This window comes from Pan paniscus, chromosome 7, assembly GCF_029289425.2.
Source record: "Pan paniscus chromosome 7, NHGRI_mPanPan1-v2.0_pri, whole genome shotgun sequence".
Lineage (NCBI taxonomy): Eukaryota > Metazoa > Chordata > Mammalia > Primates > Hominidae > Pan > Pan paniscus.
This window is the reverse complement of record NC_073256.2, coordinates 24,745,940-24,890,118: the sequence shown is the minus strand read 5'-3', so window position 1 is coordinate 24,890,118 and position 144,179 is coordinate 24,745,940. Positions and strand designations below refer to the sequence as shown.

The window sequence follows — 144,179 nt, the reverse complement described above, 5'->3', positions numbered from 1 at the left end:
TGCCACAAAAGCATTTCTGCAAATGAAAGCATAGGGAGGAATCTGAAATATAAAATAGATAAATGTGGAATGGGGTGGGGCATCTGAGAACCCCAATTTCCAATTTCTAGCTCTATGGCCTCTTAATCAGCAGTGGTTCCCAAAGTTTAGCATGTGCAAGTATCACTTGGGATTCCATAAAAGATGCAAGTTATTGGGTCTAACCCCTGGAGAATCTGATTAGAAGGTCTGAGTGGAACCTGAGAGTCTAAATTTTAACATGCACCCCGGGGGTTGTGGAGACTGTGAGGCTGGCCGGGCATCCGTGCCTGTAATCCCAGCACTTTGGGAGACCAAGACGGGTGGATCATCTGAGGTCAGGAGTTCAAGACCAGCCTGACCAATATGGTGAAACCCCATCTCTACTGAAAATACAAAAATTAGCTGGGTGTGGTGGTGTGCACCTGTAGTCCCAGCTTCTTAAGAGGCTGAGACAGGAGAAATGCTTGAACCTGGGAGATGGAGGTTGCAGTGAGCCAAGATCGCACCACTGTACCCCAACCTGGGTGACAGAGCAAGACTCTATCTCAGAAAAAATAAAAAAGGCTGTGAGTCCCAAGGCCTGTATTGTCATCTCTGTGGTGGTCTCAGTAGAGCCCAAAGTGAAAACTGCCATGCAAGGGCATCCAAAGTTAGGCTGATTCTTTGAGTTAGCAATAAAGTGATGGAGGCCCAACAGTCTCAACCCACTTTACTTGATTTTCCAGTAATTTCCTATGCTCTCAAATCAGAGGACACAACTAGATTTTATCATGCTGGGATAAAGAATTCTAAGAACTTGTTTATTTTAAAGCAGCATTAGTGATATGTACAGAGACTAAAATTCCATCTGACACTGATTTCCAAAATTATATCAACCGAAGGAAGTGGGGCACCTTCTAGGTCGTGTGGCGCTGGTCAGGGCACCAGCTGAAACCCTAAAAATAGCTGAATCATGTCTGAGGCCCAATCAGAGAATTCCTTCCAGACATTTGTCTTCAGTGGATTTCCATGAATGCGCAGCTGCCCGGGGCCATGCAAAACTGCCCCACAGTGATGAAACAAAGAGTCTTACATTTCAGAGATGCTGGTCACTAGTGCCCCAACATTTGACTTGCTATTTTCTTGTCCAAGAAATTGAACATTGGCAAAACCTCTAGGTCCCGAATAGGGAAGTTGTGCAGGGTAGGAAATGCATTTGTCGGCGTCTTGGGTGTAGGAACGCATCACACTTCAGTGGGCACCCTATCTCTAAGATTAGACGCTGGAGATACCACAGAGCAGGAACCAATGTATATGGTTTTGTTTGTGCAGATTCTATCACATTTTGTTTTGTTTTGTTTTGTTTTTATGGTGGTTGGTAATGCCAGGTGATTCCTTTAGGGCAGGAAAAACCTGGGGTTTTCAGAAGACATCATGAGGATACTTAGATATGTTGACAGAGGTCACAGCATGGTGGTTTTGTGAACATAACATCTAGAACTATGCATTGGCTTAAACAGCAACAACTAAACTTAGTGTTGGTATTGGTATTTCTCTAGAATCTGAAATTTCAGAGAACTTGAGAACCCACTAAAAAGACATTATGTAATGTATTAGTCAGGGTTCTCTAGAGGGACAGAACTAATGGAACATATATATATACACACACACACACACACACACACACACACACACATATATATATATATATATGTGGGAGCTTATTAAGTATTAACTCATACAATCACAAGGTCCCACAATAGGCCATCTGCAAGCTGAGGAGCAAGGAGAGCCAGTCCAAGTTCCAAAACTGAAGAACTTGGAGTCCAATGTTCCAGGGCAGGAAGCATCGAGTATGGGAGAAGATGTAGGCTGGGAGGCAAGGCCCGTCTCTCTTTTCACATTTTTCTGCCTGCTTATATTCTAGCCAAGTTGGCAACTGATTAGATTGTGCCCACCAAGATTAAGGGTGGGTCTGCCTTTGCCAACCCACTGATTTAAATGTTCGTCTTCTTTGGTGACACCCTCACAGACACACCCAGGATCGATACTTTGTATCCTTCAACCCAATCAAGTTGACAATCAGTATTAACCGTCATATATAACTTGCTATTTTTTCATAAGGATTGTGGAAAATTTCAGTCTAAAATTTGCAAAGCCCTCCAACTTTGTGGGAAATAGCTGGATGGGAAAGATATGATTATCAAGTATTAACCTAATTTTTAAGTGAATAGAGTAGAATAATAAGATTAAAGTGGGCATTAATTTTCAAAATAGTCACCCTAGAAGGTTATGCCTATAGCTCAATGCAACTGCTATTTCTGAAAATATTTCTAGAGAATTGTTTTTGAATTGCATTTAAAATTGAGTTAGGAGCCACCCCAGAAAAGCAGTCTTATTACAATATACTTTAACCTTTTTAAAGCTCATATATCTTTTTGAAATATTAAAAAAAAACAAGATCCTCAGCTACTCGCTATCCCAAACCTCATATCACTTATATCATCTAAGAAGGCTTAGAAATTTTTTTTTTTTTTTTGAGACAGAATCTCACTCTGTCTCCCAGGCTGGAGTGCAATGGTGCAATCTCGGCTCACTGCAACTTCCCCCTCCCTGGTTCAAGCGATTCTCCTCCCTGAGCCTCCAGAGTAGCTGGGACTACAGGTGCCTGCCACCACGCCCGGCTATTTTTTTTTGTGCGTAATTTTAGTAGAGACGTGGTTTCACCGTGTTAGCCAGGATGGTCTGGCGCCCAGCCTTCAGACAGATTCTTAAGGACTTTTTTTATATTGCTATTCTGAAATGGACAATAGCTGTTCGTGTGCTCAAAATCCAATAGATTAATTTTAAAAAATTAAATTTAAAAAATTAATTAAAAATTAACTTAAAAAATTAATCTTAATACTCATATCTATGAGTTACAGTTTTTAAACATAAAGATTGTTCGGGCCCGGCACAGTGGCTCACTCCTGTAATCCCAGCACTTTGGGAGGCTGAGGCGGGTGGATCACGAGGTCAGGAGATTGAGACCATCCTGGCTAACACAGTGAAATCCCATCTCTACTAAAAATACAAAAAATTAGCCGGGCATGGTGACAGGTGCCTGTAGTGTGAGCTACTTAGGAGGCTGAGGCAGGAGAATGGCATGAACCCGGGAGGCAGAGCTTGCAGTGAGCTGAGATCGCACCACTGCACTCCAGCCTGGGCGACAGAGCAAGACTCTGTCTCAAATAAATAAATAAATAAATATTGTTCTTGTGTTACATGTCATTGTAGATTAGAATCACATGTACTTGGCCAGGCATGGTGGCTTGTGTCTGTAATCCCAGCACTTTGGGAGGCTGAAGTGGGCAGATCACCTGAGGTCAGGAGTTCGAGACCAACCTGGCCAACATGGTGAAACCCCGTCTCTACTAACAATACAAAAATTAGATGGGCGTGGTGACAGGTGCCTGTAGTCCCAGCTGCTCTGGAGGCTGAGGCAAGAGAATGACTTGAACCCGGGAGGCGGAGGTTGCAGTGAGCCCAGATCTTGCCACTGCACTCCAGCCTGGGTGACAAGAGTGAGACTCTGTCTCAAAAAAATGAAAAAGAATCACCTGTACTTAGAGAGCAACATCTGATCCCAAGTTTAGTAGTGACACAGTGTATAAATCTGGGGACTTGAGAGACAGGCCATGGGAGGACATTTGTACTTACAGAACATCAGTATATAAGCAAGTTGTTATACAAGTAAGTGTGTGTGTATGTGAGCGTGTGTGTATGTGTGTGTTTTGGGTTGGTGGGTGAGTCAGGCAAAGCATATATTCAAACTTACTTCAAAGACATTTTTGAAGGCTGACCACTATTATATAAACAATGAAAAGAATTTGACTGATCAAAGAGAGAAGTTTGTAAATGACCTCTGCCATGCATGCAGCTTGAATATTTGTTTTCACTTACACAAAGTCTGTATCCTGTCAAAGTCATGGTTAAAATATTTGAAGTTTGAACAGGCATGGGTAATTGTGGGGGATAACTTGTGGGGGATAATTTATGATAGGAAAATCATAAATTCACATGAGGAAGAGAAAACCACCTCATCTGTCCTATCCTAGGAAAGTCTGATGATGATGATGGTAATGATGACAGTGACGATAAAAATGATGATGTTGGTGATATTGATGATAGTGGTAATGGTGATGATGGCTGTGGTAGTATTGATGGTGATGGTGTTAATGATGTTTCTGCTGGCTATGGTTGTGGTTGTGAAATTGTTCCTTACAGGGGCTGATTCTTCAGATTTTAATAGCAACTTTGTCCCAGTTGGCTCCACTGAAGCAAACAGGACTTCCTGAAGTTTCATATTATCTCAGAAGCAAAAACACAGAAAAAGAGTCATCTTTGTTTTAAAAGAGTGGAAGAAAATGTACCAAAGTGAGAGACCATCTATCTTATCAGAAATAGTATTTTTATTCAAACCTGGAATCTGAGCCTTAATTCCCAGGCAGCTCTCCAGCCATACAAATTCACTATGACCATCAGTGGTGTTCTGAAGCTTTGTTTTATTCTGGTAAAGGTTACACAAATATCCATTTTGAAGTGCCAATGTGAGTTTCTCTAGAAATACAATTTTTAGCAGCATCAGGATTAATATGAACATTTCAGAAGTTAAATTGATTGTTTAAAAAAAAAATGAGTAGGCCAAGCATGATGGCTCATGCCTGTAATTGCAGCACTTTGGAAGGCACAGGTGGGTGAATTGCTTGAGTCCAGGAGTTTGAGACCAGCCTGTCCAACATGGGGAAACTCCATCTCTACAAAAAATACAAATATTAGCCAGGCATGATGGTGTGTGCCTGTAGTCGCAGCTACTCAGGATGTGAGGTGGGAGGATCTCTTGAGCCCAGGAGGTGGAGGTTGCAGTGAGCCACGATCGTGCTGCTGCATTCCAGCTTGAGTGATGGAGCGAGACCCTGCCTCAACAACAACAACAAAAAAAAAAAAAAAAAAAAAAAAAAAAAGAGAGAGAAAAGAAAGAGTAAACAGCAAGATATTATACAATTCTGAGGAACTTGGGTTCAAATCTCATCTTCCCACTCTTGGGCTTTATGAAATTAAACAAGTTAACCTCTCTGAGCCTCAGTTTCTTCATCTGTGAAATGAGAATAATCTATTTGCCACATGAGTTAAAGGGATTCAATCTGTCGCTTCTTGACAGCCACCTGGGTCAGAGCAAGTGTTCCCTCGGTGGCAATGACCTAATCTCTCCTCCTCCCACAAAGGCACAGTCATTATTCCTTTGTGCCAGTCTCTGAGCTGAACACTCCTAGAGATGCAGAAAAAAGTCGCAGACAGGTTATAGTCTTCCAAACACCTGCATAGATTTGTGTGGGCCCCTTAAAGAGATAATTCTTTGCAGCAATAGAATTTTAGTCAGCTGGGCATTTATTGTTTAAGTGTGTCAAGTAGCAGAGTGTTTTGAATGTCAATGATTAGCTTACTTCCACCCAGAGTTTAGACACTTACTTCATGTGTTTGTTTGGAGATCAAGGCCTGCGATACCAAAAAAGGAAATGGAACATAGTTCTCCCACGTGCTCAATCTAGAGAATTAGTTGGAGCTAGGGTCCGTCTAGTCTTTTTAAATGAGCTGTTGTATATACCTTTGCTTTTTAAAAAAGAAAAAGAAAAAAGAGAAAAATCTACATAGCTACAACAGCAAGTGTTATTCAAATGAAATTAAGCATTTTTAAGCACTTTATGAATGGTATGGAACTCTACAAATGTCTGGCAAGCTTCCACCCACACATTTGATTACCTTTGTTATTTCAGTGTGGGTTATAATCAAAGGTTTTAGGATTGTAAGAACGTAAGTCCCCCACCTGCACTGCGGATGCTTGAGAGACAACAGGGTATGTGTGCCTGGGAGTGCACAGACTCCAGGGCCTATGGGAAGAGGTCAAAAGGGAGATGTGGCACTTATGGGCTGCCATTAGCTTAAAATGTTTGAAATAGTTTTGTTTTGTTTTGTTTTTGTTTGTTTGTTTGTTTGCCTGAGATGGGGATTCATTCTGTTGCCCAGGCTGAAATGCAGTGGTGTGATTTTGGCTCACTGCAACCTCCACCTCCCGGCTTCAAGTGATTCTCATGCCTCAGCCTCCCGAGTAGCTGGGACTATAGGTGCCCACCACCAAGCCTGGCTCATTTTTGTATTTTTAGTAGAGATGGGATTTCACCATGTTGGCGAGCCTGGTCTCGAATTCCTAACCTCGAGTGATCCACTCGCCTTAGCCTCTCAATGTGCTGGGATTACAGGCATAAGCCATCACGCTCAGTCTAGTATTCTATTTTTAAATGCTATTTTTTTCCAAGTAGGTACTGAATTTGTTTCTGATGTGCAATATCGTGCCTTTTATTGTAGAAAATTTATAAAAATGCGTTATGGAGAAGGGAAAACCTAAATGTAACCTCTGTGTCCCTGGCATTTCCGAACTGTGGCCTACAACTGAAATCATACTGTCTTTGCACTCCAAAGACATTAATGCATGAGCCTTCCCTGGTGTAGTTACTAGAATGTGGTCCACAGTGCATCCCCATCCATTGCCTTACAGCTGTTCTCAGGTTTCTCAAGGTGCTACAATATATGTTATCAGGGACAAGTTTGGGGGTTTGCTTAGTTTTCACTTCTTGGCCTGCAGCCTTTGCTGCCCCTTATAACAGTGCTGCTCTTTGAGGCCATGTATCTCTGTCATCACAAGCATCCCTTCCCAGCCTCCAGGAGGGATACAGTCTCTTCAACTTCCCTTAGTACATCGGTATGTAATCTATAGTACATCTTTGCTCAGGCTCGTAGTAGGATTTTACAGAAGACTTGGTCATAAACTAACTTAATTCTCAACTGCTTTTAGAATTGGATGCTCTTAGAGTTTCAGGCTCAGACCCAACCTCTGCACCCTGGCCTAGTTTCCATAGATGTCCCCCAGTGCAAGGGCCCCAAGTGATCCCCAACACTTCAGAGCCCAAGCCCTGTTGAGTCTCCAAAAAAGGAAACAGAGCCTGCTTTTCCTGCTCCAAAACCCCTGGACCAACTCCTCTCTTCCTTGGATTAATTGATCATTGTTCCTTCTCTTTTGATGCCCTTCTCCCAACCAGGTACAATCTGACCCTCAGAGCTCAAGCACGACAATCACAACAGTCATGAGAATGTCCCAATGTCTGGTATATTTCACCTTTGATAACCACTCATATGGGCAATGGCAGCAGTGCAAGCTGCGTGAGCTTGGTCCAGCCATTTGCTCTCACATTCCTTCCTCCAGCCTGGAGGGAACAGATGTTCAGGGAAGCTTGTCCTTCCCAGCTAAGCTGCTGATTGCTCCCAATTTTTCAAAAACTACTGTTTGTACAACAAAGTACACATACTTCTCACGAACAAAAATAATAATCTGCAAAGATTTGGGGAAAACCTTTTTCTATCTCTGCAGACTCAGGGTGAAGCATCTGCCCTTGGTTTCCTTTCCTGTGTTCCAAGTTTCCCTAGAACAAGGGGCAGTTGTTTGCCTTATGATTTATCTTCCAAAAGGTCCTGCCAAACAGTCCCTCCTACCACAGGGGGACGCGCAACCCCCAAAATACTGTTTACATCCCCTAGTGTGGCAGTGTTTTACACATCAAAAGATACATTCCAGTGTCAATTGAGCGCCCTGTTATATTACATAAATGTTAAGATTTTAAGTAAATCTTTGTTCAACTTTTCAACTCAAACATACTATTCCAGAGTACAGCTCCTACCTTGTCTCAATCATATACACCTGCTGTGGCAGTTGTAGTAATGGATATTCCTCCATTTAAGACTACTTTACAGGTGGGCGCAGTGGCTCATGCCTGTAATCCCAGCTCTTTGGGAGGCTGAGGCAGGTGGATCACCTAAGCTGAGGAGTTCAAGACCAGCCTGGACAACATGGTGAAACCCCATCTCTACTAAACATACAAAATTAGCTGGGCATGGTGGTGCATGCCTGTAATCGCAGCTACTCAGAAGGCTGAGGCAGGAAAATTGCTTGAACCCAGGAGTTGGAGGTTGCTGCGAGCCGAGACTGCACCATTGCACTCCAGCTTGGACAACAAGAGTGAAACTCCGTCTCAAGAAAAAAAAAAAGAAAGATTATCTTACAGCGCTATAGGGTGGGCGGCCATCCTGGGAGTTGGGCAAGGGGAACGTGGAAAGATTTACAAAGCATTAATATTCTTAAGGAAGATAATCTATTGGTTGATTTGCTAATGCCAGCAAGCCCATTCCTCCTTCCTCACCTCCCCGTGACTAAGAGCAACAAACAACAACCATCTTTCCTTCCTTTATTGGCATAATTCTACATGAGCAATTGTATTAGCTGTTTAGCTAATGTGGTTGGCGTAACAAATAAAGCCTATTAAAAAAAAAAACAATATCATAGATCACTTGCAAGTGTAGATTGGCTTAATTGTTGTTTTCAGCAATCCCAGATTGACAAAGGGGGTTATAATTTAAGTTGTGCTGATGGCTTTTGTATTAGACAAAAGCTAGTGTTGATTTTAGTAGTTATTATTCTCCCCTGCAGTTTAAAGTGCTTTTTTTACTAGAAGCAAAAGAGCAGTAGGAGAAAAACAATTCTAACCTTACATAAATGCAGTTCTACAAATAGATTATTTTCGCAGATTCTGGAACCACTGAGGGAGGCATAGTCACAGATCTAAGGAATTCTAGAATTCTGGAGATGTGGCCATAAATATAACAATCTAGTTTCCTTATTTGGTGCTTTTTAAACTGTCATACCCATGCCCTGATTATGCAAAGATGTACCGGGGACAGGAAACTATAAGATAAGGTCCCCCAGAGTGATACTGGTACAGAACCTAACACAAGGTAAGGCCCTTGGGAAATATTTGTTGAATTAATGAACCCCCTAGCTAATCAGTTTTACTGGATGTTAAGTAATTAAAAATTTTTTTTTATATTAAAACAAACCTGCACAAAGAGTGAGCCTTAGTGTATCCAGATTTTTAAAAATCAGCAGGTGGAGGAACTCCAAGATGGAATGCAGAAAGTAACAAAACAAATTTCACTGTATTGCAATCTCACTGTATTGTGATTTAACCGTATTATGATCTAACCGTACTGTATGAAACAACCTCAGTGAAGGATGTTGGCGGAAAGGTGCCGGCCTTAGTAACTTTGGAAATGAGTGGAGTCTGTGAGACTAAAGGCAAAAGAAGCTGCACCTAAGCATTGCACTCTGGTTGATAAAGTAGTTACCTGTGGCGTATGAGTTAATAATTCAGATACTGCTGTACATGTATTGTGGAAATGAACAATTTAAGTAAATGAATGACAGATGGTGGGAGTTAGATTTATCATTGCTGAATGAGAGTTTAGCAAAGAGAGAAGGCTAGAAGAATCCATGTGTTAATGCAGGGGTTCCCAACTCCTGGATCACAAAGTCTCTTGGCCTGTTAGGAACCAGGCTGCACATCAGAAGGCCAGCAGCAGATGAGCAGGCAAGGCTTGATCTGTACAGCCACACCCCATCTCTCGCATTACTGCCTGAGCTCCACCTCCTGTCAGATCAGCCGTAGCATTAGATTCTCATAGGAGCATGAAGCCTGTTGTGAACTGCACATGCAGGGGGTCTAGGATGCGCACTCCTTTTCAGACTCTAATGCCTGGGCCACGTGCAGCGGCTCACACCTGTAATCCCAGCACTATGGGAGGCTGGGGCGGGTGGATCACCTGAGGTCAGGAGTTTGAGACCAGCCTGGCCAACATGGTGAAAACCTGTCTTTAATAAAAATACAAAAATTAGCCAGGCATGGTGGCGAGTGCCTGTAATCTCAGCTACTCGGGAGGCTAAGGCAGAAGAATCACTTGAACCTGGGAGGCTGAGATTGCAGTGAGCCAAGGACACACCACTGCACTCCAGCCTGGGCAACAGAGTGAGACTCTCTCTCAAAAAAAAAAAAAAAAAAAAAGGCTGATGATCTGTCACTGTTTCCCGTCACCCCTAGATGGGACCATCTAGTTGCAAGAAAACAAGCTCAGGGTTCCCACTGATTCTACATTACAGTGAGTTGTATGATTACGTCATAATGTAATAATAATAGAAATAAAGTGCTCAATAGATGTAATGTGCTTGAATCATCCTGAAAGCATCCCCGCATCTTCCCACCCCGTTCGTGGAAAAATTGTCTTTCATGAAACCGATCCCTGGTGCCAAAAAAGTTGGGGACAGCTGTTTTAATGGATTTCATTTGGAAACATTGTATGAAGATTAATTTAATATAGATACAAATGTATATGTACGGATGGAAATATTTTTAGATATGTTTCCTTGCTCCATCAGCTAAGAAGGACTAGAAGAAACAATTATCACACATACCTAGCAAGTGGATATTGGTTTCTAATGCCATTCACCAGTAAAGAAACTCACAGGACTACTTGGAGAAATTGACTGATTCTAGGACTGAGGCTAGAAATACTCAAGATCAGCCTGGAGTTTCTTATAGTGCCAGAAAGTAAGAAAGTGCTTGAAAAAAAAGAACCACAGAGTCCCACAATAATAGGAGTATATCAAAGACATGAAGGAGCCAACTGAAGGAGCTCTTAATGGCCATAACTCGAAAAATTGGAGCAATGAAATAAAGTAAAGCAGAATTGGATTATAACCTAAAGTATAAAATAAGTATTCATAAGTCTATGCCAATAGAAATGATTGAATAAATAAATGAGGAAAAGGGACAAATTTCCTGTGCAGAAAAATTCCAGCTGATTTATGTACTCCTCTCTCAAGTTGGAGTATAACACCTAACTTCTTAAGTGTTGGTTGTACTTAGTGACTTCCTTCAAAACTATACAGTATGAAAGGGGAAGGAAAAGGTAACTTTACCTGGAAAAAGCTGACACATGCTACCTCAGCCAGGAGATCAAGTTCAACATCAACAGTGATAAGTCATATTGATGGTACGTACATTTATTTATGTATTTATTTGTTTGTTTGTTTGTTTTTGGTAAGAGACAGGGTCTCACTCTATTGTCCAGGCTGGAGTTCAGCGGCATAATCATAGCTCACTGCAGTCTCAACCTCCCGGGCTCAAGTGATCCTCCCACCCCAGCCTCCCCAGTAGCTGGGACTACAGGTGTGCCACCACTCCCAGCTAATTTATCTAAAAATTGTTTGTAGAGATAAGGTTTCACTATATTTCTCAGGCTGGCATACTCTTGATATGATGTGCTGAGAGATGTACTTCATCTGACCTCTTCCTCCTAAAAACCCACAACCCCAGTCTAACCATGAAAAAAATAGCAGTCAAATCCCAACTGAGAGACATCGTACAAAGTACCTCACCATTCTTCAAAGTTATCCAAAATAAGGAAAGTCTGAGTATCTGTTACAGCCATAAGGAGGAGTCTTTGAAAACTTGGCTGTTAAATATAATGTGATATCGTGGCCAGGTGCGGTGGCTCATGCCTGTAATCCCAGTACTTTGGGAGGCTGAGGCAGGAGGGTCACTTGAGCCCAGGAGTTCAAGACCAGCCTGGCCAACATAATGAGACTCCTGTCTTTCTCTCTCTCTCTCTCTCTCCATATACATATATATACACACACATCTATACAATATATTATAAAATATAACAATATACTATATGTATATAATATTCATATATGTATATATGATATAAAAATTGTATATGGTATATGTGTATTATATATGTTATATTTAGTATTACTATACATATATGTATACACTATATATATGTATAATGTGGTATCCTGAACCAGAAGAAGTATATTAGGTAAAAATAAATGAAATCTGAATAAACTATAAACTTTAGTTAATAATATTATATCAATATTGATACATTAATTATAACAAACATATTATACTAATGTAAGATGCTAATAATAGGGCGACCTGAGTACAGGGTATATGGCAACTTTCTACACTATCTTTGTGATTTTTCTATAAATCTAAAACTATTATAAAATAAAAAGTGTTTAAAGCTGGGCACAGTGCCTCACACCTGTAATCCCAACACTATGGGAGGCCGAGGCAGGAGGATCACTTGAGCCCAGGAATTTGAGACCAGCCTGGGCAATGTGGCAAAACCCCATCTCTATTCTTAAAAAAAAAAAGTGTTTGACTCTCTAGATAGGGCATGGGTAAATGCTAAATATATATGAATCTTTAAAGATAATAGGATGAAGGCAAGCTGGGTGAGAACTGCCCCAGAATGTTAGGATATGCTTTGACTCTTCAATGGTGGCAACGTTTATGGTTCATAGAACACCATCTTAAACTTTGGACTTTGCCTGAGCTAACTCCAAGGAAACTTCAAGGATTTATGATCCTTTTGTTGTTTAAGGCGTGGAATAAAGAGAAAGACTTGGAGTTCTGTAATGATTAACCAAGATGTTTACATTATCCAGGTTTAGAAAGAACTTCATGTATAAAGAATTAAATCAATCACTTAACAGTAAGACTTACTAAAATATTTTGTTTTTATAATTCATGAAAGTGATAAGTAAAGCTACTTTATTCTAGCAGTATTTTCTTGCTCACTTTTAAAGTCCTTTGGAAGTTTATAATGACTGCATATATTTATTCAAATAATTCACTCAACCTCATTTCCCTCTTTTTACTTTTCTTTGCAAATCTAATATCCCAGGTAATTCTTGGGGATGAAAAATCTTATCCATTTAGTTTATATTTAATATAGATACTTAAAAGCCTTTTAAAATGTATTATACTTACTTTTCTTTATATAAGGCCCATCGTAGCTATTGTATTGTAACTTGTGTTTTAATCCTAAGTAAATCATACTTAGTTTTGAAAAAAAGTCTCATCAGACTAAATACATGTTCTATTTTGTTTAATACCATTATAGACATTATAAGTGAACTTTTTTCTCTCCTTCCTTCCTCCCTCCCTCCCTTCTCCCATCCTGCCTCTCTTCCTTCCTATTAAAATGCTTATTGAGCATCTGCTTTGGTTGGGATTTAGGAAAATCAATATAAATAACATATGGTTGGTATCAAGGAGCTCACAGTCTAGCACAAGAAGCAGATGAATGGGCAGATAATTACACCTCATATTATGATGAGGTTTAGGCTAGAGAAGTGCCAAGATGGGCATGATGAAACACAGGACAGAAAGCTGTTACTCAGACAAGGAGTCCTTTCTGTCCAGTCCCCTCCCCTCACAGAAAATGTGGCTGTCACTTTCAAGAGGTTGCCTCTTCTGCCCTGAGGTGCATCTGAAATGGGATCACTTCAATCAATTTCCAAATGCATCATATGTAATGGAATCAACTTTCTTTCTTACTATGTTCCAACTTCTCTTTGCAACATCTTCTACGAGTAAAAACTAAGATGTTTTGACAAATCCTTGTGAGGGTAATGAAATTCTTTCTGTTCTCCAGGTCCTTTCCACATTAAATACATAAAGCAAAGTGGTTTAGAAAACTGATCAGGTTTGATGGCGTCATGTACTATTTAGCTAAATATTTGAATAGAAAGCCCGATTCTTTTAAAGGTTTAGAAAGCTAATGAAATAATTTTGAATATTTCTATAAAACTGTCTTCTCTGATAATATTTTGGCTTTTTAAAGTTGTTGGTGATTAGGGACGCCTGGTTTTCACAACAATCCAAAGTGATAAATAGCTATCAAGCCATAATCTGTTAGTGCTGGTCTCAATGACTGTCTCAGAAAAAGAATGTCCCCTTTGTAATGTTGCAAGGGGCAAAGTGGACGCATTTCAGAGGGTCTTAGTGTCTCATTTACTTCAAAATGTGCTGAATATCATGGTCTCGTGTTATATTACTGTGTAAGGCAGTGCCTGCATCAATACACAAAACCTTATTATGTAGAATAGATAAGCACTACCAACAAATACTAACGCTGACATATGAGCTGTTAAACTGTCTCTCAGCTCAGTCTTCCAGCCATCAAACTCTGCAGTAGACTTTCTAAGGATTTCATGTAGAAAATGTTTTATTAAAATTATTATTTATTACTTAATTCAGGACAGAGATAGTTTTAATTTGTGAACATTGGAAGAAAAAAATATGTTATTTATGTGTAAATTAGAAATACCCCACCATGCTTTATTGAGTGTTTAAATCGTATCCTGCAGAGAGTCTGCTAATGCTGAATCTTAGTGGAAGATATTTATGCAAGTGCCAGGCCGACATCTGAACTCTCCTTTTGTGAGAGCCAACCATTTCTGAAAAGAAAGAGACTACTGCTTACACAAAGCACTTAGTATATTACCTGGCTTGAATAAACTGTGGGTGAAAGTCTGGGTGCAGTTTTGGTTTGTCAACAATAGTTTCACTAAATAAGGAAAGTCCTGAAGGCAGTTCTTTGATTCAACAGCACACTGGCAGATCATGCCTCAAATCAAATGTAGATAAGGAGAGCTCTGCGGAGGAGCTGTAACTGGCACCACCCAGGGTGAGCGCACCCTCCCCGGCATGTGGAGGAAAAACCTGATGCTGTTTCATACTGAGTAAGGTGCTGTTACCAGAAGAAGAAACAGACAGGATTTGGGGCTTCACCGAGGTCCGTGATTCAATAGAAGACACTTCGTCAGTTACAGGGCTGGGCTTCATTCATCTCCCAGAACACTGTTCTGCAGAAGCGTGGTGGGTAGTAGGCTGAGGCAGGAATTACCTCCCGGGAAAGGCTATCCAGAACGCATGGCCAAGTGGCTGCCCAGGTCTCCAGAGCATTTGCTATTCTTCTTCCTTAACCTACCTCCTTTTCTCTTTTCTCCCCTTCAGTTTGTTGGGAGTAACCATTACTCATCCTTTATGATTCTAATCAGACACCACCTGTGCCAGGAAATATTTCTTGTGACCAGCCTGGCCAACATGGCGAAACCCTGTCTCTACTAAAAAATACAAAAATTGCCAGGCGTGGTGGCTCAGGCCTGTAATCCCAGAACTTTGGGAGGCTGAGGCGGGTGGATCACTTGAAGTCAGGAGTTCGAGACTATCCTGGCCAACATGGCGAAACTCCGTCTCTATTAAAAATACAAAAATTAGCTGGGCGTGGTGCCAGGCGCCTGTAATCCCAGCTACTTGGGAGACTGAGGCAGAAGAATTGCTTGAACCTGGGAGGCGGAGGTTGCAGTGAGCTGAGATTGTGCCATTGCACTCCAGCCTGATCGACAGAGCAAGACTCGGTCAGAAGAAAAAAAAAAACCTCGGGCGTGATGACGCATGCCTGTAATCCCAGCTATTTGGGAGGCTGGGGCAGGAAACCTGCTTGAGCTTGAACCCTGGAGGTTGAGGCTGCAGTGAGTTGAGATTGTGCCACCGTACTCCAGCCTGGGTGACAGATGTGCCAGGATAACTTAGTTGCCCCCATGGTCCCACCACACGCTGTAGCAGTTACCACCTGCAGGGTGGGTGGGCGCCCCCTGAATTCTCTCTATGATGTTATTACTCCAGCAGTGCATGGCAATCGCAGTCACTACTTGAACATTTGTCCAGACAAAAACTTTAAAGAGAAGCGAGAATGTGATAATGAAGGGTGACGGGGAATTGGTCGGGAGGAGAATGATTTGCAAGACAGAATGCAGCCTACTCTGAAATCACCAGTGTGGATTTCAGCACGAGAGGAAAAAGATCAAGGCAAATGTAGTCACTCCCAGACTGGAAGAGAAGAGGAACAGAGTGAGGACAGGACCAACTCACCAACTCTACCTCTTGGAAGCAAAAGAGGAGTTATGACAAAATAAATCTCAACAGGGAGAAGACTGGAGTGCCTGAAATATGTGTGCGTGTGTACATATGTGTGGATACATGTGTATATAGACAGCATATACATTACACTGAAAGTGTAAACAATTGTGCCAGCCATTCTTGGCATGTTTCCCTTTGCTTTCGAGAGGAATTTTCTGGGTATGCCATGACTGGCGTTAATTCAAATGAGATAATCCCAGCAGAAACACTTACCACGTCACTCCAAAACCCAGATAACATTCCAAGTTTTAAGGTAATTATTTCTGTCCTTCTCTCAGAGGTGATTAGGCCACACTACTACTTCCCAACCTTATCAAAAAAGAGATCCACGAGAAGTCTGTTACTCATGATACTGGCACTGTTAATAGATTCAGAAGGACCCTACTCAAGAAGATATAAGGATGACTAATTTTTGTTCAAATATGATAAACTGGGTCACAGAGTTCTAGCAAGACTGCCTGGTATCTCTAATCGGGGCCGAGCTTGGTGGATCATGCCTGTAATCCCAGCTCTTTGGGAGTCTGAGGTGGGAGGATTGCTTGAGCCCAGGAGTTCCAGACCAGCCTGTGCAACATAGTGAGACACTGCGTCTATTAAAAAAATAAAAAGAATAAAAAATAAAATCTTCTAAATCTAATATTAGGGAAACCAACATAAAGATAGCTATGTAAGAATGTGGCTCCTGATTAAAAAGAACATGACCTAGTCAAATTACCTGTGAGTTATTACTGTCACAATTTTCCCTATCATAGGTCAGAAGTCAGGAAACTTACTCTAGAAAGGGCCAGACAGTAAATATTTTCAGCTTTGCACACCGCACTGTCTCTGTCACCATGACTTAACTGTGCCATTGTCGTGTGAAAGCAGCCACAGGTAATACACAAACAAATTTGTATGGCTGTGTTTCAATAAAATTGTGGGAGTATAAGAAAGGGTTTCTAGCTCTTTGGGGTTTTTTAATATCCTGTCTGCATTTTAGGCTGTAATAACATATACAGGGTAAAGGATTTTGATCTAGGTAGGATCAGGATTTGAATGCTTGCTCTGCCCCTAATTAGCTTTGTGACACTGGGTGATGTCATTTAACTTTCTATGCCTTGATTTCCTTATCAGTAATATAGGTTAACACTGGTAGTTATGTCATTGGGTTGTTGTGGAAATTAAATACAATAGGTGTCAAGCACAGAGCATGGTAGCTGCTTAATAATGTCATCTGTGGGCAGGCACGTTCGCTGACACTCATAATCCCAGCATTGTGGGAGGCTAAGGAGGGAGAATTGCTAGAGGCCAGGAGTTCCAGATCAGCCTAGGCAGGATAGCAAGACCCCCATATCTACAAAAAGTAAAAAAATTAGCCAGGCTTGGTTGCATGCGACTGTGGCCCCAGCTACTCAGGAAGCTCAGGTGGGAGGACTGCTTGAGCCCAGGAGTTTGAGGCTGTGGTGAGCTGTGATTGCAGCACTGCACTGTAGCCTGAGTAACAGAACAAACCCTATAAAAATAATTAAATAGCCGGGTACAGTGGCTCATGTCTGTAATCCCAGCATTTTGGGAGGCCGAGGCGAGCGAATCACTTGAAGCCAGGAGTTCGAGACCAACCTGGGCAACATGGTGAAACCGTGTCTCTACTAAAAATACAAAAATTAGCTGGGTGTCGTGGTACGTACCTGTAATTCCAGCTGCTCGAGAGGCTGAGGCATGAGAATTGCTTGAACCCAGGAGGAAGAGGTTGCACGGAGCCTAGGTCGCGCCACTGTACTCCAGCCTGGGCGACAGAGCAAGATTCCGTCTCAAAAAAATAAAATAAAATAAAATAAATAAATGTTATCTGTGACATGCATTTACAATGTCCTCAAAAATGCCACATTCATCACCAAGAAAGCCAAGCACTGCCTCACCTGCCTGTGAACTCAGCAATTTTAAATTCTACAGAGTGATTCCCAACCATTATAAATGTTGGCTGCCTATAAGTTCTATACACTGACTAGCTCCTTCAGGGGCTCACCTAATGATTACTTTTAAGGTTAAAAATTAAGGTAACCAGGCCGGGCAAGGTGGCTCACGCTTATAATCCCAGTACTTTGGGAGGCCAAGGCGGGTGGATCATTTGAGGTCAGGAGTGTGAGACCAGCCTGGCCAACATGCTGAAACCCCATCTCTACTAAAAATACAAAAATTAGCCGGCTGTGGTGGCAGGCACCTGTAATCCCAGCTACTTGGGAGGCTGAGGCAGGAGAATTGCTTGAACCCGGGAGGTAGAGGTTGCAGTGAGCCAAGATCGTGCCACTGTATTCCAGCCTGGGCAATAGAGTGAGACTCCAACTCAAAAAAAAAAAAAAAAAATTATCATAAATGCCTTTAAGCAGTCCTGCATAGCAAAAAGACATGAGACCTTTTTACATTTTTAAAATTAATGTAATGTTGTCATTTAATTGCACTTGCTCACAATTTCGTGTTCTCTTCCAGGGAACAAGGCTCTTTTGTCTTTGATTTTCCAATCAAACCAGAACATTTGCATTCTGGTTTGCCTCTTCTCCAAAGAATCACAACTCCTCGCCAGCAAGGGAGAAAAACTGGACAGAGAATGAATTTAATGAGTTGACAGAAGTAGGCTTCAGAAACTGGGTAATAACAAACTACTTCGAGCTAAAGGAGCATGTTCTAACCCAATGCAAGGAAGCTAAGAACCTTGACAAAAGGTTAGAGAAATTGCTAACTAGAATAACCAGTTTAGAGAAGAACGTAAATGACCTGATGGAGCTGAAAAACACAGCACGAGAGAGAGCTGGTGAGGCATACCCATGTATCAATAGCCAAATCGATCAAGCAGAAGAAAGGATATCAAAGATTGAAGATCAACGTAATGGAATAAAGCATGAATACAAGATTAGAGAAAAAAGAATGAAAAGGAATGAACAAAGCCTCCAAGAAATATGGGACTCTGTGAAAAGACCAAACCTACGTTTGATTGGTGTACCTGAAAGTGACGGGGAGAATGGAACCAAGTTGGAAAACACTCTTCAGGATATTATCCAGGAGAACTTCCCCAACCTAGCAAGACAGGCCAGCATTCAAATTCAGGAAATACAGAGAACACCACACAGATACTCCTCGAGAAGAGCAACCCCAGTACAGCAAGCACTTAGTAAACATCTTCTGAAGGAATACTCGTAACAGGATAGAATGGAGACGAGGAACCAATTTAAAATAAAAGTACCTGCCTGTGATTCCCAGCGTGTTTCCCAAGACCATGGTTTCCCATTCTATATCCAGACCCTTCCAGGGACAGGACTATTCTCAAAGCAAAGAGTCATTTTCTCTAGCTTCTTTGCAGTGATGGATAAAAGCCACTGTGGAACTCATTCTATTCTCTCAGTAGTGAAGAAATGTCACTAGAAATGTAAGACATGTAACTGGCTAGATTTTTCTATAAACTCAACTAAAATTTTCTCTCATGCCCCTATTCAGTGGAAGAGATTTAAACCCAGCCAATTCCAGTTTCCTTCTTTCTTTCTTGCTCTGTCATTGTGTCTATTGCATTGTGGGAGCTGGGGTTCATCTAGTCCTTGGCTATCACATCTCCAAGCCACATCCCTGAGAGACGCATCATCTGGCCTGGCCCTGGTCACCAGGTGCACAGTCCATGTGTGCTGTGCTCCATTGCCATCTGGGCAATTCCCTCTGATGCAGTGCTCTTTCTTCTCTGTCCCTCCTCGCCCCAGGCACCCAGCATCGACTCTGTCCTCTATGTTCCACCATCTTCCCTTCCATGGAGCATTAGGCATGGCTGTCTTAGGTGATTTAGAACATCCTAAATATGCAAACGAAACTCGTTAATATTCCAGAATTACTCTGCTGCATAGATTATTCAAATTTAGATCAACTGGCCTGGTGCTGTGACTCACGCCTGTAATCCCAGCACTTTGGGAGGCTGAGGTGTGTGGATCACTTGAGGTCAGGAGTTCAAGACCAGCCTGGGCAACATGACAAAACCCCTTCTCTACCAAAAATACAAAAATCAGCTGGGTATGGTGGTGTGTGCCTGGAATCTCAGATACTCAGGAGGCTGAGGCAGGAGAATAGCTTGAATCCAGGAGGCGGAAGTTGCAGTAAACTGAGATCACGTCACCACATTCCAGCCTGGGTGACGGAGCAAAACTCCATCTCAAAAAATACACATAATTAGTTAATTAAGATTAACTGGACAAGGGGAATGTACACCTGTGTACAAACAGCCTATGCGACTCCCAGACACAATTTTGGGCCAAAGGGTAAAAGACATTGGGAAATAGATTGGGCTTGCCATATAAAACAAACAAACAAATAACCAAAACAAAAGAACTTGAAGCAATTAAAGCTATCCAAAAATAAAAGTCGCTGCCTCTTTAGCTAGTGGTTTACTGGGCAGAAAATATTCAGCTCCAGTTCAATGCTTGCTTAGGCAGATGCTAGAGAAGAAATTTATGGGCAAGGGTTGGAATAAATTGTCTTTAATACTTTCTCAAATATAGAAGTTCTGCGATTTCTTAGGAAGGGTGTGTGTGTATACAGAGAGAAAGAGAAAGATGAAGTGGCTTGTGCAAACATGGAGGCTTAGTAAACTCAAAATCTTCAGAGGAGGCTAGCAGGCTGGAGACGCAGGGAACACTTGCTGCTGAAGTTCAAAGGCAGAACTCCCATCTTGACTTGGGAGAGGTCAGTCTCTTATTCCATTCTGGCCTTTAACTGACTGGATGAGCCCTACCCACATTACAGAGGGTAATCTGCTATATTCAAAGTCCACCAATTTAAATGTTGATCTAGGCCAGGCGCGGTGGCTTACGCCTATAATCCCGGCACTTTGCGAGGCCAAGGTGGGTGGATCCCTTGAGGTCAGGAGTTTGAGACCAGCCTGGCCAATGTGATGAAACCCCACCTCTACTAAAAATACAAAAAATTAGCCGAGCATGGTGGCGGGCGCCTGTAGTCCCAGCTACTCGGGAGGCTGAGGCAAGAGAATGGCGTGAACCCAGGAGGCGAAGCTTGCATTGAGCCGAGATCTTGCCACTGCCCTCCAGCCTGGGCGACAGAGCAAGACTGCATCTCAAAAAAAAAAAAAAAATCAGCCAGGTGTGCTGGCGAGCACCTATAATCCCAGCTACTTGGGAGGCTGAGGCAGGAGAATTGCTTGAACCTGGGAGGCGGAGGTTGCAGTGAGCAGAGATCATACCACTTTACTTCAGCCTGGGCAACAGAAGGAGACTCTGTCTCAAAAGAAAAAAAAATGTTGATCTTATCCAAAAAAACACTTCACAGAAGAAACATCCAGGATGACGTTTGACCAGATATCCAGGTGCCCCACAGTCCAGCCAAACTGATGCATAAAATTAACCATCACCCTGTGGTTCGCCACCATAACTCATTCCCGCTCCTACTTAGTTTTCCATGTCCTATCCACCCAGTAATGTTCAATAAGTCTGATCAAGAAAACAGCTTTTGAGATTCTGAGATAAAAGGTGCTGTATCATTACCCAGGCTTTCTGCTTCCTTCTTCTCCACTCTCCTCGCTCCCATTTTCTTTCCCTCTTTTTTTCCCTCCACCTCCCTTTTTGCTGGGCAGAGAAAGAGGTTAGAGAAAGAAAGATAAGTTTCAACAGCAATAGGTTTGCAGCAGTGATATGGTAGCATGTTGCAACACTACTATGCCTGAGGCAAGTGTATCTAAAAGACAAGCTTTCTTAGATGCATGTTAATTGTATAATAAATCAGCACTTCTGGATCTTAGAACTTTGATGTCTTTATAGAGATTTCTCTTCTCCCTTCTCAGGTAGGTAATTTTAAAAGTGAAGCCAAGTCTGATGTATTAAAGTTTGGCTCCCAATTTCCTACAGGTAAAGTTTAAAAACCTTTTCATATGATTACTTACATCATTGCTTTATTGCAAAAGGGACTACTGGATCTCAGGCAATCATCCTGTTCTCTTCTGAGCCCTTCAGCTAAGAGTAGCTTTGCCAGTTAAGATGTGGACAAGAACCAGGGTTCTCATCTCCACATGGAAAGTCACAGGCCTGGAATGACAAGTGCAGAAAGAGGGATACCTTTTGGAACACCTAGGACAAAGCTGCCCTCATAATGATTATATTTTAGAATGAATGCATTAGCTGAAAGGGCAGAAGAAAATTCTTTAATTTCAAATCAAACTAAAAGTGCAATTGCTAACTGTTAAATGAGTAAGTTTTGATGTGTTGCTTGATAAAACAAGGTTGATTTAATTTAACAAAAAAAAACCTTTCAAAATAAATTTTTGTTTTAAATCGCCAAACCCCATAAACAACTCATCTGTCCACCAATTGGCAAATGGATAAACAAATTTGGTTCATCCGCATAAAGAAAATACCATGTAACAATGAAAAGGAGCTGGGCGCGGTGGCTCACGCCTGTAATCCCAGTACTTTGAGAGGCCGAGGCAGGTGGATCACCCGAGGTCAGGAGTTCAAGACCATCCTGGCCAACTTGGTGAACGCTGTCTCTACTAAAAATGCAAAAATTAGCAGGACATGGTGGCGGGCACCTGTAATCCCAACTAATGAGGAGGCTGAGGCAGGAGAATCACTTGAACCCGGGAGGCGGAGGTTGCAGTGAGCCGAGATCGTACCATTCCAGCCTGGGTGACAAGAGCAAAACTCTTTCTCAAAAAAATTAAAATTAAAACAATAAAAAGAAACAAATCACGACTACTTGTAACAACTGGATAAATTTCAAAAGCATTATGCTAGGTGAAAGAAGCCAGACTTAAAACACTACCTGCTATACAACTCTACTTATATAACTTTTTGGAAAAAGTAAAACTATAGGAACAGAAATCAGACCAGCAATTGCTAGGGAACTGTGATGGCAGGATGGGGTAGCCTATAAGGTGTATGAGAGATTTTGTAGGGGTTATGAGAATATTCTGTATGTTGATTGTGGTGGTGGTTACATGACTGCCTAAGTTTGTCAAAATTTATAAAATAGTAACATCTAAAAGGGTATATTTACTGAGTATGAATTATGCCTCAATAAAGGTGAGCTCTGAAAACATGATGTAGGATGATGCAAATGTCCGCAAAGAGAGACAATGATTTCTAGCAAATGGTTTCAGCAGGGAAAAGATGGCAATTATGAATTACCAACCCCCTCATGCTCTCCTGGAGCTCAATTCAACAAGGAAGGGCACTGAGCAACTGGTTTGGGAAGTAGGAGGAAGGGAAGTGACAGAGCACAACCCTGTTCTCTATGCAATTCTAGACACTTCTGCTGAGATTTGCTTGTGCTTCAGTTTCTTCATCAAACAGTTACCCTATCTTGTTTTTTTTTTTTTTTTGGAGACGGAGTCTCACTCTGTCACCCAGGCTGGAGTACAATGCTGTGATCTCCGCTCACTGGAACCTCTGCCTCCCGGGTTCGAGCGATTCTCCTGCCTCAGCCTCCCTAGTAGCTGGGACTACAGGCATGCGCCAGCACACCTGGCTAATTTTTGTATTTTTAGTAGAGACATGGTTTTGCCATGTTGGCCAGCCTGGTCTCGAACCCCTGAGCTCAAGTGATCCACCCGCCTCAGCCTCCAAAAGTGCTGGGATTACAGGCGTGAGCCACCATGCCTGGCCTCACTTGCCCTATTTGAAGATTGAAAACATATACAACAATTTAAAGCTTCTTGGTGCATGAAGGTGTTGGAGAGGTGATTCCCCCAGAAAAGAAGCCGTGTTCTGTCTGGAACTTTCTTCATGGGTGTATTAAGTGGAGTTAGTTGTGTTTCCTTCTTTCTGTTTCTGTGCAGTGCCTTTTGGTGGTACATAAGAAAAAAGAAAAAAAAAAAATACATATATATATATATATATATTTTAAAGGAGTCTTCTATTTGCCTTGAAGAGCTAACCAAAAAGGGGGGAGGGTGCCAGAATAAGTCAGCAAAGGAGTTTCAGGGCAGTGACGTGCCACTAAAAGTGCCAGCTGGTGTTTCATTTGGACTCAAAGCCAGCGACAGGTAGCAGTAACAGCATGATTGAATCCTAATTGTCAGCAGAAGGGGAGGAGTAGTGAAATAGAAGCCCTGACGGTGAGAAAAGAAAGTTAAAAGAAAAAGAGGGCCAGGAACTGTGGCTCACGCCTGTAATCCCAGCACTTTGGAAGGCCGAGGCAGGCAGATCATTTGAGGTCAGGAGTTCGAGAACAGCCTGGCCAACATGGTGAAACCCCATCTCTACTAAAAATCCAAAAATTAGCCAGGCATGGTGGTGCACGCCTGTAATCCCAGCTACTTGGGAGGATGAGGCAGGAGAATTGCTTGAGCCAGGCAGGCGGAGGTTGCAGTGAGCAGAGATCATGGCACCGCACTACAGCCTGGGCGACAGAGCAGACTCTATCAGGAAAAAAAAAAAAAAGAGAGGGAGAGAAGAGAATGTAGGTCTTAATAGATTGAAATAGGGATCTCAAATTGCATCTACCAGTGACTTGAACTACTGAGCTACCTCCAAAGTATACTGTGTCATTTAAACATCTCGTTTCCTAGTGCCATATGCCCTAATTTGCTAGGGCCTTAAATCCGTTTTCTTCCCTGCAAAATACAGTCATTAATGCATACTCTGCATTCTCCCCACAGGGGAATGGGGGAAAGCCATTTGTGCAGCCCTGACATATTGCTGACTTGCACTGGAATTGCAAGTCAGATGTTACCTCAAGATCCTCTGAAAAATACACCGCATCATTACTGCCAACTTGCTTATCAGCTCAGTCTTGCATTGTGAATAAGCTGCAGATCTCTGCCTTTTGCAAGCTGTGTGCTCTTTCTCTTCCCTCACCTGAGACCACTCATTGTGCACACCTGTGTTAATCATACAACGAGCATTTGAGCCCTGTGCTAGATGCTGCAAGAGATAGGGAAAGATTATCAGAGCTACCTATAGAGAATAACCCCAGGCAAAGAAATCAGTTGGAGCCAAGGAGAGTTCCACTGTTATCAGTAAGTCTAGCTTCCCAGGAATAGTTTGCTTGTCCTGCCTGTCCTCTCCTGGGATGCTTCCCCATAACTTGACTCTTCAGGAGTATCTTTTGAGCCCACCAGTAACCTTTGGTGTAGGGAGATAAAAAAGAATATATACTCTTCATAATAGCTAAAACTTACTTCCTATGTTCATATGGTGCTACGTGCTTTCCATGTACTATTTTATTTACTATTAAAAACAGTCCTGGCCTGGTGCAGTGGTTCACACCTGTAATCCTAGCACTTTGGGAGGATGAGGTGGGCGGATCACCTGAGGTCAGGAGTTTGAGACCAGCCTGGCCAACATGGCAAAACTCCGTCTCTACTAATCATATAAAAATTAGCTGGGCATGGTGGCACGTGCCTGTAGTCCCTGCTACTTGGTAGGCTGAGGCAGGAGAATCACTTGAACCTGGGACGCAGTGGTTGCAGTGAGCCGAAGTTGCATCACTGCACTCCAGCCTGGACAATGGAGCGAGACTCTGTCTCAAAATATAAAAAAATAAAAAATAAAAACAGTCCTATAAGGAAGGTGCTATTAGCACTTCCATTTTCCCAGTAAGAACACAGAGATCTAGAGAAGTGAACGTATTTGTTGAAGGGCATTCAGCTACTTAGAGGGCAGAGCTGATATTTAGCCTGTGCATTGCCAAGACTAGAGTTCTTATCCATTCAGCAAAGACTACTCCATCCTTGTAAAGTAAAGCCGTTTTTTTTTTTTCTGAAGTCATGGACATCTCTAAACATGGCCTTTTATCTTTCAAAATATGAAGGATTTATGATTAGGGACTATAAGATCCTGTGCAAAAGGGATATAGCATCAGTTTGGCCTAGATTCAAATCCTGGCTCAACAACTTAATGGTTGTGTAAACACAAGTGAGTTGCTTGTTCTTCCAGCTCTATGAACTGTAAAATTAGAATAACAATGCTTATCTCATAGAATCATTTAAGAGTTCGATTGTGGTAGTATGTGTGAAATTAACTCAACAAATGGTACTTTTTCTGCCAAGAATAATTCCATTCCCTAAAAGGCAAATTATTTTCTACACCCAGCCATTGTACATAGACATGCCTGGACATGTGTAAAGCAACGTGTGTTTTTCAAACTTTTAAAGGTTGCAGAGTGCCTAAAACCCTGGTGTGTGTATTGAGTTGTGCATTGGATGTGAAGGAAGGAACAAAATTAGTATTGTATTGTCTTCTGCATGACTGCCATCTTTTCAGAAAGACTTCCTAGAATGAAGACATCAAGACTGATTTGGGGCAAGACTCTCCCTTTCCTATACACAGACCCGCAAATCCTGCCTTTGTATAAAATCTTGATTCATTTGAAGCTGGAATTCTATTTGTTTACAGCTGTATATCTCATGAAAGACATCAATGAATTGGAAATCATCACAGGTTTAAAGAAACTTGGAGTCAGATTAATTTGCGTATGTCATTAGGGAGCATTTAAGTTTTAGTTACATGCAATGTAGGAATCTCTTCCATTATATCTCAATTAATTATCTGAACTCAAATATTTATATATTAGTAGAGTTGGGAGCTCACTCGGTGTGTTCCTTCAATAGTAAGGAACAGTTCCTTCAATTTTTAAACACAGTGAGCCTTTCTGTAACCTACCCTTAGTAGTTCTAGCTTTTGTGTAAACTAACTCTCACTTCCACATGTGTAGATGAAAATGCAAGGTCCATCTCTATCTCCAGCCATCTTTTCTGGGTGAAACAGCTTCCAGTTCCTTACTGCTTCCTATCAACAGTGTCCAGTCTCCTGGCTATATCCATTACCTCATCCCTCAGCTCGACACCCAACATTATAAGGAGGCTAAGATTGTATTCACTTATTTTAGGAACCCATCACCTTGTTGTTGGCTTACCACTGAGCCTGTAATGATAGAAACTGCATCAGGAAAAAAATGAGGTCCACTGACTCAGAAAAGTGGTGATGAGAGCCTGGTGTGTGTGGTGAGTTTGATTAGGACAGAGGACCCAGACTGTATTGACACCCTGAAGGTCAGGAATGCTGTCGGTGGGAGGATGAACCTGTGAGACTCATACAGTCTACAAAATCCAGAAAGCTAGTGGATCAATTCGCAATGACTAATAACCGGCTGCTTCAGCCAGAAATGGCTCCAATTGATCACAAATATTTATTTTCCCTTCTATCACACAAAGTTAAAATGAAATTCTTGGTCTATGCCTCCGTGAAATCTGTCGATGTTCTATATACTGCATCATTTTCACCCACCAACATGATCATCCATTGAACCCCTTTCCTGCAACTTCATATGGAAATAACCAACTTCCATAGTTATCTCAGATGTCCTCGTGTGCACAGACAGCAATACAAGTGATCCGAGTGGGAAATGAACTTGGCAAAGGGACCAAGTTGAACTCAATGTCTGGACAAAGATTGACAGGGAAACATCAAAGACTGACACATGGCATATAGTGCGGCTCACCTCTACAGGTTAAGAGGCATACAATATGAGGTGTAAATCAGGACTTCTGACCTCTGGGCTCTTACTGTTGAGACAAGAGCAAGAGAGAAACCTGTAAAATGGTTGTGAACAATAAAAGAAGGTAGAGAAGTAAACATTAAAGAATCAACGTAGACTGGGCGCGGTGGCTCACGACTGTAATCCCAGCACTTTGGGAGGCCGAGGCGGGTGGATCACCTGAGGTCAGGAGTTCAAGACCAGCCTGACCAACACGGAGAAACCCCATCTCTACTAAAAATAGAAAATTAGCCAGATGTGGTGGCACATGCCTATAATCCCTGCTACTCTGGAGGCTGAGGTAGGAGAATGGTTTGAACCCGGGAGGGGGAGGTTGCGGTGAACCTATATTGCACCACTGCACTCCAGCCTGGGCAACAAGAGTGAAACTCCGTCTCAAAAAAAAAAAAAAAAAAGAATTATTGTAAATGGTAAAAACATTCAGAATGCATTGGTCCAAGGAGGAAAGGACACGGGGACAAAGGAGGGGAAGAAATGACCTAAGATGAACTTTGAAGGATGAATAAAATTAAGTGAGATGCTGTGTGTGTGTGTGTGTGTGTGTGTGTGTGTGTAAAGAACTCTAAAGGTAGAACTGACTAAAATAGAAAATGTGGAACAAATACCCATCGGTGAGGGTAAATACATTCCATCAATGGTGATGGGTTTAAGGGGGTGTTGTCTAGAATGTACTGAAGCTTAGAGAAGAACAAGAGAGATTTGAGGAAATCCTGCAGAAGCGATTAGAGAATATGAATTGCTTCCCTGGACCCCAAAGGGGAAGCAGGATTACCCCCTGAAGGTTGAAAAACACAGCATTTGGATTAAGTAAAATACACTGATACTTTGCAAAGTAGGTGGAAACCTTATAGAACTTCTTAAGCTATTTATTTTCTTTTTATTACTATGATTCTTTCTCTTTTCTTTTCTTTTCTTTTTTTTTTTTTGGTTTTGGTTTTTGTTTTTTGTTGTTGTTTTTTTTTTTGTCTCCATCTCCCAGGCTGGAGTGCAGTGGTGCAATCTCGGCTCACTGCAACCCCCACCTCCCGGGTTCAAGCAATTCTTCTGTCTCAGCCTCCCGAGTAGCTGTGACTACAGGCACGCACCACCACGCCCAGCTAATTTTTGTATTTTTAGTAGGGACAGGGTTTCTCCACGTTGGTAAGGCTGGTCTCAGACTCCTGATCTTAGTTGATCCACCCGCGTCAGCCTCCCAAAGTGCTGGGATTACAGGTGTGAGCCACCATGCATGGCCTTTTTTTCTTTTGTATTAGGCTGTAAGTTTTAAAGCTTCTTAACCTTAAAACACGTGGACTACATATTTATTTTTCCAAAAAGCATAAATATAAACTCATGGTTCATACACACCTGGTAGGTCTCTTAATAAAGAGAAACCAGGAATGTGTCCACACTCTGACTCGTGTCAGCATCACAAAGATTAGCAATACCTTTTTTTTTTTTTGAGACGAAGTCTCACTCTGTCGCCCAGACTGGAGTGCAGTGGCGTGATCTCCACTCACTGCAAACTCTGCCTCCCTGGTTCACACCATTCTCCTGCCTCAGCCTCCCGAGTAGCTGGGACTACAGGCGCCCACCACGATGCCCAGCTAATTTTTTGTATTTTTAGTAGAGACATGGTTTCACTGTGTTAGCCAGGATGGTCTCGATCTCCTGACTTCGTGATCCGCCTGCCTTGGCCTCCCAAAGTGCTGGGATTACAGGCGTGAGCCACCATGCCTGGCTTAGCAATACCTTTTCTTAAATTACCCCTGGAGGTTACTAACCCCATTGACAAGACCTCATTGAGTCATTCTTGAGTTACGTCTTAAGCTGGAGATTCCATAGAACATAGATTGCATTTCTGAAAAGAAAATTTTTCTAATGGCCTAGTACCCAAAAAGGGTCACTTCATCCTTCAAAAGTGTCCAGTTTTCTTCGAAGTAATGTGTGTATCAATACAAACTGACCGTATTGTCTCTATTTATATATATATATTTTTTTTGAGATGGAGTCTCACTCTGTCGCCCACTGCAAGCTCCATCTCCTGGGTTCACGCCATTCTCCTGCCTCAGCCTCCGAAGTAGCTGGGACTACAGGCGCCCGCCTCCACGCCCGGCTAATTTTTTGTATTTTTAGTAGAGACAGGGTTTCATCGTGTTAGCCAGGATGGTCTCGATCTCCTGACCTGGTGATTCGTCCACCTCGGCCTCCCAAAGTGCTGGGATTACAGGCGTGAGCCACTACGCCTGGCCCCCTTATTGTCTCTCTTGATTGCCTTGTAAATCCATTGTACTTTCTAATCTGTACATTTCTACACTAGTGAGACAGAGTCACGCTCTCTTGCCCAGGCTGGAGTGCAGTGGCACGATCTCAGCTCACTGCAACCTCCGCCTCCCGGGTTCAAGCAATTCTCCTGCCTCAGCCACCCAAGTAGCTGGGATTACAGGTGTGAATCACCATAGCCGGCTGATTTTGTATTTTTAGTAGAGACGGGGTTTTACCATGTTAGCCAGGCTGGTCTCGAACTCCTGACCTCAGGTAATCCAGAAGCTTCCGCCTCCCGAAGTGCTGGGATTACAGGTGTGAGCCACTGTGCCCGGCCTAGAAAAGTCTTAAACAATAGAATTTGGGATAAGTGTTGAAAAGATTGTTTTACTGTAGATTTGGCTAAAAATAAGTGCACTATTAATATGCTGTCCTTTTAGATGGTTTATTCTTGTATGTAGTAGCACATCAGAGTATCTTAATTTTGGTTACTTGCTTTCCATTTCTACACCACTAACTTTCCCTTTCAACAGCAAGAGCCCAAGGGCTGTTGCAATTTATTACTAATAAAGAGTTTCAATGTGACTCCTGAGTCTATTCCACCAAAAAAGTGGATTCCACTTTTTGAAACTTTTGTTTTACAAAATGGGGGTTTTATGTTGATGTTGATGTTTGGGCTTTTTGATGTTGATGATACCAACATTTTATGCAGAAAATATTTAAATTCCAATAGAACTGCAAAGCACAATTTTTACCATGATTCCTTTCTTCTGATAGAAAACCGGAGATTAAAAACCCCAGAGCCCTTAATACCTCATTTAACTGGCAACACATTTAAATTCTTTACAAAAGCGTTAACAGAAAACTTGTGTGCGGGTGGTAGAGGCTGGCAGGGAAGCACACGCTGGCATGAAGGACGGTGTCTTTGGTCGCTATGGCTTAGGGATTAAGGAAATGCCAAAAAGGCCTTCAGGAAAAGTATATTTGTTTTGTATGTGGAGCAGCCAGAAGAAGATTTGGCACAAGTCATAAAAGGGCAAGACATTTTCTGGTACCCTGGAGAGCCTAATTTCAGCCAGGTGACTGAACTTGCTGTATGGCCTTGGTGCAAAGTGAACGGTTTCTTTGCTTTGTGCTTTTTCCAAGCTCTTACCTATAGGCTCAAAACAATAACATGGAAATGCATAAGGGAATGGTGCTCAGCAGAGCACCTCCAGCACGGTTGCTTTTGGAGCTGCGAGGATATTAGAGCTAATGACTCAGAACGGTTTTGAACTCTCGGAGGGGTTCATGTTTCCATGGCTTGGCCTGCACTGGGCACAGATAATGAAACATTGGCTGAAATAAGCATTATGATGATAGGGCGGAGAAGTCCCACGTCTCTCCTAGCTATTGCCCTTACAGTGGGATGGTGACAGAATGCTCTACTGGTGGTGGCTCTGACATGGATTTTAATGGTCTAGAAATGATTAAATTGGATATATTCCAAAGGGAAAAGACCATGGAGAAAATTAAGGATTTTTTCTCTTATTTTATCCTTTCTGTTTCTTTCTTTCCTTCCTCTCTTACCTTACCTTTCTTTCTCTCTTTCTCTTCTTTTTTCTTTTCTTCTCTTGAGGAGGTACTATTCCATACTATTATACTTTATTTAGACCTGGAAGGGACCTTAGCAGTAGTTTCATTTTTTTTTTTTCTTTTTTCTTTTCTTTTTTTTTTTTGAGACAGAGTTTCACTCTTGTTACCCAGGCTGGAGTGCAGTGGCCCGATCTCGGCTCACCTCAACCTCCGCCTCCCGGGTTCAAGCGATTCTCCTGCCTCAGCCTCCTGAATAGCTGGGATTACAGGCATGAGCCATCACGCCCAGCTAATTTTGTGTTTTTAGTAGAGGTGGGGTTTCTCCACGTTGGTCAGGCTGGTCTCGAACTCCCAACCTCAGGTGATCCACCAGCCTTGGCCTCCCAAAGTGCTGGGGTTACAGGCATGAGCCACCGCGCCTGGCCAGCAGTTGTTTTCTTAAAGCTTTCCGTTTTACAGACAGCTGTGTGGTATAGTCAAGAGACCTAGAATAAAAAGGCCTAGATTTTAGTCTAAGTTTCACCACCTACTAGGTGCATATATCTTGGGTAAATACACAGTCTTTGTGAGCCCGTTTTTGTTTTTTGTTTTTTTTTTTTTCATCTGTAAAATAAGAATGCTGGCCAGGGAAAGAATTCAGCCCTCCTGACTCTCAGCCCAGTGCTCCTTGGCCACTTTGCTCCAGTATTCCACTGGCATCTTCCTACTTACCTCCACAATCCTCCAGCCATGTGTCCTCCCTGCAGACCCCTAACCTTCTCCCCGGCACTGTCTGTGTCCCCTCCAAACCCATCCCTGTGATGCCAGACGATAGCTACTCACATACTAGAAAAAGCACTGGAATTCAGTTCTTCCAAGTTCACAGCCAGCAATATTTTGATCTTCTAGGAGTGTGAAATTAAATGACAGACCAGATACCCTTGCCCATTTTCTGCCTCTTTCCCATGTCTCATACTCCAAGGGGTCAACCCTGATCTTTGGAATCTCAGCTCCAATGTCCATTGATAGGGAAAACTGCCTTGACTCCCTAGAATATAAAGCCCCCTGCTCTATGACCTTATAGTGCACTGGCCTTTCAGAGCACCTGTCACAATGTGTCATCAGAAATGCATGGGTGGCCGGGTGCAGCAACTCACGCCTGTAATCCTAGCACTTTGGGAGGCTGAGGCCAGAGGATCACCTGAGGTCAGGAGATCGAGACCAGCCTGGCCAACATGGTGAAACCCCGTCTCTACTAAAAATACAAAAATTAGCTGGGCGTGGAGGCACACGCCTGTGATTCCAGCTACTTGGGAGGCTGAGGCAGGAGAATGGCTTGAACCTGGGAGGCGGAGGTTGAGGTGAGCCATGATGGCGCCATTACACTCCAGCCTGGGAGACAGAGTGAGACTCCATCTCAAAACAAAACAAAACAAAACAAAACAAAACAAAACAAAACAAAACAAAACAAAACAAAGCAAAAACAAAAAAGAAATGCATGGGGGCATCTGGTTGTGTCCCTACCTCTCGCTATGCTGTCCTATTCAGAAAGTCAGGAAGCATATCTGTTGGGCATGTTGCCGCATCTTCGGGGCTTTGCTCAGAGCCTGGCACAAGGTGTTTCCTGGATCAAAGGCTGCTGGTGAGCGAAGGAATGGATTTAACTTTCTAATGAATGCCCTAGCACCATCATCTATTGAGAGCATATGATAGGCCAGGTTCTGAATTGGGCACTTTACATAACTTAGCTTATGTAACTTCCAAAACAACCCTCTAAGGAAGGTGTCACTAACTGCATTTTATATAAAAGGAAACTGAAGCTAATGACAGCACCAAGAAAAATCATCCAGCCAGGCGTTGTGGCTCATGCCTGTAATCCCCGCACTTTGGGAGGCCGAGGCTAGCAGATCACTTAAGCCCAGGAGTTCAAGGCCAGCTTCTGCAACATAATGAAATCTCACCTCTTCCAAAAAAAATTTAAAAATTATCCAAGTGTTGTGTTTCATGCCTGTAGTCCTAGCTCCTTGGGAGGCTGAGGTGGGAGATTCACGGAGCCCAGGAGGTTGGGGTTGCAGTGAACCATGATTGTACCACTGCACTCCAACCTGGGCAACAGAGAAAGATGAGAGAGAGAGAGAGAGAGAGGAGGGGAGAAGGGGAGAAGGGGGAAGGGGAGAAGGGGGAAAGAGAGAAGGAGAGAAGGGGAGGGAGAGAAAGGAAAGGAAAGAAAGGAGAGAGAGAAAGAAAGAGAGGAAGAGAGAGAAAGGGAGAATGGGAGGAGGAGAGAAGGAGAGGAGAGAAGGGGAGAAGGGGGAGAAGGAGAGAAGGAGAGAGAAGGAAAGAAAGAAAGAAAGAGAAAGAGAGAGAGAGGGAGGGAGGGAAGGAAGGAGGGAAGGAAGGAAGGAAGGAAGGAGAGCAAGAAAGAAAGAAAGAAGGAAAGAAAGAAAAGAAAGGAAAAGCATCCAACTCAGCTTCCAGAGTTGACAGGAGGTGACAGTGATGACACCCTTGCCTAATTCCTTCCAAGTCCTGCTGAAATCAAATTCAAGTGTTCTCCTTATCTGGTAACTTAGCTATCTCAGTGGGAATTTAATATATATAAATTGATCACACAATTGCTATTTACCAAGGCTCTATTAGCTGTGGGAAATATCAATGAATATAAGACACAGCCATCTGGAATGGATCCGGCCTAAGCTGATTGACCATGGGAGGTACGGGGATTTTTTTTCTTTGCTCCCCCACTTCCACCCCACCCAAACCTAGCTCCTTGGAAACCAAGAACTGAGCCCTTCTGGCTCTCTTAAGATACTGATGCCCATCTGTCAAGCACAGATTTCGCCGTGTTAGAGCCCCAAAGATGTGCATCTCGTAGCACAATAGCATTGTAATGCCTGTTCTTTAACTGAATTGCAAACAAAGCAACACTATGCCTTGATATGAAAAGTCACATTTATTTTTATTTTGGACACTAGCTCTGTGGGATCTTGCAAGTGAATGTTGCTGTCATCCCCACTAGGACTTAGTCAGCTGAGCTGGAAGAGATTTTGTGTTTGTTTTATTTACTTATTTAAAAGAAAGGAGATTAGTGAATACATGTCTATTTGAGAGCAAATTCCATTTTGATCAAAACACCAGCTCCATGCCCTGGCGATGAGTCCTCTTTCATGCGTCTTGTGATGCTGACCTACGGTTGAGAATATTAGATAATGAAAGTCATTTAAAGGAGAATCCCAAGATAAAACTCTACCATTCCCTCATCTCACAAATGCACATTTTTCTTTCCCTTTTATGCTCTTGTGCTACATCTTTTCGGAAGCTGTTTTCTCATTCAAACAACCCCTACTGGGCAAGCCTGTCTGCAAGAGCTGCAGGTGTCCCCGCAGCCCAGCTTACAAAGCCTGTTTGTTAATCAGCCCCATCACATGTCTTTTGACCGCCTTCCTACCCAGCTTTCTCCATATCTCTCTCCCAGCCAACCACTACTACTACTTCTAAAAGAGAAAAAAACAACAACAGCCAGTCAAAAGAGCTGTTATCCTAAAGATTCCTTAACAAGGCCTGTGGCTCTCCGGGAAATTAGTCCAAGTTTTGCTCTCCTCCTCCTTCCTCTACATGGCGCCCCCTCCTCCCATTCATTGGTGGCTGTAAAACTTGTTGACCCTGCTACATTCTGTGACCACTGGACATGCTACCAAGTGTCTCTCCGGGAGCCTCTCAGCCACCATTATTATATGGTGTGGCCATACGATAATGTATGGCCATTACTGTATGGCTTCCCCATCAGAACCAGTTAGGAATGTAAATACACAAGGAGATCATCCTCTGACTAAACAAAGTCCAACAGTGGTGACACTGTGCAGTGCCTTTAGAGAGTTTCAACAGGGGATCTGGAAGACAAATAGGTCACTTTCTTCCAATCTTCTATGTTTGACAACTGACTGGTTTGACTCTATTAGTCCTCCCCGCCTCAATTTCCTGAGATGCAAAATGAGAATGTTAATTCTATGCACCGTAACTGGGGGAGAAGTAATTTGCTAATAAGAGCCAGTGTTTGTAGAAGGCTCTGGGGTTGGCATAGGTAGGTCATAACTAATCTATGTCAATCACGTACCGTGGATCTGAAATTGAAGGAAGGCTGCACATATCCACAGGCCCTAGAGGGGAGGTTTATTTGCTCCGCACTATCACCTCATCCCACTCCACCCCACGCGGAAATCAGACATCTGTCTCATGACCGAATTAGTGCTCTCAGAAACTGAAAAAGAGGAAGCAAATTATGTCTTTTGGGGGGTTTTACCGTCTGGTGTACTATGCAGAGAAATAAGTTTTCCCAGAGTTACTTGTGTTGTATCAAAATGGGATTTCCTCAATGCTTTTTATTAGCAAAATGCTCTAAGAGTCCAAAAGATTGTCTTAAAATACTTTCATGGCCTGTAATCCCAGCACTTTGGGAGGTGAAGTGGGTGGATCGCCTGAGCTCATGAGTTCGAGACTACCCTGGTCAACATGGTGAAACCCTGTCTCTACTAAAATACACAAAATTAGCTGGGTGTGTGGCATGTGTCTGTAGTTCCAGCTACTCAGGAGGCTGAGGCACAAGAATCGATTGAGCTCCAGAGGCGGAGGTTGCAGTGAGCCGAGATCGCACCACTGCACTTCAGCTTGGGCTATAGAGTGAGACCGTGTCTCAAAAAAAAAAAAAATTCCTTTTATGGCTATATTTATTATAAGAACCATAAGAAAAAAAAAGGGAAAGAGAGAAGGCCACTCTATTTCAAGGATGAATAGGTCAAAGAAACACCATTTTTCAACAGGTTTATAAAACTATTAAAAATGGCAAATGACACATGCTTTTTAGATAAATAGAAACTTTCCTTTTCCTGCCACTGAACAGGCAGGCCTCAGGAAAACTTGATTTAGAGCATCGGTTTACTTTTGCAAGTAAAACGCCCTAAGAGATGGTCCATGTCATGACATTTTCACAGCTGGATTTTGGCACATTTAGGTCTCAGAGGTAACATCACACAGAAGCCTTCTTGTAGAAGTCAACAAAAACCACCCAGAAATCAGGACGGACTGAAGTCTACTGACCTAGTAAAACCGAAAATACACAGCTACCTCCGGAAGGACAGAGGGAAAAGCAACATTCAGGGATGGGACTGTTGAGCCACAAGAAATCATGTGACAATTTTTCATCCATGGTTTATCAAGCAGCAATAGGCCTGAACTTTAAACAGTTTACTGACAGAAACATATGTGGCCTCTCTCTATATAATTATAGTTTAATTATAGTAACTACAATTGTAACTAATTGTAATTATGTGTGTGTGCGCATGTGTATATAACATGATAAAATTCATTTTAACCATTTAAGTGCACAGTACATTGGTGCATTCATTAGTACATGCACATTTTCGTGCAACCATCACCTGAATACTTATCATCTTCCCAAACTGCAGTTCTGTACCCACTAAACATGAATTCCCCCCTCACCTCTCCTCCAGCCTCTGGCTACCAACATTCTGTCTCTATACATTTGTCTACTCTAGGTCCTTCCTATACGTGGAATTATACAGTATGTGTCCTTTTGTGACTGACTTATTTCACTTGGCATAATATTCTTAAGATTCATCCATGTTGCAGCATATTAAGCATGAATAATATACCTTTCCCTCCCTCCCTTCCTTCCTCCCTCCCTCCCTCCCTCCCTTCCCTTCTCCTTCCTTCCTTCCTTCTTTCCTTCCTTCCTTCCTCCCTCCCTCCCTTCCTCCCTTCCCTTCTCCTTCCTTCCTTCCTTCTTTCCTTCCTTCCTTCCTCCCTCCCTCCCTTCCCTTCTCCTTCCTTCCTTCCTTCCCTTCCTCCCCTTCCTCCCCTCCCCTCCCCTCTCCTCTTCTCCCCTCTTCTCCCCTCCTCCTCCCCCTCCTCTCCCCTCCTCCTCCCCCTCCTCTCCCCTCCTCTCCCCTCTTCTCCCCTCCTCTCCCCTCCTCTCCCCTCCTCTCCCCTCCTCCTCTCCCCTCCTCTCCCCTCCTCTCCCCTCCTCCTCTCCCCTCCTCTCCCCTCCTCCTCTCCCCTCCTCTCCCCTCCTCCTCTCCCCTCCTCCTCTCCCCTCCTCTCCCCTCCTCCTCTCCCCTCCTCCTCTCCCCTCCTCCTCTCCCCTCCTCCTCTCCCCTCCTCTCCCCTCCTCTCCCCTCCTCTCCCCTCCTCTCCCCTCCTCTCCCCTCCTCCTCTCCCCTCCTCCTCTCCCCTCCTCCCCTCTTCTCTTCTCTTCTTTTCTTTTCTTTCCACGGTCACCCCTGTTGCCCAGGCTGGAGCACAGTGTTGTGATCAGGGCTCACTGCAGCTGGGCTCAAGCGATCCTCCCACCTCAGCCTCCCAAGTAGCTGGGACTATAGGTGAGCACCACCACTCCAGGCTAATTTTTGTATTTTTTTGTAGATACGGGGTTTCGCCATGTTACCCAGGATGGGCGCAAGTGATCATCCCACCTCAGATTCCCAAGGTGCTGGGATTACAGGCATAAGTCACGGCGCCTTGCCGCATTCTCTCTTCATATAAACAGTGTTATTGAAATGTAATTTACATATAAATGTCAACCATTTTGAGTCTACAATACTTTTTAGTAAGTTTGTCAAGTTCAGTAATCATTGTCACAATCCAGTTTTAGGACATTTTTATTCTGCAGCAGGAACCTTTGTGTTCATCTCCAGCCCCATATCCCTTTACCACCCCCAGCCCTAGGAAACCACTACTCTACTTTCTAGATTTGTCTTTTCTGGATATTTCATATAGAAGGAATAATACCATAAGTAGCCTTTTGTGTCTGGCTTCTTTTTCTTTCTTTCTTTTTTTTTTTCTTTTTTCGAGACGAAGTTTCACGCTTGTTGCCCAGGCTACAGTACAATGGCGTGATCTCAGCTCACCATGACCTCTGCCTCCCGGGTTCAAGTGGTTCTCCTGCCTCAGCCTCCCGAGTAGCTGGGATTACAGACATGAGCCACCACCCTTGGCTAATTTTGTATTTTTAGTGGAGATGGAATTTCTCCATGTTGGTCAGGCTGGTCTCAAACTCCCTACCTCAGGTGATCCGCCCACCTTGGCCTCCCAAAGTGCTGGGATTACAGGCTTGAGCCACCATGCCTGGCCATGTCTGGCTTCTTTCACTTAGCATAAGGCTTTTGAGGTTTATCCATTCTGTAGCATGGATCAGTATTTCATTATTTTTTATTTCTGAATAGTATTCCATTGCATGGGTACATCACATATTGTTTATTCATTCACCAATTGATGGACATTTGGGTTGCTTCCATTCTTTCGCTATTATAAATCATGCGGCATGAATATTTGTGTGCAAGTCTTTGTGTGGACGTGTTTTCATTTATCTTAGGTAGATACCCAGGAGTGGGGCTGCTGGGTCAGACCACAAATTTATGTTTAATCTTTAAGAAACTGTCAAACTGTTTTTCCAAAATGGCTGTACCATGGAGAGGTTTTCTTTGGGGTAACTGAACAGATTCTTCAGATGGATTAGTTTTTCCCTTTGGGACCCTTCATAATGTGAAATACTTTGCTTTTTTAGACTCTGACCTCAGCTCAGTCAGAAAGCCAAGCAGTGGGAGTCATGAATTAATTCCTTAAATATTTCTCATTTTCATATTCTTAACTCATTGCTGAGTTCATATTAAAACCAAACAACCTTGAAAGCTCAGAAGAATAGTGTTGTGAAGGTGAAGGATCAGGGCCGGGTGCCGTGGCTCATGCCTGTAATCCCAGAACTTTGGGAGACCAAGGTGGGCAGATCAACTGAGGTCAGGAGTTCGAGACCAGTCTGGCCACCATGGCGAAACCCCCGTCTCCACTAAAAATAAAATATAAAAATGAGCTGAGAGTGGTGGCAGGAGCCTGTAATCCCAGCTACTCAGGAGGCTGAAGCAGGAGAATCACTTGAACCTGGGAGGCAGAGGTTGCAGTGAGCCAAGATCAAGCCACTGCACTCCAGCCTGGGCGACAGAGTGAGACTCCATCTCAAAAAAAATTAAAATTAAAATTAAAAAAGAAGGAAGTGAAGGATCAGACCTGGATGATCCCTAATGTTTCCCCCATCCATTAATGCATCTCTAGAAGTGTCTCTAGAAGTGTTTGTGGACCAAGAGTAGTGTCTTGATGGGCTTTGAGCTATGTCTCACTCCACACTATCTGAAAGTAGAGGTGGAGTTTCTAATCATTCATGTGCCCGTTCAGCTAAGGAACAAGCCCTTTCTCCTGACCATAGACCCTAACATTTGAGGAGGAGGGAGCTGTAGATGAAAGGATGACCATTCTCCTTGTAGGCCAGATCAAAGCTCCCACAGAGAGAATAAAGGGATATCCCACTTTCCTACTGTAGTGAACTGCCTAGCATTCCACCCATAGCAGCCATTAACATGTCTCCTGTATGCCACTTTCTTATGAGTTGATTTTTGGAAAAATATTAACTTTCTAACTAAGAGCATTAGTGTACATCAATCATTGGCATACTTTAATTTTTTTTTTTTTTTTTGAGACGGAGTCTTGCTCTGTCGCCCAGGCTGGAGTGCAGTGGTGCAATCTCGGCTCACTGCAAGCTCTGCCTCCCAGGTTCACGCCATTCTCCTGCCTCAGCTTGCCAAGTGGCTGGGACTACAGGCGCCTGCTACCACGCCCGGCTAATTTTTTGTATTTTTAGTAGAGACGGGGTTTCGCTGTGTTAACCAGGATGGTCTCGATCTCCTGACCTTGTGATCTGCCCGCTTTGGCCTCCCAAAGTGCTGGGATTGCAGGCATGAGCCACTGTGCCCGGCCGGCATACTTTAATTTTAGTACCTTCACTCCTTTGCTAGGTTTTTGGTTTTTTGTTTTTTGTTTTTAAACAAGGTCACACTCTATTTTCCAGGCTGGAGTGCAGTGGCGCAATCTCAGCTCCCTGCAACCTCCACCTTCTCAGCTCTCTGCAGCCTCCACCTCCCTGGCTCAAGTGATCCTCCCACCTCAGCCTACCAAGTAGCTGGGACCACAGGCAGTGCCACCACGCCTGGCTAATTTTTTTTGTATTTTTGGTAGAGATGGGTTTTCAGCATGTTGCCCAGGCTGGTCTCGAACTCCTGGACTCAAGCAATCCACCTGCTTCAGCCTCCCAAAGCACTGAAATTATAGGCACGTACCACTACGCCCAGCCCCCTTTATTAGTTTTTTGGGGCTACCATAACAATGTACCAAAAACTGCGTGGCTTAAAACAAGAGAAACTGTCTTATAGTTCTGGGGACTAGAAGTCCCAAATCAATGTGTCAGCAAGGCCAGGCTCTCTTTGCCGACCCTAGAGGAGAAGCCTTCCTTGCCTCTCCTAGCTTTTGGTGTTTGCTGGCAGTTCTTGGTGCTTCTTGGCTTGTACCTGCATCACTCCCCTCACATGGCTGTCTTCATGTCTCTCTACAGATGAACACCAGTCATTGGATTAGGGCCCATCCTAATGACCTCATTTCAACTTGATTACATCTGTAAAGACCCTACATCTAAGAAGGTCACATTCTGTAGCACTGGGGGTTAGGACTTCAACATTTATTTTCTGGGGGGTTAGGTAGGGGGAACCACACAATTTAGCCCATAACAGTAACATTTTGAAACAACGACGTTTGCAAAAACTTAATGTATCTGTCACTGAATGCACACCTACATATAGTTATATATTGATATGGGTTGGCCGTGTTCCCATCCAAATCTCATCTTGAATTGTAGCTCCCATAATTTCCACATGTTGTAGGAGGGACCCAGTGGGAGGTAATTGAATTATGGGGGTGGGTCTTTTTCATGCTGTTCTCATGATAGTGAGTAAGTCTAATGAGATCTGATGGCTTTTTTTTTTTTTTTCAGACAGAGTCTTGCTCTGTCACCAAGCTGGAATGCAGTGGCGCCATCTCGGCTCACTGCAACCTCTACCTCCCAGGTTCAAGCGATTCTCCTGTCTCAGCCTCCTGAGTAGCTGGGATTACAGGCACCCACCACAATCCGGGCTAATTTTTGTATTTTTAGTAGAGATGGGGTTTCACCATGTTGGCCAGGCTGGTCTCGAACTCCTGACCTCAGGTGATCCACCTGCCTCAGCCTCCCAAAGTGGTGGGATTACAGGCATGAGCCACCGGGCCTGGCCCTGATGGTTTTATAAAGGGGAGTTGCCTACACAAGCTCTCTTTGCCTGCTGCCATGTAAGATGTGACTTCACTCCTCATTTGCCTTCTGCCATGATTGTGAGGCCTCCCCAGCCCCATGCAGAACTGTGAGTCCCTGAAACCTCTCCTTTATAAATCACCCAGTCTCAGGTACATCTTTATTAGCACGTGAGAACAGACTAATACATATAGAAAAGGGGAAAAAAGTGTTTTTCTTCTTCACCACTGACATCTGTGCTCTGTGGTGCTTGAGCACAAAAGAAAGATCATAACAACCTTGAACCTTTGGCTCTCAGTCCTGTGTGGTTTGATATTCTGACATCTGTAGTTATTACTTAAATAATATCTTTCAGTTTGGGCAAAAAAAAATCTATTCAGTGCTTGGAATATGATACTATAAATTATTTAGAGTGTTTTATCTTGCGTAGTGCTGCCTAGAATTAACGTCTGAGAAGAATGGGATGTTAGATATGTTTTTCTTAAAAAAGGTGGGACATGAGGATGTGATTCCATAATCAAAGGACAGGGATTAACTGATAAGATATGTGAATTTCCACACCTCAGAGAAGAAAGAGATAGCTTTGGGGTGGCAAATGATAGAGCCGATTATCACTCTGAGAGGAAAGAGAGGAGTGGGGCTGTGTGCGTTTGCTAGACCAAGCTCTAACTGGCTTGCTGAGAATGTTATCTCCTAGCAGGACAGAAGGAAGCTACAAGGGCTCATCACAGCAAGTTTTTGAAAGATCTTTTTCCTTCCTTCCCTACCCAGTCCTCTCCATGGTGGTTTTGGGACCCAAATTGCCACTAGGGCAGGCTTAGCTTTCAAGCCTGGAGCAGATGCCCAGGACGTCCAGGGCACCAACCTCTCCCATCTGCAATTACCCTCCTCCCCTTATGAAATACTCCCTTTTGTTTTGTTTTGTTTTTCTTTTTGGAGTCAGTGTCTCACCCTTGCCCAGGGTGCAGTACAGAGGCGCAATCATAGCTCACTGCAGCCTCAACATCCCAGGCTCAAACAACTCTCCTGCCTCAGCTTCCTGAATAGCTAGACTACAGGCACACACTACCTGTATGTGCCTGGCTAATTTTTTAATTTAATAGAGACAGGGTCTCACCGTGTTGACCAGGCTGGTCTTGAACTCCTGAGTTCAAGCAACCCTCCCACCTTGACCTCCCAAAGTCCTGGGATTCCAGACATGAGCCAATGCACCTGGCCAAAATACCCCTTTTTTCTATCAGCATCCGTATCAAGCCTGTCTTATCCATTCCATTTGTCCTCCCATCTAATTCCTTTCTTCCATGGGGTCCTTTAGAACCTCCTGCTACTATAAACAAAGTCACTAAGAGCTTAAGCTTGTCTCAGACACTCCCTGGCTCACGCAATTAACTGGAACCTGGAATTTCCGTGATAACATCTCTTTCCTTTTTGCCCTCCACAAGAGATCTCTCTTTAGACTGCTCTGCATTTTAAAAGGTCTAGAAGGGAAGGGGTCATGCTTCTCTTTTTTCTTATGGCCTCTTCTGTATTCCTGGGTCCCCCAATTCTTGGCCTCTTCCTATCACTTTTGCGCCTTCTTCACAATACTCCTCCAACCCCTTCATTTGTTCTGGGGGCTCCAAACACCACTTCTGGCAGGATGACTTCATTCACCAAACGGTGGCTACACACTTCCAACCCAACAGACCACAAACTGAATTCTGTGACTTTCCCGTTTGTAATAATGATACCATCATTCTACCGGTCTCTAGGGGCTAAAACTCTACTGGTCACCTTTGATTCCTTCCTCTCTGTCAGTAATAGCACCTACTCCAGTGTTTCTGCGAGGCTTACATGAGAAAAGCCAGGTACATCATTGATCACACAGGGCGAGATGCTGACTAAGTGCTCCATAATGTAAGGCTTTATTCGTTAATAGATTATTGCTCACAGTGAATCCACGAAGTAACCAATCCCCATTTCTCCCTCTTCATGTCTCTCAAAACCATACACACCATCCATTCTTTCTGTTTCCCTTGCCATGTTCCTTATCAAAACACATCAACTGCCATCTGGACCAGGGATAGGAATGCTAAGCCAGACTCCTTGTCTCCAATCTCTTCTCCCACTTCCTAATCCATCTGGGATACAAGATCCAGAGAAAGCTAATGAAAAACCACCTTAGTGATGTCATTCTGCTGCTCGGAAATGTCAACACTTTCTTGATGGCTCACCTGGAAACGAAGTTCTTCTCTTCTAGCGCCACACTCCATTTCCAGGCCTGTCTCCAAAAACCATGATCCAGCCAGTCTAGAATGCAAAACCTCTAAAAAGTCTTCCGCCTCTCCCACGTCCATTCATTTGCAGATAACATTGTCTCAGTCTGGAAAGTCCCCATCCTCCACAGATTGAAATCGTTCTCATCTTCTAAAGCTCCCCTCCTCTATAGAACCACTTTCTGTGTTTCTTCTGTCTGTTTCTCCCTTGAACCCCCACTGCCCCGGCTTATCTTCCTCTCATAGAGCTTATCTTTTTTTTTTGCTCTTACTTGTCTTTCTTTCCCAGTAGGACCTCATGCAGTGCTTATAAGTAGAAGTCACTCAATACATATTCGTTGAGAAAACTGAACATCGTTCTCGCTTTTAGGTGAGATGCATGTCTCTATTATTTGAGATGTATTCTCCGGCTGAGGAGATAACATGTGTGGGATTTCTTTGGCTCAATCTTCATACTCTCTGACCCCTCTCAAATACCCCAGCTTGTATTTTTGCGTATAGTTTAATGGCACGCCCTTCCTAATCCTGCCATTTTGCCTAATTCCAAACTACCTTACTTTACTCACCCCAAAGCACTCCCAGCCTTAACCTCTTGTCCCAGTTTCCTAAAATATAACTGCTCTTGTACGGAATGGTGCCGCTGGACTAAAACTCTGACGAGGAATTGCTGTTCTTCAAGGTCTGGTCTGTATCAGGGAGCCCACGCCCTGCAGTTAAAAGTGTCATAAAAATGGACTGATAAGTAGCTAGAAGCAGAATGCTGTGTCTACACAAATTACACTGCATTGCAGGGTACAGTTTGGAAGTTCAAGCAAGAATTCTTTATGAAAATGAATGAGTTTACCGTAGCTTGACTGAGGATATCATATACTTAACAGTCACTGGTAGAGCACTGCCTAAGAGTGTGGGTATTTTATGTGCATCTCAGTGACTCCTTTGAAGTGTTTCTTGATTCTTTTCATTAGGCAAGATGAAGTCGTCTCTATGGCCATGTTGCTGGCTTTTAAAAAGATGCACATTATATGTCAGCAACTACAGTATAATGCATTTACTTTGTGTGAGCACAGCAAACCACTTAAGAACACACTTTATTTTGTAGACACACTGAATTTACCCTTCAAGTACTGCCCCATGCCACAGAACTACAAGTCTTGCCACATTATGGCTTTCTCTTATAATTATGCTCTTTAGCCTGTTCATGTATTAAGAATAAATTAGGGGCCGGGTGCGGTGGCTCACACCTGTAATCCTAGCACTTTGGGAGGCCGAGGCAGGCAGATCAGTTGAGGTCAGGAGTTCAAGACCAGCCTGGCCCAACATGGTGAAATGCTGTCTCTACTAAAAACAGAAAAATTAGCAGGGCATGGTGGTGGCCGCCTGCAATCCCAGCTACTCAGGAGGCTGAGGCAGGAGAATGGCTTGAACCCGGGGAGTGGAGGCTGCAGTGAGACAAGATCTTGCCACTTCACTCCAGCCTGATTGAAAGATGAAACTCCATCCCAGGAAAAAAAAAAAAAAAGAATAAGTTAGGTAAAGAGAAGAAAATAAAGTGCAAAAGTAAGTGCCTCTTTTATGTGTTCAGCACAGCCTTTATTCTGTGAGGTCAGTGTCTCTCTTACAGAGGAAAGAAGTGAAACATTTAGCCTGAATCCTGAGAACCAGGAACTTCTCAAACATCTTAGTTTGCCCTCTCCCAGTGTAAATGAATTGCACACTTTCTGAAGTCACTTTTGTATTTCTCCAGTGCAGACCACTTTGTACCTACCTGTTTAATCAACATCTTCCCCTCTTGAGTCTTGGTAGGGTCTGGATCTTTCAGCTCTGTTGGATGCTCATGAAGTGTAACCAAAGTTTCCCTTCCTTTTTTTTTTTGTTTGTTTTTTTTGTTTTTTTGAGACAGGGTCTTGCTCTGATACCCAAGCTGGAGTGTAGTGGTGCGATCTCAGCTCACTGCAACCTCCACCTCCCTGGCTCAAGTGAGTCTCCTGCCTCAGCCTCCTGAGTAGCCGGGATTACAGGCGCCCACCACCACACTCGACTAATTTTTGTATTTTTAGTAGAGATGAGGTTATACCACATTGCCCAGGCTGTTCTTGAACTCCTGACCTCAGGTGATCTGCCAGCCTCGGCCTCCCAAAATGCTGGGATTACAGGTGTGAGCCACCGCGCACGGCCAGTATTTGTTCAAATGATTTCTCTCCACTTAGGGAAGAGAGAAAAATAGGGCTGGACTACCTGCACTTGGCAAGGGCGGAGTGGCAGAGTAGACTTGCCTACCAGCGAAGCCAGACAGCCTTTGGTTCCAATCTTAGTACTACCACTTTTCAGCTGAGGAACCCCAGCAAATTGTGAGGCCCCCGAGCCTCAGTTTTCTTATCTGTAGAATGGGGATAATGATGCTCTCCTCATAGGATTGCTTAGCGCTGGGTAGGTCCTTAAGGAATGTCCATTGCACTCCCATCCCTCTACAGCTTCCCCCAGATTCTATCCTCTTAGGAGGCATGGGTGTCACTGGAACATGAGGAAGAATTCCCTGGATCCTTTTTTCCCTTTCCTCACACAGAAGCCAAACCTCAAATACACATCTTCCCTCTCTGTCCACACCCACAGCAGCAAAGAGGAGAGCCAGGGATCTGGGGGTGGGGGTGGGGGCCCATCTTCCTCCTCTCGGTGGGTGGGGGCTCGCAGGCTGATTGGCAGACGACCTTCACTGGAGTCAAAATAAACTGCCTTCCTGGGGAGGGGATAGAGGGCGAGAGAAGCCGCAGGTATTGTGTTTTTTGGGGGAGGGGGGTCCTCTTCCTGTTCCATTTCACTGAATTCTCCCCACCCGGCATGGCCCTGGGAGGTGACCATAGCCCTGGCTCCCCGAGAAAATACCCAGGTCAAGCTACAGGACTGACTGGGTCCTAAGCTATTATACTCCCAGTTAAAAGATTTTTTTAGCCCGAGGACTATCTCGAACTCGTTCTATCTCAGTGAATGACTCACTGGAATCGGTGTAAACACAGGTGTATTACTGGCCTGCGGAAGACTTGGATGTCCCAGCACGGTAGAAGGCCAGGTCCCTGCAGTGCAACGCTTGCATTCTACATCCAGAAAACTAAAGTTCAAAGAGGTTAAGCAATTTGCCAGAATCCTGCAGTCCAGGGACTGAGCGGAACCTGGAATCCGCCACCGGGACTTCCAGCCCTGCTCCCTCCGGCGCCACCCTCTTCCCAGAGGTAGGGAGAGCTCAGGCTCGCTGTGCTCACGTGGCTTTCAGAGCCCGCCTCGGACCCTGACCTGTATTCCACTCCCGACCCCACACTTCCTCGTCTCCCCTTCCTTCTCCCTCTCTTCCCAGGGTCCCGCAGGGCCGGCTGGATGAAGTGATGCCGGGCACCTATACACGCATGATGGCAAAAGGAGGACTGCAACGCCAGAGCTCGCCCCTGCAGAGCTGTGCAGGGTCCCCACCGAGGAGGGGGTGCAAACGGGTGCTGGGCTCGGGGGTCAGCCCGCGCCAAGTCTGGGGCTGGGGGCGGAGCCTGCCGGTCCGGGGCGGGAGGGTGGGCAAGAGAGGGAGTCCCGGGGCCTGGAGACTTTGGAGGAGTCGGGGCCCTGGGGGTAGGAGACCGCCGGGTGGGAGCGGCAGGCGCAAGCCGGGCGGCGGGGCGCGCGGGCCAGGCGGGGCGGGGCGGCGGCAGGGACTGCGGAGGTGCGGCGTGAGCTGGGGCGGGCGGCGTCACCGGAGGCGGAGGGGGCGGAGCCGCTCTCGCAGCTGCCACCCGGCCGCCGGGCCCAGGCAGACGCCACCCGCCCGCGGCCGGGCACGCACCGCGCGCAGACCTTCTGCGAACAATGCTCCGGCCGGGCGGCTGGCGGCTCGGAGACCGACGGAGGGGCCGGGGGAGCGCAGCCCAGAGGTGAGCCCGCGACGCGCTCTCCAAATTCGGCCTCTTTTTGTCTGGCGAGCGTGGTCGCAGAGGGGAGCTTTGGAGGGGCGCTGCGATCGCCGAGCGGGCGACCCCCGGGGTGACAGGCGACCGCTCGGGAAGTGGGCAGTGCCGGGGCCGCGTGAGCCCGGGGTGGTGCCCGAGGTGCAGGGAGGCGCCCGGCCGGGAGGACCGAGGAGCTGGAGGGTGTTTTTGATTCATTCGAGAATCGCGCTCTTTAAAACGGGGAAACTTTCCTACGAGTTCTAGGAGGGAGGACCGACTGTTGGGATGGTTTCTCTGGTCTTGCTGCTCTGTCTGCGGCCGGAGGCTGAAGCGCTTTGAGGACTGCTTTCCACCGCTAGAGTATTGTCAAGGGGGAGAGACGGAAGGCCGCCTGGCTGCTGGGACCAGGACCCGGGGGGATGGTTTGGGGGTGCAGGGTAGCTCCCAGTATGCAGCAGCGGGGCTCCAGAGGCAACGAGATGATGCCCTTTTCCCCGAGCCCTGGCTGAGCCCGCTGAAACGCATGCTGTGAGCACGTTATTAACCTTTGCTGGTATCCGGGGACACACACACTTAGAACATAGAATCCTCTGCTGGGCATGGAGGCGGCCGGGCATTCGCAGCGGAGAGCGCCAGCTCACGGTGTGTGCGTTTCTCTCAGGTAAGCTCTCCCTGCACATGGTTTTGCAGAGCCGATAGCAAAGCCCAATGGTCTAGGGGCGAGGAGTTTTGCGATGCTTTCAGTGCGGAGTCAGGTTCAGAAGGCTTTCCTGATCACTGGCCTGAACTATCCTTAACAACTCCTCTCCCCTTCCCTTTCTGAGAAGAAAATTTGACAGAAAGCCCTAGGGAATTCCGCAGTTATTTTTCTCCTGAGGTCTGGTTGGTTTCGACTGTGGTGGGTGCAAAACCACATTCCTCCCTCTGAGATTTTCTTTCCTCCAGCACTGGAGGAAGAAAAAAGAAAAGGAAAAGTTGGGTGAATATCGTAATTTACCCTCTGCGTGAGTAGGGAGGCAGGGGGCTAGTGGGTGGTAAAGTTGTCACTTTCTCCTTTCTGCCTGGTCAACCCTGGCCAGTGGAGTGTGCTGAAGTTCAGACACTTTCCACACATATTTCTTTCCTTTTACTGGCGTTGCATTAATTTAACTGTAACATACAGAAAAAAATTTTAGGTGAATGTTTTCTGCAATTCTGTCACTTCAGAATAAGGCATAAGCAACTTCTGATGTAAGTCTGAGGGGGTATTTTGGGCCAAAATATTTAATCTTAAAGATCTGGCCACCTTGATTCTTCAGATTCTTTTTTGAAATGGGGTGGGAGTGTATCTGACAGCTTCAGTCTTGCAAACTGTAGCCACAAATCTAGTGCAGAAGTTTGCAGAGGCAAAGACATTTTTTTCATGACTTGGATCAGAAAGAATGCTGAGCTCTTTTTTCTAATCTGACACTGCAGCCTCCTACTGAAATGGGGGGGATTTGCATAATTCTGGGGGCTGCCTCCCCTCAGAAGTAAGGAATGTGGGCTGGGAAGTGCCTTCCCCATGCTGTGGAGAGCTGGCACTGCTGCGCCAGGCAAGGCGAGGCAAGGCTTTGTGGGTGCCACTTGTGTTTCTCACCATCTTTTACTTAAAACAAATAGGAGATAATTCCAGGCACAGAAGTGCAACGGGAAAAGAGTTTTTTTTTTTTTTTTTTGGCTGCATGCGGTGGTAAATTCTGTTTGCTGCGACTGAGAAACCAGTTTTAACAGGATGCAGTGAGTCAATGACAGTGGGAAGCCCAGGGCTTCATTTGTTCTTTTCTTATTCAATGACTTGCCTTTAAAAATCTTTGCGTCCATCCGTCCCCGGCAGTCGTGTGATGAAAGTTGCCTCTAAACATCCAAGGATTTCTGAGCTGAGAATGGGAGCAAAGAGTGCTCGTAAACTGATGAGACATTCTCAAGGAAACTTCCCCCACGCTAGCAATCCAGATCCTTCCACACTCCCAGGGCTGTGCAAAGGTTGGGGAATCTTAGAAAGTAGGGCCTCTGGTACCAATGTCACCCCTTCCCCAAAAACAAGTTTGTGTTCTTACTTGCCTGTTGAGGAGGCAATCAGTCGCCAAGCAAAACTGCTGCTTTGTGAGTCTGTGGTAGCCCCTAAGGAAATGGTTGGGCACCCACCTCCTCAGATAGCTGTGGGAACTTGCAGAGCCCACACAGAGCTGGTTTCCAAGCTGTCTTCCTCCATCCCACGGAGCAGGCATGGGAGCATCTGCCTGCAGTGGAGGTGGGCTGGACAGTGTCCTTTCTGTGGCCTAGAAGGTGTAGACAGTCTTCACCCATCAGCGTCCCAGGAAGGGACCTACTGCCTATTCCTGAAGGCTGGAATACTTCCTCTGCTTTTTCCCCCTCCCAAAACTTAGCAGCAAGACTACAGTTCTCTGTGGCCTGAGATTATAAGAGAAAGACAAAACCTGGCTCTTTCCTCTGCTTGTTGAAGCCCAGTGACCTCTTCTGGAGAACTTGGCAAAGAAGGAACCTGCTACTTGGGTGTATTTGGAGGAGGAGAAGAACCTAGCTAACAGTCTTCTTAAAGAAGAGGACCTGTGAGACCCTAACAATAACTGCTAAAAGATACTTTTCTTTTATTTCAGAGGATTTATTTAGCTTAAAGATGCAGTGGGCTTTATTCTTAACTTTTTTTTTGTTTTTTTAGACAGGTTCTCACTCTAGTCACCTAGGCTGGAGTGCAGTGGTGTGATCATGGCTCACTGCAGCCTTGACCTCCTGGGCTCAGGCAATCCTCCTACCTCAGCCTCCCAAGTAGCTGGGACCACAGGCATGCATGGCTACACCTGGATAGTTTTTTTTAAATAATTATTATTTTTGTAAAGACAGAGTGTCTCTGTGTTACCCAGGCTGGTCTCAAACTCCTGGGCTCAAGCAATCGTCCTGCCTCAGCCTCCCAAAGTGGTGGGATTATAGGTGTGAGCCATCACTCCCAACCTAGTTTTTTTTTTTTTTTTGAGATGAAGTTTCACTCTTGTTGTCCAGGCTGGAGTGCAATGGCGCAATCTCAGCTCACCGTGACCTCCGCCTCCTGGGTTCAAGCGATTCTCCTGCCTCAGCCTCCTGAGTAGCTGGGATTACAGGCATGCGCCACTACGCCCAGCTAATTTTGTATTTTTAGTAGAGAGAGGGTTTCTCCATGTTGGTCAGGCTGGTCTCAAACTCCTTACCTCAGGTAATCGCCCCGCCTCGGCCTCCCAAAGTGCTGGGATTACAGGCGTGAGCCACCGCGCCTGGCCTCAACCCATTTTTCACTTTGGAGGGAAAAGAGGCACACGTAGCTTCAGCACTTGTTGAATGAACACCCCTGTCTATGAGTGTGGAGATAAAAGAGAGCACTTCCCACAAACACTCTGGAATGATTTTTGGGGTACCCGGCTCATTCCACCTGGTTAGTCCTGTTGACAGTTTAGAGATTATCAAACTTAAGGCAGATCCTTATGGGAGGAAAGTGGAGAGAAAACCCTAAGGCAAAATGCTCCCTATTTAATGAGAACCTATTCACCCTTATGTTCTTAAGGAAGATTTTGCTCTTGAACATTCTCCTTATGGGAAGTCAGTTTATTTTAAATAGGCTAAGAAGAGCCAGGAGAAATGCGCAAATCACCACTGCAGTGAGGAGCCGCCTGCAAAGTTGGCTTCTGTTTCTAGAATGGGCAGACTCTCCGTGTGTATGGGCTGGTCCAAGTTCTTGTTTTTGCCATAGTTTCCCCACCTGTAAAATTGGGACAAAAGCTACCTGATGGAATGATTTCAAGGTAATTGGTTAATGGCTGCAACCCTTTGAGCTCCTTCTCAGTGGTGAATTTACAAGGGACCATGGTGCAAACTGTTACTTGCAGTTTTACTCTAAGAAGCAATGAATTTTTTGAGCAAGCCAATTGCCTTCTCTCCAGAGCCATCACTTGGAAATAGCTCTTCGTTAATCTCTTCTCTCTCTTATCATCTATCCAGCCACCTTTGACCATGAATTTGTCTTACTACTGGTTTGCCCCTTTAGCCTATAACACCCAGCATTGTGGACCTCAGCAGCACACGGTCAAGTAATGTATATTAAGCAAGGGATATTTCTCAAGATGCCAGACTCTCCATAAGGTCTAGAGGACAGGCCAGCACCCCACTTCTCCCCTTTCCCAACCATTCCTTTCTCCACCTGGTTGCAAGTGTGGATTACAATGCACCTTTCAGGGCCTAAAGCTGCCTCCCCTCTCACACAGTTCTTGGTCAAAAATTATTTTCCAAAAGCCATTGTTTTTATTTGCTGTACTGCTTGACAGTTCTTGTTTCTCTGGGTCAGCGTCCCAGACTCTAGGCCCCTGGTGTCAGGGAATACATGGATGAGGTACCAGCTTCTCATCTTAAACCCTACGTGATTTCTTCCCATAACTGCCCAAAACCTCCAAGGATTTTAGGGGACTCCCCACCCAGGATTTTAGGGGACCGAAATGTCTTTTATTTACTCCTTTAAAGCAACAAGGCTATGTTTAGTTTTTACAGCTTCCGATAAGGCCACACCACCAGAGAATGTTTAAGAGCCTTGTGACAAATGGGTGAGGGTCCCAAAATAAATGGGATCCTAATCTTTACCTTTTTCTCCTCCTTCTCCCTGATCAAATAATGAGACTCTAATTGATAATGCACCCATTGTCTGGCATGGCAAATCTCTAATCAGGAAACTGTCCTGCCTTTCTAGGAAGCCGCTCTGTGACCCACCTCTGAATCCCACAAGACTACACCAGAGAGCCGGGCGCAAGATGAACCAGCACCCTGTCGGCTCAAGATGCACCAGACCCTCCGCCTGAACTCCGAGAGCCCGAAAATGTCTGCGTGCAGTGACTTTGTGGAGCACATCTGGAAACCCGGGTCCTGCAAGAACTGCTTCTGCCTGCGGAGCGACCACCAGCTGGTGGCCGGCCCTCCCCAGCCCAGAGCGGGCAGCCTGCCCCCTCCACCGCGCCTGCCTCCCAGGCCTGAGAACTGCCGCCTGGAAGATGAAGGTGTGAACACCTCACCTTACTCCAAGCCCACAATTGCCGTGAAGCCCACCATGATGAGCTCCGAGGCCTCTGATGTGTGGACAGAGGCCAACCTGAGTGCCGAAGTCTCGCAGGTGAGGCTGACTAACACTCGTGGTATTTTTACAGGGGCTGCTCCTGTTTGAACACTTGGTGACTGGCTGGCAGCCAGGGAGGGCTGTTCCAGCAAGAAACCTGCAGGATAGCTTCCTGTCAGTTTGCCCTGAGATGGCTCCTGCCTGGGATTCGCTGTAGCTGCTCTCCTTTCTCTCTGTCCCTTTAGGCTAAGAATCATTAATCCAGTCCCCCAGAATTTCCTCCTGTGATTTGCAGACTGTGTAGGGCAGACAAAAAATGAAACTTTTTTAGAAAAAAGTTTTAAATTTTCTTAGTTGATCATTTTAAATATATATACAAGTAGCAATAATTGCAAAGTGAATTGCATGCACCCAATACCCTTCAATATGAACTTCAGCAACCATCAACTCCTGACCAATCTTATTTCACCTCCCTCACACTGACCCCCTTCCCTATGATTTTAAAGCAAACCCCAGATATCACATCATTTCAATATATACCTTTCAAAGATAAAGTCTTTCTGAAAAACATAACCACAATACCATTATCACACTTAATTTTTTTTTTTTTTTTTTTTTTTTGAGACGGAGTCTCTCTCTGTCGTCCAGGCTGGAGTGTAGTGGTGCGATCTCAGCTCACTGCAACCTCTGACTCCCTGGTTCAAGCGATTCTCCTGCCTCAGCCTCCTGAGTAGCTGGGATTACAGGCACCCACCACCATGCCCAGCTAATTTTTGTATTTTTAGTAGAGATGGGTTTCACCACATTGGCCAGGATGGTCTCGATCTCTTGACCTTGTGATCTGCCCACCTCGGCCTTCCAAAGTGCTGAGATTATAGGCGTGAGGCACCGCTAATTTTTTTTTCTGTCACTCAGGCTGGATCTCAGCTCACTGCACCTTCTGCCTCCAGGGTTCAAGCAATTCTCCTGCCTCACCCTCCCAAGAAGCTGGGGCTATAGGTACATACTGCCATGCCCAACTAATCTTTGTATTTTTAGTAGAGACGAGGTTTCACCATGTTGGCTAGTCTGGTCTCTAACTCCTGACCTCAAGTGATCCACCTGCCTCAGCCTCCCAAAGTGCTGAGATTACAGGCGTGAGCCACCGCGCCTGGCCTATTTTTTTAGTTTTTAATTTTTATTTTATTTTATTTTATTTTTTTTGAGACAGTCTCAGTGTTGCTCAGGCTGGAGTGAAGTGTTGCGATCTCGGCTAACTGCAATCTCCACCTCCCAGGCTCAAGTGATCCCCCTGTCTCAGCCTCCTAGGAATCTAAGACTAGAGGTACATGCCACCATGCTTGGCTTATTTGGCGTGTTTTTGTTTTTTGGTGGAGATAGGATCTTGCTATCTTGCCCAGGCTGGTCTTAAGTTCCTGGTCTCAAACTCCTAGGCTCAAGTGGTCCATCTGCCTCAGCCTGCCATAGTGCTGGGATTATAGGCATAAGCCACCATGCCTGGCCCCACACTTCAGAATAGTAGCAGTAATTCCTTAATATTATCTAATACCCAGCCAGTACTCCTGTTTCCAATTTTGGAGCTTGGATTTTACCAGCTTTTTTCTAGGGTCACTAAAAACAGTTACAACCTAGAGGCTAGACCATTCTGCTCATTCCACAGGTAACCTTTACAAACTCAGAGGGCACATAGCCCGGGTCTGCTGGCATCTGCTATCTTTAGACACATTTAGGAAGCTATGTGGCTAAGACATATCCTAGGAACTGCTTGCTACCTGTTTGACCTCTTTGCCTGTTCCAGTTTTCTTGACCAATATGGTGAGTAGGTCAGGAAGGCTGTGTGAGCATATATGAAAAGTAAGGTCAATTCTAAATCAGGGGAGGCTTCATTGAGGAGAGGCATTTCCTTTGTTTGCAGTGAACTTGATGTCCCCTTCCGGGCTGCTCTGTTTTTTCCTAAGCTGCTTACACCCATTCTCCAGGCCATTCTCAATACCTTCAACCTTCACCAACCTGAGCCAGGGACTCTTGAAGCTCAGAACCACCTGGGAAAGAAGCCAGAGGCAGGCCCTGCTTTGAGGCTGCTTCTAAAAGTGGGGGTAAAGGAGGACTTTAGACCAGAAGGAGGAGGAAACGGTGACTTCAGGGATGGTAGTGACCAGTCCACATCTCCGTCTCATAGCCCAAGGAGTCCCACCACTCGCACAGGCTCAGGCTGAGGTCACTGCTGTAGGTGGGAGAAGGACGACCTCTGGCATAGTTGGAAGCAAAGCACAGTAAGAAGCGAGGAAGCCCAGATCCAGTTCAGAAAACACCCCTCACCCTGATCCAGCTCAGAAACCACCCCTCACCCTGATCCAGCTCAGAAACCACCCCTCACCCTGATCCAGCTCAGAAAACACCCCTCACCCTGATCCAGCTCAGAAAACACCCCTCGCCCTGATCCAGCTCAGAAGCCACCCCTCACCCAGATCCAGTTCAGAAACCACCCCTCACCCTGATCCAGCTCAGAAAACACCCCTCACCCTGATCCAGCTCAGAAACCAACCCTCACCCTGATCCAGTTCAGAAGCCACCCCTCACCCTGATCCGGTTCAGAAGCCACCCCTCACCCTGATCCGGCTCAGAAGCCACCCCTCGCCCTGATCAAGCTCAGAAGCCACCCCTCGCCCTGATCCAGCTCAGAAGCCACCCCTCGCCCTGATCCAGCTCAGAAACCACCCCTCACCCTGATCCAGCTCAGAAAACACCCCTCACCCTGATCCAGCTCAGAAAACACCCCTCACCCTGATCCAGTTCAGAAGCCACCCCTCACCCTGATCCAGCTCCGAAAACACCCCTCACCCTGATCCAGTTCAGAAGCCACCCCTCACCCTGATCCAGCTCAGAAAACGCCCCTCACCCTGATCCAGTTCAGAAGCCACCCCTCACCCTGATCCAGCTCAGAAAACACCCCTCACCCTGATCCAGTTCAGAAACCACCCCTCACCCTGATCCAATTCAGAAAACACCCCTCACCCTGATCCAGCTCAGAAACCACCCCCTCACCCTGATCCAGTTCAGAAACCACCCCTCACCCTGATCCAATTCAGAAGCCACCCCTCACCCTGATCCAGCTCAGAAACCACCCCTCACCCTGATCCAGCTCAGAAAACACCCCTCACCCTGATCCAGTTCAGAAGCCACCCCTCACCCTGATCCAGCTCAGAAAACACCCCTCACCCTGATCCAGTTCAGAAGCCACCCCTCACCCTGATCCAGTTCAGAAACCACCCCTCACTCTGATCCGGTTCAGAAGCCACCCCTCACCCTGATCCAGCTCAGAAAACACCCCTCACTCTGATCCAGTTCAGAAGCCACCCCTCACCCTGATCCAGTTCAGAAACCACCCCTCACTCTGATCCGGTTCAGAAGCCACCCCTCACCCTGATCCAATTCAGAAACCACCCCTCACTCTGATCCAGTTCAGAAGACACCCCTCACCCTGATCCAGTTCAGAAACCACCCCTCACTCTGATCCGGTTCAGAAGCCACCCCTCACCCTGATCCGGTTCAGAAACCACCCCTCACTCTGATCCGGTTCAGAAACCACCCCTCACTCTGATCCGGTTCAGAAACTACCCCTCACTCTGATCCAGTTCAGAAGCCACCCCACACCCTGATCCGGTTCAGAAACCACCCCTCACCCTGATCCAGCTCAGAAAACACCCCTCACTCTGATCCAGTTCAGAAGCCACCCCTCACCCTGATCCAATTCAGAAACCACCCCTCACTCTGATCCGGTTCAGAAGCCACCCCTCACCCTGATCCAGTTCAGAAACTACCCCTCACTCTGATCTGGTTCAGAACCCACCCCTCACCCTCCTGTTCTGCCCACACCCACCCACCCAATGTGTTTCTTTTTTCTTTATTATTATTATTATTATTATCATTATTTTTGGTACAGAGTCTGGCTCTGTCGCCCAGGCTGGAGTGTGGTGGTGTGATTTGGGTCACTGCAACCTCCGCCTCCTGGGCTCAAGACATCCTTCCACCTCAACCTCCCAAGTAGCTGGGACTGCAGGCGCACACCACCACGCCCACCAAGTTTTTGTATTTTTTTGTAGAGATGGGATTTTGCCATGTTGTCCAGGCTCGTCTTGAACTCCTGGGCTCAAGCAATCTGCCCTCCTCGGCCCACCATAGTGCTGGGATTACAGGTATGATCCATGGCATCTGGCTGCAGTGTGTTCAGTGTGTTTTAAAAACACTTAAGATTTCGATTTCTTCAGGCATGCACTGTGATTGGGTTATCAAAAAACCCACAAACTCAAAGCAAAAATTAAACAAAACCCAAAGCTCCATTTTCCAATCCAGTGGAACAACTTGTGTCACCCAGCAGCTGGTTGCAAGGGAGGAAGAAGGCACAGTGTTCTTTTTCAGAGTTATATTTTTCTTTTCCTACTTCACAGACTTAAGCCAAAAGCATTACAGTCCATGGGTGGGAAGGGCAGCTCAGTGTCTGGGAAGACAAATGGCTCAGCGGGTGCCCCAGCAATGATCACAGGGCCGTGGGGAGATGAGAAGGTGGGCGTGCACTGAGTCCCCGGCCCCAGCACCCCTGCACTGCACTACAGAAGACAATCTACAGTATCGTTGCCCTTCCCTCTCACTTTTCCTCTCTCTCTTTTTTCTATGACAAGTTCTAACATAAGTCTTTCTGCATTGGGCTTGTGTGTAGGTCATCTGGAGACGAGCCCCTGGCAAGCTCCCCCTCCCGAAGCAGGAGGATGCCTCCGTCGTCTACCTGGGCAGCTTCCGAGGTGTACAGAAGCCTGCTGGTCCCTCTACCTCCCCTGATGGCAATTCTCGCTGTCCCCCAGCTTACACCATGGTCGGCCTGCACAACCTTGAGCCCCGCGGCGAGAGGAACATTGCCTTCCACCCGGTGAGATTCCCGGACGAGAAGGCTGGGCACAAAGAAAAACCCTCATTTCCTTACCAAGACCGGCCCTCCACCCAGGAGAGCTTCCGCCAGAAACTGGCTGCCTTTGCTGGGACCACATCTGGCTGTCACCAGGGCCCTGGGCCCCTGCGGGAATCCCTGCCCTCGGAGGATGACAGTGATCAAAGGTGCTCGCCCTCTGGGGACAGCGAGGGTGGAGAGTACTGCTCCATCCTGGACTGCTGCCCTGGGAGCCCTGTTGCCAAGGCTGCCTCCCAGACTGCAGGTTCCCGGGGCAGGCATGGTGGCAGGGACTGCTCACCCACGTGCTGGGAGCAGGGGAAGTGTTCCGGGCCCGCAGAGCAGGAGAAGCGGGGCCCGAGCTTCCCCAAGGAGTGCTGTAGCCAGGGCCCCACTGCCCACCCATCCTGCCTGGGCCCCAAGAAACTGTCCCTCACCTCGGAGGCTGCCATTTCTTCCGATGGCCTCTCTTGTGGCAGCGGCAGCGGCAGCGGCAGCGGCAGCGGCGCCAGTAGCCCCTTCGTCCCCCACCTCGAGAGTGATTACTGCTCCCTCATGAAGGAACCTGCCCCAGAGAAGCAGCAGGACCCTGGCTGCCCAGGGGTGACCCCTAGCAGATGCCTTGGGCTGACGGGGGAGCCCCAGCCCCCGGCCCACCCCCGGGAGGCTACACAGCCTGAACCCATCTATGCTGAGAGCACCAAGAGGAAGAAGGCAGCTCCGGTGCCTTCCAAGTCACAGGCCAAGATAGAACATGCAGCTGCTGCCCAGGGCCAAGGCCAGGGTCCAGGCCAAGGCCAGGTATGCACAGGTAATGCCTGGGCCCAGAAAACAGCATCTGGCTGGGGCCGGGACAGCCCAGACCCAACTCCCCAGGTGTCAGCCACCATCACAGTCATGGCGGCCCACCCGGAAGAGGACCATCGGACGATCTACCTGAGCAGCCCTGACTCTGCAGTGGGGGTGCAGTGGCCACGAGGGCCTGTGAGCCAGAACTCCGAGGTAGGTGAAGAGGAGACTTCGGCTGGGCAGGGGCTGAGCTCCAGGCAAAGCCATGCTCACAGTGCCAGCGAGAGCAAGCCCAAGGAGAGGCCCGCCATTCCCCCCAAGTTGTCCAAGAGTAGCCCTGTAGGGTCCCCGGTGTCACCGTCTGCCGGAGGGCCCCCAGTGTCACCGCTGGCTGACCTTAGTGATGGGAGCTCTGGCGGCAGCAGCATTGGGCCCCAGCCTCCATCCCAAGGTCCTGCTGACCCCGCTCCTTCCTGCCGGACCAACGGTGTCACTATCAGTGACCCATCCAGGTGTCCCCAGCCTGCGGCCTCCTCAGCCTCGGAACAGAGGCGGCCCAGGTTCCAGGCAGGCACCTGGAGTCGTCAGTGCCGGATAGAGGAAGAAGAGGAGGTGGAGCAGGAATTGCTGAGTCACAGCTGGGGAAGAGAGACCAAAAATGGCCCCACGGACCATTCAAACTCCACGACCTGGCACCGTCTCCACCCCACAGATGGCTCCTCTGGGCAGAACAGCAAAGTTGGGACCGGGATGAGCAAATCCGCCTCTTTTGCCTTTGAGTTCCCCAAGGACAGAAGTGGGATTGAGACATTCTCACCTCCTCCTCCGCCTCCAAAGTCGCGGTGAGTACCATTGTCTGCCTGGGACTCTGTCTGCAGGGCAAAGGGCTCTTCCAGAAGAAACCTTTGCCTTCATCAGAGCTTTCAGGCCCAGGTCCCAGAATCTGCCCCAAAGCCCTTGTGCCTTTATGTAAATTTCCCAGGGTCCCAGTGCAGCCCTTGGAGAGCAGGAGTTGTGGCCCTCTTTGTACCCAGCAAACAAACCTACTTGTGGTCCCTGCTTGGGATTGGTGATTTAAAATCAATCTTTCATCAAGCTGTTGCCATTTGTTGGTGCCTGTATTTTTATAATCTGGTCCTCTTTTTATTCCCCAGTTCTCTGAAGTGTCTTCAGTGGGCTTTTTTCCAGAAAGTCCTGAATATTTTCAGTTAATTTAAACATGCAAAAGAGGGCAAAAGGAGGTTATGCTATAAGATTTAGGGAGGGCTGGGTATGATGGCTCATGCCTGTAATCCTAACACTTTGGGAGGCCGAAGCAGGAGGATTACTTGAGCCCAGGTGTTTGAGACCAGCCTAGGTAACATAAGGAGATCCTGTCTCTATTTTCTTTAAATAATAAAATTTTTAAAGTTAAAGTTAAAAAAATTTTTTTTAAAGATTTGGGGAGGCAAACAGTTAATGCCAAATAAATGCGTGCCCAATAAACTGTTACCACAATGGTCATTAGGTCTTGGGGCCAAAAGCAGAAAAGAGGAAGTTTTACATTTGGTTAGGAACCCTCAGATGTGGGTTTTTAAAGAAAAAAATGGGGCTGGGCGTGGTGGCTCACGCCTGTAATCTCAGCACTTTGGGAGGCCTAGGTGGGCGGATCACGATCAGGAGATCAAGACCATCCTGGCTAACACAGTGAAACCCCATCTCTACTAAAAATACAAAAATTAGCCAGGCGTGGTGGCGGGTGCCTGTAGTCCCAGCTACTGGGGAGGCTGAGGCAGGAGAATGGCGTGAACCCGGGAGGTGGAGCTTGCAGTGAGCCGAGATGGTGCCACTGCACTCCAGCCTGGGTGACAGAGTGAGACTGTCTCAAAAAAAAAAAAAAGAAAAAGAAAAAAATGTAGTTTTGTGTTAGCATGCTGAAACTCAGTGTTCCCTACTGCTTCCCTGCTATCTCCTATCAGTTTAAAGTACCTTTTAAAGACTCGAGAAAAATAAATTTTTTTTTTTTAGTTATTGAGCTGTGCATGGGTTTTAAATGCTGGGAAAAAAAATTTCTCTCGATTAGAGCAAAACTGATTTCTGTTAGGAAAAGGAGAAACCTACTGTTTTTCAAAAAATTACAGCCTTTGTGAACAGACTTTCTAGAGTTATGTCATTTCAAGTGGTTCTGTTTCAGCTGATGTGCCTCTGGGCTGATGTCAGAAACAAGGAAATTGACCACAGAGAGAAGCAGTCAGGACACTTGACTTTGAACATCAAGGCGTCTCAGGCACTGATGTGATCTAACATGGGTTTTTTTCTCATGACCACTACTTTGTTCTGGTATTGCATTGGCCGCCCACCATGGAGAACAGACATCTTCCAGATCCTGAGGTGATTGCAGACTCTTTGGCAGCCGCGTGTAGTCCCCGAATGAATGAGGGATTCTGCAGCTAAGATGAGCTTCCATTTATACGGCACTCACTATGGGCCAGGCATGGATTTAAAAGAATTAGACATAACAACTCATTTCATCCTCAGAACAGCCCTAAGAGGTAGGAATTGCCAGCCCCAATTTACAGATGACGAAGCAGAGATAGAGAGCTAGAGTAACCAGCCTAAGGATCCTGCTGTACCTGCAAGACTCCTAAGTCTACGCTCCTCCTGAACCTACAGGACATCAAGGAGCATGGAAATTGAGCAGGGCGGGAGAGTAAAACATCCAAATTGTATCTGCCTGCCTCAGTCCTGGGTAAATTAGTGGAAAGCACAGGTATTGGCATTAGAAAACCAAGTTCCTATTCCCTCTCTCTCACAAATGGAGTGACCTTGTATAAGCCACTCACTGTGACTGAGTCTCCAGTCCCTTCTCTAAAAGAGTTGGTCTCTAAACTGAGAGTCTGGAGTCTCTTCTCTAAAATGAGATGATAATAGTACTTTGATAACACCCTGCTATTGTAAACCTCTAATGAGACAAACAATGGAATCCAATGCAGAGGTTAGTGATGATGTAGGCAGAAGCCACCCAGGCTGCTGATTGTGCAGTGACACCCACACCCTATGGGAACTAGCATGGCTCAATCCCAGGAACGCCACACTGAGCCTTGGAGAAGTAACTAAAATTTACTCCTTTAAGAATCTCGGGGCTTGGAGAAATCCCAGTAACCATAGCAACATAACTCAGGTAGGGTTTTAATTAGCATCTGGGTTGAGATCAGAGCTTTTTCGGCCCAGTTTGTTATGATAAAACCCTTAGATTGCATATAGCTCAAGCTTGATGGGAATCTTGGAGGTTCAAGGTTTCAGCTCTTAAAAAATAAACAAGTTAGAGGAGAAAAAAGAATTAAAAAGAAGGGCTGGACTTAGTGGCTCATGCCTGTAATCACAGCACTTTGGGAGGCCAAGGCAGGCGGACTGCTTGAGCCCAGGAGTTTGAGACCAACCTGGGCAACATGGTGAAACCCAGTCTCCACCAAAAAAGATATGAAAATCAGCCAGGGATGGTGGCACATGCCTGTCATCCCAGCTTCTCTGGGGGCTGAGGTGGGAGGATGGCTTGAGCCCAGAAAGTGGAGGTTGCAGTGAGCTATGATTGTGCCACTGTACTCCTGCCTGAGCAACAGAGCAAGACGCTGTCTCAAAAAAAAAAAAAAAAAAAAAAATCTAGAAAATAAAATTAGTTTAAGAGAACACAGAAAAACAAGAGCATCTTATATTATTTAAAATAAACTAGAATATATTTTCATTTGGGGAAGCATTTTCATTTCTCAAGCATTGCTGACATTATCTTTCGAATCTCCCTGTGAGAAGATAAGAGGGCAGGCCTGGGAACATATGCTGACTTTTAATTCTGGAACTCAGTACCTCCGCTGGGGATAGTGCCAGGAACCCCAGAGTCTTCCAACCTAGTAGGTCAGGGTGTTGGCAAATCAGAGTGTTAGTGAGAATGCAGCCAACAGTTGATCCGGCACCAATTCCAGTACACACTGGTAATTATGGCAGGCTGATGTCAGTTTTCCAAAATGGAAAAACGTGGAAGGTCTTCAAGCAACATACAAGGTCAACCTGATTTCTTCACATGGGCCCATTTGTGAAATAGATCCTATTTCTAATGATCAGCTTCATTATGTGCGTTACCTACGCTCACACCTCTAGAAAAAGGACTTGCTTCATACAGGACACTGTTCCTTTCCACTTACATGGTGTGAGAGAGACAGATCGTCTGCTTCCTTAGGTCATTATGGAAGAACGGGGAATGATTTTCTCTTTTGCCTGTTGTTCTGTTTTTCGCCCTATTTTACAAAACTGATTCTGACCTGGAGGGAAAAAAATAGATGTTAAGAATGACTTGGCTTTCCTGTGGTCCTGTTTTGAATGTTTGGCAGTAGCTTATCTGTCTTTTTGAGATATTGTCCTCTGTAAACTCCCATTCGTGTTCCTGAGAAACCTCTTGCTGGAGTGCCCTGCAGGAGAAAGGCTCTCCATGCTCATTTTATGCACAGAACAGTTCTTCTTTGGAGGAGTTTAAGTGCGTGCCCAACCCTCCTCCCCAGGCGAGTACGGCAAGGCCTGGATACTTCCTTCCCTGTTGCCGTCAAGGCAAGCTTTTATACCCACAAAGTCACACTTACTAAGAATGATGGATCTCACAGAGTCTCTGGGTAACCCCTGTCCCAATATAAGGCAGAATTATAAGATGAGGATCAACAAATACTGCTGGTTAGGAAACAAAAATACTTCAGGAAAGAAGGGTGAACTCTTAGTTTAAATGTCATGCTTAAGACTTAATGGCAATTTGGCCAGGCATGGTGGCTCACACCTATAATCCCAGCACTTAGGGAGGCCAAGGCGGGTGGATCACTTGGGGTAAGGAGTTCGAGACCAGCCTGGCCAACATTAACGAGAACAGCAGAGCTGGGGAAACAATTAAGATGAGAAAGAACCAAATTGCTTTCTGCCTTTTGCTTTTTCACAGATGCAAACCCAGTTTTAAATGACTTAACGACTTTTGAGTGACTAGGTCAGCTGAAAGAGAATCATCTGGTTAGTGCAGATAAGCGTTTCACAAAGAAACCTCAAATTAGGAGAAGAGGCCTGAGCCCAGGTGGAATTGAGGATGACAGGTGACTAAGAAATAAGACCGATTCATGTGGTTTCAGTGTCTAAATGGTCTGGCCCTAGGTGAGACTAATCAAAAGAAAAATTTCCCCAAGAAAGTGGGTGACGTCTTTGTTTTTTGTGTGTTTCGTTTTGAGACAGAGTCTCACTCTGCCGCCCAAGCTGGAGTGCAGTGGTGCCATCTCACTGCAGCCTCCACTTGTCAGACTCAGGTGATCCTCTCACCCCAGCCTCCTGAGTAGCTGGGACTACAGGCACGTGCCACCATGCCCCGCTAATTTTTATATTTTTGTAGAGACGGAGTTTCACCATGTTTCCCAGGCTGGTCTCGAACTCCTGGGCTCAAATGATCCACCTGCCTCAGCCTCCCAAAGTGTTGGGATTGCAGGCATGAGCCACCACGCCCAGCTGATGTCTTTGTTTGAAAGTTATCACTCATTGTCGGGCGCGGTGGCTCACACCTGTAATCCTAGCACTTTGGTAGGCCAAGGCGGGTGGATCATGAGGTCAGGAGATCGAGACCATCCTGGGTAACACGGTGAAACCCCTCTCTACTAAAAATACAAAAAATTAGCCAGGCGTGATGGCGGGCGCCAGTAGTCCCAGCTACTCGGGAGGGTGAGGCAGGAGAATGGCGCGAACCCGGGAGGCGGAGCTTGCAGGGAGCCGAGATCGCACCACTGCACTCCAGCCTGGGCGACAGAGCAAGACTCCACCTCAAAAAAAAAGAAAGTTTTCGCTCAATTGAATTTCAATTTTAACCCACAACTTGCTAAATTCACCCCTTTTTCTGTGGGGCTGCTGGGGAGCAGAGGTTAAATCTATTCTTGGGCTTTTGCTCACTCTTTTTTTTTTTTTTTGAGACCGAATCTCTGTCGCTCAGGCTGGAGTACAGTGGTGGTACCTTGCCTTACTGCAACCTCCGCCTCCCGGGTTCAAGCCATTTTCCTGCCTCAGCCTCCCAAGTAACTGGGATTACAGGTGCGCCACCACGCATGGCTAATTTTTATATTTTAGTAGAGATGGGGTTTCACCGTGTTGCTCAGGCTGATCTCGAACTCCTTACTTCAAGTAATCCACCTGCCAAAGTGTTGGGATTACAGGTGTTAGCTACAGCCCCCGGTCTTTTGCTCACTCTTAATTCTCCTCCTGAGCTGCTTCTCAGTAGACAGGTAGTGACAGTGTCATGAGTGGAGTTCGTTTCTGTCCACAGAAGTGGCCACATCACTAACCAGAGGAACTGACATGACTTAACTGTGTGGTCTCTCCTGTAACATGACCTCTGGGCATGAACCGGGAGGATGGGCATAGGATGAGTGAGATGGGTGTTTGTCTCCAGTGTCCACATCCAATCTGATTAGAGCTTCCAATGTGTTTTTCTAGAGGCCTTTTCTGCTATAATGGATGACAGTTGGGTGGCAACATTTTACTAGGAAATCCCATACTCTTGATGCATAACGGCCTTTTCTGGGCGACATTTTGAAAATCACAGTTTGTATTAGGAAGCACTGTATTTAGAGAATCTTCATGGACTGTGTTTAGCCGTTTTGACAAAACTTAAATAAGTAGGCTGGAGGTCAAGTTGGTCAGGGGAGAGTGAATACTGGCCGTATTTCAGTGGCCCCCACAGATACACAGAGTTTGGCAAACAGAACAAAGCATATGTACCAACAATGTATGTTTATATTCTGTCCCACACCAGGGGCAAATTCATAGTTGGCCTGTTTCCATAAGTGTGGGGATGGAACCTTGAAACACAGGACATCTCATAATGCTGTAAGCAGGGACCATTGAAATTGATTCCTAGAGTCTTGTTCTACAACTTCTTTAAAAATTACTGATTTGACAGCAGTATGTATTCAACATTTAAGACTTTCTGTCTAATTTTGAGCATACATTCTTGACTAAGGCTAGCAGTTACAGATTCTTTCTTTAATTTATCAGATATCTATTAATTGTCTACTTTTGATTGGGCTCTGTGCAAGGCGCTAAAAAGCCAGTTACTGGGGTTCTGTTCCTTAAGGATCCTGAGAATTGAGTTGCTAAGAATTAAATCAGCAGGCGTGCAATATGACTGTCAAAGCTTTACCCCTGCTTTGATTCCCTTTGTTGAGACAGGTTCTTATAGGACCTGGATTCTCACCACATCCTCTGTTCTGTTTAGGGAACACAAAGGTAAGCTCAGCTCTGTGTCCAGGAGTACCTTATAGTCCTGTCCCTTAACTGTGTTTGTTTCAACTTGATCCAAGATCAGGATTAGTACAAGCTTGTAAAAAAAAAAAAAAAAAAAAAAGTTTATTTTTTACAAAATAGACCGGATGCACTTTGAAGGTAAAGCGCATGCTTAACCATCTGCAACTCCTAAGGTTGAGCTCAATGCATCACATGTAGTAGATGTTCAAGAAATGTTTGTTAAATGGGCAGTTGTAAACAGAGACAGTGCCGTGTTTATTTCGTTTTCCAGAAAGGCACCTGACTCCTTGCTTTGCACATAACAGGTGCTCAAGAAATGTTGAAGAAAAAAGCAAATTGCTTTGAATGCAGTGTATCCTAAAACCAGATTTCCAGGTTGCCCCAGTACTCTGTACAGGCCTCCATTTTGGCTGTTAACACAGTGTATCTTTTGTTACATTAAAATGGGTCCACGTTTGCATCTCCTCCAGAAATTATAAACTCCTGGGAGTGCAGGGATGTGTCTCATACATTCTTCCTTGACTTTTCCACAGCATACCTTAGCACAGAGTTGGATATGTAGTAGATATTCAATGGCGAATTACTGAATTTTCTTAAAAAAAAAAAAAAAAGCAAGCCAGAGTGAACTACAAATGTAATAGTTCCTGGCCTGATATTTCACTGGGGACCCATCATGATTCTGCAACTATTCTCGCTCAACAGAACATTACCACCTTGAGTTAAAGAGGCTAAGAAGCTAAGGTTAATCATTATTAATGATTCAAGGTAGGCAAACACCATGGGGGCACAATGCATCCTTTCATGGATTAATTACTCTCCAATGATTGTACATTTCATTCTTGCTACCGGTCTCTATTACCCTGCTTTTTTTTTTTTTTTTTCAACCTGAGCAGGTGTGTAGAGCCAGCACTCTCTTGCCAAAATAATATTTTCTCAGGTAGTAATCATCTAAACACTTTTTTTTTCCACCAGAGAGTTACAAGGAATTCTAAGGTGTGGTTTTGCTTCTCTGAGAATAGATTTTCTATGCTTTGTCAGGTGCATTGGAATATACAAGCTTAGGCAGTGTGGTCAGTCCCCCTCTGTCCCTGACGTGGTCAGAGGGACTTTGTTCCTAGAATGGCCAGCCTACATTTGATCTGCATAATTGGTTGTGAAACTCACCAATTGGTAGGAAATTTTCTGTTAGTGGCCCAAGGAATTTTTTGTTGTTGTTTTGGGATTGTTAATGTCCTCATTAAAGATCTTACATTTCCTTCTATCAGGGTTGATAGACCAACTACAAAGAATATCCTGTGTCTCTTTCTGCAGTAATAAATTTCAGAGTTTAAAGATCAGAGTCTGCATCCTCTGTGCTTGCATGCTCATTATTTCTTTCTATTGACTTTTGGGCAGATCCCTAAAAATGTTGGGCGTTAGGAGTGTTTATACTATTCCCATACAACTCTGTAAAATTCCCTGCTTTAATTAGCTTCAGTCTGATGCACTGGACGGCTTCTCTGTGCTTCTCTGACAGGCAGACTTATATAAACAGCTGTTCTTTGTTGGATCATGAGAGGAGCTTCCAGGCCGAAGGCTACTTTAAAAAGTCGTTCAGTTTTGTTCTCAGATATTTTCTCTCCAGTATACCTATCACTGTTGAATGTTCCCCCCAACTTCCCAGTAGTTTGGTTTTTAGCCATTTCATACAAATTTATACTTGTGCTATGATAACTTTTCTAAAGTCTAAAACCTAAACAAATAGCTGGTGGTGATATTACTTTATGTTCCTGAGGTGTAGAAAGCTCTTCAGAATAGCTTCTGCTCTATGTGAGCTCCATATGGCAGTCAAAATTAATGAAATTAAAAAACACTATATATGGCCAGGCGTGATGGCTCACGCCTGTAATCCCAGCATTTTGGGAGGCTGAGGCAGGTGGATCACGAGGTCAGGAGATCGAGACCATCCTGGCTAACATGGTGAAACCCCGTCTCTACTAAAAATACAAAAATTAGCTGGGCATGGTGGCATGCACCTGTAATCCCAGGTACTCGGGAGGCTGAGGCGGAGCTTGCAGTGAGCTGAGATCACGCCACTGCACTCCAGCCTGGGTGACAGAGCGAGACTCTGTCTCAAAAAACAAAAAACAAAACCACCAGATACATACAAGAACAGTTGAGATAAATTGACATAGTAGTAAGTAATATGACCTTATGACCTTGAAGGTCACAAAGAAAAGGAGGGAGAGTCCAATTTTAAAAGCAGTCAGCGTGGTGGCATCACTTAACGTGATTCTTTTTTTTTTTTTTTTTTTTTTGAGATCGAGTCTTGCTCCTTTCACCTAGGCTGGAGTGCAGTGGCACGACCTCAGCTCACTGCAACCTCTGCCTCCCGGGTTCAAGCGATTCCCCTGCCTCATCCTCCCGAGTAGCTAGGATTACAGGCACCTGCCACCATGCCTGGCTGATTTTTGTATTATTAGTAGAGATGGGGTTCACCATGTTGGCCAGACTGGTCTTGAACTCCTGACCTCATGTGATCCACCCATAATTCTTATAATATGTACAGATCAAAAGGATGGTAAGATTTTATGACTGCATATTGTTGAACCATGAGAACACTTGGGTTGCATCCTCCATGCCAATTCTGATCATTTGGAGCCCATGCATCAGGAAAGCTGGCCATCATCTATTCGTGGTGTCTGCAGGTTGTAGGGAGGTGGGGGTGCAGATACATGTTATGTGCTGGCTATTTGCTGATTCAGCCATAAAATCTAAAATTTGTCTTCTAAAATGCATAATGTAGCTGGGCATGGTGGCTCATACCTGTAATCCTAGCCATTTTGGGAAGCAGGAGAATCACTTGCACCCAGGAGTTCAAGACCAGCCTGGGCAACATAGCGAGACACTACCTCTAAAAAAATTACAAAAATGAGAAGGGCATGGTGGCACATACTTGTAGTTACAGCTACTTGGGAGGCTGATGTGGGAGGATTGCTTGAGCCAGGAGGTCAAGGCTGCAGTCAGCCATGGTCACACCACTGCACTCCATCCTGGGTGACAAGGTCAGATCTTGTCTCAAAAAAAAAGATAAAAATAAAGTGCAAAATCTCAAGTGGTTAATACCCATTTTTGTTAGTAATTCAAGAGTTTAAGAGTTCCCAGCTGGGCTCAGTGGCTTACATCTGTAATCCCAGCACTTTAGAAGGCAGAGGCAGGAGGATCATCTGAGGTCAGGAGTTCAAGACCAGCCTGGCCAACATGGTCAAACCCTGTCTCTACTAAAAGTAAAAAAATTAGCCGGACATTGTGGCAGACGCATGTAATCTTAGCTACTCAGGAGGCTGAGGCAGAAGAATTGCTTGAACCCGGGAGTTGGAGGTTGCAGTGAGCCGAGATCATGCCATTGCACTCTAGCCTGGATGACAAGAGTGAAACTCCGTCTCAAAAAAACAAAAAAAGAATTCCCATGCCTTTGGGTGGTAGGGGGACTCTGTCTAGCCACTTCTGTTTGGCAGATGACGGCCATTCTCTTTGAATAGAGACTCTAATTTTAGACTGAAATGCCAAAATGTCTTGTTTCTTCTTAGTGAGTGATTATGAACGTCCCATGAATTTTAACCATTTGTGGAACTCTGCATTTTAGTAAATAACAGTTACTATTAAGTTTATTACCCATTATTTAAAGGATTATTTTCCTTTATAGACCTTCAATTTACTGTTTCTATCCTTAAATCTTATTAAGCAATGTGTTTTCACTTAGACTTATTTTGTTTGTTTGTTTGTTTGTTTTGAGACAGGGTCTCACTCTGTCACCCAGGCTGTAGTGCAAGCACGATCTCAGCTCACTGCAATCTCCACCTCTTGGGTTCAAGAGATTCTCCTGCCTCAGCCTCCCAAGTAGCTGGGATTACAGGGGCATACCACCATGTCCAGCTAATTTTTGTATATATGTATATATGTATATAGGGTTTCACCACATTGGCCAGGCTAGTCCCAAACTCCTGACCTCAGGTAATCCACCCTCCTTGGCCTCCCAAAGTGCTGGGATTACAGGTGTGAGCCACTGCACCCAGCCCACTTAGCCTTATTCTCTTTGGCTTGTTGCATATATTTATTTATTTATTTATTTTTGAGTTGGAGTTTCACTGTTGTTGCCCAGGCTGGAGTGCAATGGCGCGATGTCAGCTCATCACAACCTCCAACTCCTGGGCTTAAGTGATTCTCCTGCCTCAGCCTCCCGAGTAGCTGGAATTACAGGCACCTGCCACCATGCTGGGCTAATTTTTTGTATTTTTAGTAGAGACGGGGTTTCTCCATGTCGGTCAGGTGGTCTCGAACTCCTGACCTCAGGTGATCCACCTGCTTTGGCCTCCCACAGTGTTGGGATTACAGGTGTGAGCCACCATGTCCAGCCGTTGTATTTATTTTCAGTGCCCAGGATTGGGGAGTGAGGTGGCAGATGCAGGATCTGTGTCAGAATCTTTGGGAGGGATAGTTTAACAATGAAAATTCAGTGATGTAACATAAATTTAAATTGGGAAGATGAAAACAAAACTATTGTTTTCCTAACACATACTACTTATAGTTTTTCTGAATCTTCTCCACTGGTGAAAAGACAGACCATCATTTTTATAGAGATGCATGATTGAAAACAAGTCATGTCTCCCTAGGAGAAAATAGAAGAAAACCAGGACAGAGATATTTGCTGACTTGTCATATTTCCTTGGTATCCTTTCTTCAAATCTTTCAAAATATCTTCTCTATATTCATGTCATCTTCAAGACGTGAAACAGGGAAATTGTCTGTACAGACAATTTCCAGACCCTTGATCCCAAACACTCTCAATGCTTGTCTGTGTTTCCTACAAAAAGCAGAAACCTGAGAAAGATAAGGAGTACTTTGTGTGTAGAATAGAGAAGATCCTTACAGTTCAGGGTCTGAGATTCCATCTTGACATTCATTTGATCGCTAAATATTGAAGACTTCTTGTAGGTGGAGCCGTGACCATACATTGGTAGGAAAAGTACAGATTGCTTACGAGATGATTTTGGCACACTTGTTGACTGTATGGAGAAAACAAAAAAAACCAACACTGAAATCCTACCATATAGTGTCATATAGTGTATGTAAAAGTGGACTGCAGATGGAATAATGATCCAAATGAGAAAAATAAGACCAAAAAGCAAATTTAAAAACATTCACAGCATTTTTAAGACCCTAGAAGAATAAGCCGTAAAATGATGGCTTTGACTTCATCAAATTAAGGATTTCTGTTGAACTGAGGATGCCATCAGCAGTTAATAGATGGGTGAGAAATTAAAGCAGTGTATCAAAGACTGACAAGGCATTAACATGTAAGGTGCTCTTGTAATTCAAGCAGAACAATATGTGGAAACCAGTAGAAAAACAGGCAAAAACATGGATAGGCAGTTAACAGGAGGGAAAAGCTAAATGCAGGGCAAGAATTTGAAGAGCTACTTAACTTCATTAATAATCAGAGAAGCATAAAACAGTAAAATAGCACATTATGTCCATCAGATTGATGACAATTACAAAGTGGGATAATTCCAAATTTCAGCAAAAATACAGGAAAATGGCTATTAAACAGCTGTTAAATTAAGTATGAGACTACATCTTGTCCCCACAACCTTCATTCCTGAGTATATATTCACACAGGTCAGTAAGGGGACATAAACAAGGAAGTTTGTCAAAACATTATAGTAGCAGGGAGTTAGAGCAAGTCCAGGTATTCATCTCTAGAGAAATAGGTAAGTAAAATGTTATGATTATGAAATAAACTATTTAATAGCAGTCAGAAGCAATGAACTAGAAATATGTCCAGAAACATGGGTGAACCTCATACTGGTATTGACTGAAATAACTAAGAGAATGAAATCTATAGCACAATATATTTAATATAAATTAAATATAAACAGTTTCATAAAATAACACTATGTCTCTTTTTAAGGAAAGCTGCATTCTTAACCTTTTATGTAGTTTTTCAAAAATAGACATACACATAAAATATGTATATATGTTACATATAACATAAAATTCACCATCGTAACCATTTTAAAGTATAAAGTTTAATAGTAGTTTCCATTTGTTGTATATTAAATCAGTCTCCAGGGAAGTCTTTTCATTTTACAAAACTGAAACTCTCCACCTTTAAACAACTTCCTATTTCTCCCTTCCCTTAGCCTCTGGGAACCACCATTACTTTCTGTCTCTGAATTTGACTACTCTAGGTACCTCATATAAATGGAATCATCCAGTACTTGTCTTTTTGTCATTTGCTTGTTTCACTTAGCATAATGTTCTCAAGGTTCATCCATCTTGTAGCATGTGTCAGAATTTCCTTCCTTTTAAAAGTTGAGTGATATTCCATTGCATGTATATACTGTTGTACTCTTGTGAAATACATATTTGGTCTTCTTCCAGTGTCCTGGCAAACAACTCCTAAAATTTTGGTATCTTCAAAGTTGTGAAAATTAAAAAGTTCCTCTTCAAAGTTTCCTTTTTATTAAGGAATAAATCATAAGTGTTAGAACTAATAGTTTCTCTTAAAGACTAGCTTTTTGCAATAACTCTTTGTTAAACCTTATATAGTCATTAAATGTAAAAGGATAAGTGTATTATATATAAGTATATATATATATACACACACACACATATATATCTATCTATCTATATATATATCTTTATACTTTAACTACAATATTAGTTTTGGCTTGCTCAGGCATGTCTCAGCATGCCCAGGCATGTCCCAGCTCACAGCTCATGTCTCTTCCTTATTTGGAAATGTTATTGCTTCTATAAGCCTTTACATAAGCGACTTCCTCTTTTCCTTTGTTCTGCACAGTCTTTACCTATTTAGGAAAGTTTTGGATTGTTAGCCAATCAGGCTAAGCTTAGACTGTGAGGTCCAGCTCCAGCCAGTAGAGATAGGACAGAGCAATAGGGACTTTACATGTAAGGGATAAATATTCCCGTGTCTCTTCGTTCAGTGTGCTCTTGTGGCAGGATTGCTGATGGGCAGTACCCTTTCTGCAGAAAGTACTGAGAAAACTTTTTATCTGACTACTGATTCTTCTTTGTGGCACCGAGGAATAAGCATTTATTTTCAACAGTTTGGGGGCTCATTCAGGATCACCCATTCTCCTCTGGGGCAGGGTCTCTGATCTTTCTCCTAGGGGAGGTGCCCCACTGCCTTGTTGCAGTGGCCTCAGGGGTTGGGAATCAGAACTCACCTGTTGTAATGAATAAACCCAGACTCTCAGCAACACGGGAAAGGATGGACAGGCTTGCACTGCTGTGGCAGCCAGGTAAACTCTGTGCACAGACCAAGTAAGAAACGTCACAGGGGTGTGACAAAGTACTTCCTTGGTGGTCCAGATACTCTGGAAGTTGAAAGTGTGTGTGAATGGTCTCAAGCCATGCGGTGTTGCTTGTGTGGATGGTGACAAGTCCTGCTGGACAGAGTGGGTGGGTGCTACCTGTGGTTCCATGGCCACCTCATACAGCTTAGGGCAGATCCTGATGTGGGTTTATATCAGCATGCCAATGCTAAGAGGAGCCTAAATTTCCCTTAGGGAGGCAGCCAGGTAGGACGAAGTGAGTGAGGAGTGTAAGAAAGCTCCAGGGGTGGGGGAAGAGGAGTTAAGATCCTCCCCAGGGAAAATGAAACCTCAAGTGCGTGAGGTTAAGAATTTAAGCAAGCTAGGGAAAAACAGGATAGACAAGAAGTCTCTAGAATTAAGAAGTTGAGTCTACCCAGCATTCAATATGGGAAATGTTTCTAGTAAATTGGGAGCGAAGAAAGATGCAAGTGATCAGATTCCCCCTAATAATCCTTTAGGGTTTATGTTAAAGATTAGTAAGATAATGAAACAACTAAATTCAAAAAGAAGCAGTAGATGATTAAGTATTGTTGCTTCATTTGAACTAAAGAGCCAATCCTCCAGCCAGCAGTTGTTTGGCCAAAATTTGGGTCAGATGAAGATTGAGTCTGTCAACTTTTAAAAATGTATGTTAATGACAAGCCTGTAATTGAAGGACTTATTAAAGATGGGCTGCTCGAACCTTGTATGTCCCCATCCAATACTCCAATTTTCCTGCATCAGAAGAAGAAATAGATTGATTATGCTCTTTGCTGGTGGCAAGGGCCTGTTCTTCTTTACCCTCTGAAAACAGGTGAAGGGGGACAGGAGAACAAGGAAGAGTCAGAGATTGCCTCATCTGATAAGAAATGGGACCCTCTAGACCACCTTCCCCCATTTCTTAATAACCCACCGCCACCTCCCCAGGCAGCTGCTGCTGCCCTGTACCCCCTTCCGGACCTGATCCCAGACCCGACTGCTGCTCCAGGCCCTTCCGTGTTATTTCCTCCCGCCATATAACCCAGATTCTTGGGAATTCCAGGAATCTGGGCATTCTAAATATCCTTCCTTAAAGAAAGGACTTCAGCAGGAGATAGAGCAATGTAAAAAGGATATTCAGAATCTTCCCTTTCCTCCCCTACTAAGAAGTCAACTTCAACGTTCTTTCCTTTAAGGGAAGTTCCTCAGTGAGGGGGACATTGACTTTGTAAATGCTCCCCTAACTGGGTCTGAGGTCCGAAGTCTGAAAAAGGGACTCAAGCTACTGTTAGATGATCCTTATGGGATGTCAGATCAAATTGATCACTTTTTAGGCCCTCAGTTACATACTTGGGCTGAATTAATTTCCATCCTGGATATCCTCTTTTCAGGGGAAGAAAGAAATACGATCCACAGAGCCGCTATGGCAATTTGGGAATGTGAACATCCTCCAGGTCAAAATATTCTGGCAGCAGATTACAAATTCCCTGCTCAGGAACCGCAGTAGGATAAAAATAATGCCACCCACTGAGATAATACGAAAGATTTAAGGGAAATAATAATCAAGGGGATTCAGCAATCAGCACCCTGAACCCAAAATCTTTCCAAGGCATTTAACATACAACGAGAAAAGGATGAAGGACCTATGAGATTCTTGGACTAAGAGAACAGATGAGAAAATACGCAGATTTAGACCCAGAAAGCCCCCTTGGGCAAGGAATGTTAAAACTGCACTTTGTTACTAAGAGTTGGCCAGACATTGCTAAGAAGTTACAAAAATTAGAGAACTGGAAGAATAAGTCAATAGAGGAGTTGTTAGGAGAAGCTCAGAAGGTATATGTGAGGAGAGATGAGGAAAGACAAAGGCAGAAAGTGAAAATCTTTTGGCAGAATTCACCAGGACAGATGATGTAGGGGGCTAAGCCTAGACCCACACCTGTAGGATTTTCTAGAGGAGGCAAGAGGAGAAAGTTTGGTAATTCAGGAATGCAGAGAGAATGAAGGCAAGGTCAGTATTTTAGAGGAGAAGGTAAAAGTAAGTGCCATAGGGGCTGTGGATATGAAAATAAAGAGAAGAAGAAAAGGGGCCCTGGGCTTGGAAGACAGGGAGGGCAAGACAGATGTTACAGATGTGGGAGACCAGGTCATTTTAAGAAGGAATGTCCTGAATTGGAAAAAGCAGAGGAAGCTCTCCCATTTGTGACTACTTTTGAAGAAGAATAGAGGGGTCAGGGGCTCTGTCTTTTCTATTTCGAGTCCCACCAAGAGCCCTTGATAAATTTAGAGGTGGGACCCAAACATGAATTAATCACCTTTTTGATTGACTCAGGAGCTGCTCACTCATCTTTTGGTTTTCCTCCAGCTGATTTAGCTCGTTCCCCAGAGGAATAGACGGTTTCCAGGGTCAAAGGAGAAGGATTTAAGGCAAAAATTTTAGAAAATACGGAAGTTAAATATCAAGATCAATCAACTTGTATACAATTTTTATTAATTCCTGAAGCAGGAACCAATTTGTTAGGAAGGGATTTAACGATAAATTAGGTATAGGTTTGCAGGTTGGTCCAAAAGGTTTTCTCACCTCTTTAAATTTGTTAACTGCGATAGATGAAAAATACATACATCCAGATGTCTGGTCAAGGGAAGGAAACTGAGGAAAGCTACGAATTCCTCCAATACATATCTGGTTAAAAACTCCAGGGGAGGTAGTAAGGAGAAAGCAATACCGTATTCCTTTAGAAGGAAGAATAGGGTTAAAGCCTGTAATTGAAGGACTTATTAAAGATGGGCTGCTTAAAGCTTGTATGTCCTCATCCAATACTCCAATTTTACCAGTCAAGTAATCAGACGGGTCATACTGATTAGTGCAAGACCTTAGAGCTATCAATCAGATAGTCCAGACGACTCATCCTGTTGTACCTAACCCTATTTCTAATTGGCTAGAAGGATGGTTTGGTCAATAGAAAGAAACTGTAGCCTCAATTCTTACTTCTATAGCAACTGTAATAGGCATACTCCTTCTTCTTGGGTGTTGTATTATACCATGCATCTGGGAATTAGTAATAAGATTAACAAAAACAACTCTTATCCACCTTATTCAGAAAAAATTCTCCTTTTAGAAACTCAATCAGAGCAGTTAAGCCAAGAACTATTAAAACAGTTTGAAGAGGAAAAACTATAAAAAAATAAGAGGAGGGAATTGTGAAAAGTAAAAAGTTCCTCTTCAAGCTTACCTTTTTTATTAAGGAATAAATCATAAGTGTTAGAACTAATAGTTTACCTTAAAGACTAGCTTTTAACAATAACTCTTCATTAAACCTTATATAGTTATTAAGTGTAAAAGGATAAGCATTTTTTATATATATATATACTTTAACTACAATATGAGTTTTGGCTTGCTCAGGCATGTCCCAGGTCACAGCTTATATCCCTTCCTTATTTGGAAATGTTATTGCTTCTATAAGCCTTTATGTAAGCAACTTCCTCTTTTCCTTTGTTTAGCACTGTCTTTACCTATTTAGGAAAGTTTTAGATTGTTAGCCACTTGGGCTAAGCTTAGACTGTGAGGTCCAGCTCCAGCCAATGGAGGTAGGACAAAGCAATAGGGACTTCACCCATAAGGGATAAATATTCCTGTGTCTCTTTGTTCAGTGTGCTCTCGTGGCAGGATTGCTGATGGGCAGCACCCTTTCTGCAGAAAGTAAAATTGTCTTGCTGAGAAAACTTTTTGTCTGAATGCTGATTCTTCTTTGTAGCACCAAGGAATAAGCATTCCTTTCCAACAGAAATGATGTGTCTTTTTGTATGCTTATGAATTGACTGAGGGCTGGCAGCCCCTTGGTCACTTCAGTAGGGGAGTTGGTCACCTGAAAAACCAAGACAAGATTAGAGGGTTGAGACTTTCAGTCCCACTCCAACCCACAGGGTTGGGGAGAGAGGCTGAAGTTTAAGTTGATCACTAATGGCTGATGCTTTAATTAATCATGACTATGTAATGAGGCCTTCATAAAAACCTAAGAGGACAGAGTTCAGAGAGTTTCTGAATAGCAGAACCTCTGGGGTTTCCTTGAGGGTGGTTTGTCAGAAAGGGCATGGAAGCATCATGCCCCTTCCCACACGCCTTGCCCATGCTTCTCTTCTTCTGTATCCTTTGTGATATACTTTATAATAAACTTGTAAGCATTACCCTGAGTTCTATGTGCTGCTCTAACAAATTAATTGAACCCAAGGAGGAGATTATGGGAGCCCCAATTTATAATTGATTGATCAGAAGCACAGATAAAACAACCTGGGCTTTGGATTGGCATTGGAAGTAGGGGGAAGTCTTCTGAAACTGAACCCTCAACCTGTGGGATCTGACTCTACCTCTAGGTAGATAGTGTCAGAATTGAATTGAATTTGGTAGCAACCAGCTGGTGTTTGCTGCAGAATTGATTGCTTGCATGGTGTTGGGGTGGACAAGTAACAAGATCTGAGGTCACAGAAGTATTTTGTATTGTGACAGTATAGGAGGAACTGAATTTGTTTTTCCCATACATTCACAGAACCATATTGTGTTTATTCATTTGTCTGTTAATGGATACTTAAGTTGCTTCTACATTTTGGCTACTGTGAATAATACTGCTATGAACACAGGTATGCAAATATCTGTTAGAGACCCTGTTTTCAGTTCTTTGGAATATATACCACAAGGTGGAATTGTTGGCTCATTTGGTGATTCTATTTCTAATTTTTTGAGGAACTGCCTTAGTGTTTTCCGTAGCAGCTGCACCATTTTGTATTCCCACCGACAGTGCACAAGGGTTCCAATTTCTCCACATGTGTCTTCAAAACTTGTTTTGTTTTTGTTTTTTATAGTACCCATCCTAATGGGATGAGTTGTTGTCTCATTGTGCTTTTGATTTGTGTTTTCCAAATGATTAGAGATGTTGAGTATCTTTTTATGTGCTTACTGGCCCTTGTGGGTTTTTGTTTTGTTTTGTTTTTTGACAAATTTAAGTTCTTTGACTAGTTTTTAATTGGATTGTTTGGTTTCTTGTTGTTGAGTTTTAAGTGTTGTTTGTTTATTTTGGATATTAACCGCTGATCAGATGTATGATTTGAAATATATTCTCCCAATCCATGTGTTGCCTTTTCACTCTGTTGATTATGTCCTTTGATGCACAACATGTTTTTATTCCCGTGTAGTCCAGTTTATCTATTTTTGCTTTTGTTGTCTTTGCTTTTGTTGTCATATCCAAGAAATCATTGCCAAATCCAATGTCATTAAGTTTTTTTCTTTTTGTTTTCCACGAGGAATTTTATAGTTTTAGGTCTTAAGTTTAGGTCTCTTACCCATTTTTAGATAATTTTTGTACACAATATTAGGCAAGGGTCCACTTTCATTTTTTTGCATGTGGATATTCACTTTTACCAGCACCATTCGTTGAAAAGACTGTCATTTCCACATTGAATGGTCTTGGCACTCCTGTTGAAAATCATTTGACCGTATACATGAGGGTTTGTTTCTGGACGTTCTAGTCTATTACATTAGTCTATATGTCTATATGCTAGTACTCCACTTTTTAAATTACTGTAGTTTTGTATCAGTTTTGAAATCAGGAAGTGTGTGACCTCCAACTTTTTTCTTTTTCTAGATTGTTTTGGCTATTAGGATATGTTGAGGTTTTATATGAATTTTAGGATGTATCTTTTATTTCTGCAAAAAATGCCACTGAGAACCTCTAGGCCAGTCGTGGTGGTTCAAGCCTGAAATCCCAGCACTTTGGAAGGCTGAGATGGGCAAATTGATTGAACCCAAGAGTTCGAGCCCAGTCTGGGAAACATAATGAAACCTCATCTCTACAAAAAATACAAAAAAATTAGCTGGGCATAGTGGCACATGCCTGTAGTAACAGCTACTTGGGAGGCTGAGGCAGGAGGATCACTTGAACCCAAGAGTCAAGGCTGTGGTGAGCCATGATTGCACCACTGCACTCCAGCCTAGGTGATAGAGTGAGACCCTGTCTCAAAACAAACAAACAGAACAAAACAAAAACCTCTATATTTTTCATAATGATTTACATTTCCACCAAAAATGCACTAGCGTTCTCTTTTCTTCACATCCTCACCCACATTTGTTGTCTTTCATATTGATAACAGCCATCTTAAAGGGTGCGAGGTGATATCTCACAGTGGTTTAAATTTGCATTTCGCTGATTAGTGATGTTGAACACCTTTTCATTTATCTGTTGGTGAGTTTTATGTCTTCAGATAAATGTCTGTTCAGATCCTTTGCCCATATTTTAGTATGGTTACTTATTGCTCTGCTATTGAGTTGTAAGAATTCTTCCTAAGTTTTGGACATTAACCTCTTATCAGACACGTGGTTTGCAAACATTTTTTCCCAGTTCCTAAGTTGCCTTTTCATTTTGTTGATTGTTTCCTTTGCTGTGCAGAAGGTTTTCTGTTTGATGTAGTTTCATTTATTTATTTTTTGCTTTTGTAGTCTGAGCTTTTGGTGTGATATCCAAAAAATCATTTCCAAGGCCAATGTCAAATAGATTTTCCTATGTTCTTTTCTCATAGTTTTATGACTTCAGGTCCTACATTTAGGCCTTCTATCCATTTTGAGTTTATTTTTGTGTATGATATAAGATAAGGGTTCAGTTTCATTCTGTTTCATGTGGAAATACAGTTTTCCCAGGACCATTTATTAAAGAGACTATCTTTTCTATTGTGCCCTTTTGATGCTCTTGTCAAAAACTGGTTGACCATATATGTCTGGATCAATTTCTGAGCTCTGTATTCTCTTTCATTGCTCTATGCTTCTGGTTTTATGCCACTACCATATTCTTTTCTGATTACTATAGCTTTGTAATATAATTTAAAATCAGGACGTATGAAGGCTCCAAATTCATCTTTCCTTTTTTCTTTCTCAATATTGCTTTGACTATTTGCAGGGTTTTTTTTGTCATTCCATATGAATTTTAGGATTGTTTTTTCTATTTCTGTGAACAATGCCTTTGGAATTTTGATAGAGATTGCATTAAATCTGTATATCGCTTTTGGTGGTGTGGACATTTCAACAATATTAATTCTTCTGATCCACGAACATGGCATATATTTGCATTTAATTATGTCCTCTTCAATTTCTTGCATTTAATGTTTTATAGTTTTCAGTATACATATCTTTCACCTCATTGTTTAAATTTATTCCTAATTTTTTATGCCATTGTAAGTTGGATTGTTTTCTTGATTTTTGTTTTTTCAGCTGGATTGTTATTTGTATGTGGAAATGCTACTGGTTTTTGTGTGTTGATCTTCTATCCTGCAACTTTACCGAATTCATTTTAGTTCTTTTATTGGTGGAATTCTTGGGATTTTCTACATACAAGATTATGTCATCTGTAAATACAGATAATTTTACTTCTTCCTTTTTTTATTTGGATGCCTTTTATTTCTTTTTCTTGTCTGATTGCCCTTGCTAGTACCTCCAATACAATGATGAATATGAAGTGGCAGAAGTGGGTTTATTTGCCTACTACTGGATCTTAATGGAAAAACATTTCATTGTTCCCCATTGATTATGATATTAGCTGTGAGTTTTTCATAAATGGCCTTTATTATGTTGAGGAACTTTTCTTTTATACCCAAGCTGTTAAGAGTTTTTATCAAGAAAGGATGCTGGACCTTGTCAAATGCTTTTTCTATGTCAATTTAGATGTGGTTTCTATCTTTCATTCTGTTAATGTGACATATTACAATGATTTATTTGTATATGCCAAACCAGCCTTGCATGCCAAGGATAAATCCCACTGGTCACATTACGTAATCTTTTGAATGTATTGTTGAATTCAGTCTGCAATACTTTATTGAGAATTGAATTAATATTCATCAGCAATATTGGCCTGTGCTTTTTCTTTTCTTGTGGTATCTTTGTCAAGCTTCAGTATCAAGGTGATGCTGGACTCATAAAATGTTTTTGGAAGTATTCCCTTTAGCTTTATTATTTTTTTTTTTGGAAGAATTTAAGAAGTATTGGTAATAATTGTTCTTTGAATGTTTGGCAGAATTCAGCTGTGAAGCCATCTGGTCCTGGGGTTTTCTTCTTTGGAACGTTTTTAATTACTTCTTCAATCTCTTTATTTGTTACTGGTCTGTTCAAGCTTTTTATTTCTTCCTGATTCAATATTGAATCTAGGAATTTATCCATTTTCTCTCTGTCATCCAATTTGTTGGCATATAATTGTTCATAATAGTCCCTTATGATCATTTTTATTTCTGAGACATCTGTTACAATGTCCCCACTTTCATTTCTGATTTTATTTGAGTCTTCTTTCCTTATTTTCTTAGTCTATCTAGGGGTTTGTTGATTTTGCTTGTTTTTTTCAAAGAACCAATTCTCAGTTCTATTGACTTTTTTTTTTTTCCTTATGTGGCTTTTCTGTTCTTTATTTTATTTATATTTGTTCTAATCTTTATTATTTCCTCCCTTGTGCAATGGGTGGTCTTCCTCTTCCTCTACTACTACTACCACTACTACTACAAGTACTACTACTACTACTACTACTACTTCTTTATCTTCTTCTTCTTCCTTTTCTTCATCTTCTTCTCTTTTGAAACAGGGCCTCGCTCTGTCACTCAGGCTAGAGTGCAGTGGATCAATCATAGCTTACCGCAGACTCAAACTCCTAGGCTCAAACAGTCTTTCAGCCTTGGCCTCCCAAAGTACTGGGATTATGGGCATAAGCCGCCACACCTGGTTTTGTCCTTTTTCTACTTCCTTGAGGTGTATAATGTTACACTATTTATTTGGGATCTTTCTCTCTTTTTTAATGAAGGCATTTATTGCTATAAAATTTCCTCTTAGAACTACTTTTTCTGCATCTTATACATTTTGATATATTGTATTTCTATTGTCATTTTTCTCAAGATAATTTTTTAATTTCTGTGATTTTTTTCTTTAACTACTGGTTGTTTTGGGAGCATGTTGTTTAATTCTTACATATCTGTTAATTTTACAAAATTCCTCATATTATTGTGTTTTAATTTCACACTGTTGTGGTTGGAAACAATACTAGATATGATTTCAATTTTCCTGAATTTATAAGACTTGTTTTATGGCCCAACATATGGTCTATCCTGGAAAAAGTTCCATGTGTGCTAGAGAAGAATGCTGCTGTTATATGGAAAGTTCTATATATGCTTTTTAGGTCCATTTGGTCTAAAGCTTAATTCCAGTTCAGTATTTATTAATTTTCTGTCTGGTTGATCTATCACATTGTTGAAAATGAGGTGTTGAAGTCTCCTACTATCATTATACTGCTATCTATTTCTTCTTTTATGTTCATTAATATTTGCTTTTTATATTTAGATACTTTGTTTGTACATATGTATTTACAATTGTTGTGTCCTCTTGATAAATCACCCCCTTTATTTTTAAATGATCCCCTTCTTTGTCTCTTGTAACCATTTTTGACTTGGAGTCTATTTTATCTCATATAAGTATTGCCATCTCTTCTCTCTTTTGGTTATTATTTGCATGGAATATTTTCTTCCTTCCCTTCACCTTCAGCTTATGTATGCCCTTAAAGCTAAAATGGATTTTTTGTAAGCAAGTACAAAATCGTTATTCAAAGAAAAACTCAAGATATAAAACAAACATACAGGTATACCAAATATAGTGTGTATACCTAGAAGTGAGATATTGGGAAAGTGGCAAATTAGAGTAGAGGTAGAGATGAAGGGAAAAACTAAAATAATGCAGACCAATGTAAAAATGTGTCATTAATTAGGCATATGATCATCTCACTTCTCTGCACTTAAGAACTAACAGGAAGAGAAACTGTGAGTCATGGAGAAATAGAGGACTTACTTGAGAGAGATGAGTATGGTGACTAAGAAGATGAATAAAAGTGATGAATGCTTGGAACAGCTGATTTGGGTCAAGTACAAGCATTACCAGGGAGCCCTGAGAGGTAGTATGAATTAACTGTGGCCCCAACCTGCATAGTTGTGGACTTTCCTGGAGAAGCACTGGGCTGCCTGGTACAGGAATGAGGATGGAAAATGCTGGGGGATATCCAGAATGGGGAGGTCAACTGAGTCTGAAGACAGAGAGCTGGACCTGTTGAGATGCGGATAAGAGAGTGAAGAATTGATCAGGGAGTGTGGAGAGAACCTGTGATGGTGTCTGCTCCTTATTGGGCAAAAGGCTGCCCCAGCGTGAAGAATGGGGAAGTAGCTCATCCTAAGAGCTTTGGTCCAAATAACCTCCCAAGCTAGAAGGGTAGAAATGAAGTCTAGTATAAAATACACTGAAGCTGGTTCAACAAAGTGAATTTGAAATATTCACCAAATCAAGAAAATTAGGGTCTGAGAATTCTGAAAGCAATGTCACCAAAACCATTAGTCTAGAAACACAAAGATTCTGGTCAGGCACAGGTGATCTTAGTGGGATTTCAATAGGATTCGATCAAGCCCAGAACTGCAGTGACTCCCAAGTGGGTAACAACTCACTAGTGTTTTTGTTTAACCAAACACCAGAGGTAGATGTGTGCTGGGGGATGAGGAGATGGTGTGAAGGGAGAAAGGAAAGTTCTAGGAGGCTAAGGGTACTCATGGGAGATTCTTTTTTGCAAGGGGAAGGCAGGCTGATGTAATAAAATAGGTTGTTCTCTTTCTAGATCTTTATATACTGAAAGCGAAGTGATAGAGCTAAGCAACCTGATTAGCTGAGGAATATGTCAACTCCTGGATCTGGGGCTATACTATAAATTACCTAGTTCTTGAACACACAAATTCAAAATGAGGTCTGCTCAATGGACAAATCAACTCTTTCTCATGATTTCAGAATAATGCATGTCCTCAAAGCATCATTCTATTTATCTTTCCTTGCAGATCTTTTAAATGTTGTAGTAAGTTAGAGACATCAAAGTAGGGTGAACCTCTAGACTATCTGAAGATTTCTGCTTCTATCGATAGCAAAAAGAATTACTCAGTCATATGGCTTGGATCTGTGTCCCCACCTAAATCTCATGTTGAATTATAATCCCCAGTATTGGAGATGGGGTCTGGTGGGAGGTGATTCGACCATGGGAGCGGATTTCCCCCTTTGGTGCTGTTCTCATGATAGGGTTCTCATGAGATCTGGTTGTTCAAAAGAGTGTGTGGCACTTCCCTCACTCTCTTCCTCCTACTCTTGCCATGTGAAGTGCTGACTCCCCATTTGCCTTCTGCCATGTTTTTAAATTTCATGAGGCCTACCCAGAAGCCCACCATATGCCAACATCTTGCTTCCTGCACAGCCTGTGGAACCATGAGGCAATTAAACCTCTTTTCTTTATACATCACCCAGTCCCAGGTATTTCTTTATAGCAATAGAGAACAAACTAATACATCAGTTTACTGGAGACTGCAGAAGTCCTCTGTTTGCCTGTTTATCCATCCATTGATCTATTCATCCATCCATCCATGCACCCATCCATCCATCCATTTAACGAGCACTTTCTATGTACGTGGTGCTGTTTTTAGCAGTTTATAAATATTAACTCATTGAATCTTTCTAATAACTGCATGAGATATGTATTGTCATTATCCACATTTTATAGATGGGAAGCTGAAACAGAGAGAGATTAAGGGCCTTTTCCAAAACACACAGCCAGTAAGCGGTGAGTCAGCACCCAAACCCAGGCCGTGAAGCACCAGTGTTCATGTTCTTAACCACCACATCATTGACCATCCTTGGTGACTCTGAAATCCATCTAGGAAGTTATTCAACTGCTAGCATCATTGTTCTTCCCAGTAGCTCCTGAGGGCCCTGGGATACTGTGCTTGCCTATAGGCAAGGCAGCTGGTCAGAGAGGCCCTTTTGTGGATTGCAGTTATTCTGTCTTTAGTTCCCACTTTTTCTCTTTTCATCTCCTTTTCTTCCCATCTGCTCCTCTTGTGTGAACAGATGTGAGTTTCCTCCTTGACTTTCCAGGCCATGAGTTGGAACACGTTGTTCTTAGGTGATCATTTTAGAGATGAAAGTGTAGTGTACAAGGGTGATGGAGCCAAGCTATGAGTTCTTCATCACTCTCTTACCTGCTCATCAGCAGCTCCATCTCCCTGTCTGCAGCCTCAGCTGAAACCTCCGCACCTGGATACCCCCAAACATCTGCCATCCTCACTCCTGCACCAGGCAGCCCAGCACTTCTTTGGAAAAGTCCACAACTATGTAGGCTGGGGCCACAAATAAAAGACTTGCTTTTCTGAAATCTGAATTGTCATCTTTAAAAAAATGTTTCTATCTCTCATGCTAAAGTATATCTGTATATAATCAGGGTACACTTCCATCTGACCAATTTAAGAATTTTTATCCTTGACTGAAACCAACTAGTAACCAAAATGTGTGTGTGTCTGCATGTATGTGTGTTTGTGTGGTATGTGTGTGTGTGTGTGTGTGTCTGTGTGTGTGTATTTTCCTATCTTTTAATGTAACTATGACTTTATCCTGTGTTAAATGGTTTCTACTGAATATGAAGTTAAAACAAAGGGCTTTTAAACTTGTAGAGCTCCAGAAGAGTCACTAGTGCATTAACTGAAAATGCAAATTAACAGGCCTGCACCATGGGGACCACAGAGGTCATCTGACCAAATATGAAACTGATTTCCTATATTTATGCATGCTAATAAATCAGCGGGCGGAAAACATGCCCCCAGAGAAGATTGGCCCTATCAGTTTTTTCAGCTGGCATTTAGGCATTTGCAAAATAGCTCCCTTAGCATCTTCATCAAAAAGCTCCAACGATAAAAATAATAGAAACCGGCCGGGTGTGGTGGCTCATGCCTGTAACCCCAGCACTTTGGGAGGCCGAGGCAGGTGGATCACGAGGTCAGGAGATCGAGACCATCCTGGCTAACACAGTGAAACCCCGTCTCTACTAAAAATATGAAAAAATTAGCCGGGCGAGGTGGCGGGCGCCTGTAGTACCAGCTACTCAGGAGGCTGAGACAGGAGAATGGCATGAACCCGGGAGGCAGATCTTGCAGTGAGGCGAGATGATGCCACTGCACTCCAGCCTGGGTGACAGAGCGAGACTCTGTCTCAAAAAATAAATAAATAAATAAATAAATAAATAGGTAAATAGATAAATAATAGAAACCTCCCCAGCTTAGTTATCTGCCTTTCTCATCCTATCTTCTGGATAAAAAAGCATTTAAAAACTACAAGATTTGTGAAAATTCAGAATATTTTAGAACAGGTGTATTTTGTACTAATGGCAAAAACCACAATTACTTTTGCACCAACCTAGTAGATATGAGAAAGTTTCAGCTATTGAATCTGGTATTCTTGATGGTTATCAGTTGCTCTGTGTTCCTGCCTTTTGCAAGTTTTGCTGGGCAAGTGTAATTCTTTCTTAAAGGAAACATTTATTCTCCCAGATGCCACTGTGGCCTCAAAACAGAGGCAGATAAACTTAATCAAGAACTGTTTAATAATGACTCTGTGTTCCAGCACGTCTCAACTGTGACACAGCTCCTCAAACCATTTATAATTTTGGAACGGTTACAAGCCTATTTCACATCAAACAGTTAGAAAAATTTAATCAGGATTATAACCAAATTCTCAGTGATGTGATTCAGACTCAGTGCAGTGTGTTACAGAAGGATGAGAAGGGTCAGAGAAGACTGAAATAGTTTGGGAGGAATTTGTAGGTAAGTGAAACTGATGCTGGGTTTTGAGGATGGAGATGGTTTGAAAGGGAGAGAGGAGCATTTCCTCTGAGCCACAGTTAGGAGAAGAGAAGGAGCACTTTGGTGCTTTGGAGACAATCAGAGGACAAAGACGAGCCTGCTTGGAACAGAGGATTTAGGAGGGGAAATAGCAGTATGTTAACCAAAATGATGATACTTTGTTTTCTAAACCAGAAGCCTAGGAATGTGTTGGAATGTGTACAATGGAATGAATAGACTATGGGGAATATTTGAAATTGAGATTGTCAAAGAAAATTTGAGATGCGTGTTTCTGTCACTACAGAGGACCTGAGTCAATCCAACATGGTGGCTAAGCTAGAGAGAATCCTTATGGGAGTGCCAGGTAGGACTCTTTCAGGATCGTCCATCATTATGAGAACAGTATTTTACAAAGATTTTGAGTCAGGGTGTTTTTACCAAGGTTGCAAATATTCTCTGAAGATGTGAATTGCTGGGTGTGGTGGCTCATGCCTATAATCCCAGCACTTTGAAAGGCTGAGGTAGGTGGATTACTTCAGCTCAGGAGTTCGGGACCAGCCTAGCCAACATGGAGAAACCGTGTCTCTATTAAAAATACAAAACTTAACCGGGTGTGGTGGCATGCACCTGTAGTCCCAGCCACATGGGAGGCTGAAGCATGAGAATCTCTTGAACCGGGGAGGCAGAGGTTGTAGTGAGCCAAGATCACGCCACTGCACTCCAGCCTGGGTGACAGAGGTTGTAGTGAGCTGAGATCATGCCGCTGCACTCCAGCCTGGGTGACAGAGTGAGACTTTGCCTCAAAAAATAAAAAAAAAAAGATGTGAATTGATCTCTCACTAGAGGAGCTTGATAAATATTTCTCTTCTAGGTCTGCAGGTTTGTTCAAGCACAGGGATCTTGTCAGCTCTGTTAACCATTGTATCCCCAACACCTAACAGCGCTTGGCACAGAGTAGGCTTAATGCTGAAAAGCCTGGGAAAGGTATTCAGGATAGACAAGGAGGAAGATCCACTGCAGTTAACACAGGCATATGATAAGTTAAAAACAGAGTGTTCTTATCCACCAAGAAAACTCGAATTGCTTAATGATTTTGACTTTAGTAAGTGGCTAAATAGTAGAGAATAAATGAAGAGAAACTTAATGTAGTTTAGAGCATATTTGAATTGCTTTGAATCATGGAGCCAAATAAGACAATTGGAGATTGAAAGCTGCAGGTCAGAGAGGCAGAGCCGTCTCTGTTTTCCTGTGCTTTTGCAGGAAGTGCATTTTATAGAAAAGTCAGAGAGGAACTGAGGGGAAACAGAGAGCTCTGAGCTGGTGAATTCACAGCAGCCTGGAGAAGCATTCCGGCTGCCTCTGAAGCTGGCTCTTCACACCCAAGGGCTGCCCCCTGGGAACCTGAAGTCACTGTCCCAGCTAGTCACAAGGCCGGGGAGGCCTCACTGATGAGGACAGCACTACGGGCCCGAGTCTAGAATGGTAAGAGGTTCTCAGTCTTTGAGACAATTATTGGTTGTTTGAGTTTAAAACCAGTCTTTTCCTTTCTTCTTCGTAACTGAAAAAACATGTATAGACTGTTTAAAAACTTGTTCTTGCTTTCAGAACATTTATTTGATGCTCTAAAACTTTCCTTTAGATCTTCTCCAGATCATTACTAAACTTACTAGTGTATTTGACCAATCCCAAGAGCCAGCGGTGTGAATGCCTGCTGGGATTTAGAGAGCCAGTCTGAAACTGCATGCTGGCACTGTGTGGGTTTTCAAAGATTCCGCTCCAGTGGCAGAAAGCTCTCGGCCAAATGCATGTGAACCAAACAAAAGTCAGGGGCAGTGAGAATGAAAATTGGCCTCAATCACACTTTGAATATTGCTGTCATATGAGGATTTTAACAGCCATGGAAAGTGTGAGATTCACTCTCTGCTGCACACTGGGGCCCCGCATCCGTTAAGGATTGTGGGCATTCTGAAAGCTCTCATTCTGAAAGCTTCGGGGGTATTTTTAGATGAGGCTTGTTCCTACGAATGAGGAAGTCTAGCAGATGGCTCTTCCGGCTGGAGTCTTTTTTTCCAGCTTTCCACCAACATAGTATGGAGACCACTCTGGCAAGACCTCTCTCTAAGGACAATGGAGGGAAAAGCTATTCTCAAAACACTGGGCAGCAGCTGCAGGGCTGGGGCTCTGAGGACACCGTGCCACTGGCCTGTACCTTTCACCCTGCCTGCCTGGACTGTATGTAATCATCAGTGGGAGGCAGAAAGGAAGTTTGAGGTTAAGCACAAGACGTCTTTTATCACACTACGTGAGTGAAGACATCTGTGGAGACTGTACTCTCACTGTAGATGATAAGAATGTTATTCACCAACCAGACAGAAAAGACTGGAGTATGAGGTTTTTGTCCATGGAAGTATTTTGCAGATGGTTTGCACCAGTTTTGTGAAAGACAGATCAAATTATTATTAATGAGGGAAAAGTGCCTTTAAAAAAGGCTAAGTAGTCTTGCTATACCGCATTGAGTACACTCATTGTCATTTGGCCTCACATCTGATAGAACAATCCTTTAGGGCTCAGAAAAGTCACCATTGCAATAGTAAGCCTTTTCCAGGGATTCTTAAGAAGTCTATTTTACACACAGTGTAAAGACCCAAACAACTTGATTGTAAGTCTGTGCTTTGATGGCAAGCTTCCTGTTCATTTTTTAATTTGATGTGGTTTTGCTCATGCCCTAATTAAAGTGGCAATTCTCAAAAAGTACAGATTGCACAGGTTTCCAGGCCGGATGCTTTTTAATGCAGTTCATAAGAAAGAGTCATCAGTCCTAAGGTTTTATTTTATTTTATTTTTGAGACAGAGTCTCGCTCTGTCACCCAGGCTGGAGTGCAGTGGTGCCATCTCAGCTCACTGCAACCTCCGCCTCCCGGGTTTGAGCGATTCTCCTGCCTTAGTCTCCTGAGTAGCTGGGACTACAGGCATACACCAACGTGCTTGGCTAATTTTTTGGTTTGTTTTTAGTGGAGGTGGGGTTTCACCATGTTGGCCAGGGTGGTCTCGAACTCCTGGCCTCAAGTGATCCACCCGCCTCTGCCTCCCAAAGTGCTGGGATTACAAGTGTGAGCCACTGTGCCCAGCCTTAAGATTTTGCTATTAAGCAAAAGGGTCACCTACGTGTGTTTTGGAAGACCTGTTATATCCCCATTTACAACTGAGCATTCCAAATGCCTACTGATTTCTGATTTTCTTTTTCTTTCTTTCTTTTTTTTTTTTTTTTGTAGAGACAGGGTCTCACTATGTTGCTTAGGCTGGTCTCAAACTTCCAGGCTCAAGTGATCCTCCCACCTCGGCCTCCTAAAGTGCTGGGATTACAGGCTTGGGCCACGATGCCTGGTCACCTGTTGGGTTTTAGCGACCTGGCAGGAAGCTGGATTTCTCAAGCTTTTCCAATAAAGAAGAAGCGGTTAGATCCCAAAAGCCATGAAAATTCCACTTGTGGCTTAGAAACTAAGATTTACCAAAGTCCACTTTGGGAGGCTCCCTTCCTCCCTAACACACACACACACACACACACACACACACACACACACACACACACCCTGCGGATAATTTATCCTGTAATCACAGGGATAGACTAATTTTGTCTGCATTCACTTGATGAGAGTTTTGACAGCAGTGACTTCTGCTATAGTAACTATAGACAGAAGAATTAACTCCCAAGTCTTAAAAGAGTAGTTAGGTCTATGATGCAACTGTTTCCAGCCACAGGGGTGCTCTGTGGTGGAACCAACCCTCGTTGAGACTGCCTGTTCCCACTGAGGGGTCTGATGGAAATCCCACTGTGTTATTTTGTGTGTTGCTTGCCTCCCAGAGGCGCAACAACAGATCAACAGGAGCAGCCACCCCCTGCCTCATTCAGGCCCTGTGATTTGCTTTCTCACTAGAAATTTTCATTTTTAGTGTATCAAATATTCCAAGCATGCAGTGAAGTTCAGATAATAATTTAACTGACCTGCAGGTGTTCCCTAAGATTTTTCAAATATTAACATTTTGCCATTTGCTTTAGATTTTTTAAAAATAAAATGTTACTGCTACTGTGGAAGATCCCTCCCTATCCAATTCCCATTTCAACCTCCCATTGCTACCCAGAGCAATCACTGTCTTGAAGTTGATGAGTATCATTTACATTTTATTATGTGCTCCATAAAACATGTATATATCCTTATATGTTTTTAATCTCTATACAAATGGCATCACATTTTACTTGAGCCTTTTGTAAATTACTTTTAATACTCAGCATTTAAAAATATTTCTTCATATTGCTACCCTAAAATCCAGTTCATTTTTTTCTACTGCTATAAAGTATCCCACCAAAAGACTATACCACCATGTTTTCATTCCTTTGTGGAAGCACCGTTCAACAGTTTACAAGGTTATTTGCTATTTGTAACGTTGTGAACACCTTTCTCCACTTATAAGAGTTTCTCCAGCTCTGTACTGCACAGTATGGTAGCCACTAGCTTAAAATGTGGTTAGTCAGAATTGCAATGTGAGTAAATATAAAATGCATGCCACATTTTAAGGACTTAGGATGAAAAACACATATGGAATATATCATTAATAATTGATATAGGTTATACTGATTACTGATTAAAATGACAATATTTTGAATACATTATGTTAAATAAAATATATTACTAAAGTTATTTTTTCCCATTTATTTTACATTTTTTAAATGTGGTTACCAGAAAACTTAAAATTACATATATGGCTTGCGTTATAATTCTATTGGACAAGGCTGGTCAAGACCAGCCAGTAACTGATTGCCCACATGCAAGACATCTGTTTTTGTAAATAAAGCTTTATTAGAAAACATGCCACTAATTTCTATGGTGGCTTTCCAGCTACAACAGCAGAGTTCTGTAGTTGCAACAGAACCCTTATGGTCCACGAGCCTAAAATATTTACCATCTGGCCCTTTAAGGAAAAGTTTGTTGACTCATATTCTAGAGCAGTAATTTTTAACCTTTTTTAAAAACCATGACCCACAATAAGAAACATTAATATCATGACCCAACAAACACACATCTGAAACAAAAGTTTTACAAAACAAAGTTTCACAAATCCTTTCTATGTATTTTCATATTTTCTGTTCTGTTCTGTTTTGTTAAAATAAACTGCTGGTCAGTAAACTGCTAGTGACCCACTCAAGTGACTTAGCCATTCATTCATTACTAGTTATTTAGGTAACATTGCTTAAGGACATATACCCAAAAATGGAGTGACTGGATTATAGGAATGTGTGTATTTAACTTTACAAGATTCATCACATTGTTGTCCTGTGTGTGAGTTTACCAATCTACAGTCTCACAAACAGTGTGAGAGAGTTCCTATTTCCCTGTATCTTTAACAAAATCTGACGTTGCCAGTCTGATCTGATGGGTATGAAATGAAATCTTGTTTTATTTACAATCTGATCATTCATAATTTTAATAATCTTTTCATGTGTTGAGTGGCCTTTCTTGTTTCATTTGTGAGTTGCCTGTTCATTTGCATTTTAAAAATGGGGTCATTTGTCTGTTTCTTAGATTTATAGGCACTCTTTTTCATTCTGCATACCAGTACTTTATTAGTAATGCGGGTTGCAAAGATGTGAGTTGGCCACTCCAAGGTTTGCTTTTTTTCACTTTTTAATGGTGACTTTTATGTTATGAGGCAGAAGTTTTAAATTTTAAAGTAGTTAGATTTATCTTTTTCTTTATATTGCTATTTTTTAGCCCTTATTTTAAAAATTATTTCCTACCCCAAGTTCATAAAGTTTTCCCGTTATTTTTTCTGATGAATTTAAAATTTAATGGGTGTTTGTTTTCTGTTGAAAATTCGTGTTTCTACATGGTATGAGATATGGCTCTACTTTCTTTTTTTCTTCACATCATAAATAGCTGGTGTAAGTACCATGAATTGACTTGTTAATCCTCCAGTCTGTTTCTTGGGTCTGTGTCCTGGAAATGTTGGTCCTAGATTTATCAGAACCAGATCTTTACTGATCTCATTTATACAGCAACTGGTCCTTGATGGTTTTACAGGGTAGTTTTCGCAATCTTTCAGAGAACACATAATGTTTCTCTTATAAAAATTACCTGAGATAAGGCCGGGCGCGGTGGCTCACTCCTGTAATCCCAGCACTTTGGGAGGCCGAGGCGGGCAGATCACGAGATCAGGGGGTCGAGACCATCCTGGCTAACACGGTGAAACCCCGTCTCTACTAAAAATACAAAAAAATTAGCAGGGCGTGGTGGTGGGCGCCTCCTGTAGTCCCAGCTACTCGGGAGGCTGAGGCAGGAGAATGGCGTGAACCCGGGAGGCGTAGCTTGCATGAGCCAAGATGGTGCCACTGCACTCCAGCCTGGGCAACAGAGCAAGACTCCATCTCAAAAAAAAAAAAAAAAAAAATTACATGAGATAATTGAAAAAGTGAAAGTTACCTAATTCATTTTATAATTCTTTTTCTTTTTTTTGAGACACAGTTTCACTCTGTCACCCAGGCTGGAGTGCAGTGGCACCATCTCGGCTCACTGCAACCTCCACCTCCTTGGTTCAAGCGATTCTACTGCCTCAGTCTCCCAAGTAGCTGGGATTACAGGCGCAGGCCACTATGCCTGGCTAATTTTTGTATTATTAGTAGAGATGGGGTTGGCCTGTTGGCCAGGCCGGTCTTGAACTCCCGACCTCAAGTGATCTGCCCGCCTTGACCTCCCAAAGTGCTGGGATTACAGGAGGGAGCCACCGTATCTGGCCGTCATTTTATAATTCTATTTTAACCTTTATATCCAAATTGGACAAGGACAGGACAAGAAAGAAAAATTATGGGCTAGCCTCTATTTGAATGTAAATGTAAAAATCTTAAACTAAATATGAGTAAAACTGAATCCAGCAATGTGTAGTAAAATAAGTTCATACAACATGTGCAAGGATGGCTTAATTAAGAAAAGCTATTAACATAACTCATCACATTCACAGAGTAAAGGAGAAACATGATACGATTTTTTTCCCATAGATGTAGAAAAGGCATTTAATAAACCCTAATAGCCAAAAATGATTTTGAAATACAAAACCTTAGAAAACTTGAAATAGAAATAAACATCCTTAGCCTGATAAAGTGCGTCTACTGAAATCTGTAGTAAACATACGCTTAGTATTGAAGGATCCCTTGTACTCCCTGTGTGTGGAGTTCCCTCTTTGTATCTGGCACCTGAGAATTGTTCTTTCTTTTAATCTTGGCTGTTACTTTAAATAAGTATGTGTGTGTGTGTGTGCATATGTATATGAATATATATATATATGCTCATACATACACATGTTTATGTATTTTTTGGTTTTGTCTATTTACATACATTTCATGAAGTTTGTGGAGTGGGAAGCTGTGCCAGCTCTGTAGCCATGGTGCTGTAGTTTCTCCCTTAGTGATTTTCTGGGCCTGAAGACCAAGAAACTCTAGAAACCACTTTGGAAGGGGCAAAGTAGGGGATAGCCACAGAGCTGGCTCTGGCTTCTCTCCTAGACTGAGGAGTTGTTATGCATGACTTCATATCCTGGCTTCCCTTGGAGAAAACTATTAGTGATAGATCTGATGTGGATATAAGAATATTGTATGAAACTGTCTTTGATTTTATTTTGCCAGGAGATTAGGCAAGGATCAGCTACTGCCATAGCATTTCCTAAGGAAGTGATATTTCCAAGGTTCCCACAGCGATACTGAGATACAAAGATGAAGATTAGTCATAATGTTGCCTTCACTGTCACATTTTTTTTTTGACAGCTTTAACACAGTTTAAAAGTACGATTCTAAGGGTTGGGAGTGAGGAGAGGGACGTGTTTTCAAGGAGCACTTTTTGTGGTAGCGAACAAACTTTAAACCCTCCTGTTGATACACAGGGGATTCCTGTGACTATGAAAATTAAAACAGGGCCTGGCAATGTTGAACACAAAGAACAGCCAATAAATTCTTGACCGTAAGGTCATGCGCATTAAATAAGGCAGTTCTGATGCCAAATCAGTACTGTATTGTGTATTTCCCATAGCAGATATTGAGATATGGATCTGCCGTAGAAGGAACAGGAATGTCATCAGGAAATATCAGTTCAGACAAATGTGGGTTTCCACCAGCAGGGAAAGAGCTGGACCTGGTGTGATCTGTCTCCCTTCATGGTGAGAATGTCAGATCAGAAATGAATATTCATGTGGCCCTTGGAAAGTGGGAAGGAGAAATCAATAAGCTAAACACCCAACCTAATAATAGAACTGTTTTCTCCAATGTGAGTGTTTTTCTCTTGAAGTTGGTATTTCTGTCCTTGATCTGTTGGTGATGCTATTTAGAGATGCAACGAAAGATTTCACAGAAAAGCAAAAGGTTGGTTCCATTGTTCTGGAAAAAGGGTTATATCAACTTGTTTCTATCTAAGCATGTCACTGGAAGTCTGGTTCACATTTAAAGTTTTCCTTAATTCCAAGAAACAATCTAGACCCTTTGAAGCTTTGGCAAAAGAGTACCAGGTAAAAAAAGAAATCTCACTTGTAAAGGCCTAGTTTGCAATTCATTTGTCCTGGGATCTTGCAAAAACAACCCAATATCTGTATATCTCTATACATTGGTGTGTATGATAATATCTTTATTTTTCTTTGTAGAGATTTTACACAGGATATAATAGGTGACACAACTGTTTTGGCAGATGGGGTGAGAATATGAAGGCAATTCCTTCCATGTAAGAATTTTGGTGCTTGTTTAAATTTAATAGACTCGCTTCTCCTAACCACACTCTGGAAGTCTCCTGTCATTCATGCACATAAGAACTCAGAAGAGAACCTCTACTGTCTCCCCAAAATCTTTTTTTTTTTCTTTTAATAAACTTGCTGACATTGGCCAGGTTTCAAGAGCATGGTAAGTTCATGATCCATCAGCCTGCTTTCTGAATGGAAATCGAATGAGTTATTTGTATTGTTTGTTCCTACCTTTTCCAGGCACCTTCTAAAAATGAACAAGAGCAGCTCTGATCTGGAAAAAGTGAGCCAGGGCTCTGCAGAAAGCCTCAGCCCATCCTTCAGGGGTGTCCACGTCAGCTTCACCACCGGCTCCACGGACAGCCTGGCCTCAGACTCCAGGACCTGCAGCGATGGAGGTAACAAACTTGACCTTGACGGAGAGGCTTAGATTCTCCTGGACCTTCAAGACCAGTCCTGCGTTGCTTGCGGGATTGGAAGGGCTGAGCAAGGACTACTGTCTTGGTCCTGCTTTCTCAATGAAGTAGACTCTTCCAGGGAGCTGTTGAAGTCAATTATCTACTGAATATATGGCAAGCCAGCCCATCCATATTGCCCTCTCCAAATTATAAGAGTGTGGACGTGGCAACATGGTGGGAGGAAGATGAGGTTGAAAGGCTCCTATTTCCTTGGGTAATGAGCCATCTGTGTACAGGCCTGCTTTTTACTTCTGTCCTCAGGATGGGTCCTAAACCACACATTCTCACTATCTCTTTCTCTCTCTCTCTCTCTTTTGCATCTACATGTGCATGTACCCACATGTACACACTTACTGGACGCAGCAGATGTTTACATAATGTTTGCTGAATTAAGCATGAAGACTTCATTAGGCCACCATCTAGCCTGCTTTTTGGATTAAGCTCTAAGGCCTATGGGTGGGTCTGTCCTCCATTGGGCATGTCCCTAAAAAGGAACTCTTGTTTTTCCATAGTTGTGGCCTGGATGGGTCATATTTAAAACCTCTCACCCTTTCAGCATTCTTTGTGTATGTGTCCTCTCCTGCGTTTCTCTTAGACTTGCATTAGCATGTTGGATTTAGACTTGTACTCACATGACTTCCTTTTTCACTCCTATGGAAATATTTCTTCTCAATAGGCAATGACACAGTAGAGGGTTCCATTGCAAATTTACTGTCAGCAACATTATTCTACCTAAACGATAGGTACTGGCTGAGACAAAAGAGTGTGTTATAAGTCAGTCTGTGGTGTGTTCTGATGAGAAACCTCTGACAGTTCTTACTTAAAAACAGGAAATATCTTAGTCTTGATTTGGGAGGAATGTAGCAACAACAGATTTTCTTTTTCTGTAGATTTTTCTAGGCTCTTATCTTCTTCCTTTTCCCAGCCCATTGTATAACAAATTCAACAAGGCAGATTATTCCATAGAGGGCAGTGCATCTCGACCACGAGCCCCTGTGTTGGTTAGTTCTGATCCACTCTTTTGGAGATTGTAACCAGTTCTGGGGAGTGATCTACAATGAACCATCAGTCACCAACCAGCGGGTGTCAGGCGAACTGGACTTCATGGCTTCACCACTTTGTTTCCCAGAACCAGTAAACCATGACGTCCACTCGCAGGGTTCCTAAGAACTGACTAGGAAAGATAAGGTTAAAACACATGGTACATGGGTGGATGGGATACGGTAGGATATTGGGCAGCCCAGAACATGAGTGCTTCTTATAAAGGCTTCCAGAAGAGACAGAAATCAATGAAGGCTGGTGGAGGGTTTAGGGAAGACTTTATGAGAACATGGGACTTAGAGATCAGATCTGAAATGTGGCCAGAATTAGGGAGGGAGGGGGTGAGGAGGAGAGGGCTTTCCAGGTTTAGAGAACAATAAAAGAGAAGCAAAGCCACAGGGATGGCAGTGCACGTGGGAGAAGGATGAGACCAGTCTGACGTGCTTCAATAGACACCGGCAAGGGGAAATGGGACATGAGCTTGGTGGGAAGCAGGGGCTGAATTGTACACGGCTCTCACAGCAATCTGTGCAGGTGGGAGACAGAGAGCTGCCGGAGGTTTGTGAGTTCAATGCTGGAGGTTTGCGAGTTCAACGGGGAAACCTATTCAGACGTTTTCTCATGTTCATTTCTGAATAACATGAATTAAAATGAATATATTGCCGTGGTATTCCTTTATCACAAGCTAGTTGTTCAGTAGAAATGCATTTCAAAACTTAGACTCCCAGACCAACAAGAAGATATGTACCTTGTCCCTGGACTCTAGCCCCTGAGAGCCATCCATTCTATCTGCTGCCCCTGGGCATGGCTCTCTGTACCCGGAACCATGTTTTGAAACTGGCAAGAGACCAAAGGCATGACATTCTTTCTCTCTCTCTCTTTCTCTCTCTCTTTCTCTGTCTCTCTCTCTTCTTTTTGACATCTTTTAAACATTAATCATTAATCTGGAGAATATACAGAACTACTGGTCATGTAATATGAGAAATCCTTCATTCACTTCTCACCGCTTACCAAGGCAGCTTAGATTTGTTATTGCACAATTATCTTCCAGTCCCATGGGTCCTTAACTCACTTTTATCTTGTAACTGAAATATTTATCCATTGCAACTTTAGTTACTGTTTGGCATGCAGTACCAAAGCTGAGAGATTAGATCCAAATAGAAGCAGAACTAGTTCACGGTGAAGTTCTTTGAAACTTGAATGTAGTGTCTGCCTTTCTAATATTATACATTAAGCCAAAAGATACCATTAGACTCTACATTTATTTTGTCAGTAAGAATCTGCTAGTGAAAACTATGCGTTTCATTGACTGTTTCCATCCACAGTATAGGCTGGCCTGAATGGATGGAGGAAAAAGTCATTCCAGGGCATATCATGATAGTAGTTTGTGTAAACTTCTTGGAAATGTATCAGCGTTAATGGCTAAAGTTAGTGATTCATGCTTTATGTCGGAGGTGGGTGGGGGGGGAAAGGGGTGTGGGGGGTGAGTGGGGGGAAGGTTTTAGTTGTATAAGGAAAACCCTAATAGAAATCTCTAACTTTGTTACATTTTTAAAACAGGTGTTTATTCTAAATGTTTCAGTGGCAAAATGCCACTTTTGTGTCAATGTTAACTTCACCTTTTTATACTTTTATCAGAGTTAATGGCTGAAGTTAATGATTTGAGTTTTATGGGTGGGGGGAGGTTTTAGTTGTATAAGGAAAAGCTAATTGAAATCTCTTACTTTGTTACATTTTTAAAACAGGTGCTTATTCTAAATGTTACAGTGGCAAAATGCCACTTTTGTATCAATGTTAATTTCACCTCTTTATACTTGTATCAGATTACATATTCCTCCAGTGCATCTGTTATCCCATTTGTCCAATTCAATTGAACAGCCAGTCAACTCAGTGCAAGGAAAATTTGTCGAAGCAGTTGTTTGGTTTATGCTTGGTTTAGGAGGTACAGACTGCATGTGTCAGGACAGATCCATGAAGGCTGCCAAGGGGAAGGTTTTTGAAGGGAATGGATGGTTGGATGTGTGAGGGAAATGATGATCAGAAATGGTCATCAAGAGACCTTTTTGCTTTAAGTGGTTACTTGTAAATTTGCAAACCTAATGTCTCATTGAGATCATCTCCCTCTTTGATGTAGGATACCATTACAATTCAGTTCAGCAGTTCAGCAAATATTTCTGAATGCCCGGAGATTAGAGAAGATTAGAGAGTTCTCTGTTGAACTGAAACCATTGGCACCAGCAATAGATAAGAAGTCTGAAAATACAGTTCATATAGATATTCTCACTTGCATGAATACATGTACCAGGGCAGTGATACCATTCTTATTTTTATAGCTGGCAAACCAGAGATACAGAACACTAATTAAATATATTGACAGTAGTCAGTCAGCTTGTTTTTCTCAACAAGCTGACTACTACTGGCAAATTTTAAAAAAATGTATATTAGTGCAGTCATTCATTTGATAGATATTGTTGATTGCAAACTCTGTGCTGGGTACAATTCTAGATGCTGAAGTTTCAGCAATGGAAATAATTCCCAGTCCCTTCAAGGGGCTTACATTCTGGTAGGAGAGATAGACAATAAGAAAGATAAGATGTAAAGTAGCTACTGGTCAGAAGGCAGCGAGTGCCGGGAGAAAAATCAAGCCAGGAACAGGGTGGGGAGGGGTGGGAGTGCTCCAAAGGAAAAAAACATTTATTTTAAAAAATTTTCTGTGGCCTGAGCTATAATATCACTGAAGTGAAGCTTCAACTTCATTTAAACCTTCCCCGTTAAACTGAATTTTAAATAATTTATTATTGTTCCAATAAAGTTAATACTTTTTTTTATAAAAATTCAAACAACAGAGAAAGGAATAAAATGAAAAGTCAGTTTTCTGACACCCCATCCCAGCTCCTACCATCACTTTTAAGATTTTTTTCTGTATCATCCCAAAAACGTGTATCCATATGTGAAATATAAAATTCAGTTCTACAGATTTTTGCACTTTATCTTGGGGCCTTTCAAATGAGAACCCCTAGGACTGCCTCATTTTTTGAAATTGCTGCTTATTTTTTCATTGTATGATTTGGTTATAAATCCCTCTCTTGCTGATGCATGTCTAGGTTGATTTCATTGCAAGACTTACAGTAAGACTCTGTGCCATACATTGGCATGATTTGGTGAGCAAATCTGTAAGATAAATCCTTAGAAGAAGTGGAACTGACATATCAAACTGCATGTGTATTTTAAATAAATATTACCAAAGTATCCTCTAAAAATGTCAATTTACTTTTCCGTCACAGCATCTGAAAAGTGCCTTTTTTTTTTCGAGACAGAGTCTTGCTCTGTTGCCCAGGCTGGAGTGGCACAATCTCTGCTCACTGGAAGCCCCACCTCCAGGGTTCAAACAATTCTCCTGCCTCAGCAGCTAGGACTGCATGCGCGCCACCACGCCTGGCTAATTTTTCTATTTTTAGTAGAGACGAGTTTCGCCATGTTGGCCAGGCTGGTCTCAAACTCCTGACCTCAAGTGATCCGCTCACCTCAGCCTCCCAAAGTGCTAGAATTACAGGCATGAGCCACTGTGCCCGGCATGGAAAGTGCTTTGAATTAACTTTTAATTTTACTAACTCGGAAGAAAACCATTAATGATTATGTTATAACAGGAGATTGAAAGATCAGAATTCCAGGACCACATGTGAGCTGTAGGCAGGGCATTCGAGGTACTTAGAGCCTGTTTTCCAAAGTGAGACAGAGCTTTCTCTTCTTTCGCATGTAAATCACATTCACATCTTGATTATTGTTTCCTGGGATGATTAAGTGGTCTGGAGAGACTCCTCACAAATGCCACATTTTCCATCCAGTTGTAAAATGCTAATAACCTGCTTCCAGTTTCAGAACACGTTTATCTTCTTAGAAAAAGGAAAGGTTTCTTTTAAAGAAATGCTTTTTTTTTTTTTGAGATGGAGTCTCACTCGGTCACCAAGGCTGGAGTGCAGTGGTGCAGTCTCAGCTCATTGCAACCTCCACTTCCAGGCTCAGGTGGTTATTGTGCCTCAGCCTTCTGAGTAGCTGGGATTACAGGCACACACCACTATGCCCAGCTAATTTTTGTATTTTTAGTAGAGACAGGGTTTCACCATGTTGGCCCCTCAAACTCCGGACCTCAGGTGATCCGCCTGCCTCAGCTCACCAAAGTACTGGGATTGCAGGCATGAGTCACTGAGCCCAGCCTGCTTTGCTTTTTGTTTTTGTTTTTTCTTCTACATTTCATGTTGAACCTGCTCTGACTGTGGAACCAAACAAGAGATTGCAAAACTTGCCTTCAGAGGAACAAGTCCATGTGAAGCCAAAGCATCCCTCTGCCCCACCCTTCATCCTCTCTGATGCAGGAATAGTTAATGGGGGTTGGCAGAAACCTGCATGACAGCCACTTCCTGGGTGATATTGGCAAGGTGCCCGTACAGATGGCTTTAGTTTTCTCACCTCTCACATGAGAGAATTGCACTAGGGCCCCAGGGCACAGGGTATGGGTGAGGTTTTCTCCATCCATATTCCACTTGCTTTACCTTACTCTAAGTTGGAGAATGGTCAAACACAAAAGCTAAACGTTTGGGGAGACTTAGTTGGGACGCTGCCCTTTGCTTCTGCGTTTGTTCTGACCCAGCTGCTATCACACAGCAGAGCTGTGCAAAGAAAGAGCCAAAACAGGACTGACCACTTCCTCTGTCAGCTCAGCTCTCATTTTGGCTGCAGAGAACAATGAAAGTGCCTATTAAAACCCAGCAAGAAGAGAGGACTCTATAATAAGGAAAACCTCAGAGTACCATGTTTGAACTTCTGGTCTGCATTTCTGCAGAGAGGTTAAGCTGTTCTTCCCAACCACTGAAATCCTGATTTCTCATCTCTGCTTTCTAAATATAATGACACCAAACTAGTGCACCTTCCCTTGGTCTTTTTAAGATCCCATCCAGTGAAGCATACATGATATGTAGCTTCTCACTAGAAATGCTTTGTCTTCCCTGAAGCACGTTCGCTAAAGGCATGGAGCGTGTTGTACTCTATAGCCAGGAACTTCCTTTATATGCAGAATTGGAAATTCGAAGGAAAACTTAGGACCTGGGGTTTGGAGCCCTCTGGCCCAATTAGCATGCAAAATTATTAAAAACCAAGAAATGAGGCAACTGAGACATAGGCCAAGGTCCCAGAAAAATGTTCTCCCCTCTCACCCCTTTTACACCCTTAATTGTAAGGCAGAATTTGGAAACAGCAATCCAACACCAGCATCAAACCAGGATGTGTCTGAGTTAGTCTCATGTCCCTTGGGATCCAAGTCTGGAGAATATCGGCTGTTGGCTAAAGTCGTGGAGGATTTTTTAGGCAGACTTTTCTGAACCAGTGGTTTGCCTGTGAACTCGGAACTATTTTAGGTGTCAGGGTATATTTGTTCCCTGTTATTTCCAGCTTGCCTAATCCAGAGTGTGGCAGCCGTTGCAAACAGTAAGAACATAGCTGCTGTGTTGCCTAAGGCCGTGTTTAGGGAGAGATAGTTCCCCAGGTCAGAGTCAAGAGAATTAGCCAGAGGAGGTCTTTAGGAGTGCCTTTAGATTCCATAGAAGACAGCTACCCTTTGCCATGTAGTGGAGAAATCAGTTTCATCTACAAGGGCTGCATGTTAGCATCTATTTCAAAGTATCCCCAAGAATATTAACACCTGAGAAACTATAGGATCCTCAGAGGCCTGGAGTGGCCTGGAGGTGGTGGGGTGGGGGTGGGGGCTCCCAGAGTGAATTCTGACCTCTCACCAGCTGTAATTCCACACCTGGAGAGCTTTAAGGATCCGTAAGCTCAGAGGAAGGATGCGTTAGGTTGGAATGCAGTATGCTTGTCATAGAACCAGGCATATCTTTTCTGAATACAAAAATCATAATAGACCGGGCACAGTAGCTCACACCTGGAATCCCAGCACTTTAGGAGTCCGAGGTGGGTGGATCACCTGAAGGTCAGAAGTTCAAGACCAGCCTGGCTAACATGGTGAAACCCCGTGTCTACTAAAAATACAAAAAGTTAGCTGGGCGTGATGGTGGGTGCTTGTAATCCCAGCTACTTGGGAGGCTGATGCAGGAGAATCACTTGAACCCAGGAGGCAGAGTTTGCAGTGAGCCGAGATCCCACCATTACACTCCAGCCTGGGCAACAAGAGCAAAACTTCATCCAAAAAAAAAAAAAAATCATAATATATGTAGATAATGCCCAGTTATCCCTGTGAAGTCCACATTTTAGGGGAGCTGTATTTCACCTGATGAGGTTTGTGTAGCTACAGGCCTTTACTTCTGCTGGGCAAGGGCGTGGATAGGGAATGTTTGGGTATGCAGTGCTAGACTCCAACGAGTGTGTGTATAATGTGGCAAGTACTGAGTTTGGTGCTCCAAACTCATAGCATCTAAGAAACAAAGAAAAATTAATCAGTGCGTGTGCTAATTCTTGAAGTTAAGCTTCTCTGCTAATACCTAGTACCCCTTGTCAGATTTACCCAAGTAGTGATAGGGTGTAGGTCTGATCAAAGCCACTGACTAACAGCTCCTACAGGAAAGTAAGAGAAAACAGAGGGAAGGACAAAATCACTTCCTTCCAGCTGCCTGAATACACGAAGGGTTTTTTGTGCTGGGACCTACCATACAGTCCAAAGCAGAACTTCTTTGTTCTCTTTCGTCATCTAGGGAATTAGAAGTGTTACCGATTATGTTGCTAAAAGATCCCTGGTCTCCTCACAGATTGGAAAATGTACCAGTGGTAATTTGTGTGAACTAGACATAGAAGGAAGAACAATTGAACCGAGATAACGATCTGCCTAGAGCTATTTGATTTCAGGGGCAGCTTTGAGACAAAATGCATGTTCAGAGAGGTTGAAAATGGAGAGAGTAGCTGAAATTATAGACTATTAGTGCTGCAAGGGGCCTTCCCAATGATGTCATCGGTCATTTTCTAAAGGAGGAAACTCAGGCGGGGCAGGCTGACAGCTGGTGAAGTGTTCACTCCACTGCTTACCCTCAAATTGGAGCAGAAGCAGAAAGGGGCATACTGGTGGCATCAGGAGAGCCTTGTAGTAAAGACAAGGAAGACAAAACCAATAAACATGGAGAAATAAGCCTAAGGCTTAAAGAAGAGACTAACCAGGAAACTGATCTGTTATGAACCTCCCTAGCCCACTGGACTTGGGATGGGAAGGAATCCTGACCGTAGGCAGGTTGTCCTTGTCTCTGAGGGCACTGATGAAAGCATTGACCAGGGTTCTGATCACACCCCACTCCCATCCCCCAGCCTCAACTTCTGTCGTGTTGATGATAAATTGAGAATCAGACGCCTCGCTGGTGATGGTTTCTGCTGCCCAGAATGCAGAAAGGTCAGGAAGTGGATGTGTGCTCACGGCTCCCAGTCCTCCTGCTCATCAGGCTGGGAGTTTGGTGACTGAGGCTTACAGTCCTTTGAGAGCCTCATAAGTAGGTGGTCTTACCCTCCTTTTTTTATCCAGGAGGTGGCAACTGATCCTCCTCCTCCTGCTCTCAGCCTCTTCTGTTAGAGGGAGGAGGGAGAGGAAGTGAATCATCTGCCATAGCCTCTGTCTGTCCCCATTGCTTTCCTGGGGAGTGTGGGATGGGGAGACCTGTGGACCGCAGGATTTCAGCACCTGCTGAGATCACTGCCATCTAGATCTTCCCTCTTCCGGCTCGCTATTTCTTCTGCACCCTTCATTCTGACTATTGAGGGGGAAATTCGTGGGCATGTAAAAGTGACTGGTCCAGACTGCACCACCACTGCTTGATTTATTATTAACTTGAGCCCTCCTGGAAGGGGTATAAATCACTCACTCAGCCTTGCTGCCAGGGGCCTCGCCTATCATTAGCAAATGGGAAGGGCAACTCCCTATGATCTTGATAAACCACAGGGAAACAAGGATTGCTTACTACAGATGGGAAAGTGGGCAAGGAGAGCTTAAGAAACACGGTGCTCCCTCTTGAATTTCATTTTCACTTGTGACAGTCTCACTCTATAGCCCAGGTGGGAGTGCAGTGGCACAGTCTCGGCTCACTGCAATTTCTGACTCCTAGGTTCAAGTGATCCTCCCCCCTCAGCCTCCTGAGTAGCTGGGATTATAGGCGCGCGCCACCACGCCCAGCTAATTTTTGTATCTTTTGTAGAGTTGGGGGTTCGCCATTTTGCCCAGGCTGGTCTTGAACTCCTCAAGTGATCCTCCCGCCTTGGCCTCCCAAAGTGCTGAGATTACAGGCATAAGCCACCGTGCCCAGCCCCTGTTGAGTCTTATGATAGATGATAGAGCCAAGGAGGATATTGGTGCAGGGACCCCATAGTCTTGCTCAGCTCCCCCGGGCTTTTCTTTGCATGAACCCATTGGTTCTCAGCTCCTGTGTTCAACAGGTTGCATGCACTGAGTTTGTCCTCCCGTCAGCGTTGCATTCAAGGTTGTGCCCTGCTGTCGCTCACTAATGCTGCCTCGGTCACTGAGGCTGGGGCATGAATGTCAGCCCATGGCCATCCATCTTGCTCCCTAGAGAGACCCTCCTCCCTGTGGAGCAGCAGAAATAAAGAGACCCAGTCTTGATCTATGTGGCTTGCAACTGGTGTTTGAGCCTCAGGGATCTATTCTGTTCCCTCTTGGGTTGGAGAAAGCAGGGAAGGGCTCAGTGTGAGCTAGAAAGTTATTAACTGTTCAGGAGCAGCCCTAGAAATGTGCTGTGCACCTGAGTGAGGTGACACAAGACTCATAATTTGCTTCCTTTGGGGCCTTCTACCCCTTGTCTGCTCCTATGCTTTTGTTCTGCTTTTTTTTGTTGTTTTCTGGTCCCACTGCCAAGGTGTGGAAAGGCATAGAGACACTCCATGCTCTTCCCTTAGGGTGATGTGGCATGGAGAACTCAATGAGGGGTACACATCCTAAGTACACATTTCCTTAGGGCTGCAACCCATTATTATTATTATTATTATTATTATTATTATTATTATTAGATGAAGTTTCACTCTGTCACCCAGGATGAGTGTAGTGGCACAATCTTGGCTCACTACAACCTCCATCTCCCGGGCTCAGGTGATTCTCCTGCCTCAGACTCCATAGTCGCTGGGATTATAGTCACGCACCACCACCCCCAGCTAATTTTTGTATTTTTAGTAGATAAGGGATTTCACCATGTTGGCCAGGCTGGTCTCAAACTCCTGAGCTCAAGTGATCCGTCCACCTCAGCCTCCCAAAGTGCTGGGATTACAGGTGTGAGCCACCACACCCAGTCTGCAAGCCATATTTCTTTCGTATTTTAACCCTCAAGATAATAGGATGCATTTTACCAACTATGAATGTGATTTATTATTTCTTTTATCCCCCTAAAAGCTGTTATTAAAATAGCAGTTAACACCTTAGAGCTGTTCTGAGAATATAGGAAATGAGTATTATTTCAGTTTGCCCTTTGCTCTAATAGTGTATATCTCTTTTATATATACATATGTGTATATATATTTATATTTTTTCTTTTACTTAAACTCTTCTTTCATTGTGAAGCCACCATTTTATACCTTGATGCCAAGAGTGAGGTCAGCCCTCACCTTTGTAGAGACTGCACCTTCATCTCACCATTTTGTGTGCTACCTAGAAAGGTTTTCTGATTGTCCCCATGCCCTGCAGACACCTGTAGCCCTGAGTGAGCCTTTGCCCAGGCAGACTCTTTATCCATATGCACCACTCCGGAAACTGTGGGGCCTTGAAAAGACTCACTTTTCTCTAAGATCCATTTCCTCATTTCTAAAATCATTACCTTCCTGCCTTCTAAAATCTCTGGGCCTGCCTTGCCCACTAAGCCAGCAGGGTATACGGGAAAACTCCAGGGACTGCATACTAAAAACGGAGAATTTTTTTTTTTTTTGAGATGGAGTCTCATTCTTGTTTCCCAGGCTAGATTGCAGTGGTGCAATCTCAGCTCACTGCAACCTCCTCCTACAATGTTCAAGTGATTCTCCTGCCTCAGCCTCCCAAGTAGCTGGGATTCCAGGCATCTGCCACCACGCCTGGCTAGTTTTTGTATTTTTAGTAGAGATGGGGTTTTGCCATGTTGGCCAGGCTGGTCTCAAACTCCTGACCTCAGGTGATCCGCCCACCTCGGCCTCCCAAAGTGCTGGGATTACAAGCATGAGCCGCCGCACCCAGCCAAAAGGGAGAATTTTACCATTGGCCAGTTACACCCTCTATAAACCTGACTTTTAAAAAATTCCACTCAAACCACACATGTTCGAGTTTGTTATTTCTGTTGCAGCATTGTTTGCAAAATATTGGAAACAATTTAAGTGTCCATCAAAAAGGGATGGTTAAATTATGATACTTGCATATGGTGATATATTATGGTAAGACTGTTTAAAATAATTAAATAAATCTGCATATTTGATTTAAAAATCTCTCCAAGATGTGAAAGAAAAGCATTATTCCAAACAGTAGCCACTGTTTGCTCTTTTCTATGTAATTTGTGTGTGTGTGTGTGTGTGCGCGCACACGTGCACACACGCATTTGTTTGGATTGTTGGAGGGATGCATGAAACACTACTGACAGTGGTTTCCTCTGATGAGAGAGCTGAGTACTGAGGGACGGGGTAGGAGGAAGACTTAATTGTCAAGCTATACCTTTTTTGCATTTTGATTTTTTCCATTGTGCATATATTGTCTATTAGAGAAATAGAAAAGAAGTAACATAAAATTAATTGCTCTGACCAAATAAATAAATAAATAAAGGGAAAAAAGTCTGCAGGACCCTGGAATTGAGTGGCATTGGCCTTGGTCTTATGGTTTCTGTCTCTCCTCTTCAGGTCCCTCGTCTGAGCTGGCTCACTCGCCCACCAACAGCAGGAAGAAGCTCTTTGCTCCCGTTCCGTTTCCTTCAGGCTCCACTGAGGATGTGTCCCCCAGTGGCCCCCTGCAGCCCCCTCCACTCCCCCAGAAAAAGATAGTGAGCCGGGCAGCCTCTTCACCGGATGGCTTCTTCTGGACCCAAGGCTCCCCCAAGCCCCGAACAGCAAGCCCCAAGCTGAACCTAAGCCACTCAGAAACCAACGTCCACGACGAATCTCACTTTAGCTATTCGTTGAGCCCCGGGAACCGCCACCATCCTGTCTTCTCCTCTTCTGATCCTCTGGAGAAAGCTTTCAAAGGCAGTGGCCACTGGCTTCCAGCAGCAGGGCTGGCGGGCAACAGAGGCGGCTGCGGGAGCCCTGGCCTCCAGTGCAAAGGGGCCCCCTCCGCCTCATCCTCCCAGCTGAGCGTGTCCAGTCAAGCCTCCACCGGGAGCACCCAGCTTCAGCTGCACGGTCTCCTGAGCAACATCAGCAGCAAGGAGGGCACCTATGCCAAGCTGGGGGGACTCTACACCCAGTCCCTTGCCCGCCTTGTAGCCAAATGTGAGGACCTCTTCATGGGCGGCCAGAAAAAGGAGCTCCACTTCAATGAGAATAACTGGTCGCTCTTCAAGCTGACTTGTAACAAGCCCTGCTGTGACTCGGGGGATGCCATTTATTACTGTGCCACCTGCTCTGAGGACCCCGGCAGCACCTATGCTGTGAAAGTAGGTACCACTCCCTCCTTGCATTCTGCTGTGCCACTGGCTGGTGCTGGCTTGGGCAGAACTATGGCCTGAGCAAGTCATCTCACCTGTCTGGGCATTAGGAGGGGAGTTGATTCCTAAGCATTCTTTTTTTTCTTGTAAGATAAGAGTCTCACTTTGTTGCCCAGGCTGGAGTGCAGTGGCACAATCTTGGCTCACTACAGCCTCTGCCTCCCATTTGAAAGCGATTCTCCTGCCTGATCCTCCTGAGTAGCTGGGATTATCTGTGTGCACCACCGTGCCCAGCTAATTTTTGTATTTTTAGTAGAAATGGGGTTTTGCCATATTGGCCAGGCTGGTCTTGAACTCCTGACCTCAGATGATCCACCCATCTCGGCCTCCCAAAATGCTGGGATTACAGGTGTGAGCCACCACCCCTGACCCCTAAGCATTCTTTTAACAGTTAGTGCTCAGCAGCTTCACTCTCTCTCTGCCCCAGGACATGGTGCAATGAGATTTGTAGTATGAATATAAGACACATTCTGTGCTTTAGCTGAGTTAAGAAAACAGTTGCCTTTTAGTGCAACGGAGAGTTTATTCATTTATTGACCAGGTTTTTATTGAGTGTCTACTATAGGCCAGGTACTTTGCCACAATCTGAGTATGTAGGTGTGAATATAAGCTTCCTTATAGAGCTATGATGTAGTGAGGGAGATGGATAATGAGGTCATTCTTCTAATGTTAGATCCAGAAGGAGCATTCGACCTAGGAATCATCTTGAACAATAATAGTAATAATATCATTTGTGTGAGCATTCACTCTACAACTAGACTCTTACCTCTAATCCTAACAGTAATCCTACAGGTTAGGTAGGTTTTACAGATGGAGGATCTGAGGCTCAAAGTGGTTAACTAATTTGCCCATAGCTAGTTGGTGGCTGGAATGGATTTGAGCTCTTCTGTGTCTGTCTCCAAAGCCTAAGTTATGTCCCTACCATTTAAGATAAATGAAGTTCAGAGACATTAAGTGACTAGCTCAAGGCAGCACAGCTCTTTAACCTTTGATGCTGGATCAGGCCTCTTGCTACCCACACTGTATTGCACTGTCAGAGTGCAGCTCTGTGTGAGCTAGTTGAGCCATCTGCACCCATTTGGGCCACTGGAGTCTCTACCATGAACTCCAGTCCTTCCTGTGGCCCTATTTGTCATCTTCTTTTGCTGTTCCTTGATTACCTATTGAGACCCTGGCCCTTCTATAAATGTGGGCTTTTATTGGGAGTCAGGAGGGAGACCCTGAGCTATCTTCTCTCATCACCTGCCCTAAGACATCCCTTTTTTTTCCAGTTAGAAAAGTGCAAAGAATAAGCTAATTTGAAATGGCCTTGGTGGGGTAGCTTGCTTACCAACAATTTTTAAAAATAATATTGCTAACATTTAAAAAATAATATTAAATAATATTTAAGTAATATTATTACTATTAATATTCAGTATATATAAATAATATATAGTAGTTATAATTAATAGTAGTAATAATACTAATATTCAGTATATATTATTTATAATTATTTATTATTTATATATACTGAATATTATTAATAGTAGTAGTAATAGTATTATTATAAATAATATATACTGAATAATATTATTCAGTATCAAGAGACAGCTGACCTTTCTGTTTTGAGGAGGAAAAAGCCTGGTGGAAGACACTGAATTCCTCTTGTCCATGGTATAGAAAGTGAGGTGACCCTTCTGCAAGAAGTAAGGGGCCCTTGGGACAAACGGTTTTTTTTTTTTTAAAATTATTATTAATGTATTTATTTAGAGACAGAGTCTCGCTCTGTTGCCCAGGCTGGAGTACGTGGTGTGATCTCGGCTGACTGCAACCTCCATCTCCTGGGTTCAAGCGATTCTCCTGCCTCAGTCTCCTGAGTAACTGGGACTACAGGCGCCGCCCCCTCACCACGCCTGGCTAATTTTTGTATTTTTAGCAGAGATGGGGTTTCACCATATTGGCCAGGCTGGTCTCGAACTCCTGACCTTGTGATCCACCTGCCTCGGCCTCCGAAAGTGCTGGGATTACAGGCATGAGCCACCGTGCCCCGCCACAGTTTTGTTTTTCACAAACATAAATAATTGTGCTGTGCAGCTTGGATTCTAGGGCCCCATATATTACTGCAGAATTAGCCGTATTCTCTAATAAACAACACAAAAGAAATTTAACTTTCCTTAAGAATGTTAAAAACAAGTGTTGCTCCTTATTTCATTAGAAACAGAAGCCACACAGAAACCAAAAGATAAGCCTTAGCTTCTAAACAGGAGCCGCAGGGGTTTCCTAGTTGACTTTCCCGGAGACGTGGTAGCTCAAGGACCGTCTGTGTGCCACGTGAAAAAGGAAAGTTGGAGACTAGCATCCAATATGCAGAGGATGGTAATTCTTGGAACAACGTTACCAGGAACAATATTAATTTGCAAATGTGCCTGGCCTGGTCACTGGGGGGGCGGGCCGTGGGGGCCCTGGAGCATCATTTCGCACGGGCAGCTGTTCCACTTCATTAGCTCTCCAGTCTAGACGAAATACAGTCATCTGGGGATCCGCAGGAGGGGGAGTGGGTCTCCCTTCCCAGCCAGCTAGCTGCCTGTCTGAGGCTGAGCGCATTTTATCTGCACATGTTAAACAGGGAGCCGGCACTGAAGGCAGACGGAGCCTCGTTTGCGGTCGCGGAGTCCTAGTTAACAATAGCAGGCTCACACCTGCTCCTTGCTGATGCTGGAACCTACTACTTTGGGCTCAGCGCCCTGCAGCAGTGAGGAGATTAAGCTGGTTCTTGTAGCTCCACCGCATGAATAGGTGACAGGAAAAAAAAAAAATCATTAGTTGTGTGTGCGTTTTCGAAGCAGTTTCATTTCTCAGCCATCTAGACAGAATTCTGGCTTGGTAATTAGGGCCCCGTTTTAAGCTGCTGGGCCTTTTTTATTTAACAGACATGATTTAGCCCAGACTTTCGCCCGTGAATGAGGCCCTGACTCCAAAGTTTAAATGAGTCCTGGCTCAGCAAAACGTTTGAAACTTGAGCTGAACCAAGAGTCTATGTAAAGTTCTAGAGCTAAAAATCCGAGTGCAGGGCCCCCTGAAAATGAAATGAGGGTGGGGGCAGGGAGTAGGGAGATGGAGATGGAGAAAAAGCCACTCCCTCCCCCGCCGCCCCTTCCCCCACCCAGTGCTGTAGAATGATCTCCGGCGCGGGCCTACAGCTCACTCACAGGGCTAGTTAGCATGCGCCCAACGCAGCCCTCTCCGTTGCTGGGCTTTGAGGAAGCTGCGGGTCTTGCCAAAGGCCCAGTGCACTGATTTTGAAATGCATCCAGCCCAGTTGCCATTTACTCTGCTCCTTCATTTACATCTCTGTGCAAAATGTCAGCAGCCTGACTGGAGCTCCAGGCCTCAAGTGTTTGCTGGGCCCAGGCTTTTCATACCCCTGAGAAAAAGGAGCCTTGGAAACTCTTCCCAGGCCCCTGGGCAGCTGTGCTCTTCGGGTTTGCACAATACCTGCAGGCCAGCTCTGGATGCCTCCGCATCACCAGAGGGCTACAGCTGAGATGGCAAGAGCAGTCACCATAGCAACCTTCCCCATTGTGCTTGCCCTGGGCTGGGCCTGGCGCTGAGAGCCATGCCTGCATCATTTCATCTGATCCTCACAATGGCCCTACGAGGAAGGACTATCCCTGCCCCTGTCATTCAGAGGAGAAAACATGCTTTGAGATAAATACCGTCCATCTTCATTATTTATGGATTCTGTATTTGCAAAATCATCTACCCGCTCAAATTTATGTGTAATTGCAAAATCAATACTCGAAGCGCTTTCCAGTGATTTCTGGATACGTGTAAGGCAAGGAAAAATTTGAGTCACCTGATGTTTAGTTCTCACGATGCTAATAAAGACATACCTGAGACTGGGTAATTTACAAAGGAAAGAGATTTAATTGACTCACAGTTCAGCATGGCTGGGGAAGCCTCAGGAAACTTACAGTCATGGTGGAAGGGGAAGCAAACACGTCCTTCACATGGTGGCAGCAAGGAGAAGCCAAGCAAAAGGGGCAAAAGCAGCCAGGTGCAGTGGCTCATGCCTGTAATTCCAGCACTTTGGGAGGCCAAGGCAGGTAGATCACGAGGTCAGGAGTTCAAGACCAGCCTGGCCAACATGGTGAAACCTCATCTCTACTAAAAAATAAAAAATACAAAAATTAGCCAGGTGTGGTGGTAGGCATCTGTAATCCCAGCCACTCGGGAGGCTGAGGCAGGAGAATCACTTGAAGCCAGGAGGTGGAGATTGCAGTGAGCCAAGATGCACCACTGCACTCCAGCCTGGGCAACAGAGCAAGACTCTATCTCAAAAAAAAAAAAAAGGGAGGGAAAAGAAAGCCCCTTATAAAGCCATCAGATCTCATGAGAACTCACTCACTATCATGAGAACATCACCAGGTTCCTCCCACCACACGTGGGGATTATGAGAACTACAAGATGAGATTCGTTTGGGGACACAGCCAAACCATATCACCCAATGTGCATGTTTCCAGCTGAAGGGGAATGAGGCGACAGTCTCCCATCTTGTTTCAGCCCTCATCCTGGAAGCCAGGGTCATTTTTTGCAGTCTATTTAGTGTCTTGTTTTTCACATTTGTGTGCTTTTTGTTTGTCAATGAAAAGAGTCCAACTCTGTAAAATATTAGAAGAGATTTATTCTGAGCCAAATATAAGTCACCTATGGCCCATGACACAGCCCTCAGGAGATCCTGAGACCATGTGCCCAAAGTGGTCAGGCCACAACTTGGTTTTGTACATTTTAGGGAGACACAGTTATCAATCAATACATGTATGATGTACATTGAAGTTGAGGGGGCCGGGGGAGCTTCCAAGTCGTCGGTGGATTCAAAGATTTTCTGATTGGCACTTGGTTGAGAGAGTTATTATCAATAGAAAGGAATGTCTGGATTATGAGAAGGGGTTATGGAGACCAAGGCTTTATCATGCAGACGAAGCCTCCAGGTAGCAGGCTTCAGTGAGAACACATTGTAAATATTTTTATCAGACTTGAAGAGACTGCCCTATCAGTAATCCCAACAGGGAGGAGGGTAGCGTGAGGCATGTCCAGCTTCCCCTTCCCATCATGGCCTGAACTTATTTTTTTATGTTCACTTTGGAATGCCCTTGACTGAGAGGAGGGGTCCATTTCAGATGGTTGGAGGGCCTTAGAATTTTATTTTTGGGTTTACATGTTGGTGATTTTGCTGTTTAAAATGGCCCAAGCTGGATCACCTGAGGTCAGGAGTTTGAGACCAGCCTGGCCAACATGGTGAAACCCTGTCTCTACTAAAAATACAAAAAATTAGTCGAGTGTGGTGGCAGGCACCTGTCATCCCAGCTACTCAGGAGGCTGAGGCAGAAGGATCGCTTGAACCTGGGAGGCAGACATTGCAGTGAGCCGAGATCGTGCCACTGCACTCCAGCCTGGGCGACAGAGAGACTCCATCTCAAAAAAAAAAAAAAAAAAAAACTATATATATAAAATAAAATGTCCAAAGCATAGGGCTGAAGTGCTGTCTAGTGTTGCTAACCATCACAAGGCTGGGATGTGCCTCATGGGTAAAAACATATGTGTTAGATAAGCTTTGTTCAGGGATGAGCTCTAGTGCTGTTGCCTGTGAGTTCCTCTTAATGACTCAACAAGGTATGTTAAGCAAGGTATCTCTAAACAGAAGCATACATGAAACAAGGTTGAATACTGATGGGTTAATGAAAATATTGTGACCAGAGGTTCCCAGGAAACTTACCTTGTATTTCCCCTAGGAACAATGGTTCACTATTCACTAATTCAGTGTTTATGGCTTCTTCACAGAACATAACTCCTGCAAATAATGAAAATCCCCTGTAACTTGCCAAAGGTTACAGAGCTAATACTTAAACCCAGGCCTTTTTTCACTCCAGAGCCCATGCTTTTGACCTCTGCAACAGTTCTCGGTTGTATAGTCCTGAGCAAATAATTTAACTTCTGGAAGCCCCAGTTTCCTCCTCTGTAATAGCATCTTCCTCCTTGGATTTAATGAGATTGAATGAGATGCTGCATGGAACCCTCACAGTTGGCACAGTACTTGCACATGCAAGAGCCCAATCTGTATCTGTTAGGGGTGAGACAATAACAGTGATGTCCTCCCACATCTCCACTGACAACACAGCGTATATGCAAGATGCTTTCTTTGAGGACTTCCCCCACCACCATTGCTGCAAATTTCCTTGAGTTTAATAGTGCTCCAGAAGCCTGCCATTTAAAAACCAAGTGCAGGCCAGGCACCGTGGTTCACGCTAGTAATCCCAGCACTTTGGGAGGCCGAGGTGGGAGGATCACTTGAGCCCAGGAGTTCAAGACCAGCCTGGGCAACATGGCAAAACCTTGTCTGTACAAAAATTCCAAAAATTAGTTGGACATGGTGGTGCACACCTCTAGTCCCAGCTACTCAGGAGGCTGAGATGGGAGGATTGCTTAAACCTGGGAGGTCAAAACTGCAGTGAGCTGTGATTGCACCACTGCACTCCAGCCTGTCTCAAAAAGTAAAAAATAAAAACCGAGTAGAGTTGGATAGTCCGGAATAAGAAAGAGCCTGAACAATGGCTTTTAGACATGTATTTCAAAATCATTTTTGTTAGTGTAATAGGAAGCAATGTCTGGGGTAAATGTCTTTCCCTTTTATTACCATTCTGCTTTTATAGTAGACAGATTACTAAATTAATGTGTTACCCACCATTCCCGACAATTAGCTTTAAAAACATCTCTTGGAGGCTGAGCTCTTGTATGCCAGGTTTCATGCTGAGAAGGTTTGTACAGCTGCAATATAAATAAATCTCCGTGAAAAGGTGCTTGCAATAGAACTTCTAAAAGTATCGCCTGTAAGCATTGAGGTACTTCAAAAACACTGCTTCATCATCATTCCAACACTGCAGCCTGAAGGCAGGGTTATTTTGGGAGTGTTTGCAGGATAATATTTTATAGGTAGATGTGAGATGCCTTTCTTCTCACATCTGATCTTTGTCTTTCTACATTACACATTGATCTTTGTCTTTCTACATTACACATTGATCTTTGTCTTTCTATAAAGCCTGGGTGAGGTTGCATAATAATATTCATTTGAGAGAGGAGACTTAAGTCCCTTTCAGGGTAATGACAGGGAGATTGAGGCCTGACAGAGGGCCATTACGGCCGGTTCAAGACTCTCTAGTTGAGTGGCAGCCAGATGAGGACTAGGATTGCTAGAGATCCCCAGGTGGCTGGCACTGCCATTTGTACAAGAAGAAATGGAGGAGGCGAGAAAGACAGAGTTGTGTGGATCCCCAGCTATGCTTCCCACAGAGAAGCTTGAGACCTTCCATCTTGTTTTTCCTACCTTCATCTCAGATGGTGCCCTGGGGTTCCTCTGAGGGTTCCTTCTGGTTCCTTCTTCCTTGGAGAGCTTTCTGGTTTATTTCAGCTGCTGTGACTCACCTTGAAGGAAAAGTATGTGGGAAGTGAGGCTGCTTTCTTATAAACACTATTTGCCTTCTTGAGAATTTGTCCACACTGTGCACAGAGGGATGTCTTCCTACCAATACCTCCCGACCACACTGTGTGTTGCTCGGCAGGGACCCCACTCACTGGGTCATATGGTCATTTTATGTTTAACTTTTTAAGAAATTGACAAACTGCTCCAAGGGGCCTGCCGCATTTTACATTCCCATCAGCAATGTCTGAGGGTTCCCATTTCTGCTCATCCTCATAGACACTTGGAATTGTCTTTTATTAGAACCCATTCTAGTGGGCATGAACTGATATCTCACTGTGGTTTTGATTTGCACTTGCCTGATGAATAATGATGTCCAACATCTTTTCACATGCTTGTGGCCACTTACAAATTTTTTTGGTGAATTACCTATTCATATCTCTTGCCCACGTTTTTTTGTTTGTTTGTTTGTTTGTTTTTTCCTCCATGCCATGATTCTGTATCCTTTTTTAATTGGGCTGTTTGTCTTATTGAGTTGTAAAAGAGTGTTTTTTAATACGAATTCCAGAAACAAGTCCTTTATTACATACATTTTGGCAGATATTTTCTCCCAGTCTATTACTTGTCTTTCCACTTTCTTAATGGTGTCTTTTGAAGCACAAAAGTTTAGAACTTTGAGGTTAAGTTTGTGATTTTTCTTTTCTTTTGTGAACGATGCTATTGGTGTGATATTTAAGAAATCTTTGCCCAACCCAAGGCCTCAAAGATTCTGTCCCATGTTTTCTTCTAGCATGTGTATGGATTGCTCTTACCCTTAAGCCTATGTGGATAGGCTTCTTGCACGTAGATACTCAAATGTTTCCACACTCTTTGCTGGGCAGAACCATCGGCCCCACTCTTGATTTCACTTCTTCTTCTCCCCACAGATCTGCAAAACCCCTGAGCCCAAAACAGTCTCCTACTGCAGCCCGTCCGTGCCCGTGCACTTTAACATCCAGCAGGACTGCGGCCACTTCGTCGCCTCGGTGCCGTCCAGCATGCTCAGCTCCCCCGTCGCGCCCAAGGACCCTGTGCCTGCCCTGCCCGCACAGCCCCCTGCCCAGGAGCAGGACTGCGTGGTGGTCATCACCCGAGAGGTGCCACATCAGACCGCCTCCGACTTCGTGCGGGACTCGGCGGCCAGCCACCAGGCGGAGCCCGAGGCGTACGAGCGGCGCGTGTGCTTCCTGCTTCTGCAACTCTGCAACGGGCTGGAGCACCTGAAGGAGCACGGGATCATCCACCGGGACCTGTGCCTGGAGAACCTGCTGCTGGTGCACTGCACCCTCCAGGCCGGCCCCGCCCCCGCCCCCGCCGCCGCCGCGCCTCCCTGCTCCTCTGCCGCCCCGCCTGCTGGTGGCACTCTCAGCCCCGCAGCCGGCCCCGCCTCCCCGGAAGGGCCCCGGGAGAAGCAGCTGCCCCGGCTCATCATCAGCAACTTTTTGAAGGCCAAGCAGAAGCCGGGCGGCACCCCAAACCTGCAGCAGCAGAAGAGCCAGGCCCGGCTGGCCCCCGAGATCGTGTCTGCTTCCCAGTACCGCAAGTTCGATGAGTTCCAGACAGGCATCCTCATCTACGAGCTGCTGCACCAACCCAACCCGTTCGAGGTGCGCGCCCAGCTGCGGGAGAGAGACTACCGGCGGGAGGACCTGCCGCCGCTGCCCGCGCTGTCCCTCTACTCACCCGGCCTGCAGCAGCTGGCACATCTGCTACTGGAGGCCGACCCCATCAAGCGTATCCGCATCGGCGAGGCCAAGCGCGTGCTGCAGTGCCTGCTGTGGGGGCCTCGGCGCGAGCTGGTGCAGCAGCCGGGCACCTCGGAGGAGGCGCTGTGCGGCACGCTGCACAACTGGATCGACATGAAGCGGGCCCTGATGATGATGAAGTTTGCGGAGAAGGCGGTGGATCGCAGGCGGGGCGTGGAGCTGGAGGACTGGCTTTGCTGCCAGTACCTGGCGTCTGCGGAGCCCGGGGCCCTCTTACAGTCGCTGAAGCTCCTGCAGCTTTTGTGAGCCAAGCCCCAGCCTGCACCGTCGCTGCCCCTTCCCTGCCTAACCCTTTCCTGTCTCGCCTTGGAAGCACCCATGTCTCCCTGGGAAATGGTACAGTTGACTGGTATACCTGGATGTAAAATATATAAATATATATATAGAAAATACATATACCATATATAAATATGAAAGACTAAGGATGCTGTTGCCCGTCCACACTCGTCTCCTCTCTGCACTAAGTCCTCCCTGTTTTCTTCTGTAATTATACACATTTCCAGTTCCATGCAACGTCCTGAGGACAGTTCTGTGAACAGAATGCAGCCTGGACACTGGCCTCAATACCTTGTTTAGGATTTCTTCACCCTTTTGTCAAATTATTATTTAAAGAAAAAAAAAAAAAGAAGAAAATTCCATTAAAATTTTTTTTGGTTGAGTCATGAGCAAAGCTCTTTATCCTTAAGTGCCTGAGTGTATTAATATGTTTGGTGGGTAAAACGGAGCTGTCTTTGGTCTTAACGCTTTTCAGGAGATAGAGCAGCAGTCTGCAAAGGACCAGGCAAGTGGGTACCAATTAATCTTCCCTGTTTCTCTTACCACCTGGCAGCCTTCTGGAAAGAATCCAGACACAGCCGCTGTGATCCCAGTGGTTTGGAATTCAAACCCATTTCCAGTTTGCTAAAGCTGGTTGCCATTTGTATCATTCAGAGACGTGCCTGAAAACAGAGTCCACCCCAGATGGCTCAGATGAAAAGAACTTAAGGGGACCACTTAGCTAGGTGTGATCAGGGTTATGAGAACAAAGGGTAACAAGGCCAAAAGCAAGGGCCAGAACAGCAGGACAGGGGAACATACAGGAGGTATTCGCGCTGAGATTTCTACAGCCGGAGATGGGAGTCTCTGTTTCCCATCTGTCATCTCCAACCTAATAGGATGCCAGACAGCAAGGGACCTTGGGTGATGCAGTCTGGAGGATCAGCCTCCTGGGGCAGGGAGGAGGGAGAGAATGCATGGGACGCCAGGTGGCAAACGGCCCACTGTTCCTACCGTACTAGATACTGGCAGGGGAAGCATAGAATTCAGGTGTTTCAACTCCCAGGCCAGTACTCCCTCTGCTGTTCGGGCCTCCTTCAAGTCTCCTTTTCTAAAACCTCATTTAACGCACCCATTGGCACCTACAACTTACTGGAGTCAATATTTGTTACTATGCCTTTAAAAACACAGAAGGAAAATTAGGAAGCATCAGATCCTTCCTCCTCAAAACTAGACACAGGCACGAAAGTAAAAAATTACCTATTTGAAGAGAAATAGCCCCAAGACTCTTGTATTTCTACCTAATGGGTAATCTTCCAACTACAGAACTAATTGATTTCTAAAACCTTGTGAATAACTCTGGACAAATTAAAACAAATACAAAGATCTGAATGGATGTTTTAGAAACCTGGGGATGCACTTAGCAGGAAGGAGAGGGAACTCTCCCAGGTCCTCTTCTGCATATTAATTTCAATCCTTTTGTGAGTTCCACCTTCCAGCCCCTGACTACATGTAAACACATTCATCTTTCCATGCATCGGTGGTGAAGACAGCACCTGGGGCGCATTTGTAATTTCAATTGTTTCCTGAGCATTGAGGAAAGAACTGAACCAAAACCAGCTCCCAACCCATTTGTACAAGAGAAGGAGTCTGCAAATGTGGAAATCATATTTCTCCCCAGGACCTATCTGTTTCGGGGGGGCATTATTTGCCAGTTCTTTCTTTGTCCCTCGGAATTTTCCAGGCAAACCTTCTGCCATCAATTTGCTGTCTTTTGCTTTTTTGTCCTTTTTCACTTCAAGTAAATAAACAATGGAGAGGGAGGAGCAAATATTCTGACAGGGGAATGCAGTGCCATTAGAAAATAAGGCCCAGCGTGGTGGCTCATGCCTGTAATCCCAGCAATTTGGGAGGCCAAGACACGTCAATCACCTAAGGTCAGGAGCTTGAGACCAGCCTGGCCAACATGGAGAAACCCTGTCTCTACTAAAAATACAAAAAATTAGGTGGGTGTGCATGCCTGTAATCCCAGCTACTCAGGAGGCTGAAGCAGGAGAATCACTTGAATCCAGGAGGTGGAGGTTACGGTGAGCCAAGATCATACCACTGCACTCCAGCTTGGGTAACAGAGTGAGACTCTATCAAAAAAAAGAAGAAGGAGAAGAAAAGCAAAGAAAGAAAAAGAAAGAAAGGAAAAAAGAGAGAAAGAAAGAGAAAAAAAAGAAAGGGAGAGAAAGAAAGGAGAGAGAAAGAAAGAAATGTCTTAGGAGCCACATTTTTAGTTCCTGAATTAATTGCAACTTTTTTATACCACCCACTTCAGAAAAAAAAAAATGAGGTTGTAAAAACTGTTCTAAGAACCAACATGAACCAGAAAATAAAGGATAAAGAAGAAACAATAGCAATAAATTCTGTATGAGAGGAATAAGAGCAATTAAACATAAAACTTACTTCTGAGCTGTCCACCAACCTATAAAAAGAAAACTGGTTGCAGATTTCTTTTCTGTGTGCAGTTTTAGGAAACAGTTCGTCAGAAGGAAGAAATTTTTGCCCAGTGCTTGGTTCTGAAGGAAATTTGTCAAGGATTCTTTGTTCGAAGACATTGAATAATGCCCCAATAGCAGTTTTAAAAAGAAAAAAAAAATTTTTTTTTGAACATAGGTGTCATGAGCGATGCCAGGTTAAAAATAACCAGGTCCACACATGCTTGTGTCTTTCCACAATGTCAGGCTTTTATTGATGCTAATTCAGTCACAAAAGCCAGAGGCTACACGGAGTTCCCAAGGAAGCAATTCTCTTTAGTACCTCCTGTTCTCTTGGTAGTCAGAGCCGCAGGCACACAGGCTTGAGCCACTCCAGAAGTCAGTCAATATGGGAAACCATACATAATAGTATGCTTAATCGATATGCATATATTACAGATTAAACATTCCACAATAAACAAAGTAGCATTGAACATGAAGAGGAGAAAGAGATAGGAGAAAGGTTAAGGAACCAGTCCAGTGGGAGCAGGTCAGTCTTGCAAGGAAGAGTGTTTGAGGTGGCAGAAGCAGATGCCAAGTTCTTATCATGAGTGACTGCAAGACAGTATCAGTTAAGACAGCCCCATTTCGAGCTACTGAAGGCCTGACATTTTAAAGTCACAGAGTCCTCTGGTGAGAACTGATCTTGGACGAGTGTCCTTGTTTGTGTCTTTATCTGATTGGATGCAATCTTTATCTTTTTTATTTATTAAACAAAACATCTTATCCTTGTTGGCAAAGTGCCCTCTGAAACATAAAATGAAGTCTTATTCTAAGATGGAGTTTGTTATATCAAAGGTACTCTATACAATAGGGCGTTTTTTTTATCGCTACCATTAGTGAAGTTTAAATATGGAGTGTTAAAATCTAGTTTCCTCAAGTTCTCTGGAAATGATTGCCACTCATTCCTCTCCATGGATTGGCCTTTTCCATAAATGATTAGTCATGTGGCTGTAAATATTAGGTTTAGCAAACAACTTCAGTCGCACTAAATTCAGAGGTTCAATATAACTGGTTTTTTGTTACTTCAAAATACACCTAGGCTGCATGGCTTTATCTCACAGAAGACTCTAGCATGAATTCCATTATGCCCAGAAACAATAGTTTGTTCTGCAGGACTGAGGTTCAGAAATAATCAGGGACTTTTGTATGAGGACAGTTGCAGGATCTGGCAATTTAATACTCCTGTTATCAGTGAGTTCATCTCCCATTTTTCTTGGCTCTAAACCCAACTACTGGTATTTAAATCTCCAGTTTTTCTTCTCTCCCACTGAGTCAAGTCACCCCCATTATGTTTTCCACATATGTAATTTTTGTTGTTTGTAAGCCATTCTCATTTTCATGCCAAGATGTGGAATCGTTTTTCTTCTAATTTTTTTAATGTAGGCGTTATAAAGCCTCATATCTAAATAGTTATATCCTTGCCAGAAGCCAGATAAGCACTTTAGGGATTATTTATTTATCATAACATATGGCTCAGATCTGAAAAGACTGGTTTTGGGGAGCTGTAGTTACCACTTTATATAACACTTCATGGTTTCCAAGAGCTTAGAGCTGAAAAAACTCTTTTGAGATGTACGCGTGTACATAAAATAATTATAAAGATTTTCTAAAAAGAAGACACATGTTACTTCCGTGAGTTCTAAATTTGCGCTTAAAATACAGTCAATAAATGAAGCAGCCCTTTTCTGCTCTGTTGAATATCTGAAAACCTTTGGAGATCTAAAGATTAGCTTACCAAATCCCACTAAAAATAGTAGATTTGTAACATAAAACCAACTTGCCATTTTTAAGAGATGGTGATGTGAATGGAATTTATTTATTAGAAATCAAAGTTTAACCCAGCTGATGTCATTGTTGAAAAAAAAAAAAACTAAAAGCAAGAATAAAATGGTTGGAACAAGTACCATGGGATGATTGTCTTGACAAATTACCCTTTCTTTCTCTTTTCCAGTGCTAATTAATGCAGGCAATGGGGTAACCTCCCTGTAAAAGATGTCCTAGGAGGAGGAACTGCACCCCGGGAAAGTGGTCAGGAGGTAACCCGATGGACTCTAGGGTTCCAGAAAAAGAGTCCAAATTCACTCAAAAGTGATATTGTTGGTTTAGGGGACTCTGGGGTTGGGCCAGAACATCTGTGACCAATGTGGATCCTTACCAGATCCAGGATACTCAGTCTTGTCTGGTCTGGATCTTTTCTCCCAGAAGTTGACTACATCCATGCCAAGCTTATGGAACTGGGGAAGGAAGGTCAAGTTCACTCGAGATTTTTCTGCATGTCAACAGGCTGACTTTGTATGGCATTATCCCTGGGGAGTTTGAACATAGACATTGATCACATATTCTAAATGTTAGACTCAAATATTTCCAGCTCCTATGCCAGAGGTGATTACAGCTGTTTCCTAAAAAAATACTGCCCTAGACACCAGATGGGCTGAGATTGTTAAGATGTTTGTGCACTGTAACAAACTTAAAGGTTACTCTGCAGACTTCTGCTTTACTGCCTTATTAGGGCAAAGCAGACATGGAGACAGGTTGAGGGAATTGAATGTGGAGGTCTAAGGAGAGAAGACAAGGCGGGAATTGAGAACACAAGATTCGAAGACAAACTACCTGCTCTATTCGGTTGGTGCAGAAGTTATTGTGGCCTTTGCCATTACTTTTTAATTAATTTTAATGCAAAAACAGCAATAGCCTTTGCACCAATTTAATATCATATGCATGGATCCAGCCCCGGTGACTTTCCACAATCCTGAAAAGGTAATCATGCCTTCACTCCTTTACTAGGATTACACAGACATTTGTATGTCCATTATTTTCTCAAAGATTTCCAGGAATGAGGAAGCTGTAACCATTTCCTCTTTTCTAGATTGTGTAGAGTTCAATTTCAGAACTTACAGCAGATTCCTTAAAAAGTCAGAAAGAGTTTAACAATTGAGCCTTTTATTTAAACCCTTTATTTACTGGCCATTCCCACCACCACAATGACATAAGCAAGTTCTGGTTTTCCTAAAAGAGAAATGGATTTTCTTTTTCCTACCCCTCAGCTTTGTTGGTTTTATTTATTTGAGTAGGCAAGCCCTAACGTGACACTCAAAGATAAAACTATCCGACAGGTATACTCAGGGCTGGGCACAGTGGCTCACGCCTGTAACAGCATTTTGGAAGGCCAAAGCTATAATCCCAACACTTTGGGAGGCCAAGAATTGCTTGACGTTGGAGACCAGCCCTGGGCAATATTGGGAGAGTCTGTCTCTACAAAAAAATAAAAAACAAAAAAATTAGCCAGGCATGGTGGCACACACCTGTAGTCCTAGCTACTCACCTCCAGTGAGGTGAGAGGATCACTGGATCCCGAACGATCAAAGCTGCAGTGAGCTAGGATGGTGCTACTCTACTCCAGCTTGGGCAACAGAGAGACAGAGAGAGGCTGTCTAAAAAAAAGAAAAAAATGATGCTCAGAGCACTCAGAGCAGGTATCAACCCTCCATGCTTTCTCCTCCATGCCATTTTCCCCTCCTTTCCCCTGTGAGCACCCACCCGCTGTGGTCACCAAAGTCACCAATTTCTGCTTGATCCTTCCTGTGTTTGTTCACAAATGAGCAGATACAAGTATATCCTTCTTTCTTACACAGAAGTTACCATGCCTGAGATGCCAGAGCGCTTTGCTTTCCTCACTTAGCAGTATGTCAACAAGAACTTTCTTTCTTTTCTTTTCTTTTCTTTTCTTTTCTTTTCTTTTTTTTTGACACAGAGTTTTGCTCTTCTTGCCCAGGCTGGAGTGCAAAGGTGCAATCTCTGCTCACTGCAACCCCCTTCTCTGGGGTTCAAGCAATTGTCCTACCTCAGCCTCAGGGGTTCAAGCAATTCTCCTGCCTCAGCCTCCCGAGTAGCTGGGATTACAGGCATGTGCCACCACACCCGGCTTATTTTGTATTTTTAGTAGAGATGGGGTTTCTCCATGTTGGTCAGGCTGGTCTCGAGCTCCCAACCTCAGGTGATCTGCCCGCCTCAGCCTCCCAAAGTGCTGGGATTACAGGTGTGAGCCACCGAGCCCAGCCGGAACTTTCTTAAAGAGAAGTGACTTGATTTCTCCCCTGAGTTAGGGAATTGACAGGTTTCATCACCTTTTCCCCAGGCATTAAAACATCATTTGCTCTGCTTGGAGAGCATTAACTCATCAAAAATTTAATGATCTCTTATTGGTATTGCTCCTTGTTTTTGGTCTTAGGACAACTCATTTAATTTCCATTGGGAGATACACTCTTTTTCTTCCCAGATGGAAATCCTGAGGCTTGCTCTCAAATGCAGTTAACATTGGCAGCAGAGCCCTGAGTTAATGATAAAATTCACCCTCAGGCCCTTACTAGTCCCTGGAGTGACTCTGCTAGTCTTTGCACTTGCAACTCAACACTTCTTTGACAAGCTCTGCATTGGTCCCTTGTGGCAAACCCAACCTGGTGCCTATGGCCGGTTCCCCAAGGAAAATGCTTCAGGATGATCTTTCAGAGATAGAGTTTAAGGAAGAGCAAGGTTGTGCTACTCTGTGCCTTGGCTTTTCTGTGCCTCCAGTGTGGTCATTTCTTTCCATGACTTTAGAGAGCTGCAATGTAAGCAACAAGGACTCCACTCATTGAAATCGTTCATGGAACTTGGAGTCAGCTCTTGAACAATAGAAGCCTGATGCTGTTAGTCTTGGCTGAGTACAACATGAGTCATGTGCTGTTTCAAGTACCCAACTGAACATAGGTAGAAAGAAGGGGCTCCCTGGGTGACAGCCAGTGGAACAATTCCATGTGGAGATAGTGTTGGGGGAATGAGGTGGGGTGGGGGCTGCGCTCCCAGCACAGGAAGCAGACAAGGGTGCAGATCAGCGTGCCTTCCCGGCCAGTGCCGACTGTGCCCTGCAGCCGGGGTTGGCAGCCTCCTCCCAACTATGAGTCACACATTTCATCGCAGTGTTCATCCTGCAGACAGGCCTCACTGGAACCAGCTGCTGGGCCCTGGCCTAGTACCCAGCTACCCCCTTTGTTTCATCTCTGAAAAGGGAACAGTTCATTGGAGAAAGAGTCAAAATGAAGAAAACCAAGGGCAATGTTAAATGGCTATGGCAGTCATTTATTCTTTTGGTAGGATATTCACTTCTATTTTTTTTTTCTGAGATAGAGCCTTGCTCCATTGCCCAGATGGAGTGCAGTGGTATGATCATAGCTCACTGCATCCTTGATTTCCTGGGCTCAAGTGATCCTCCAACTTCAGCCTTCCAAGTAGCTGGGGCTACATGTTCATGCCACCATACCAGACTAATTTTTTGTAGAGATGGGGGTCTCACTAAGTTGCCCAGGCTGGTCCAGAACTCCTGGTTTCAAGCCATCCTCCCACCTCCATCAACCAAAGTGCTGGGATTGGAGGTGTGAGCCACCACATCCAGCCCAAGATAACCATTTCTAAACAACACCTGTCACAGGTGCTCTCATAAAACGGCTTTTCACTGGGGCACAGGCCTCTGGTAGCAGTTTGATGGAGGGTTGGAATCATGACCTTCAGTTGGACAGGCCTGGTGAGGTCTGGAGTCTTTCCCTTGTGGTAACTCTAAAGTTATAGGGAAGGGAAAGGAATAATGCAGGAGACAGACAGTGAATATTCCTGCAGTGATGTTAAGAGCATAATACAAGCCCTGATAATGGCCACAGCTGGGCTCTGCGGGGTATCTGTGTTTCTGTAAATGGACACCACTCAGTTTAGCAAACAGAAAGTGGCATTACCTCTGGGTCCTCTGTCTCATTTTCATTCACAGATCCTTGTGGGCTGAGCACTGAGAAAGGAATTCATTAATGCCGCTGACCTGTCATTCAAAGACTCCCTGCGTTGCTTGAACAGAAGATTTTAGTTTGGTGTCTGATGACAATGATGGAAAACTATGAATGACAGAATAAGAGTGTCTTTGTTTACTTGACTTCTCTGCTCCAAGATTTAAAGTCTTGTTATTTGAAATATTATTTTACCTTCTTAAAACATTCCTCTGATATATGGAGAAATCTAGAAAGATAATCTCTATTTTAAGAGAAAATTAAGGTGTGGAAAAGTGAAATGGTAAGTGAAGTGTAAATTCAGGACTAGAGTCTAGGCTGCATGCCTTCCATTCTCTACTAAGGACACTGTACCTCCATGTGTATACCCCAGTATTTACTGGGTACCCATCAGCATCTTGCCCGTCCTTCAGTTTTTTGTTTTGTTTTGTTTTGTTTTTTTGAGATGGAGTCTCAGTCTGCTGCCCAGGCTGGAGTGCAGTGGCATGATCTCAACTCACTGCAGCCTCCGCCTCCTGGCTTCAAGCAATTCTCCTGCTTCAGCCTCCCGAGTAGCTGGAATTATAGGTCCCCACCACCACGACCGGTTAATTTTTGTATTTTTAGTAGAGATGGGGTTTTGCCATGTTGGCCAGGCTGGTCTCGAACTCCTGACCTCAGGTGATCCGCCCACCTTGGCCTCCCAAAGTGCTGAGATTACAGGCATGACCCGCCACACCCAGCCAGTCCTTCAATGTTTGGCTCAAGGCACACCTAATTCAAGAACATAGAGAGTAGAAGGATGGTTACCAGAGGCTGGGAAGGGTAGCAAGGGGCTTAATGAGGGGAGGTGACGATGGTTAACGGGTGCAAAAAAATAGCCAGAAAGAATAAAATCTACTATTTGATAGTATAACAGGTGACTATAGTCAATAATAACTTAATTGTACATTTGAAAATAGGGAGTGTCACTGGATTGTTTGTAACTTTAAGGATAAACGCTTGAGGGGATGGATACCTCATTCTCCATGATGTGCTTATTTCACATTGCACATAATATTTATCTCATGTACCCAATAAATATATACACTTACTTTGTAGTCCCCAAAATTAAAAGCAATAAAAAAATAACTAATAAAAATAAAAATAAAAAAGTCCTCCCCTGCTTATGAAAGCTAGTGTCCCTTTCTCCTCTGCAATTATCCACTACTGCATCTCTCTGAACCTGGGAGGCAGGCAGTTTTTTAAGAATCTGAACGTAAGTATATTCTTTCTCACTGAGTAGACTGTAGGACCATTGAGAGCAGTGACAATGTCCTACATGGCTTGCTCCCTTATTCCCTTGCCCCCTGCATTGTATGCAGTAGGTGCTTAATAAATGTGTTGAGAACATTTATGATGATGCCTGGTTTTTAGCTAATGACTGTGTCAACCGCTTAAGAAGAATGATGTTCCACAAATGACACAGAGCTTTACAGTTGGCAAAACACTTTCATGTTCCTTACCGCCCAACAACCCTCTAAAGTCATACAACATCCTCACCTGTAGAGCATGACAGGGAGCCTCTGAGAGACAAAGCGACTTGCCAGAGAGTCCTTACGACTGGCTGGTGACAGGACTCAGATTGCAACCAAGGTCTTCTGTATTCAAACCCAATGTTCTGTCCACCCCAGCACAGCCTCGCCTCTGTTTCTGATGAATGGTGCCCCGGCCATCACCCCAGGATCCACACAGCCTCTGTCTTTTACACTAAAGCTGGTATTTACTTTTCCTGTATTGAGTGGCTTCCACTGCAAGAGTGACTATGTACTGAGTGCTCTATTGGTGACATCAAAACTTGGGTTCACGGAGACATTTTCTATTTTCTTGGGCAGGTCATCCAAACACTATCTACCTCTCTGCAATGTGTAGCAATGAGGGGTGTCACAGATGCACACAAACTTTGTTACAACCATTTTCAGTTGCAATACCCTAAAGGCACTCCCAGGGTGATGAAGCCCCTCCAGCATCCTGGAGGGAGAATATTCTTTCTTGGTTTGTCTGCTCCATTCAACCCTGGACTATGCCAAGCTGCCCCACTGCTTAGAGGCCTTCTGGGGCTAGTCAGGTGGGCATGTGGGGGATTTCAAGGTGCTTGCCCAGTTTAGCCCCTGCCAGGCCCTGCCGCAGGCTCTGCTCCTGCCCACCTGCCGCACCCCCCAATCCTCCTAGGCAGCAAACCTGCAGGCAAGTGGCTGTGCCTCCACAATCACCTTCCCAAGTGACCCCCCACCTCAGGCTTGTCAGTTTGGTGTCCAATTTCTAGCAGGACAGGTGGACAAAAGGCGTAGTACCGTTCTGCTGCCAGACTGCTACAAAAGATCACATTCCATTTTCTACACCAAACTACCAGGACAGAAAGGGAGCAAGAGTCCTCAAACCTCCCAAGCTGCTTATTTTTCCCGCTGTATTGTAAGATTTTTCTCCTTAAAACTGAGGCTGGGCTGAGTGCAGTTGCTCACGCCTGTAATCCCAGCTTTGGGAGGCCGAGGTGGATAGATCACCTGAGTCAGGAGTTCGAGAGCAGCCTAGCCAACATGGCGAAAACCGTCTCTACTAAAAATACAAAAATTAGCAAGGCATGGTGGCACATGCCTGTAGTTCCAGCTACTCCAGAGGCTGAGGCAGGGGAATTGCTTGAACCCAGGAGGCGGAGGTTGCAGTGAGCTGAGATTGCACCATCGCACTCTAGCCTAGGCAACAAAGTGAGACTCCGTCTCAAAAAAAAAAACAAAAAACAAAAACTGAGGCTGAGTGTTAATGAAACGCCAGCCTGATGAGCCACCTCAGGTTTACTCTGAGGCTGTCCCTGCACTACCAGGAACTGAACCTCTATCAGGGGTCTCAGGTCAGCAAGATTTGGTGCTGAAAAGCATTGATACGGTTAGGCTTTGTGTCCCCACCCGAATCTCATCTTGACTTGTAATCTGCAGGTGTTGAGGGAGAGACCTGGTGGGACGAGATTGGATCATGGGGGCGGTTCCCCCCATACTGTTCTCATGATAGTGAGTGAATGCTCATGAGTTCTGATGAAGCATCTGGCATTTCCCCTCCTTTCACTTCTCTCTCCTGCCGCCATGTGAAGCATGTCCTTGCTTCCCCTTCGCCTTCCACCATGATTGTTAAGTTTCCTGTGGCTTCCCCAGCCATGTGGAATTGTGAGATAATTAAACCTCTTTCCATTATCAATTATCCAGTTTCAGGAAGTATCTTTATAGCAGCATGAAAATGAACTAACATAGGCATGCTAGACACATAAGATAACTTAAAAGTTTGTCAGTGATTCTTAGGGAATATTGACAAAATTCCATGAGCAAAATATTCCATGTATGTAGGGTTAAATGCTCTCTAGGTTTCCCCAAATTTGGATCGGCTTTAAAAGATACACTTCTATTTCTTGGCTATGGATCATAGATTCCTTCTTTTTGGGATGTTTCCTAATGGTATGTTTTTATAGCAGGAATTTGGTTTTCCAAAATAATTCCTGAGAACTTATGGAACCTACTCCAGGGTCCCTGACAGCTACAGTTGGCAGGGTCCAGACCTTGGCCTAGTTTCTTTCCTATTTCTGGTCAGAAGGGTCTGTCAAAGTGAACTAAACCCTGGGCTGATTATTTCATCAGCCCCAATAAAGGCATGTCTGAGTTCTGCCAGGAAGAATCTGGTTTCTGAAGCAACTTTCCTTTTAAAGTGCCAGGGTAAACGCTTCTGCCCAGACTCATGAAGCTTGCATTGCAGGAAGTAAAAATATGATAGCACAGCATCTTGGCAGAGAAGCTTTTCCCTGTCTCCTCAGCCTCCAAACAAATAGCTCTCTGGGGGAGTGATGTCTACATCAAAAGCTACTTGTCGCTCAGTGGGCCTCCCAGATGGAGAACTGTTTATTTTGGCTGTGACTGACAATATTTTCTATGTCCAGAGCTGGGGGCTGCCTGCAATGTGCTCTTTCTGGCAGCAACAGGGCAGATTTGTGGTTGCCATGCCTTTTCCCTGGCTCCCATTATCCAGAAAGATCAGAGAAAGTTAAGACAAGAAATCCAACCATCTCTCCAAGGGCCATCAACATGAACTGAAAATCTCCGAAAAAGGGCTGAGGCTACTGGTTATGGCAAAAGGCCATAGAACCTCTTCTTAGTCCTCTGGCAAAGTTGGTAATATCTGCTTCTGGGTAAAATCTGGGATCTTGAAGTCGGCTAAAATTCAATTTTTTAAAAATAGCACATAAAAGGTAGAAATATGTAAGTCTTACTATTTGACTTGTTCTCATATCCACAGTCCTCCTCAGGAAATTTGTCTGCACTCAAAAGTAAATGAAACGTGACAAGCCAGAATCCTGGAGTGAGAAGTCATGCTTTCTCTTTGTCAATTACTGAGCTATAATGTGATCACTGTTTAATGTCCCCAACTGTAAACAATGTCCTCAGTCACTGCTTTTTTCACTGATAGAAATCTGTAACCTTGTGCAGTTATTAAAAGCTATGATAACCTCAGAAAGTTTTCCCAAATCACTTTTTACAGCCAGGTAAGACTCTCACTCTCAGTTTGTGTACCACCTGTCCAGCCTCCTTAGTAAGGAACAGGGTAGCCTGTTGGTCCATTCATCAGTTGATGCACCTCTGGGTTGTCCACTCTTTGGCTGTCATGAATAAAATTGCTTTGAACATTCACATACAAGTGTTTGTATGAACATCTATTTTCAGCCGGGCACAGTGGCTTACACCTGTAATTCCAGCACTTTGGGAGGCCAAGATAGTCAGATCGTTTAAGGCTGGGAGTTTGAGACCAACCTGGCCAAAATGGTGGAACCCCTTGTCTACTAAAAATACTGAAATTAGCCAGACGTGGTGGTAGTTGCCTATAGTCCCAGCTACTCAGGAGGCTGAGGCACAAGAATCGCTTGAACCTGGGAGGTGGAGTTTGCAGTGAGCTGAGATCACACCACTGCGCTCCAGCCTGGGTGACGGAGCGAAACTCTGTCTCAAAAACACAACAAAAAAAATCTATTTTCATCTCTTTTTGGTATATACCTAGAAGAGGAATTACTGGGGCATGTCTTAGGTTTTTAAAGCATTTTCACCTTGTAATCCAGACAGCAAGTTCTGCTGTCCACGTTTAAAAGATGAGGAAACTGAAATTCAAGGGGTTGACTTACCTGTGTAAGGGATGATGGTCTAGTCCTGTCTTTTGACTTTTAGTTCATTATACTGGTAGATGGAATAACTGAAAGAGAATAAGTTGGTTGGTCTTTCCAAGATCACCCAAAAGATTTAGTTTAATGAAGAAAAAGAATGATCTTGAGTTTACAATATTCTTTCTCCCAGTCCTAGAGTATAACTGGGAGCCTCATAGAGTTCTTTGGCTTGTAGACTGAACTTAAGTCAGAAAATGAAGTGTTTTATAACTGTCAATTTTCAATCAATGTTTGAAGTATACAAGACAGTCTGAAGGGGAGCCACTTTTAAAGACAATCACACACACACACACACACACACACACACACACACACACACAAAAACCAAGAACAAGACAAGGTCTCTTTATTCCCTTCGCTGTTTTGCTAATTAAACTGCATGGTTACCTCTGCTTTCTGCCAGGCATTACAAGTTGATGTCTTGAGGGTTGCCTTTGGTAAAACATTAACTTTAAGCATTTCTTTAGGACTTATTTATGAGATCTCTGTTGTACCTTTCTGCTTAGGAGGTCAAGGTGCTTGTCATATAATCTTTAGGATGTTATTTTTATCATAAACTTTTCTAAGCGTCTTAATGCTGATGGGAACATCAACAGGAATGGTTCTAGTGTAACTAAAAAGAAAAGGCAACAAAAAATTATTAGTGACTTAAATATGAGCTATAATGGAAAAATGATCTAAGGTGCAAGGAGAGTACACAGGAAGAAAAAGCTAATTTTGGCTCATGAGGTGGATAAGAAGAGGAACTGGAAAGGTCACAGACGGAGTTATATTGAAGGTGAATTTTGTTGTTGGTTGGTGTTGCTGCTTTTGAGACAAGGCCTGGCTCTATTGCCCGGGCTGGAGTGCAGTGGCACAATGTCTGCTCACTGTAACCTCCACCTCCTGAACTCAAGCCATCCTCACACCTCAGCCTCCCTCATGAGTAACTGGGACTACAGGCACTTACCATCATGCCTGGCTAATTTTTTGTTTTCTTTTTTTGTAGAGACAGAGTTTTGTCATATTGCCCAGGCTGGTCTCAAACTCATGAGCTCAACAATCCTCCCACCTTGGCCTCCCGGAGTGCTGAGATCACAGCCATGAGCTACCTCACCCAGCCTTGAAGGTGAATTTTGAAGGATAATTCGAAGTCTACAAGATGGACAAGAGTGGAAGGGACTTTTTATTTTTAACGGCTAGTTTGAGGTACAATTGATTTCCATAATTAACTGCATATATGTAAGTGTAAATAAACCTGATAAATAAAAAGTTGATAAATTTGGACATACATATACACCCATAAAATCTTTGCCATAATCAAGATGATGAACATTTTCTTCTTCTTCTTCTTCTTCTTTTTTTTCGAGATGGAGTCTCATTCTTGACGCCCAGACTGGAGTGCAGTGGCGCAATCTCAGCTCACTGCAACCTCCACCTCCCCACCTCCCGATTCAAGCGATTCTCCTGCCTCAGCGTCCCAAATAGCTGGGATTACAGGCACCAGCCAGCACACCTGGCTAATTTTCATAAATGATGAACATTTTCATCACCCACAAAGATTTCCTGTGGTTCTCTATAATTCCTCCCTCCTGCCTTGCTACCTATCCATCCCCAGGAAGCCACTGATATGTTTCCTTTCCCTATACATTAAGTTGTATTTCTCTAGAATTTGTTATAATTAAAATCATAGAATATATATCCTTTTTGTCTGACTTCTTTCATTTGGTATTAAACATTTTGAGACTGACCTGTGTTGTTATGTATATCAGGAGTATATTCCTTTTTATTGTTGAATGGTATTCTGCTGTATGGCTATACCATAGTTTGTTGTATTCATCACTTTTTGGTGGATATTTCAATGCTGTCAGTTTGGGGCTACTATAAATAAAACCACTAGGGACACTTACATACAAGTCTCTGTATAGGCATGCCTTCTTTTAATGCATTCTGCTTTATTGCTCTTCACATATATTACCATTTTTACCAATTGAAGATTTGTGGCAACCTTGCATTGAGCAAGTCTGTTGACGCCATTCTTCCAACAGCACATGCTGACCTCATGTCTCGGTGTCACATTTTGGTAGTTCTCGCAATATTTCAAACTTTTTCATTATTATTATGTCTGCATTGAAGTCAAAATAAAAATGTAGAGACAAATCTCTAAATTTAAAGTTTTATTGGGGAAAAAATTGCAATTTGGGGCCTACACACAGACTAGGTGGTCTCCAGGATGTCCAAAAAACAAAGAGAAGGTTAGAAGATTTATAAAAAAAGAAGAAATGTTACATATTGCTTTTTCACAAAGTTTATTGGTTCTAGTAACTGTTTGGGGAGATTGCAAACTCTGATTTGTGACCGATGGCAGTGGGCATAATTAGTCCTAGAGTTGCAGCAAGTTGTCACCAAAGGTATAAATAATACTGGTTTCAGGTTACCACAAGCAGTTACAGCAGTCAGGCTTGCAGATAATTGCGTTCTTTAAACAGTCTTTTGTACCCTGAGTGCCTTTTCCTCTCTGGCTTCTGGTCTCTGTTTTAGTTGGGTATGACAAGTATGACCCAATTCTTATGATCAACTTTCACATCTGTTACGTGATCTGTAATCGGTGTGATCTTTGATGCTTTTGGTTGTAATTGTTTTGCAGCGTAACAAATCATGCTCACATTAGATTATTAATGGATAAATGCTGTGTGTGTTCTGAGAACTCCACTGACCAGCTGTTCCCCCATCCCTCTGCCTCTTCTTGGCCCTCCCTATTCTGAAAGGTGCAGCAATATTAAAATTAAGCCAATTAACAATCCCACAATGACCTCTAAGTGTTCAAGTGAAAGGAAGAGTCATGTGTCTCTCACTTTAAACCAAAAGCTAGAAATGATGAAGCTGAGTTTCATAATAAGAAATTTCAAGTCTTTTTATTTAAGAAATACATTTAATAAGGCTATACTGCCATAGATAGAAGAAGGTATGCTGAAAGCCAAGATAGGCCAAAACTGGGCCTCTTGTACCGAACATCCAAACTGTGAATGCAAAGAAAAAGTTCCTGAAGAAAATTAAAAGTGCCATTCCTGTGAACACACAAATGATAAGAAGTGAAACAACCTTATTGCTGAGTTGGAGAAAGTTTAGTGGTCTGGATGGAAGATCAAACCAGCCACAACATTTCCTTAAACCAAAGCCTAATACAAAGGAAGGTGCTACCTCTCTTCTGTTCTATGGAGGCTGAAACAGATGAGCCATCTGCAGAAGAAAAGTTGAAAGTAGAGGTTGGTTCATAAGGCTTAAGGAACTAAGACATCTCCATAACATACAAGTCCAAAATGAAAGCAGCAAGGGCTGATATAGAAGCTACAGCAAGTTATCCAGGAGATCTAGCTAAGATCACTGATGAAGGTGGCTACACTAACAACAGATTTTTGATGTAGATGAAACAGCCTTCTCTTGGAAGAAGATGCCTTCTAGGACTTTTATAGCCAGAGAGAAAAAGCTGTTGCCTGCCTTTAAAACTTCAAAGGACAGGCTAGCTCTCTTGTTAGGGGCTAATGCAGCTGGAGACTTCAAGTTGAAACCAATGCTTATTTACCATTGCAAAAATCCTAGGATCCTGAGAAATTATGCTAAATCTTCTCTGCCTGTGCTCTATAAATGGAACAGCAAAGCCTGGTGACAACACATCTGTTTACAGCATGGTATATTGAATATTTTAAGCTCACTGTTGATATCTACTGCTCAGAAAAATATTCCTCTCAAAATATTACTGTTCACTGACAATGCACCTGGTTATCCAAGAGCTCTGATGGAGATGTCCAAGGAGATAAATGTTGTTTTCATGCCTTCTAACCCAACATCCATCTGCAGCCCAGAGATCAAGAAGTAATTTTGACTTTGAAGTCTTATTATTTAAGAAACACATTTCATAAGGCTGTAACTGCCATGGATAGTGATTCCTCTGATGGATCTAGGCAAAATCAATTGTAAACCTTATGAAAAGGATTTACTATTCTAAATGCCATTAAGAACATTCTTATTCATGGAACAGGTCAAAATATCAACATTAACAGGGGTTTGGAAGAAGTTGATTCCAACCCTCATAGATGACTTTGAGGGGCTTACGTCTTCAGTGAGGAAGTAGCTGCAGATTTGGTGGAAATAATAAGGGAACCAGAATAAGAAATGAGCCTGAAGATGTGACTGAATTGCTGCAATCTCAAAATAAAGTTTGAACAGATGAGAAGTTGCTTCTCATGGATGAGCAAAGAAAGTGGTTTCTTGAGATGGAATCTACCGCTAGTGAAGACACTACGAACATTGTTGAAATGACAACAAAATATTTCAAATATTACATAAATTTTGTTGATACAGCAGGGGCAGGATTTGAGAGAGTTGACTACAATTTTGAAAGTGCTATTATAGATAAAATGCTATGCAACATTCTTACACGCTACAGAGAAATCTTTTATGAAAAGAAGAGTCAATCAATGGTGCAAACTGCACTGTTCTTATTTAAAGAAACTGCCATAGCCACCCTCACTTTCAGCAACCACCATCCTGATCAGTCAGCAGCCATCAACATCAAAGCAAGACCCTCCACCAGAAAAAGATTACAACTCCCTGAAAACTCAGATGATCGTTAGCAGTTTTTAGCAATAAACTATTTTAAAATTAAGATTTGTATATTTTTTTCAGACATAATGCTATTACACCCTTAACGGAGTACAGCATAGTGTGAACATAACTTTTATATGCACTGGGAAACCAAAAAAACCTTATGACTTGCTTTATTGAGGTATTCGCTTTATTGAAGTGGTCTGGAACTGAACCCACAATATCTCTGCAGTATCTCTGTGTAGATATGCTTTCTTTTCTCTTGGCTAAGTAAATAGCAGTAGAATGACTGGGTCATAAAGTAGGTGTTAGCTTAACTTTTTAGAACCTGCCAAATAGTTTTCCAAAGTGGTTATGCCATTATATATAATTGCCTGCTGTCTATGAGAGTTCCAGTTCTTCTATGTGACTTGGCATGACCAGTCTTTATCATTTTAATTTTACACATTTGTGTGTGTTTCGTGTGTGTGGTTGGGGGAAGGATTTCTTGTGATTCCTTTGGGAGAGAGTCATTGAGGTGATATGAACATTTCAAATCTTTTGATTCATATCGTAAATTGTTTTTCATAAAATTCTGCTTTCTGTTTACCTTCCCACCAAAGATTTCATCTTATTGGCCTTCGCGTCTAAAATCCCCTTCATTTCCCTCCAAATTCCTATACTGCAAGGCCCCATGTACCATCCTTCAGTAGGGGTAGTGTGTGTGGAGAAGAAAGGTTTTGGGGGGTTTCTTGATATTATTGTCGGCCTCCACTATGGCCCCCTGCTCTTCCTCGAATCTTTTCAGGGGTAAAGATTTCAAAGCATAAGGTAGGATGGAGTTGATGAGGTAGAGATCGAGGAAACGCAGGCTGTGGTGGGAATGGGAAGGTATTGTTAATGAGCATCCAAGGCTGATTTCCAGACCATGAGCTGGCTTTTGCCCAAGAGTAGGATTTAACTGGAGTTCCTAAAAGCCTGAGCAGCTTTTATTTTTCTGTCTCTCGAGCACCACTTCACTATTTGTAATCACTTATAGATACGCTTTTTTTTTATAATTGCTCCATCTATAATATCTTTTTGGAAAAATTCAGCCCAGGGGTTACATTAGAAGGCCATCTTTCATGTCGTTTCCAGTTTTATGGTTCTCCTGAGGCTATTTTCCCTTAAAAAAAAAAAATCAATGACTACTGCATGTGTCTCTTTCGCAGTGAAGGTTTCTGCCCTTGCACAGATGTTAGAGAACTTTATCATGGGTGCAGCCCCATCATCTTACCTGAGCAGTGAGCTTGGGGATCCACAGATTTATTTTTCCTGTCAAGTTTTAGCCCATTAGCATTCCTCTTATGGGCAGTTTGGCAGAATGTGGAGGTTTATCTGCTTGGACAACTGGCTCACCCCAACCTCTAAGGGACTGGATGGGATTACTCTTTTGAAACCCCAGCCAGACCCAGCCGAGGGCCTGCACCAAGGCTGATCCCTTCCCAGCCTGGCTAGCTTACACTGGGTTCTAGGCAGGGGAGTCTGACGTGCCCCCTTGTTTTGATGGTCACAGGGTGGCATGTGAGTTGGCTTTTTCTGTGCTTTGTAGGAGATGTGAGGGCCTTGACTTGGGGGAATATGGGAAGATACAGGATGAACTATTAATGACTGGATGCAACTGTTCTTTTAACTTACAATTAAAGTTATTTATTTATTTATTTATTTATTTTTAGAAGTGGGCATCTCCGTCTATTGCCCAGGCTGGAATGCAGCGGTGTGATCATGGCTCACTGCAGCCTCAGGCCCCTGTGCTCAAGTGATCCTCCCACCTCAACCTCCGGAATAACTGAGACTACAGGCACATGCCACTACACCCGGCTAATTTTTAAAATTTTTTGTAGGGATGGGGGTCTCACTATGTTGCCTGGGCTGGTCTTGAACTTCTGGCCTCAAGAGACCCTATGGCCAAATAGATGAATGAGTAAGATCTTCAATAACCACTATCAGCAATCAAGATTACTAAAGAGTCTCTGTCATGTTCTTCTTACCACCATCCTTCTGAAATATCTATCGGGTTATCTCAGTCTATTTAGTATTGCTCTGAAGGGAGGCCTGAGACTGGGTAATTTAGATAGAGAAACATGTTTATTTGGCTTACAATGCTGGTGTCTGAAAAAGTCCAAGTTTGGGCATCTGCGTCGGTGAGGGTCTCAGGTTGCTTCCACTCTTGGTGGAAGTTGGAGGGGACCCAGCGGGTGCAGAAGTCACATGGAGAGGGAAGAAAAGAGAGAGAGGAAGCGCCAGGCTGTTTTAAACAACCAGTTCTTGCAGGAACTAATAGAGAACTCACTCACAACCCCCTACAGGGAGGTTATGAATCTGTTCATGAGGGATCTGCCCCAGGACTCAGCACCTCCCGTTAGACCCCACGTCCAACATTGGAGATCACATTTCAACTTGAGGCTTGGACAAACATCCAGACTATATCAAGTCTTTGTATTTAGCTAATACTTTGCTTCCAGAGGCTAAGCCTTTCTCGAGATCGCCAAACAGCTTACTTTAAGAGAGGTTTTCTTGAATTTTAGCATGAGTTTTCCCCTGAGAATGAACCCTCTGCTGTAGATAGCGGTCCTTTCTTCTTTCCTCTTCTCACATTATCTTTCTCTTTCGCCCTCTTTGGCCTTCTCTTGATTTCCACCTGCTCTTTGTCTCAACCCATTATTTCATGAGTGGGGAGACATTTCCGCTTATTAAAATCTGTCCCCAAGAGTTCCCCTAATCCAGAGGAATTATCCAGCTGACCCATCCGCCCTGTATGGGTGCTCAGCCCTCAAAGGGGTCTGTGCATTTTCTGCGCCTGCTCACCTTTCTAAGTAAAGCTATGAACTGGAAATCCTAACCCCAACAGCTAAAGTCTGGAGAGGAATTTATTTCCCACAGTTGGTCTTTCCTGGCCATTTATCAGGTCATTCCAAGTCTTGCTTTAGCAAACTGAACCCTCATGATTTTTTTTTACTAAGATGCCACCACCACTTCAATGTTTATATTTCCTCTGTGTCCTTCTGGGAGGTGGCAGGAGATAGCATTAGCTCCATTTCAAATCAGAAAGAAACTGGAGGACATCAAAGTCCCCACATCATGTGGTTTATACAACTCAGAGGCTAAGGAAAGACCTAAATTTTAAGTGTTCTATTCAAAGCATCATCTTAAATCAGTAGGCTTCACTGTGTTATTTGAACCAATCTAAGCTTTTCCATTGCCCATAAGAGGGCTCTTTCCTCATATCTGTACTGGGATTTTCAGCATAGACCCATAAACATGGAGAAGGTCCCCACCACCACCTTTTGCTTTCCTGGTGTTCTTCCAAGCCTGGCTGAAGGCAGAGGCTCCTTTGGCAGCCCATTTTCAGCACACACGAGCCTGGGAATAAGAAAATGTCCTGTTGCTCTACAGAGGACGCAAACAGTGGATCAGGATCCCCATAGCCTTGCTCCGGTGACGCACCCTTCCTGGTCTGTGGGCACCTCTGAGTAAGCTTTGTCTTGCTGCTCTGCAGAAGTCTCTGAGAAGGTATGACTTGCTGAGTTCCTAGGAAAACAGCCTACCCTTAGAAAGTGGATGTGAGAAGGAAAGCAGCAAGCCGGGAGCAGTCACGCACTGGTGTCCCCAGTGCCCCTGCGGCCCAGGGCGGAGGTGACTGCTGAAGTCAGCCTCCTGGAATGCCTCCAGGTAACCCTCCCTCCCTATCAAGGTCAATGAGTCAGAGGATAGGAGAGAAGCCGTGAGTAAAATTGCACACCATGTGAAAGAAAGGGAGGAAAGCCGCATGGGCCCTCCACTCCCAGCAGAGAACAGGGGGTGAGTCATTCAGCTCCGCTCCAGGGCACAGGGCAGGACTCTCGGCGCAAGGCTTCATCCAGCGAGTCCAGCACATTCTCCTCTTCAAACAAATGGAAACTTTCTGCTGCTCCATGATGGGATCACTCTTTCTGGGCTCCTTGGGAGCAAGTGAGAGGAAGCCCTTACCTGCACCAGCAGCCTCCATAATGGAGGGAGCATCCGATCAGAGGTGGACAACGGGAGGCAGTGCCTTGCCCCGGCACATGGGGTCAATCTACAAATATTGATTCAGAGACATGAAAAATGGGAGTTTTGCACAAGAAGCACTTTCCAGAGATCTCACTCTCCAGTCTTTGCAGAGTCACATTTTCTCAACAGAATGGGTTAGAACTAAAAAAAAAAAAGTGCTTGCTCAGAAATGGCACTGATGGCTCAGCACTTCCATTTATTTTATTTTATTCCGTTTTTTTTTCTTTGACCTCACCTTTCCTTTGAGGTACGTCCAAAGAGAAGACTGGCAGCTGAGAGATGATGGTGACCCTGATGGTGGAATATGGTTTGTGACCCAAAAAACAGTAGTTTCCACGGAGGTGGCACAGCCCTTCCTAAGTGGGCTCCAGGGCCATGGACCTGAGGCCACAGGCCAGGGTGAGGCGGTGGGGGTCCCACACTGCAGCTGAACAGTGAGGCTGCCTGGAGCCCTGGCATGGTGCCCAGGGTTCTAAAGCCACTGCTGTGAACAGGGTAGATCATCCAGGAGAGTGCCCAGAGGTGGGGAAACAGGCCGGCAGCAGGTGGGGACATCAGCTGGGCTTGCTGTCCTTTGATTCTCACAGTTACTGCCTTTTGTTCAAATGTTATCTTATTCTTAATTTTATTTTTTTAGGGACAGGATCTCTCCTTGTCGCCCAGGCTGGAGTGTAGTGGCACAATCTTGGTTTACTGCAGCCTTGAACTCCCAGGCTCAAGAGATCCCTCCATCTTGGCCTCCCAAGTGGCTACAACTACAGGCATGCGCCACCGCACGTGGTTAAGTTTTTTTTTATTATTATTAATTTTGGTAGAGTTAAGGTCTCGCTATGTTGCCCAGGCTGGTCTCAAACTCCTGGGCTTGAGCAATCCTCCTGCCTTGGCCTCCCAAAGTGCTGGGGTAACAGACATGATCTACTGTGCCAGGAGTGTTTTTACATACTTGGGTCCACACCATACTCAGCACCCGTCATTCTACTGAAAGATGCCAATTGCACAGTTAGGAAGGGGTGAGTAGAGAGTGGTGGACTTGGCCTCAGCCATGGTCAAGCCGTGGGGGGTTAGGTGGAGGAGGGCGCCAGCCAGGCAGAAATAGGGTCTCAGTGTAAGGCCCAGTCAAGTGTCTCATTCACAGGAGGAAAGCCATTGAATTCCGCCTTCCCATTGCCTCCTCCCACTCTCGCCTCTTAACAACGTGGAGCGATCTCACTATGCTGGACTTCACCGGCATCCCATTGCCCTTTCTTTTCACATTGGCAATCTCTCCTCTTGCCAAGTATCTCTTTATCTTTCTTCTTCTTTCATTGAATCCAGCATGTAATTTCCGCTGAGCAAGTACCATGTGCCAAACCCTTTATTAGGACAGGGGTGCGAAGTCCCAGCCTGCATGGGCTCCCAGTGGTATTAGGGAAATGTCACCGCATCATCAGAAGAGTCCAAGGTAAGTTCCGTGCTCGTGATGAGAGGGGAGCACAGAGGGCCAAGGAATAGGGACTAGACGGGGACACGGGGAATGAGGGGATACTTCTTAGGGGATGGTTAAGCCCATGCTTTGAGCTGAGTCTTGAAAGGTGGAGTATGGTTTTCCAAAAGAGACAAGTGACGCTCAATCCAAGAAGAAGAAACAACTGCACAAAGGCTCAGAATTTGAGAAGCACGCGGCGTTTGGAGAGCCATGGCAGCTGAGGGTGCCCAGAGCACGCTGAAGCCTGGTCTACAGGGTGAGCTCGGGGCAGAGCTGGCCTTCCCTTTCCGGACCCTCCACGGGGTAGTGCAAGCCTCATGCAGTCCGTGAATCTGGAGGAGGCTGTGGGGAGCATCGAGAACTCTCTTCTCAGCCCTCTCCTCTTCTTCTTTCCCAGGATCATTTATTTCTACATCCTCTCACCTGGATCCTGACTCACTCCTGCTTGTCCTTGATTTGACCCTGAAGCACCACCCACCCTCCCATTTTCCCAGAACAGGGAGGAAAAACTGAATGAGATCAGCAGCTACGTGAACGGAGAAACCAACCATGTCAGGAATCCTAACAAAAGTGCTCAACAAAAGCAGGAAGGATGCAAAAAAAAAAAAAAAAAAGAAAAAAGAAAAAAAGAAAAAAAAATCCTCACACAGGAAGTAGGGAGGCAAAAATTAGAAAGAGAAAAACAAATTTAGGTCACCTGTGGAAACTACTAAGTTGTCTAATGAAACCCAGGATATGAAAGCATGAGTTAGAAAAAGCCGGGAAAATAATAATAGCTAATAGTTACGTAGTAGTCGCTATATAAATATACTTCTAAGCATAAAATATTTGTTAACTCATTTAAGCCTCACAGAAGTCCTATGAGTTGAATACTATTATTATCCCCACTTTCCAGATGGGGAGACTGAGACACAGAGGAGAGAACCTATAGCTATATGCAATGGGTTAGAATCAGTAATCTGGCTGGGCGTGGTGGCTTATGCCTGTAATCCCAGCACTTTGGGAGGTCAAGGCCAGAGGATCACCTGAGCCCAAGAGTTGGAGACCAGCCTGGGTAACATAGGCAGATCCTGTCTATACAAAAAATAATTTTAAAAAGCTGGGCACTGTGGCTCATGCCTGTAATTCCAGCACTTTGGGAGGCCAAGGCAGGCGGATCACTTGAGGTCGAGAGTTCGAGATCAGCGTGACCAACATGGAGAAATCCCGTCTCTACTAAAAACACAAAATTAGCTGGGCCCGGTGGCACATGCCTGGAATCCCAGCTTCTCGGGAGGCTGAGGCAGGAGAATCACTTGAAACCGGGAGGCAGATGTTGCGGTGAGCCAAGATCGTGCCATTACACTCCAGCCTGGGCAATAAGAGCGAGACTCTGCCTCCAAAATAATAATAAAATAAAATTTAAAAATTAAAAAATTCAAAGAAATTAGCTGGTTGTGATGGTGCATGCCTTTAGTCCCAGCTACTTGGGAGGCTGAGGAGGGAGTATGACTTGAGTGTGGGAGATGGAGGCTGCAGTAAGCCATGATTATGCCACTGCACTACAGCTTAGGTAACAGAGCAAGACTCCGTCTCAAAAATAACAATAAAAACAAAAAAGAATTAGTAATCTGCATATAACACCAATTTACAATGAATAAGTATGTAAGGGGTTTGGGAATCTTCCCTCTCATTCTCTTCCTATATAACTTTCCTGCTCTTCTCACCAGCCAGCGTTGCATTAGCTAGAGTATGTTGACAGTGCTGTCTGAATACATCAACTGTGGGACCCAGACGTGGCTTTGGCAAACAGCAGTCTATTTCCACGAAAACCCAAGTGACTCCCGGGGAAGAAAAATACACACTTAAGTAAAACTTGTCCCAAGGGGAAAGAGGAGCAGGCCGGCCCATGTCTTCCAAGACTGAAGAGTCAGTTATCCGGGAGAAGAATGGCTGTGTTTGTCTTTCAGATCTTTCCCTGGTCCAGCCTAGTGGACTCATGCCTGAATCTTATTTTAAATAGAGTAGGGGCTGGGTGCGGTGGTTCACACCTGTAATCCCAGCACTTTGGGAGGCCGAGGCAGGTGATCACTTAAGGTGAGGAGTTCGAGACCAGCCTGGCGAACATGGTGAAACCCCATCTCTACTAAAAATACAAAAATTCGCCAGGTGTGGTGGTGGGCGCCTATAATCCCAGCTACTCAGGAGGCTGAGGTGGCAGAATGAATCGCTTGAACCTGGAAGGTGGAAGGTGCAGTGAGCCGAGATCGTACCACCATACTCCAGCCTGGGCGATAGAGGGAGACTCCGTCTCAAAAAAAAAAAAAAAAAAAAAAGAGTAGAGGTAATCATATAATTAAAAGTGAAAATGCCTGTTTCTCAAAACCTTTGGGTATAAGCTTTATACCCAAACTTCTGGACCAGTTTAATGGAGCACAGCCCTCAAAGGGAGGCAAGAATTCTCTCCCACTTTTCCAAGGAATATTATGCAGTTCAGCATCTCCTCCCCAACCCTGAGGTTCCAGTACCTCAGC

The 144,179-nt window shown here is 43.9% G+C and overlaps 1 protein-coding gene across 2 annotated transcripts; it reads left to right on the top strand.

The window, feature by feature from the left end:
* Window positions 1–47,254: 47,254 nt before the first annotated feature.
* On the top strand, window positions 47,255–118,429 carry PRAG1 (PEAK1 related, kinase-activating pseudokinase 1). Of its 2 annotated transcripts, none has more exons than XM_034965636.3 (6): window positions 47,255–47,422; window positions 52,185–52,601; window positions 57,262–59,117; window positions 95,610–95,767; window positions 107,711–108,462; window positions 116,893–118,429. In XM_034965636.3, the coding sequence occupies exons 2-6, from the start codon at window positions 52,272–52,274 to the stop codon at window positions 118,015–118,017; spliced, it is 4,221 nt and encodes a 1,406-aa protein (XP_034821527.3). In that variant the 5' UTR covers window positions 47,255–47,422; window positions 52,185–52,271; the 3' UTR covers window positions 118,018–118,429. The 2 variants fall into 2 exon arrangements, with proteins under 2 accessions (XP_034821527.3, XP_034821528.3); XM_034965637.3 differs by lacking the exon at window positions 47,255–47,422 and adding an exon at window positions 47,444–48,098.
* The last annotated feature ends 25,750 nt before the right edge of the window (window positions 118,430–144,179 follow it).

Coding starts and splice junctions, on each gene's coding strand:
- PRAG1 (XM_034965636.3), top strand. CDS start 52,272: ATGCACCAGACCCTCCGCCTGAACTCCGAGAGCCCGAAAATGTCTGCG. Junction 59,118..95,609: donor CCTCCGCCTCCAAAGTCGCG/GTGAGTACCATT, acceptor TACCTTTTCCAG/GCACCTTCTAAAAATGAACA. Junction 108,463..116,892: donor GCAGCACCTATGCTGTGAAA/GTAGGTACCACT, acceptor TTCTCCCCACAG/ATCTGCAAAACCCCTGAGCC.